At 41.2% G+C, this 144,179-nt stretch overlaps 1 protein-coding gene across 2 annotated transcripts; it reads right to left on the bottom strand.

The window, feature by feature from the left end:
* Positions 1-36,428: 36,428 nt before the first annotated feature.
* Positions 36,429-140,303, bottom strand: syt14.S (synaptotagmin 14 S homeolog). Of its 2 annotated transcripts, XM_041564035.1 has the most exons (9): positions 139,990-140,303; positions 124,843-124,890; positions 115,761-115,913; positions 110,425-110,622; positions 59,903-60,174; positions 55,438-55,890; positions 40,994-41,183; positions 38,067-38,123; positions 36,429-37,237 (listed from the first exon to the last, which is right to left on the bottom strand). In XM_041564035.1, exons 1-9 carry the CDS (start codon positions 140,081-140,083, stop codon positions 36,924-36,926), a joined length of 1,779 nt encoding a protein of 592 aa, XP_041419969.1. In that variant the 5' UTR covers positions 140,084-140,303; the 3' UTR covers positions 36,429-36,923.
* Positions 140,304-144,179: the final 3,876 nt, after the last annotated feature.

The following is a 144,179-nucleotide window of genomic DNA, read 5'->3' as shown; positions in this document are numbered from 1 at the left end:
CACAAGCCTCACCCTGTCCCTCATGAATACAGAGTTGCTGAATACAGACAACACTGTATTCATGGGTCACACCCTCAATTTCAGCCTGCACTTTACACCCCACCCTGCACTGTCTACATGATGGCTACAAGCCTTACCCTGTCCTTAATGAATACAGAGTTGCTGAATACAGACAGCACTGTATTCATGGGTCACACACTCCATTTCAACCTGCACTTTACACCCCACCCTGCATTGTGTACATGACAGCTACAAGCCTCATCCTGTCCCTCATGAATACAGAGTTGCTGAATACAGACAGCACTGTATTCATGGGTCACACACTCCATTTCGGCCTGCACTTTACACCCCACCCTGCATTGTGTACATGATGGCTAAAAGCCTCACCCTATCCCTCATGAATACAGAGTTCTGAATACAGACAGCACTGTATTCATGGGTCACACACTCCATTTCAGCCTGCACTTTACTTCCCACCCTGCACTGTCTACGTGATGGCTACAAGCCTCACCCTGTCCCTCATGAATACAAAGTTGCTGAATACAGACAGCACTGTATTCATGGGTCACACACACTCCATTTCGGCCTGCACTTTACACCCCACCCTGCACTGTCTACATGACCCCTATATGTTTAGAAAGATTAAGACAACTATAAAAAACCTTTACTTTCCTTTGGAGTGTCTCACCCACAGAAGTTTCCATTTTTTTCAATTTGTTCTTGGGATTCTGGTATATAAAATGTGTTCTGTGCATCAGGCATCAGTGTGTATATGAAGACAACTAATATAATATACGTACTGAATCATCCAATGAGGAATGCCTCTTCCTGCACTGTTAATGGTGGGGATTACAAATAGAATTTGCTTGGTGGCAAAGGGTTACTTGCCTCACCAAAGTTCCACGGTAGAACAATGGCTCTCGTGTCCTTGCAGCTAATGCACATGCACAGCAACGGAAAGAGGGAGACTGAGAAAGGAGAAAGCAAAAATTTACAAAGCTTTTCATATTATTGCTCTTTTAACACAATAAGACAATGGATGGATAGAACAAAACAAGTTGGATGAATGCAATTATTTCATACAGAGGCACAATTTACAGTCCTCTGGTTGGTTGGCTTCTCCTCCTTGCCCCTTATTTGTGCCAATATACATGGTGGACTTTCAGTTACTATTTAGCCTAACACAGGACCCCTCACACTAGTCCGGCCCTTATTGAGGTGGTCTCTTTTTAACCCAGGCTCTCTAGAGCTCAATCCATCTCCATCTCTTTTCAGGATGGGGGTGAATAAACACTGAAACTCCCCTACCCCAAACAGCCGCATGGATGTAAAGATCTGGCACACCTCAATGTATTTTCAAGAGGCCAATGGGTGGGATCGAGTGACCGTGTCCTACCACAAATGTTCTGCTAAGCTTTTATATGTCACTCACTTGTCTAACTCTGCTTAGGGCTCGAAATCCTGCAGTGAATGGAACAGCGGGAGTTTTAAATAGGTTTTTAGACCAATGACGTCTGAATGCTCTGACATAAGTCAAACACTAGTCTCAGCCGTAAAGCAAAGCAGCACTGATGTGATAGAGATAACACATAGCCGTGTGATTACTCAGAAGACTGCTTTTAATTAGGGATGAACCGAATCCTTCTCGAAAGATTCAGCCAAATACCGAACCGAATCCGAACCCTAATTTGCATATGCAAATTAGGGGTGGGAAGGGGAAAATATTTTTTACTTCCTTGTTTAGTGACAAAAAGTCACGTGTTTCCCCTCCCCACCCCTAATTTGCATATGCAAATTAGGATTCGGGTTCGGCCCGGCAGAAGGATCGGCCGAATCCGAATCCTGCTGATAAAGGCCGAATCCTGGCCGAATCCCGAACCGAATCCTGGATTCGGTGCATCCCTACTTTTAATAGCAATTATTTTTATAAATGACTTTAAAACCACTGTAAACTATAATGAACATATAATGGAAAGTTGCATAGATTTAGGATTTATTTTGTTACATTGTAGTTTTGGAATTTCACCTACATTTATTTTGTCATGATCGTGTCCATTTACCAGGCTAAACAGAGCTTCATCCAATGCCCTGTTACACCCATTAACCACCCAAACTACTTATTTGCCCATGAAGCCCCGTGGCCAAATATGACTACCCGACAATGGGACCACTGGGAGGTACGTGCTAGTGAGTTTCAGTGATTTTCCATTGCTGTGAGTGGGGAGTCGAAATGTTGCTGTTTTGAAATTCAGGGGGTTACTGAAGTCAGGGGTCCCCTGGTCCTTACTTGTAGTAAGCTGTCGTGAAAGGAGCTGGATTTGCAGGGTGGGCAGGGTTTTTGGTGGATAGGTGGATGGAGTTTTGGCAGAACTGGGGGTGGAGCAAATTAATTTGGGATCACAAGTGCTAGTTTTTACATTGGGGTCCCATTTTACTTGTTGGCAGGACCCACAACTGAAGGAACCCAGGAGATGAGTGAGCTAATAATGGATAACTTATTAGTATAAAGTCTCATAATTACTCATGGCAGCACTGATCCCACCTGCTATGTATGTTTATGTAAACACCTACATTGACCCATTTACAAAACAATCAAAATCCTACCCATGTTTAAAATTAAGAATTTAGTCACATGACATCCCCCTACTGATGCTTGGCCGACTTTAACTGTTGACCTCAAAGCAATTGGGTCCATCATTTTGACCTCAAAGCAATTGGGTCCGTCATTTTCATCTTTGCAGTCAGTGTTGGATATGACCCTGGCACTGCTCCATATCATCAGCATTCCCGTTGCATAACAAGCTGAGATGTGAGCCCAGTTTAAATGATGGCGTACGGTACGGTGCAGCTTTTGGCAAGTGATAATTGCTTGTTATGCCCATATTTCATCCTGAAGTTAAGCCTTGCTTTCTAAATCCCATCCAGAGCTGCAAATGATATGCAACCCCATGAAATCCATTGAACTGTTCCATAGGAAATGCACCCTATTAAGGAATGCGACACGACTGTTTCCCTGGGAAACTATGAAGTCTTGGCTAAGGGGTTTGTAATATTGCGGCTCCATAATTAGCCTCAAGCACACAGCATGACTGCATCCATGTCGCATGTTTCTCACACAAGCTTTTGTATTCAATGGCGCAGCCGGCTCTAAGCTTGTGCAGATGATTGGTTCTTTTGTCTAATGCTCACTAGAAAAACAACATGGCAGCATCTTCACAATCCACTTTTGCAAATGACACAATAGCTGTCTTTTTTATAAAGAATAGTGACATACAACTGATATGCAGGGTGCCCAGATCAAATGCCCCTTTTACCCTACCAGTTAACCAGTGCGTTTCAGACTTACTGTGTTGTAGAACCTCTTGTGGGTCAAACCCATTGTAAGAGGCATTTTTAACCCATCACAAGGTTCCAGATGTATAGAATCATTGGGGTAACAGCCACCTTGCTATAGGTTCAGGGCTACCCAGGGCACAAATAAATGGTCATCCCGAAACTGCACCCTAACTTTCAGACTAGGCCCCCGTAGCTCATAACAAGGTTACAGATATATAGAAACATTGGGGTAACAGTCACCCTGCTATAGTTAAAGGGGTACCCAGGACACAAATAAGCACTCACCCCAAATCTCCCCCTAACTGACCTTCAGACTGGACCCCTTAGCTCATAACAAGGTTACAGATATATAGAAACATTGGGGTAACAGTCACCCTGCTATAGTTCAAGGGGTACCCAGGGCACAGACAGTTTAGAACTATCTCACTGGGGTACCAGGAAAACTCATGGTGTACCCAAGTGTCAGTGGGCCCTACTGATTCTAATAGACATGCACTTACCCCAAATCTCACCCTAACTGGCCTTCAGGCTCAGCCCTCTCAGATATATAAACATGTTGATGGATCAGCCATACAGCAAAGGTTCCTCATCTATAGAACTGCCAATAAATGCCTTATCTACTTGACCTTCATGGAAAGCTGTCAGGAGTCTCTTGAGCCTGAGGCCCAAGCCAAAGATCCAGGGCCCATCAAATTCATTTGTATGTCAGTATCTCTTCACCTTTTTGACCCAAACTGAGTTGTGGAATCAGATCTGTGAACCTAAAATTGCATAAGAATAAGTTATCCCCCCTTCTTTTAATTTTCTACTGTAAAGAGGTTATGGAAACCCACCTTAAACATCATGGAGACCTACATTTGGGTCCCGAACCATAGGGTAATTATAGCTGGTATAAGTAACCAAATTTCCATTTCTGGGCTCACACAAGTCATGGTAAAGATTAAAATATCTTTAATGCCCTATTGAAGCCCCTTTTTAACCCAGCAACCATCTTTTCACATAAGCCAGAGACACGTAGGATGAGTTCTAATGGCAGTGACTGAACAGAGACACTCGGGTGAGCTTGACAAGATAATGGCACATTGAACATAGATTGGATATTATAATGCAAAGAGACTGTACATCCCCAGATGTTCCATTCCGGCACTCCAATACGTCAAGGACATCATCAAATGGATCCTGCAGATTTAAGTGTCTATAATATCCGCATCGTTTTGCCGCTCTTAACATCAGTTATTCTTTTAATGTCACATTTTCAAAGCGCAGGAGAAAATCTGCTTATCGGGACCCCTCAGTTTCATATCATTCTGAGCTTCAATTATGTCTCACCAAAGTGTGGTTCATAATAGATGCATGCATTATGCCTTAATTACCTGGAATATAATAAGAATTTACCTTTGTACCGTCACTTTAATATCAGTCTCATTGTACACTCCATTTTCTATTGTTTCCTCCAGCAGTTTAATCTTTGTGAGTGTGTGTAGTTATGAAATGCCCTTTATGCTGCAGCCTTGTGCCTTTATCAAGGCTTGATTGGGGTCAACTTTTTTCTGGTGCCCCACAAAGGGACTTTTTTATGCAGCGAATGTTGATATTATCAACTCCAAGATGTGCTCTGAATGATACTGGTACAGGTATGGGGCCTGTTCCCCATAATGCACATGGATAACGGATCTTTCCGTAATTTGAATCTTCATACCTAAAAGCAGAATTCAACCCCCTGGTTCCGGACAACTGTGCATTCGCCGAACGTTACAGAAATAGCTTATGGGAAGGAAGAAGACCCAAAACGAAGTAAAGAAAATGGCGCCCGTGAGCTCTGCTGCAACAAGGGGAAATTACAGGATTAGTGGCAATTACTGGAGTTATCACCTGTGCAGGTGGAAGAAGGGAGGGAGCAGTGGGTTTTATTGTATGGTGGGTTGAATTCTCCCGAGAGTAGGATACACAGGTGGCAGCCCATTCTCTCATTAGAGACCACGTTGGGCTTGGAGAGAATATTCTATTGGCTGGTGTGTAATTTATGACCATAATGGGAATATGATCTATCAATGGGCTTTATAAGTGACCATAAGACCTCTAATGTCTCATGTTCCTCTTGGTGGTGCTTATCAAATAACAAGGGTCCTGTATTTTGTACCAGTCAGTATTTTATATATATATATATATATATATATATATATATATATATATATATATATATATATATATATATATTATTTGCATTCCAGTATATGTTGCCACTTGCTAAAAAATATAATCCACTATTACTTTGTATTACTTAGTGTACTTCTATTACTTATTTTGTACATTGTTTTGTACAAAAATCCCTTGTATGATTGCTTGCTTGAGCTGTAAACACAGCAGCAAGGTCCCTTGTGGTTTGGTTCAGGCCTTATAATACATGAGTGACTTCTAATATCCTTATCATTTACAGTAGGAGGAACAGTATACCTTATAATAAATGATTGATACTCAGAGTTCCCTGTATAACCCCTGTAGAACCCCTCAGTGACTTTGAATTTCCTTATCATTTACAGTAGGTGGTACCAGGGTTGGACTGGGGGGCCAGGGGCCCACCAGGGCTGCTGTCCAGGGGCCACCCTGCGGCCCCCTCACCCCCCTACTGTGACGCGTTGTAAAAACTGAATGTCGGGAGAGGGGGTCTGGCCCATGAGGGTCTGGCCCACCGGGTTTTTTCCCGGTTTCCTGCCGGGCCAGTCCGACCCTGGGTACATTATCCCTTATAATACATGAGTGATACTCAGAGTTCCCTGAATAACTCAGCCTGCAGCCTTGTGCCTTTATATGGTCACAGAACCCCTCAGTGACTTCTAATATCCTTATCATTTACAGTAGGGGGTACATTATCCCTTATAATACATGAGTGATACTCAGAGTTCCCTGTATAACTCAGCCTGCAGCCTTGTTCCTTTATATGGTCACAGAACCCCTCAGTGACTTCTAATATCCTTATCATTTACAGTAGGGGGTACATTATCCCTTATAATACATAAGTGATACTCAGAGTTCCCTGTATAACTCAGCCTGCAGCCTTGTGCCTTTATATGGTCACAGAACCCCTCAGTGACTTCTAATATCCTTATCATTTACAGTAGGGGGTACATTATCCCTTATAATACATGAGTGAAACTCAGAGTTCCCTGAATAACTCAGCCTGCAGCCTTGTGCCTTTATATGGTCACAGAACCCCTCAGTGACTTCTAATATCCTTATCATTTACAGTAGGGGTACATTATCCCTTATAATACATGAGTGATACTCAGAGTTCCCTGTATAACTCAGCCTGCAGCCTTGTGCCTTTATATGGTCACAGAACCCCTCAGTGACTTCTAATATCCTTATCATTTACAGTAGGGGTACATTATCCCTTATAATACATGAGTGATACTCAGAGTTCCCTGTATAACTCAGCCTGCAGCCGTGTGCCTTTATATGGTCACAGAACCCCTCAGTGACTTCTAATAGCCTTATCATTTACAGTAGGGGGTACATTATCCCTTATAATACATGAGTGAAACTCAGAGTTCCCTGTATAACTCAGCCTGCAGCCTTGTGCCTTTATATGGTCACAGAACCCCTCAGTGACTTCTAATATCCTTATCATTTACAGTAGGGGGTAAATTATCCCTTATAATACATGAGTGAAACTCAGAGTTCCCTGAATAACTCAGCCTTGTGCCTTTATATACAGTAGTCACAGAACCCCTCAGTGACTTCTAATATCCTTATCATTTACAGTAGGGGTACATTATCCCTTATAATACATGAGTGATACTCAGAGTTCCCTGTATAACTCAGCCTGCAGCCTTGTGTCTTTATATGGTCACAGAACCCCTCAGTGACTTCTAATAGCCTTATCATTTACAGTAGGGGGTACATTATCCCTTATAATACATGAGTGAAACTCAGAGTTCCCTGAATAACTCAGCCTGCAGCCTTGTGCCTTTATATGGTCACAGAACCCCTCAGTGACTTCTAATATCCTTATCATTTACAGTAGGGGTACATTATCCCTTATAATACATGAGTGATACTCAGAGTTCCCTGTATAACTCAGCCTGCAGCCGTGTGCCTTTATATGGTGACAGAAACCCTCAGTGACTTCTAATATCCTTATCATTTACAGTAGGAGTACATTATCCCTTATAATACATGAGTGATACTCAGAGTTCCCTGAATAACTCAGCCTGCAGCCTTGTGCCTTTATATGGTCACAGAACCCCTCAGTGACTTCTAATATCCTTATCATTTACAGTAGGGGGTACATTATCCCTTATAATACATGAGTGATACTCAGAGTTCCCTGTATAACTCAGCCTGCAGCCTTGTGCCTTTATATGGTCACAGAACCCCTCAGTGACTTCTAATATCCTTATCATTTACAGTAGGGGGTAAATTATCCCTTATAATACATGAGTGAAACTCAGAGTTCCCTGAATAACTCAGCCTTGTGCCTTTATATACAGTAGTCACAGAACCCCTCAGTGACTTCTAATATCCTTATCATTTACAGTAGGGGTACATTATCCCTTATAATACATGAGTGATACTCAGAGTTCCCTGTATAACTCAGCCTGCAGCCTTGTGTCTTCATATGGTCACAGAACCCCTCAGTGACTTCTAATAGCCTTATCATTTACAGTAGGGGGTACATTATCCCTTATAATACATGAGTGAAACTCAGAGTTCCCTGAATAACTCAGCCTGCAGCCTTGTGCCTTTATATGGTCACAGAACCCCTTAGTGACTTCTAATATCCTTATCATTTACAGTAGGGGGTACATTATCCCTTATAATACATGAGTGATACTCAGAGTTCCCTGTATAACTCAGCCTGCAGCCTTGTGCCTTTATATGGTCACAGAACCCCTCAGTGACTTCTAATATCCTTATCATTTACAGTAGGGGGTAAATTATCCCTTATAATACATGAGTGAAACTCAGAGTTCCCTGAATAACTCAGCCTTGTGCCTTTATATACAGTAGTCACAGAACCCCTCAGAGACTTCTAATATCCTTATCATTTACAGTAGGGGGTACATTATCCCTTATAATACACGAGTGATACTCAGAGTTCCCTGTATAACTCAGCCTGCAGCCTTGTTCCTTTATATGGTCACAGAACCCCTCAGTGACTTCTAATATCCTTATCATTTACAGTAGGGGGTACATTATCCCTTATAATACATGAGTGATACTCAGAGTTCCCTGTATAACTCAGCCTGCAGCCTTGTGCCTTTATATGGTCACAGAACCCCTCAGTGACTTCTAATATCCTTATCATTTACAGTAGGGGGTACATTATCCCTTATAATACATGAGTGATACTCAGAGTTCCCTGTATAACTCAGCCTGCAGCCTTGTTCCTTTATATGGTCACAGAACCCCTCAGTGACTTCTAATATCCTTATCATTTACAGTAGGGGGTACATTATCCCTTATAATACATGAGTGATACTCAGAGTTCCCTGTATAACTCAGCCTGCAGCCTTGTTCCTTTATATGGTCACAGAACCCCTCAGTGACTTCTAATATCCTTATCATTTACAGTAGGGGGTACATTATCCCTTATAATACATGAGTGATACTCAGAGTTCCCTGTATAACTCAGCCTGCAGCCTTGTTCCTTTATATGGTCACAGAACCCCTCAGTGACTTCTAATAGCCTTATCATTTACAGTAGGGGGTACATAATCCCTTATAATACATGAGTGATACTCAGAGTTCCCTGTATAACTCAGCCTGCAGCCTTGTGCCTTTATATGGTCACAGAACTCCTCAGTGACTTCTAATATCCTTATCATTTACAGTAGGGGGTACATTATCCCTTATAATACATGAGTGATACTCAGAGTTCCCTGTATAACTCAGCCTGCAGCCTTGTGCCTTTATATGGTCACAGAACCCCTCAGTGACTTCTAATATCCTTATCATTTACAGTAGGGGGTACATTATCCCTTATAATACATGAGTGATACTCAGAGTTCCCTGTATAACTCAGCCTGCAGCCGTGTGCCTTTATATGGTCACAGAACCCCTCAGTGACTTCTAATAGCCTTATCATTTACAGTAGGGGGTACATTATCCCTTATAATACATGAGTGATACTCAGAGTTCCCTGTATAACTCAGCCTGCAGCCTTGTGCCTTTATATGGTCACAGAACCCCTCAGTGACTTCTAATATCCTTATCATTTACAGTAGGGCGTACATTATCCCTTATAATACATGAGTGAAACTCAGAGTTCCCTGAATAACTCAGCCTGCAGCCTTGTGCCTTTATATGGTCACAGAACCCCTCAGTGACTTCTAATATCCTTATCATTTACAGTAGGGGGTACATTATCCCTTATAATACATGAGTGATACTCAGAGTTCCCTGTATAACTCAGCCTGCAGCCTTGTGCCTTTATATGGTCACAGAACCCCTCAGTGACTTCTAATATCCTTATCATTTACAGTAGGGGGTAAATTATCCCTTATAATACACGATTGATATTCAGAATTCCCTGTATAACTACATTATTCCATGTCCATGGAGATGTGTGTTTGATTCTTGCTAACATTCGCATTGTTAAGAGTCAGTGGGATGGGGCATGGGGGGCTTGTCCTTCTCACAACCTCACAGCGAGCCACAGAGCCAGAGCATGTCGTTGGTTGCCAATTTGGCACAGTCGAGTGAATGCCAGTCCTCCAGGCTTCCCTCCACTCCATGGGAGATAAAAGCCTGCATTTATTCCCTCTATTATTCCTTGGCTGTACCGCATGACGGTGGCACTGAAGAGATTTTCAGACAAAAAAAAAGTGAGTGGGATGTTAATTGCAATATGTCTAGAAAAGAGGAGGAAAATGAGAAATGCATGACAGCTGTTGAAGAAAAGCTTGGCTGCACCTTCATTCACAAGAGACTGTTAAAAGATTTCACCCTTTATGTGGTTTTTTTTTCCCCCTTTTTTTATTCTGCGAAAGGCGACATTGTTGCTGGAGTGTGTATGTGTTACAGGCTCTGCTGTGTCCTATGGAATGAGCAAGTGTGCTGTTGTTTCCTACACACATTCCCATACAAAGAATAATAACTATTTTATAACGTGAGTCATTGAAGTTAGTGATTATCCTTTATCCAGGGATAATTTTAGGGTAATGGTGGCCATAGACGCAAAGATCCGCTTGAGCGGATCTTTCCCCGATATGCCATTAATGAGCATGGCTATATCGGGGGTAATCTGAACGTTCGGCCGAACGATCCGATTACAATGCGCAGTGGGCTCCGGGGGGATCGTACGACCGATCTCCGCCGGACGAAAGATGTTGGCACTCTCCACACACGATCCGAAAATCCTCGATTCGTACGATGGGATCTGTGCGTCTATGGCCAGCTTAAGCATCCCTGGACCTCAAACACAAGTGGGGCAAATTCACTAAAGGGAGAATGTCCGCCACACTTTGTGCCACTTTGCCAGGTGCAAATTCATTACCACTACGCTAATTTACTAAAATGCAACGTTGCGTCTCTATAGCAGAATGCCGGTGAAGTTTTGCTATCGTTAATTCGTCAGCGTGAGCATTATATAGTGATCTTTTTCTAACGTTCATTTCTGCCTAGCGAAACTTTATTAACACTCTTACGCTTAGGTCAATTTGAATAGGGTGGGTACATATAGGTCATATATATATGTCTTTATTAGAGATGTTGGGGCAAATGCTTAAAGTGGCCACTTATGGTTATAAATGTCCAAGGAAGCAAAATAAAGACAAAAGAGATCCTCTAATGCCCTAGACATGAGCCCACCCTAAAACAAATGTGGCATGCCCCTCGAATGGTAAAAAAAATGTTAAAAACAATATTTTTAATAGTTAGGACTTTGAAGACAACCCCATTTTTTAGAAATTTTCTGACTTTTTGGCGTGCAGGATATGATGTCGCCAGGTCTAAAGTGGTGAAGGAAACTCTGGTGAAATGTTCTGTAAAATTCGCACTTTATTTTTTGCAGAGTAACAATCATTCGTCTAAACGAGATTTCCCTTGGCGTTAGGACACAAAACAACGCTAGTGACGGTCTCTTTTGTTAGAGAATTGTCTTTGGCCTATAAAGAATTTAAAGAAATCAAAGAGGTTAACAGGGAGAAATAAAGGGAGGGAATTATGGCAGAAGCAGAGAAAACAGATGACGACTAAAGGAAATAAACTGAAAGGATAAAATAGGAGAAAGAAGGGAAAGATTAAACTGATCAAAGACAGCACCGAATGATGAGTTGGGGAAGGAAATAAAATTGGAAATGAGAACAAATACATTGGCAGGTAGGCTTCCGTTTGACACTTTAGATCAGAGGTCCCCAACCTATTTTACTTATGAGCCACATTAAAATGCAAAAAGTTTTGGGGCGCAGCACAAGCATGAAAAAAAGTTCCTGGGCATTAAATTAGGGCTTTGATTGGCTATTTGCTAGCCCCTATGAGGACTTGCAGCCTAAAGGAGGCTCTAGTTGGCAGAACATCTGTTTTTTATGCAATTAAAACTTCCTTCCAAGCCAAGAATTGAAAAATAAGCACCTGCTTGGAGGCTACTGTGAACAATATCCAAGGGGTTGGTGAGCAACATGTTGCTCACGAGTCACTGGTTGGGGATCACTGCTTTAGATGATAACATTTGGGAAATTAAAATTAGGAGGAAATCACCATTTGTCAACTTGGCCTTGGGTGTCAGAACACAGAACAGCTCCTCAATGGAAAATCAGCCATGGCCTTAAAGGCGTCTGCTTTTATTCCTTCTGTCTCTGTCTCTGTCTCTGTCTCTCTCTCTCTCTCTCTCTCTCTCTCTCTCTCTCCCTCTCTCTATCTCTTGTTACCACCCATCCTCTTGAGTTTCTCCAGTCTGGCTCAGTCCAAATTTTGAAATAAATACATAATTAACTAGAATTGCTTGTGAACATTGGAGAACCCGTCATCATCACATCTTAACAATTTGGAAAAAACATAACTCGAGCTTTGGTCTTTATAGTTCATTATAAATGCCTTCTGAGCAGGGGTAAGATATGGTGACAATGGGTAAGTGTGCTTAGTGCACCTTTACAATTCTGTTTAATGATGATGTTGCTGCATCGAAAGCGATTAAGCAGAACATTTCTGGCAGAGGAAATATCAGCCTTTCTAATTATGGGGGAAAGCAGCAGAGCCTGAAGGCATTCACTCCTATCTTCCTGGCTACTGTCACTCCAAGTTTGGATAAGGCACAAAAGATAACAGTAAAATGAATGGCTGCTTCAGGGTTTACTCACATTGATGAGGCCCTCACAACTGCTTGTCCACCAGATTCATAACAATCCATGAGGAGTATTAAATTACCATTTGTGGGGGCAAACTCAATCTCAAGAAACATTCTTTTCCAGGACCTATCCAACGAAGGGTCTTGTCCAATTTATTTTTTACATTTACAGGGATTCATTACTTCTGGACAAGTTCCAAGTTCCCACACCTGGACTACCTCAGAGACACTCTGATATCTGTACTAGCTGGAGCCACGTCATCTTGTCTCACTGTGTATTCGTATACTGCTGAGATGACAATAAAGTTTACTTTGACTTTGATATCAGTCGCTGCCAAGTCTTAGGTCCCAACTCATATCAGTCGCTGCCAAGTCTAAGGTCCCAACTCATATCAGTCACTTGCAAGTCTAAGGACCCTATGCAGGCCCAGATTTGTGGTGAGGCCACAAAGCCCGGGCTTAGGGCGGCAAAATTTTTGCCGCTGCATAGTAGACTACATTGGGAATTCCGAGTTCACTTGCACTAAGGCGGGTGCGCTTTTCCGGCGGGGGACGGATGTATGTGCGGCCGGCAGTTGCAAGGACCTGGAGGCCTCGGGTGGCGAGCAGGGATATCTGGCCCTGTCCCTATGACATGTACACAATGTGCCAAGGTCAATTTTATCAGTATCTGAGTGTGAGGGGAAACCAGGGTACCAAAAGAAAACTCTTTGGTTACTTAAAGTGTTTTTAATGTTATCCTTAGACTACAGCCAAATGAAAGATAAAAGGGTTCTATCTATTATTCACATCCATTGTGGGATGCATGAAACTGACTTTTACTCTGGTACATTACAATGAACTCAGTGTTTTAATAATCTACAAACTGAAAGAATAGAAACTGGCAGTTTTGCGGTAAATCTGTGCCCAATTTATTTTGCCAAGTTTAGGGTGACAGTGTTTGTTGTATTTGTAGAATGAACATCTTTAAACATTAAGGCAATTAAATAATCAGAGTTTTTGTTTTCCGTTTCATCTGTTTGGACAAATACAATTGAGATAATAGAATATAGAAATAAACCAAGTCAGCTCCGAATTATGCACCTAATTAATTAGATTTATATATTTTTTGCAATACATTGGGGAGATTTCTTCTGTAAACTTTTCAGGGGGCTTGTTTATTATTTAAAGCATGCAAAAAAGTCGAGTTACAATACCTCACGTATCTTTTTACTCCAGATTTTAAATTTTTTTACATAAAGTTGCCATATTGACGGTAATTTGAGGTTGAATAAAATGATGGAGTAAAGTTACAGGGTAAACTGACCATAAAAGGTGAGATCTGCTTGTTTGGTGAAATCAAGGAAGCCAATCTCTTCCCAGGTGTTGAGTATCCCAAACCCAGTACAAACCCCAAGGTACCCGGTCACGGCTCAGCCACCTTACACTTCTCCCTCTACTATTTGGGTGCCGCCACGGAGAGAGGACCAGGGAGAGAGTTCTGCAGGGCCGGATTTACGTAGTGGGCACCCCTAGGCCCACTGCCCTTCGTCGCCCCTGTCCCATTCCCTTTATTCGTGCAAATTTTCATCATCTGGACTGGAGCAATGGGGATTGGCGCATGGGAATTTAAAAAATGATTGTATCTCCAGCGCATCCCCAGTGTTTTTGAACCAATGTGGGTGTGATTGGGCAGCATGCCGCTCCCTAAAATCCTGCCGCCCTAGGCCTGGGCCTAGGTGGCCTTTCCACAAATCCAGGCCTGGAGTTCTGGGCAGGCAAGGGAACTGCACATTATACAGAAATGGAGAACAAGGAGCGTAGTTGGAATCACAGGCCGGGTCAATACCAAACAGGCAGTGGCAATACGGAATCCGGAAGAATGGTCCAATACAGGCAGAGGTCAGGACAGGCAGCAAAACAGGGCTTGGTCAGGATCAGGCAGGGTCATAATAACTATAAACACACAGAAATTAAACCCAGGAACTATGAATAGAACTTTACGTTGGGCAACTTGCAATTGGCGCTTTTAAATATTTGATTCTCTCGCTAAACGGATGACGTTATCTGCGCCGCTTTAAACCCGGAAGTGAGAGGCATGGCTGTCCTTTCAGTATGCGCATCGGCACTGAAGAGGAAGGACTTGGCAGGCGTCCCCATCACACCCCCGATAGACCCCCAGGGTGAGTTCTTACACAACATGTTTCGGGCTGTGATTGCCCTTTCACTTGAGAAAGGGCAATCACAGCCCGAAACATGTCGTGTACAGCAGTTGAAATAAATATTAATCACAAGCAGTTAATCTGCGTTAGAGTGCTCTCCTCTTCCTCATAGAAAATCTAACAGTTTTGGATGTTCGGTACATCTATTTAAGAGGATTGATGCATTCATCTTTAAAGAGTTAATTGGCTGAGCGCGGATTCCCTCTCCTTCTACTGAGTTCTTACACAAGCAGATCTCATCTAATATGGTTAGGCCCAGATTTTTGGAGAGGCCGCTGCCCAACCACAACCACATTGGTTCAGAAACACTGGGGATGCGCAGGAGATACGATAGTTTTTTAAATCTCTCATGAGCCAATCCCCATTGCTCCGGCCCCAATGAGGAAAATTTGAGCGAATAAAAGGGAGGGGACAGGTGGGCGATGAACGACAGCGGGCCTAGGTGCGCCCAGTATGTAAATCCGGCCCTGTATATGGCCAGTTTACTCTGGTATTGTTACTCCACTTTTTTGCATGCCTTAAATAATAAACCCTGAAAAGCCTACAGAAGTAAGCTCCCCAAAATATTGCAGAAAACAAAGATCTAATCATTATTGGACAATCAGTGCACCAATGCAGCTCTTGCATGATGGGATTTTCAAACATGCCCAATAGATATGAAGCAGATAGGCCTCCCCAATGGCCCCCATACATGTCCCAATAAGCTGTTCATCGACTTTTATTGACTTGGCTTAAATTGAAATTGGATTGGATGCCATTTTTTACAAGTTAGAAAATAGAAGTACCAGGAATACATTCAAGAAGCGCATGTTCCATTGATTACAGGAACTGTTCACATTTTTAATGGGTTTCTACAGGACTGTTTTCATTAGTAGCAGGGCCTCTAAAGACAGCACTAGAAAATAATAATGACCTGCTTAAATATTCCATAGATCGCCATGGAATTATCTAACCTGCTTGAGTTTTGCGGAACTTAGTATCTATTTGTTTAAGAATATCATGGGACTTCAAAACAAAACCATAACCCAACTGCCCTTGTGTTTTCTCGTCATAAGAAAGAGTTCCAGGAGCTGAACATGCCCGGAGCAGATATCTCCATTTCCGCATTAATATACACGGCTCACATTTACCTTGTCTGAAAACAACACCTGTACCAGCAGGTGGTCATGTCATGTTTATGTATGGCACCATATGACTAAAAGGATAAAAAGCCACAAAAAAAAGAAAATAAATCTCATCTCTTGGAGAGAAAATCCCTAGGACGTGGGGTGCTGAGCCGCAACGACACAACAATAAGGAGTGTGAAGTCATCTGGAGAGATGTCTCTCTGTTGTTCTCTGTGTAGTGGGAAGTTATTATCACTCCTTACTCCTACTGTGCTCTGCAAATGTGTTACCATCAAGAATGTATGTTTAGAATAAAAAGGTATTTGCTGTTTTGACACAATTGGATGAGAAGGAGCTCCAAAAAGACACATACTTTCATTACAACTTTTTGATCTAAATAATGAAGGGGATTGTTAAGTATTCACTACCTATATATTTTTGTAGGAGGAAAAAATATTAAGAGTAGGATATTGTTGTCTGTAACTCGGGCACACCGCCTTAGATTTAGAGGAAACCCCTTCATCTGCATAGAGTATGGTTGGAAAGATATACAGGTACCCAGCAGGTAAAATAGTGTTCTAATTTGCCCTTTATCCACTACCAAGGTTGCCCCTCACAGGTTAGGATCAGTAGTATTATCTACGACATTTACTGTGGAATGCCCAATGTACAGTATATTATGCATTACCTCTATGTTTTTATATGGGGCACTTTTTAAACGTTTCTACATATGGGTCTTATTTCTCTTTTAAAAGACAAACATGACATGTCTTCGTGGCCACCATATAGAGTAACCTAAGGTAAATAAAGAAGGATGTTTAGAACCGGCTGCTGAAACTTCAGCTACAAGCTTTCAGTAGGAAGTGTAGAGTTTCTGCATTGTGGCATAAAAAAAAAAAGGAATGATGTGTCACTGTTGGCCCATTGATATTATGGAATTCCCTAGTCTATAAAAGAGAGGGGATCCCATAGCACTTTGTCTGTGATGGGGTTGAATACTTTTGGAGAGCTTGAGGCAGGAGACATTGAGAAGTTAAGACCATTAGGTGTGGAGAACACCTTAGTGGAAGTGGCGTTTGCTCAAGATTTCTTCTGATAGTGTATGCAATAGCTCAGCTTGAAGACCCTTTACCTCCATTATCCAAGCCTATGTGACAGAGGGAAGTGTGCTGGAGAGCAGCACAATTTAACGTCATCCCATACACTCAAAACAACTTTACTTCTAGAAAAGTTCAGAAGCCTGCAGAGAAAAACCCCAAAATTTAAAAAACACAAAGGGAGGCAGGGGAGTTTTGGAGGAATCCCTAACTAAATCCGATCCTGACTTTTCATCTTGCATGTACTCCAGATAGTTCAGTCCTTTTATGTAAATAGTAATTGGTCAGATATGAACAAGAAGGATGTATGCAAGAGATGAGGGGAAAATACCATCTGTCCTTATGAATATGTTGCTTGTCTGATTGATGGGACTATAAAAGTTCCACAAGTGGTGGCGTGAACCCCCCCCCCCGGAATGTTGATGCTGCAGAAGATTGAGTGAGTGTTGATCCGTATACAAAATTCGATGTTGCTAAGTGACCTTGCCAGGTCAACGGAGAACCAGCACCACCATTGCAGCTGAAGTGAATTACAGGAGTGCAGTAAATACAACACACTAACATGATATACAGAAGCCACCAGAATAACAGAACTGTAAAGAAGAAGAGCGGAGTCTTGGCTGGAATGAGCCAGCTTCTGTTATATTGTTTCAATGTACAGAATGAGAAAAATATTGCTTTTATTGCAAAAAAATGTACAAACAACACAACAAAAAACACTGTAAATGTTTAATTACTCTGTGGTATATTGAGAAGTTGCTTGGAATTAATATTTTATTTCATTATATATAATAATATTTTGATGAGGTTCCTCCTCTAACAGAGAAGTGTTACAGGGGACATCTAAATGGCACATTAACCCCCCAATTTTCTATAGGCTTATTCTTCCCTATGGACTAGAAATCCCCTTCTTAATATTTCCCTCTATTTAGGGTACCTGGATGGGCTAGTATTCTCCATTGGCTCAGGGAGTATATCAACATTTCCTATTACACTTTAAAATAGCGATTGTTACATCCTGGTTCTTCTTCTTTGGAATCCATCTTCTGACGGCTGGGGAGCCTGGGTTCAACAAGGCCCCGGTAAAGAGTACTGGCCATAAAGCAAACAACACCTTGGAGAAGTTGTGGAACAGGGACCCCATGAACCTAGGTTTACACAGCAATGGGAAAGTAACTCTCATAGGACATTCTAGGAACATGAGTTAGGTAGCTTAGCTAGAAAGAGCAACTTTAAATCCAACTATGGACTGGAGATAGTTCTCCCTGGACATAACTGGCTTAAAGTGATAGGACGACAGTAAGACTAGGGGATTCAGTAAAGTATTTACTTCCTTAACACTCCTGCTGAACAGTGTTTTTCACAACTTGCCAGATTGTCCCCACAGCAGTGCCTGGCTCTTGAAAATGACTACACTTTATCTACCTCATTTGATTGCCTTGTGGCATTGCTCAATAAACTGTATTTGCCTTTTTATAATTGCAGCAGCTGAGGTGTAGTTTAGATGGCCATACTATCATACTACCAGAAAACAGTTGGACCTTCCAGAGTACAAAGCTCATGAACAGATGTGGAGAAGTTTAGAGACGCTCGGCCTGACTTCACAGTATAACTCTTATCTGACCAACTGTAAGGTCAGACTATTTATAGTCATCATGAGATTTATATACCTGTATCTGGTGTAAGCACTTGGGTTAAAGTTATATCTTAAATCTTAAATAAGAGACCTTCAATATGTGTTTCTTTTGTTGATATAGAACTTCCATCAGTCCTTCTGTTGTCATGGGATTCAGGGAGATCTAAACTGGCAAAGGCTGGAGAGAAAGATGCTGAACATCCTCATTGTAGATCCAAAATCTGCTGACAGTTGCGCTGTAAGTAAGTATCAAATAAATATCATCAATATTTATTGCCTGAGATATCCACAAAAATATATACAGTATGTTCATTTCATCGGCAGCAACCTTTACATTAAAAAAGGAGACCAAAGCCTATACAATGACTAAAAATTTACTTTATAAACCCAACAAATTCAAATATTTGTTTATCAAATATTACAGACTGGAATGAATCGACTTCCCAAATGCAAAAATCAATTTTCAACATTTAGGGGCCAATTCACTAAGCTCGAGTGAAGGATTCGAATGAAAAATACTTCGAATTTTGAAGTATTTTTTGGGTACTTCGACCATCGAATGGGCTACTTCGACTTTCGACTACGACCTTCGACTTCGATTCGAACGATTCGAACGAAAAATCGTTCGACTATTCGACCATTCGATAGTCGAAGTACTTTCCCTTTAAAAAAAACTTCGACCCCCTACTTCGGCAGATAAAACCTACCGAAGTCAATGTTAGCCTATGGGGAAGGTCCCCATAGGCTTGCTAAACTTTTTTTGATCGAAGGATTTTCCTTCGATCGTTGGATTAAAATCCTTCGAATCGTTCGATTCGAAGGATTTAATCGTTCGATCGAACGAAAAATCCTTTGATCGATCGAACGAACGTTTAGCGCTAAATCCTTCGACTTCGCTATTCGAAGTCGAAGGATTTCAATTCGAGGGTCGAATTTCAAAGTATTTTTTACTTCGAAATTCGACCCTTAGTGAATCTGCCCCTTATTGTACAATAAAAGGAAAATGAATCGAGAAGCCATACTAGCAGACGGCTTTGGTGACATTACAAATTACTGGTCAGTAGAAAAAAATAATATCAAATTTCAATGTGCACCAAAAAAAGGTTTTTACTTTCAGAATAGAAAGGTAATATAATCGCAATCACATCCATGTGGATACTAGATATCATCTGTAAGCTCCTCTTAACCATAATGGACATTAAATATATAAGGGCTCATTATTAACCATGGTGCTACATTGCACAAGTGCAATTGCCAAAAAAGACTAAGCAGTTGCTATTGTTGTCTTGATTATTGTAAAAAGTGAATCCCTGTGAGGTTCATCATAACTGGGTTGGTTAAACCCATCTAAAGGCTCTTAGGCTTGAAACACAATCCTGGATTAAATGCAATTGCTCACATGCGTGGAATGCTAAAATGAGTGGAGGTTGTTCATCCCACTGGCAAAATAATCTTATCACAGATGATGTGAGGGACAAACAGACTCTAGATTGAACCAGTGACTTGAAAAGGATGTCTCTGGCCAACAGGTTTTCAAACTTTTGTCATCCAGTCTTTGTTTTTTAGGGATTCTAGAAACAACAGTGACAACGGCTCATTGGCTTGACTCTTCTCTCTCTAGCATCTGCTGCATAGCAATATGTAAGGATCAGCCCGGGACTCGAACCTTTATTTCCCAGATTCTGGACATTGTGTGTTCTTTTGAGCCACTGGGGGCTCTTTGAGGCTGATCCTTACCCTTGTGTGTCTTGTGTTTCATGTACCTGTCAGTTTCTAGTGTGTTCCTCCCCATTCTCCACCCACCTCGTTTACCCTCATGTGTTTCCCATTCCCAATTTCCGTCCCTTTATTAACCCCGCCCTGAGCTTTGCTCAGGGCTGAGTCATTAATTGTAATCGTATCCTGTATCTGGTCGCTGTATCTTGTTCCAGTGATTCCTTACCTGTATCCCAAGCTCCTGGATTCCAAGCTCCTGTGTTGCCTTGTTCCAGCATTGTTTCCTTATCCTCACCTTCCTGGTAATTACCTTATTTTGAACTGTTCCTGTGTTATTTGCAGCTCCAAGTAAACCTGCTTTATTTTCACCATGTCTGCCTCCCTTACCATCTATGGGTACACCCCTGGGCAGGGCTGGTCCTATCAAATGTGGGGCCCAATTGGGACCATGTTGGCGGGGCCCCTAGACAAAGTGTTGCTGGCTACTGACACACCAAGTATTTAGGAAAATAAGGGCATACAGGCACAAAATAGAAAGGAAAGGGGCAGACAAGGTAACATAATAGGGGCACACAGGGTAAGAGAGAGAGGGAGGAAATAGGAGAGTGGACTGGGCCAATTAGTTTGGGGCTGGGCTGATTCAGCTTGGGAGCAGGCTTGGTTGGATTGGGGGCAGGCAGGGCCTATCAAGGTTGGAGGAAAGCTGGGCCTATGAGAGTTGGGGGTGGCTAGACCTATGGATTTGGGGATGGGCTGGACTCTCAAAGTTGGGGGCAGGCCAGGCAGCATCATGTGCTGAGGGAAATATTATCTGTGCTGCCCTGTGGTGCGGGGCCCCCCAGAGGTGCGGGGCCCAATTGGGCCCAATTGGTCCAATTGGCCTAAGGCCGGCCCTGCCCCTGGGCTTCCGCCATATCCTCTCCCAATGGAATGGCTATCCACTATCACAGCGGTTCCACGCTGTAACCCTTACAGAATGACTCAGCCAAACAAGAAGCCCTTGGGAAAGCCCTCCATGCTTTCTTGTCCCGATGTGGAACTACAACTCCCTTGGGGTGGGGAGAATGAGGCAAAAGTCAGCTCCCATTTCTGTGATGATGTCTACCAGGATTTTCTCTCTGACGATGACTGGGAGGATTCAGTCTTCGATGTGGGCTGGGAGGATTCAGATTCGAGCGAAGATGAGCTACAAACTGCTATCTGGCCTGTGTCTGGTCGTCCACCTCCAGTTTCTTGGCCTTTGAAATCCCCACCGCTGTCTGCTCCTGTTCCAGGGCCAGCTATGCTTCTGCAGTCTGCTCCTGTTCCAGGGCCAGCTATGCCTTTGCAGTCTGCTCCTGTTACAGGGCCAGCTATGCCTTTGCAGTCTGCTCCTGTTCCAGGGCCAGCTATGCCTTTGCCGTCTGCTCCTGTTCCAGGGCCAGCTATGCCTTTGCAGTCTGCTCCTGTTCCAGGGCCAGCTATGCCTCTGCAGTCTGCTCCTGTTCCAGCACCAGCCATCCCTCCGCAGTCTATTCCTGGGCCCTCTACCCCACAGCGGTCTGCTTCTGTTCCCGGTCCTGCTACCCCTCTGCAACAGCTACCTCCAGTGCTGGCCCAGCTTCTGCCTGATCCTGTGCCCCCAGAAGTGGGGCTTCTGCCTGATCCTGTGCCCCCAGAAGTGGGGCTTCTGCCTGATCCTGTGCCCCCAGAAGTGGGGCTTCTGCCTGATCCTGTGCCCCCAGAAGTGGGGCTTCTGCCTGATCCTGTGCCCCCAGAAGGGGGGCTTCTGCCTGATCCTGTGCCCCCAGAAGGGGGGCTTCTGCCTGATCCTGTGCCCCCAGAAGGGGGGCTTCTGCCTGATCCTGTGCCCCCAGAAGGGGGGCTTCTGCCTGATCCTGTGCCCCAGAAGGGGGGCTTCTGCCTGATCCTGTGCCCCCAGAAGGGGGGCTTCTGCCTGATCCTGTGCCCCCAGAAGGAGGGCTTCTGCCGTGCCTGGTACCCCCAAGAGAGGAGGCTTCGCAGCAGCATCGGCAACCCAAGTGTCCAGCTGGACCTTCCCGACGACTGGCTCCCAACTGGCTGTCTGCTGTGCCGGCTTCCCAGCCTGTCCTGTCTGCTGTGCCGGCTTCCCAGCCTGTCCTGTCTGCTGTGCCGGCTTCCCAGCCTGTCCTGTCTGCTGTGCCGGCTTCCCAGCCTGTCCTGTCTGCTGTGCCGGCTTCCCAGCCTGTCCTGTCTGCTGTGCCGGCTTCCCAGCCTGTCCTGTCTGCTGTGCCGGCTTCCCAGCCTGTCCTGTCTGCTGTGCCGGCTTCCCAGCCTGTCCTGTCTGCTGTGCCGGCTTCCCAGCCTGTCCTGTCTGCTGTGCCGGCTTCCCAGCCTGTCCTGTCTGCTGTGCCGGCTTCCCAGCCTGTCCTGTCTGCTGTGCCGGCTTCCCAGCCTGTCCTGTCTGCTGTGCCGGCTTCCCAGCCTGTCCTGTCTGCTGTGCCGGCTTCCCAGCCTGTCCTGTCTGCTGTGCCGGCTTCCCAGCCTGTCCTGTCTGCTGTGCCGGCTTCCCAGCCTGTCCTGTCTGCTGTGCCGGCTTCCCAGCCTGTCCTGTCTGCTGTGCCGGCTTCCCAGCCTGTCCTGTCTGCTGTGCCGGCTTCCCAGCCTGTCCTGTCTGCTGTGCCGGCTTCCCAGCCTGTCCTGTCTGCTGTGCCGGCTTCCCAGCCTGTCCTGTCTGCTGTGCCGGCTTCCCAGCCTGTCCTGTCTGCTGTGCCGGCTTCCCAGCCTGTCTGCTGTGCCGGCTTCCCAGCCTGTCTGCTGTGCCGGCTTCCCAGCCTGTCTGCTGTGCCGGCTTCCCAGCCTGTCTGCTGTGCCGGCTTCCCAGCCTGTCTTGTCTCCTGTGCCGACTTCTCAGCAGCTGCCTCTTGTTCCAGTGCTGGCTCCCCGAAAGCTGCCTCCTGCTCCAGTGCCGGCTCCCCGAAAGCAGCCTCTTGCTCCAGTGCCGGTCCCCCAGCAGCTGCCTCTTGTGCCGGCTCCCCGAAAGCTGCCTGTTCCTGTGCCGGCTCCCGAAAGCTGTCTCTGTCAATTTCCATGTCTCCCATTACGTTTTCAGCTCCAGTTCCTACAGTCCAGTCTGCAGCTCCTGTGCCAGTGGTCCCGCCTGCAGCTCCTGTGCCAGTGGTCCCGCCTGCATTTCCTGTGCCAGTGGTCCCGTCTGCAGCTCCTGTGCCAGCAGCCTTGCCGCTTCCAGCCTCTGTGCCAGCAGCCTTGCCGCTTCCAGCCTCTGTGTCAACAGCCTTGCTGGGTTCAGCCTGTGAGGACCTGTGTACCATGGCCTCTGGGCCCACGGACAAATCTACTTCTAGACCTGCCATTCCTGCTGCAGGATCTGATAGTTCTGGTGCTCCAGAGTCTACCAGTCTTGTTGCTATTCGTGGTGGTCTTCCTGTTGTCCTGGGCAATCCGCCACCTGTAATGGGTGCCTCTGCTGGTCCGCCACCTGTAATGGTTGCCTCTGCTGGTCCGTCACCTGTAATGGGTGCCTCTGCTGGTCCGCCACCTGTAATGGGTGCCTCTGCTGGTCCGCCACCTGTAATGGGTGCCTCTGCTGGTCCGCCGCCTGTAATGGGTGCCTTGGCTGGTTCTTCTGCTATGCAGGCTGACTCTGGCCATCCATCTGATCTGGCTCCTGACCCTGGCGACTTCTCTGTTCTGGCTCCTGACTCTGGCGACTTCTCTGATCTGGCTTCCGATCCTGGCGGCTCTCCAGCCTTTGACACTGGCGGCTCTCCAGCCTTTGACCCTGGTGGCTCTCCAGCCTTTGACCCTGGCAAACTTTTGTCCCCATCTCCAGTCATTGGACTAAAAAGGATGGGGGTCTTTCGTTGGGTCACCCGGAGGTCGACCCTTAAGGAGGGGGTACTGTAAGGATCAGCCCGGGACTCGAACCTTTATTTCCCAGATTCTGGACATTGTGTGTTCTTTTGAGCCACTGGGGGCTCTTTGAGGCTGATCCTTACCCTTGTGTTTCATGTACCTGTCAGTTTCTAGTGTGTTCCTCCCCATTCTCCACCCACCTCGTTTACCCTCATGTGTTTCCCATTCCCAATTTCCGTCCCTTTATTAACCCCGCCCTGAGCTTTGCTCAGGGCTGAGTCATTAATTGTAATCGTATCCTGTATCTGGTCGCTGTATCTTGTTCCAGTGATTCCTTACCTGTATCCCAAGCTCCTGGATTCCAAGCTCCTGTGTTGCCTTGTTCCAGCATTGTTTCCTTATCCTCACCTTCCTGGTAATTACCTTATTTTGAACTGTTCCTGTGTTATTTGCAGCTCCAAGTAAACCTGCTTTATTTTCACCATGTCTGCCTCCCTTACCATCTATGGGTACACCCCTGGGCTTCCGCCATATCCTCTCCCAATGGAATGGCTATCCACTATCACAGCGGTTCCACGCTGTAACCCTTACACAATACAAATTTTGACTCCCAAGTTCTTTTTGAATTACAGCTGGTAAGAGTTTTGAAAAGTTTAGTTCTGCAAAAGCTAGGAAGCTACAGAGACCCTGTGGCCTACTTTGGAATGAAGGTAGCCATAGACACACAGATAATATCGTACGAAGCTAATTTTCGTACGATATTGGGTGCATGTATGGTGGGAAAAGAGCTGACCAATATCGGCAGAAGACTTCGATATTGGTCTGCTCATCGATCGGGCTGGACGGAAAATTTTGCTTGGGTGCCTTTGAAGGCACCTGAACATCAGCCAATGTTAGTGCTGCAACGTCAGATGCAGGTAGAATTTTATTGTTTCTACCTGTATATCGGATGATTCAGCTTTACACGTGTGTATTGAAACAAACAATCTTTCTTGGAAAGATCTTTTTCAAGAAAGATCGTAATTGATACTTCTATGGCCACCGTAACTGACCAGAGCAGAAGAAACAGTAAGCGGTGCAGTAGACATGACCTATTTCACGATGTGGGAGAAAAGGTCTTTGCTAAAAGATTCCTAACTTGACTGGTCCATGGCAAGGACCAAGACCAACTGCTACATCGCTTTCATTGTAGACTTCTTGTTGCCCCAGGTTTTTTGTTTATTCAGATGTAAATACAAATCTGGCCCTGGATTGACCCCCTGTTTTAAAGCTTTGGAAGCATTGTATTCAAAATCATGGATCACATCCAGCTTTCGGTAATGTTATTGTTCTGTTCATACAATCCAACAAAGGTTTACAAGGCCAGTGGGTCATATCTTATGAATACTTGAAAGCAAACAACAGAGTATCAATACAGGTAGCTTGTACTGTACCATCATTGTATAACCAAAAAGATGTTTCGGGGATCTACCCTGCTGGTACTAGAACAAACTTACCTTGATGGTGAACCTGTAATTATTGGAGCTGAGCAGTGAAAGGTAATCATAAACTCAATTTGTTTATTTGAAGAAAAATAAGTACATCAGTTGAGGTTTAAACAAGTGGGATGAGGACATGAAGGTCAAGGAGGTGCATTTGGAGGTGTACGATTTAGACTGATCCAAAATCTCCATGGGAGATTAACCCCCTATAGCAGTTACTCCTTTTGCTCAGAAATTGAATCCATACAAATGTTTTGGCTTCTTCTAGCACTTCTAGGTTGGTCCCATGACAACAATGATACACTGTGAATGGGAATTTAAGTTAAATGGAAGTAGCTAAATTGGCCATTAGAAAGCTTGAGGCCCACAAGTCAAGTGATATATGGAACGTCTAACACTACATTTGACGTCTAAAATGGGAATTAGCAGGGTAGCACACCGTAAACTATAATCCTAGAGGAGACGACCCATAATATATAAATACAAATCTAGCCTTCCTTACACAACTTTACCCTCAAATCAAGCTCTTCACTTACCCCGCGGTGAAGATTCTGTCTAGTTGAGTTCACAGGCGCAAACTTCTTCTCTTCGGTAATCCTCAGGATGTAAGTGCCGTATCGGCGCATGCACAGCTCGAGGAATTTTCTGTTTCGCAAGGCAACTGCGCATGCGCCGAAAGTCACGGAAATTGCACGGAAAGTGCAGGAAGAAGACACAAAGATTACCGAAGCGGCTGAAGATGTCTGCCTTGAATTCCGCTGGACATAATCTGCACCAAGGGGTAAGTAAAGGAATTAAGCAAAGGTACCACCTAAAGGGGGGTGTATGTAGGGTAGGGAGGTAGGGGATTTTAGTAGCAAGGGTTTGTTTCTCCTTTAAAACCTTGGACCAACACCTCGAGACTCCTGGTTTATCTATTCCAAATGCTGTAATGCAAGTATAGGTATGGGACCTGTTATCCAGAATGCTTGGGACCTGGGGTTTTCCGGATAATGGATCTCTCCGTAATTTGGATTTTGATACCTGAAGTCTATTAGAAAATCATATAAACATTAGATAAACCCAATAGGCTGGTTCTGGACAGAATCTGCACCGAGGGGTAAGTAAAGGCATTTAGCAAAGGTACGACCTACAGGGAGGGGGGTCTATGTAGGGTAGGGGGGTAGGGGATTTTATTAGCAAGGGTTTGTTTCTCCTTTAAAACCTAGGACTAACACCTCAAGACTCCAGGTGTCCAAGAATTAATTATATCTTATTTTGGATCAGTACAAGGGACAGGTATGGGAGCTGTTATCCAGAATGCTTGGGACCTGGGGTTTTCCGGATAACGGAACTTTCCGTAATTTGGATTTTCATACCTGAAGTCTACCAGAAAATCATGTAAACATTAAATAAACCCAATAGGCTGGTTCTGCTTCCAATAATTATTAATTATATCTTAGTTGGGATCAAGTACAAACTACTGTTTTATTATTACAGAGAAAAAGGAAATCATTTTTAAAAATTTGGATTATTTGGATAAAATAGAGTCTATGGAAGATGGCCTTTCTGTAATCCAGAGCTTTCTGGATAATGGATCCCACACCTGTATGGCGGTGCTAAACTATGATCCAAGACTCTACGGTAACTCTCCTGTCTTCCACTGAAATGGATACGAGAAGATCAAGCCTGGCGGGTGCACAAATGACTAGCCCGTAATGTGGTTGGGAAGTGGAGAAAGCCACCAGCAACAGCAAATGTGCTTTTAATTAACTTCAGCTGGAAAGCTCTGTCATGAAAGATTGGTGTTTGACTAATTCTTTGTAAGTAGCAGTACATTAATCAACAACTGGAATAATTGAATTTATTTTGTCCTGTATCTAAACAGCAGCATATACACAACCTGTCTTCCACTTTACTCCCAGTGCTACTTCTATATCTTTGTCTTGTGTAAATCTGCACCAAACGTATCTTCATGGTTAAGAAATGATGATTACTAATGTAATCCAATATACAAAGCACAAATGCATCTGCATCTTATGAGTTAAATATAAAGCAAAATATTGGCTCTATACCAACACGTTACCAACAAAGTCAAACCCTCGTGTTCATCAATGTTTTGAAAGAGATTCGCTTGGTTCAACTACTACTTCAAATAGCAGTGGAAGTCTTATCCCAATCAAGGTGGATCAAGACTTTTGAGATTCAAAAAATTTAGCAATGCCAAAGTCATTGGCGCTCTGTTTTTTTAAGGAGGTCCAGAACTTTGGATTCTCTGCATCACTAGTTGAAGATCCCTTGGTGTCTCCTTACTAGTATGGTAAGGGCTCTTACAGACGAGCGTTTTTACTTGTGCTCCCCTGCGTTCCGTTTAACTTGGCTTGGGAGGCTTAGGGCTCTTACAGACGAGCGTTTTTACCTGCGCTCCCCTGCGTTCCGTTTTTCTGCGTTCAGCCGCAGGGGAGCGCAGGAATGGACGCATTACATTTTTTTCCAATGGGGCTGTACTCACACAGGCGTGTGTAGGCGCCGAACGCAGGTTGAGACGCAACATGCTGCATTTTTCCTGCATTCGGTGCCTACACGCGCCTGTGTGAGTACAGCCCCATTGGAAAAAATGTAATGCGTCTATTCCTGCGCTCCCCTGCGGCTGAACGCAGAAAAACGGAACGCAGGGGAGCGCAGGTAAAAACACTCGTCTGTAAGAGCCCTAAGCCTCCCAAGCCAAGTTAAACCATCGACTACACAATAAAGTGTTGCAATACAAGAAGAATGCACCAGATTTGGAATGGTAAGCAACTTCCTTGCATACTAGATAGTTTTCTAAGTGTGCATAATCTGTTAGGAATCATGGTATGCGATTAAAGGGGTGATTTATCAACATTCCAATTTGAATTTTTGCCACGATTTGACATTTTTTGCATGACAGCTCAAAAACTCGAATGATATTCTCTTTTCGGTATTTATTAAGCACAAGAAAACTTGAATGTAAAACTTACGAGTTCATGTAGGAGTCAGTGGGAAATTCAGGCTATTTTTTTTCATTCGAGATCTGTGAGTTTTTTTGAGATTGTAAACTCATGATTTTTTTTAGTTCTTTCGAGCTTGCAAACTCACAAATTTGAATTTTTCAAGTTTTTTGAGCTTGTAGACTCACATATTAGAATTTTTCGAGTTGTTATATTCAATTGAGGCTTTTATATTCGGATTTTTTTAATAAATAAACAAACATTCAAGTTTTTTTTTAAATTGGGAGTTTATTTGAAGTAGAAAAAAAACCCTCTAAAACTGAACAAATCAAATTTTTGATAAATAAGCCCATAAGTGCGTTACAATCTAAAATACCCAATAATGGGGGTGGGGGGGCAGGCGCACATAAACTTCAGGAGCCAGAGCCAGCCCAGCTATTTTTTGAAGATGGGTGTACTGTACTGTTGCCTTTGTATCCTGCATATTTTATAATTTTAGAAGGGTAAATTTGGCATTTGTGTTTTTTCCTAAAACTCCTATTAGTTTCGCTGTGCACTTAATAATCAAGAAAAGCCATTTTGTTCTACCAAGTAGTACCATTGTGTAGAAGATTGGGACAAACTAAAATAAAATTCACCAGCTCACAGAGCGATATAGTAATCGGCTTGACGTCTTAAATCAAGCAAGAAAATGTAGCCTGAGGTTTTATGAGAAATCTTTAACTTTTGGTCTCAGCTGTTTATAAACCACAACTCCACTATCTCTTGGTCTCATTAAGGAGGACCTACACTGCATATTTACTGATGTGGGACGGCAGATTGATTTATTTTATTAAAGATTTTTCTAAAAGTGATAACAATTTTTTTTCTTGATCGCTAGCATATTTATGAAAAAAAAAACAATCGGAAAAACTGGAAATTTTACAGATTAAACCTTGATCACAACAAATGTTCCACTCATTTTTAGAAATTTCAAAGTTTCAAATAATAAAATGGCTAAAATGTTTGAAATACACCTCTTATTTATATATATATATATGCGCAGCAGGTTTTAGCTTTCGTTCGAATTTTTCAAGACTTTTTCAATTGCTAAAACTCACAACTTGAATTTTCATGGGCCCCTTTGTTCTACATGGGGTTTTATGTGTTTATGCTCAGCAAAAAGTCTTGATCACGTTCATTTGCAGAAAAAAACCTTGGTTGCAACAATGAAAATACAGTTTGTTCCTTTCATTTTTTTAAATTTGGACGTTAAAAAAAATGTTGGACATAAACCTCCCATTGATTTTTGAGATTGACATATCTTGAAATGTCTCAAACTTTAATAGGCCCCTTTGTTTCTTGATAAATAAAATACAGGTACTTAGGGGGTCATTTATCAAAGTCCGAATTTATCTCAACATTTCCAGCCACAAACTCCAATCTAATCTTTTTCGGCGTATAGATTTTCCTAAAAATTTGCTTTGTGGGAAAAAAACAGATTTTCACGATTTTTCCGGATTTTTCACCCGAAAACTCAGATTTCATATGATTTTTGCCCGAAAACTTCGGGGTATTGCTCGAAACCACCGCACATCGAAAAATCATTGGGACTTCTCCCATTGGGGCCCATTCACCAAGCTTGAGTGAAGGATTCGAAGTAAAAAAACTTCGAATTTCGAAGTGTTTTTTGGGCTACTTCGACCAACGAATGGGCTACTTCGACCTTCGACTTCAAATCGAAGGATTCAAACTAAAATCGTTTGACTATTCGATAGTCGAAGTACTGTCTCTTTAAGAAAAAACTTCGACACCCTAGTTCGCCACCTTAAAGCTACCCAAACCAATGTTAGCCTATGGGGAAGGTCCCCATAGGCTTGGCTAAGTTTATTTGGTCGAAGGATAATCCTTCGATCGTTGGATTAAAATCCTTCGAATCGTTCGTTTCGAAGGATTTAATCGTTCGATTGAACGATTATTCCTTCGATCATTCAATCTAACTATTTGCGTAAAAATCCTTCGACTTCAATATTCGAAATAGAAGGATTTTAATTCCCAGTCGAATATCGAGGGCTAATTAACCCTCGATATTCGACCCTTGATGAATTTGCCCCATTGACTTATATGCAACCTCGACAGGTATGAGATGCCGGATTTTCTGATTCTGACTTTTCCATCCTCTGGGTTTAATGAATTCCGAAAAAATTCATGATTTTTAAAAAGTCAGATTTTATACTAAAAAAATCACAAATTTTTCAGGATTTTTGCATTCAGTTAAGTAAATAACCCCCTTAGTTTCTTGCTGAATAAAACAAGGGTTCTTCTATGTATGTTATTGGGGTATAAAGAAGACATATTTTAAAGAATTTATAATGCTGAAAAAGCAAAATGGCTGCCACCTACATAGAAAAACAAATATGTTTCTGTACAAAACAACCTATGCCCAGAAACCTTATTGAATATTTATAGGAATATAAAAAAAGAATAAACTCATTTTATATAAAAGAGGTATCTTTTCTTTTAATTTGGGTTGTAAGCAATAGAACTACATTATAAAGTGAACCCTCTTGATGTTGATGCATGGAAATTATTTCCGCAGTTATCGCGCACTACATTTCATTTTAGAAATATAGGACAACCAACAGGGGCTGAGATAAATTGATTCCAAAATGGGATGATCCACCCTGTCTAGCTGGTAAAAAATAAATAAAGCTCAGAAAACCATTTGTTCGGCTTTAAAGGATAAGTAAACCTTTAAAATAAATAAATGTAAAATTGATGAGCTATTCTAAGCACTTATGCAAAGTACATTCATTATTTATTCTTTTTTCATTCCAAGATATTAAAGGATAAATGTACCTTTAATATCAATGAATTATTTTACAACAGCGCCACCTGCTGGTCATTTTCTGACTATTCTGACCACCAAGTAGTCAAGGAAGTTGTCAGGAGAAAGATAGAAGCTGCTCTGATGTTCTTAGAAACATCTCTCAAATCTTTCATAAGCAGAAGAACATCAGAGCAGCCTCTTTCTCCTGACAACCTTCTTGACTACTTGGTGGTCAGAATGGTCAGAAACTGACCAGCAGGTGGCACTGTTGTAACAAAATGCATTTATATTAACAGAACATGTATCCTTTAATATCTTGGAATTAAAACAAAATAAATAATGAATGCAAATTACAAAAGTGCTTAGAAAAGCCCCCTCATCAATTTTACATTCACCTTTTCTAAAGGTTTACTTATCCTTTAAGGTGCCAAAATCTTGGTTGTCATCACTGATGTAACAGAAAAGAACCTGAGGTGATTGTATTTTGTAAACCTTTAATTACTCTACCAGCCCAAGCAGCAGTTCACCTAAGGATACTTTGTTTCATGAGGAAATATTTTCCTGCCTCAAAAAAATGTGTAAAAAGTACAAACATTCCCTCGGATGATTATTAGGGAATATGAAGACTATAGACAATTTATTCCATGTTTTCCCTCCATACCACTAAGAAACCAGATATGGTTATGAAACGTTAAATGGGCAAAACCAACAAACAATTGGAAACCTATATATATATATATATATATATACACACACACATTGCCAACATTAGTTATTCCTATGTAGTAGTTGTGAACAGTTTTTTCTTACTGTGGTTAATCAAAAACAACATTTATATTAAGAAATTATATTATCTAGTGGGGCATTTTCGGAAACACTACGGGGGTTATTTATCAAGGTCCGAATATCCGAACCTCTAATAATTTGTAGTTTTCGGATCATTTTTCAAGATTTATTAAAGTTTGTTGGTCTAAAAACACTGAATCTGAAACCCCGGCATCTAAAAGCTCTCTAGGTCCTGTATGTCAATGGGGAAGGTCCCAGTGTCTGTGCTGATGTCCGTACCGATATCCGATGATTTCCGGGTTTTCCGGGCAAAAAACTCCGAAAAAATATTTGGTTTTTCCCGAACAATTCAGGGTTTTTGGGGAAAATTCTGAAGTTTGCCTGACCCTATTTTTTCGGGCTTTTTTCTTCATAAAAAATATCCATTCAGGAACTTGGAGTTGCTCGAAGTTTGATATGAGAAATAATGAGATTAACTCGGACCTTGATAATTTACCCCCTACATTTATATATGTTGTCTATGGGCGCATGAGGAACATGTCTTATATACCTCTGATGTTGATACTATATCTACGTAATAATAAGCACCAGCATGTGTGGGGGATCACCCTGCCTTCAACCATGTATTTAAAGTTATTGCAAGGCTACATTTCCCAAGCAATCTTCTAGTCAGTGAAAAGCTCTTCCATATCTACACCGTTCAACAGATTATAATTATTTGTGGAGAGGGATGTACTAATTATCGGGTTTAATATTCTAAATTAGGAATTGGGAAGCTGCTTTGCACTGGGTATTTCTTTTTCCCCAGATGTCTTGTGAAATTTAGGCCTATTGATAGTACAGGCTTTATATAAGATGTTCTGGCCACTCTAAATGTATGCTGCAGAGAAATGATTCATGCAAATAATGGCATTTATTTCCCTTTTCAGCCACATCCCAAGCTCAATCTGACCCAAGTTTTAAGGTGGCCACAGATGTAACAATATTGATCTTTCGTACAACCATTCCAAGGGCACCCAATCAAAATTTTCCATCTTGCCCTATCATGGAGCCGACCGATAGCCAAGTCTTTTGCCACCAAGGTATCTGATTGATCATCTTGGAGGCCAAATGCATGTATTCCATCCAAGTGACCAACCATGACCATCCAAATGACCATGAGGTGAAGAGGAGCTATAGAATCAGTGCCCAAACATCTTTATGGCCAGCAGCCCAAACGATAGGACCTGTAGGAAGTCAAGTGGAGCTGTGATCTCTTTGCTTTGGAACATTTTCCCACTGACCTGGCATACATGTTTAGATGGTTGGGTAGTATGGTGGAAATCAGCCAGTTGTCCAAACACATTTGGGCTTCTGTGTCGAGCTTAATATTTAAAGATAGGAGAGTACTGCGGTAACTGCACTATACATGTCTTAAACATCCCATACCCCTTTCTGTTCTGCAACATTCATGAGATGTGGCTACCACAAACTCATAGTGCTGACTAGAAATCCAAAAAAAAAAGGTTTTCCTTTTCAGAGCACAAGGAAAGGAAGAAAAATAGCACTGTTAGTATAGCAACGGTCCCATGGTGCAAGAGAGTGCAAATATGGAGTTTCAATAATTATCTTTATAGTGCATTTTTTTACATTCTTAATCGAGAACTGAATATGTTGTTTATGTGCCCTGAAGATCTCCTTGAAGGTCTCTCTCCAGCAGTAGTTAACCTTGGCAGTTGGCATAATCTGTTAGGTTGAGCCATATATTAGGACTTCTCTCATATGTTTGTACTCAAGGGATCATGACACCCATCCACTTATACTGTATCTTATCATTGTTCCCAAGTAAAACAGCAGACTTTCAATAAATGTCACTTTTCCCTCGATAAATCTATACGCAACACTTAATTGGTAAGATTCCTAATTAATTTCAGTATCTGGAACTGTCCCTGTTGATTAATTATCATCTCTGTGCTCTTTAACTTATAAACAGTCACAAGTGAACCACAGGAATTAAATGGGTGCAGTAAAGAAGGCTGATTCTCTACTGAGGATCTTTCTTTGTATCCCTGTTCTTTGTTTACATGATCGTACATGATATTTGGATGTTTATTTACAGTGCAAGCCGATACAGTACGCTCAGTAATCTTCCTAGATTGGATAACTGTTAGGGTGGTGACACGGTGAAATTAGTCACCCAGCGACAAATCTCCTCTTTTTGGGATGACTAATCTCCCCAAAAAGCCTTCCCGGCGGCTAGAATGTAAATAGCCGGCAGGATGGCACTCGGAGCGATTTGTTTTCCCGAAGTCGCCCCAAGTTTCCTCATGAGGCAACTTCGGCTCCGAGTGCCATCCCGCTGGCGATTTACATTCTAGCTGTCAGCAAGGCTTTTTGGGGAGATTAGTCACCCAATGAAGAGTCGATTTGTCACTTGTCGACTAATTTCCCCTGAATCTTAGTGTGTCACCACCCTTATAAGGCGGACAAGGTTTTAGAAGGCAGGATTCTTACCTGAGTATCTCTCGTTATGTTTGCGCTGCTGAGTGTTGAGGAACTTTATGAATTATGAGGGGCAAATTTACTAAAGTGCGAAGTGACTAACATTAAAACATGAAAATTCGCCAGTGTGACGTCATTTCGGTACTTCGATGATTTACTAAGGTGTAACTTCGCTACCGAAAGAGACTAACGCTGGCGCTCATTCCCAGTCAATCGGCAGGCGAAGTTGCGCTCTGGTGAAGGGACGTAACTGCGCAAATTCACTAAGATTTGGATTTTACTGAACATTACCTCTTGGGCCAGACTTGCCTTCGCCACCTCAGACCAGAGGAAGTGCAATAGAGTAGATAAGACTTCCTAAAAATTTAGTTGAAAATTTTTCAACTAAAAACGCTGGCGTCTTTAACTATTTTCAGGGTGATATGCTGCAAAAGAGAGTAACAATTTTTTGGGGTAACCGGCTTCCCCTCTACATTTCCTAACATATGGCCCTGGACGCAACTTTGCATGTTAGCGAATTAGCGTTGTCTGAGCAAATTTACGCCTGGTGAAGTGTTGCGCTGCCTGCAAAGCCGTTGCTGACAAATTTTCGCCGCTTAGTAAATTTGCCCTATGTGCGCTAAGTTTTACTTTCTTGTAGAAAACTATTCAAAACTAGACTTGGGTATTATGGGAATCATATGACAGGGGTGATTAAAAACAAAAGCCTATATGGTCTGAATATTTTTGCAGCTGCCTAAAATAAAGGGGGTCATTGTGCCTTCTCCAAGTGCGGGAGCACTAAGAGGGGCAAAATTTGCTGTAAGACCAGGACCTGCATCCACTGGCGCTCCTGAACTTGCATGTCATGTGCAAGATATGGGTCAGACAGGGGATGCTCCCCCTTATGAATACATTGCTGTTGATCACAGGTAGTGCCTGATTCATAGGCAAGACGCAGGTCTTTTCACATTTTGGAGTGCCCTGTATGCAGTACATAACCCTTAAATCAAAAAATAAATTGCCTTTGTAGGGTGGGTTATCATTTTCATCCTAATATGTACTGATTATGGTGCTAAAAACTGTACTTACTAATGCGCAAAAAAGAAGTTTTCTCCTGAAATTATTATGGGGCCGATTCACTAAGCTCGAGTGAAAGATTCGAATGAAAAAAATTCGAATTTCGAAGTATTTTGTTGGTACTTCGACCATCGAATTGGTTAAATTCGTTTGAATACGAACGAAATCGAACGAATCGAACGAAAAATCGTTCGACTATTCGACCATTCGATAGTCGAAGTACTTTCCCTTTAAAAAAAACTTCGACCCCCTACTTCGGCAGGTAAAACCTACCGAAGTCAATGTTAGCCTATGGGGAAGGTCCCCATAGGTTTGCTAACCTTTTTTTGATCGAAGGATTTTCCTTCGATCGTTGGATTAAAATCCTTCGAATCGTTCGATTCGAAGGATTTAATCGTTCGATCGATCGAACGAACGTTTAGCGCTAAATCCTTCGACTTCGATATTCGAAGTCGAAGGATTTCAATTCGAGGCTCGAATTTCGAAGTATTTTTTACTTCGAAATTCGACCCTTAGTGAATCTGCCCCTAAGTGTTTGGTGGAAAGAAACCAATTCGGAATTTGCCACCGATTTCTGAGGACAGATTAGTAAACTCTCCCGTTAGAGCGGCAGAAGGTTGCTGCTGTCAGACTACACCGGTGTCACAAGGCATATCCATTTTATTTTTATTTTAGATATTGTGTGCTTCTGAAGTGTCTGCAACGCACTGCACAAGAAAATTAACAATAAAAATAGGATGGAAAAAACATAGAAATATCGAAAATTTCTCTCTCATATCCCTAATAATATCCAAAATGTTATTTTTTTTTTTTTGAAAGAAGTGCTTCTAACACTGAAGCATAGAAAGACTTTAGCTGTAAAGCTGGTGTTCAGAACTGTTTAAAAAATCAAATTAAAATAAGCACCTAAGGAAGTCCTGGGTATAGTTTGGGTCTGGTGTGAACTTTCACATTCCATCTTTGCTCCGACACAGAAATAAACACACGGTAGCATAGAATTTTTCCCCTTGGTGTTTGCTGCCCGGCTCAGCATGCCAAACCTATTAGCAGCCACTGGAGATCTTCTGCAGGTGGCTAAATAAGATTGAATCCTTTCAAAGAGCAGATGATTCCTCTTGAGTCACAAGAGAGGTTCTGATCATAATTACGATTCCAGCAGCGTGTGCCATCTACATACTTGCTGTCCTTTCGACTCCTTCATTTCAGTCCAATGATTAAGCTGTTCATCGCCTGAGCTATTCAGACCTAAGGATATCCAGCCTATCAATTCCTTGCGCTTCATGCTGCGTTTATTATAGACAGACAAAATGAGAGTCACTTCGGAGAGCTGAAAGAGAGCAACCTGGAATATGAAGGTCTCCTTGTACAGCGGGTTGGACTGGCCGCGTCGGATAGAGGTCTTACATTTCGACATTTCCTGCCCCATGGAATTCAGCAACGATAACTTTACATAGGTATCTAGAAAATGAAATAAGTAGTTAAGGGTGAAAGTGACAACATTCTTGCCAATGGACTTGGTGGACAAGGATATGGTGTATACCAATGTGTCACCTGAATTTAAACGAATATATTCAGGGCCATATACAATTATCTTTTCAAAATCAGCGGGAAGATTTGCAGAAGCATGATATATGAAATCTTTGCTTTGCTCGACAGGTTTAAATTTATGGAAAAGGTATACCTCATAATCCTCAGGCGAGATACATTGTTTGCACTAAGCCAAAATAAAATAGATAGCATTACTAACACTGAGCAAGCTCTGTCTAGCCACAACACTGAAAGCATACCACTGACTTTCTGGAGACTAAAAACAAGACACGGGAACAAAGAGAAGTGAGAACAATCGGATGGAGGAAAGGAACGGGGATGAAATGAAGACATCAAAACAGCTGAGGATGGAATACCAAATACCTGAACAGAAAAGCATGGCTTTGCATGGATGTTGTTAATAAAACAGGCCTTGGTTGAGACAAGGTCCTTAATTTGAGCCCCACCAGTTGTTGTGGACCCTCAGGCAGTTTCGACTTTAGCCCAATTGTGGTCCAACAGCAGCTTGAGTAAGGATAAGATTTTAAACCCCAACAAGTGGAGGGGCACAGAGTTAATATTCCTGGTAACCAACATCCATTCACAGCCATCAGTTCTGCTCATCGTCCTATTTGGTGGGCTAAATGAAAAGAGCAATCCGTATCTGAAGAAATTAAAATATGGTGGACAGCTTTACCGCTGGCAAGTTTTCTTTGGCATGAGAAAAGACAACATTCATGTTAGCCTCTACAGAACTCACCTCGAATTATATAAACCTGTCCACCTATCAAGTGTTTAAGACAACAGAACAGTCCGTCTGACAACACAGGGTGGGAAGCAGAAAAAGAAATAATGACAATAGTTGGGTGAGAGAGGGTCACAGGTTAGTGTTAAACCTCTCAGCATGGCTGGTGGCCTTTCACACAATTCAGTTTAGGCCCCAGCGCTTTCTGAAAGGATTACACGGAAACATTTTTACCGGGAACGGTTTTTTTCGTCAGAGGGTTCAAGGTAAGAGTTTTGGTAAAAAGACCACAGAAAACATATGGTACAAACAACATAAATGTATTGGCCGATGAGAGGCTTCAAATTGTTTTTTTTTTTGTGCCTTCCTCTGGATCAACTGGCAGTAAGGCAGGTTAAAATAGAGTTAAAAGGTTGAACTTGATGGACATGTGTCTTTTATCAACCTAACTTACTATGGTACTATGATGTGTGCTCATTTTTCTCAGGCCATCATGTGCAATATCTATGGACTTAGCTATCTATACTTACATCCATTAACATCATTCAGTATTTACCTGCTAACATTTACTTATTATTATAACAAGAATGCATACTCCTTGGCTGTCCTTATTTCTATGCAAGAAAAGGTTGGACTTGGGTGAGTTACTGGATGGGTGATAGTGTAGCTAAGTAAGTCCTGGCTGTAGTTCAAGGAAGGGTGTAGCACAAGGAAGAGGTGCATTGCTGATAACAAGTAGGTAGATGTAAGTCCTAATATGTTTATTATGCCCCAGAGTGTTTCTGTCCTGCACTAAAAGCAGCACCAAAAATGGGGGTCTGACAAGCAATAGGTTTCTCATAATGATTTGGCCATTGTAGACAGCCATATGGCGGAAATGATAATTACATCTTGTAGCTTAAAGACTGATACAGTGTATGATGTTCCCATTCTGTAATGTCCCTGGGGTAATCTAAGACTAGAGGAAGTAGATAATGTTTCCATTGAGATTATTTGCTTTTGTTAGTCTTACTGCTAGCAGAGGAAAGTCTTACAGCTCATTGGCATTCATGAGGTTTCTGGTCCAGAAAAAAATTGCCCACATAACTTCATTATCCCCTACATTTATTTCCAATGGGACAATGTGATTAGAATATGTGACAGCGTAGCCTGAATATATATATATAGACAAGTGTCATTTTCTTCTGTATGGCGAGGGCTGTAGGTACTTGCCCGGTAAAATTTGGATTGGGTTTCTCTTAGTCAAATAATAACACTGCAGCTGACTGCACATAAATGGGTTCTTGGCACACACCTGAGAACTCTTCTCTTGACTTCTAGGGTCAGATTTATCAACATGTGAAAACCCCTTGTGATATTTCTCAGAGTATCTTGTGCATGATGAATTTTGCGGATCATTTCTTGTGGTTTTTTTTTTCCTTGGGTATTTATCATTTGTAGCTCCAATTTTCTGGAGAGTCAAAATGCTCAAGAATATTTTTCTTGCATTATAAAATGTTGTCAAAGACTTTAATGTTAAATCAGCTTGTGAATTCTCCATGGCTGTCAAGAATTCCCAAGTCTGTGGGGTGCTAGAAAGATTTTCATTGAAAATATGCTGCCTTGGTCTGAAGGCATCTCAGTGGGGTTGAGATCCTGACTTTTTAATCACAAAGATATAGTTGAAAAGACGTGAGTTAAACTAGATTAATGCCTGAAAAATTGTGAAATGTGGAAAAAAAAAGTGTGAATTTCTTGTCTAAATCGAACTATAATTCTTCTATCTACAATATGATAAATTGGCTCCCTGGTGTTCGAGAAAGAAGGAGCTGCTGCTCACAAGCAAGCAGCATGATTGCAAAGTGGGTAGTATTGCTGCTCAAGTGATTTCTGGCTGGAAACAGTGATGGTTGCTCTGTATGAAGAATAAAATGCAGGTGCATACCTGGTGTGTCCCTATCTATGTGCAAAGTTCAAGATCACCGTAGCTATTGTCCCCAAAACATGGCAGTTAGATCCACACCACACCATAATGCATTCCCTGAGTATGGATTCCCAACAAATTAAAATGTAAAGATAGTTTCACTGGTACCATAAAAACTTCATATAGCAAAATTGCCATCCTACATCTTACAAGGCAATCAACGGCTAATCCAAGCACCGAGATGAAAACACTGCTGCAATGAAAATTCTGCTGGACTGAAGATCCGACTGCACTAAAACGAGTTATGTAACATTTCCTTTGTGCTGCAGATAAAATTGCTAATAGACACCGGGACTTGATGTCCATCCCCATGCACTGGGTACACAATTAAATGGTAAAGAGAACGGGGGAATATGGTGAGTGCAGTGACATCTAGTAAGTGCTGAATGGAAAGTGAAAGTAATTGTCTGCCCTGCCTCTATGCCTCTAAGGCATAGAGGAGGGGCAGGCAAAAATTGATTGACAGCTGAGATTTTAAAAGAGTTTACAATTGTTATGGATGCTTTAATAAAAAATAGAATTTGGATTTCATGTTTCATTTGGAAAGGACTTTTATTATACAGCTTTTAATGTCTGGGTGACAGGTCGCCTTTAATATGACACTTGTATAGGGCAACAGTAGAAAGCAGTTGGTTCTAATGGCAGGCCCGGTCACAGCTCTGAGCAATTATTCACCATCTGTAACCTAATATTTCATAGCTTAAGTGCCATAAATGCAATTCATGCCCATCTATATAAATAATTTATGAATCTATCAGAAAGATTAGCCCTAGATCTTTAATAATTCTCTTCATCATCCAGGTTTCCCAGAATTCTTAGGGAAAAGCCACGCTTTCTTTATAATTGTAACATCTGGCTGGCATGTCCCCCTGCCCATTTCCCAATGTTTATGGATGTGCCTAACTAGGACGACAAAAGCAGAAATCCTCCGAGTGCGGATTCTCATTAAGAAGAAGGAAACAGAGAGGTTTGCACTCACTGGGAGGCCTGTTGGCTGACAGGTTTTTGAAGTGACTGCCTTTTATCACTTCAGCGGAGAGTCTTCCAGTGGTGGCATTATAAAGCAGGCCGATAAGTATCTCGGGAACCAAGCCGTGGACCAGTGACTGGCAGGAGGAGGTGCTCTCTGTGCAAGACATTTCTGACATGCTCATTTGGGAATCACAGCCCTGGAAGCAAAATAAACAGAGTTTACTGTCATCTACCATTTTATAATGCATTTCTACACTGTAGCAGCTCGCTGTATGCACAAAGGTCATAGAAATATAACTTGAAAGGGGTTAAAGGGAATGGGAGGGGGAGAGTAAAAGTGAGGGGATGCATCAAACCTATAATTTGTCCAAAATCCACCACCAAAGAATTGGCAAGAAATAGATTCAAATATAGGAACATATACATAGTTCCATAGTTACATAGTTAAATGGGGTTGAAAAAAGACAAAGTCCATCAAGTTTAACCCCTCCAAATAAAACCCAGCATCCATACACACACACACCCTCCCTACTTTCACATAAATTCTATATACCCAAATCTATACTAACTATAGAGTTTAGTATTACAATAGCCTTTGATATTATGTCTGTCCAGGAAATCATCCAAGTCATTCTTATAGTCATTAACTGAATCAGCCATCACAACATCACCCGGCAGTGCATTCCACAACCTCACTGTCCTGACTGTGAAGAACCCCCTACGTTGCTTCAAATGAAAGTTCTTTTCTTCTAGTCTAAAGGGGAGGCCTCTGGTACGGTGATCCACTTTATGGGTAAAAAGGTCCCCTGCTATTTGTCTGTAATGTTCTCTAATGTACTTGTAAAGTGTAATCATGTCCCCTCATAGCGCATTTTTTCCTGAGAAAACAACCCCAACCTTGACAGTCTCCCCTCATTAAAGTCTTCCATCCCTCTAACCAGTTTAGTTGCACTTAGTCTCTCCAGCTCATTTATATCCCTCTTAAGGGCCATTCTCCAGATGAGGTCTCACCAGGGACCTATAAAGAGGCAAAATTATGTTTTCATCCCTTGAGTTAATGCCCTTTTTTATGCAAGACAGAACTTTATTTGCTTTAGTGGCCACATAATGACACTGACCAGAATTAGACAACTTGTTATCTACAAAAAACTAGATCCTTCTCAGTTAAGGAAACTCCCAACACACTGCTATTTAGTGTATAACTTGCATTTATATTATTTTGCCAAAGTGCATAACCTGCATTTATCAACATTGAACCTCATTTTCCAGTTTGCTGCCCAGTTTTCCAACTTAGTCAAATCACTGCAGCATCCCGCATGGAACCTATTGTTCTGCACCACTGAAAGTGGCCGGGGCCTGACCACAGCCATTGGTGGTGCATGTTTGGTCTGCTAGATCTGATGACCAGTTGCCCACTCTTTTCCATATAAAAATCAGCAGCCAAACTTGGATAGAGGTATAAAACAGCAGTAACAATCATTCTGTAATTATCATACAATTGTATGTTCTCCATTAAAATACAGTTTTTCAATTTAGTGAATTAATATTTTTTTTCAATGCTTCTCTTTTGGAAGCTTCTATGAGCTAGCAACCAAACAAGACAATATGTACAAACTTTGATATCCTGGATAAAACACTATTTTATTGCAGACTTCTACTTCTACAAATCTCTGAATTACAGCCAAATTTTGGAACATTAGCAATTCAGTGTCTCCGGATAACAGCTGGATTTAGAGGTTTCCCTGTTATGAGTCGCTGTAAAAGTATTGTATTATTAGATTAATAATGTGAGTGCACTGAAGTCTTCTTCCTAAGCAATATTATATTCTAGGCACAAGCTGGGACAGACAGGAACATCTCGAAGCACAGTGGGTAATTCATGTAAGTATGGTTAGAATTCTTACAGTATCAGCATCCAAACATCTATAAGCAATGAACAGAACACGATTATAGTAAGTCAGAATCATTATATTAAGCATATTCAATAAAAATAAGATAAAAATGTGGCTTTTTTTAATCAAAAAGGTGCCATAAAAATAAGATAAAAATGTGGCTTTTTTTAATCAAAAAGGTGCCATTAATAGTCTAGAGACTGATGTTAGACATTTCCCATGAACATCATTAGGCAAGCCTGTAGAGTTTCCTTTGCAACCATCAAGCTCTGGTGGGTACCTCATAGTAAACTCAAAGCTTCAGTGTGTAAAGATTAAATGACTAAACTAAGCTGAGTATAGGCATAAAATTATAGGAATTACAAAGTTCCATGTTTTAAGAGTAACGGTGCAGAAGCCCAGCGTGGATCTAAACGGACTTTCCTACCGTCTTAATCAGTGGAGTAACTACATGTCACTGGGCCCCACAGCAAATTAAATTTAGCACCCCAAAATATTGATAAGTTGACCTTTTCTACCAAAAAAAGTTAAAATTCATTATATAGGACCACACTGGCCCCCCTACACTCAGAGGGCCCCCTGCAGGGTCTGCTTCCTCTGTAGTTATACCCCTGATCTTAATGCCCTATCAGCAGTAACATATCAGACAGCCACATCCAATTGTTTTTGTAGCCATGGTGGTCCGTCTGTGTTTCAAAAGTTCTTAATGCTTTGTTAATAACTGCTCTCTTCTTTGTATGTCCTCTGCTGAGTTTGAATTTTGAATCTGGAGAAGGCACCGGAATTCTTGGGATTGAAGTCTACCTACTCAGTCTATGCCCCAGGTTCTGCCAATTGTTCTCAGACACTCTGTATAATTAAAGGTACAACTCATTACAAGAGACTTCCCAGCAAATGTTGCCTATATACTGTACCTATACCCTAATTCTACACTTGAACCATTACCTGTCTAAAGGTCAACTTTACCTTTATTGTGTTCCTGATATTCTTCTGTTCCTGTATCCTAGTTTATAGTTCTTGTTCCTGTATCCGATTCCTGAGGTTCTAGTCCTTGTTCCTGTATCCAGTTGCAAAGTTGTGATCCTTGTCCCTGATGTGTGTTTTCTCTAGTCCTGCCTTCCTTCCTAATTTGCCTTATCTTTATCATGGCTCCCTGCTCCAGGTCAGTGTCTATTTGCCTTTTTAGTAGAACATCACGTGACGTGGCACCGTGACTATGAAGATTTTCATTCATCCACGTCATGGTAACTTTCGACTTTTGATTGGGGAAGCCCGTCGGGGGCCCCCAACCCCATACACTGGCCAATAAGCTGCCGACTCGGTCTGTCGGCAGCTTTTATCGGCCCGTGTATGGCCACCTTAACACTTGGTCACAGGCTCCCTCTGCTCCTTGCAGTGACAGGCAGCACCAAAGTCCCTCTGGGAGTTCCATACATGTGCCTTCCTAACAATCTCACAAGAATTAAATACTTTTCCACAAGGCAGCCTTCCTATGGAAAGTGAGCTCCAACATGTGAGCTGGAATGGAGTATCTGACCTGCTTGTTCCTTCCAGAATACTCCAGCTTCCATGACCTGGCACCTAAACAACGAAAGCCTTCTGTGTTTATGAACATCTTTCCTGGAGCTTACATCTCCTACTGAGGAGAAATTAAAGGGAAAACAGCCCAAATTTTTGGTCACTCTACCACAAACGGCATAAATCGGCAAGAAAGCAGCATTATGTTCCGAAATGCCACTCTGCACATTATTCTTCCACTACTAATACATGCCCCACGGTGATTCAAATTAAACTCACATATCTCACAACAGGAGCTCTGTCTGCACTAAATTCAAGGCCTTTGTTGTTTCTGGAATACAGAATGGAGGCACCAGTGGTCCTGATCAGATCCGCTATAATATCAGAGCGGAGAGATTAAGCATCAGGGCACTAAAAACTGTACAAATTTATTAGAAGACTTCATAAAAAGTCAACTAATGAGACAAATCTCCCACGGGCAGGGAACAGCTGTCGCAGCATGGCCAATCAATTCCTTGCTCTCCGAGGAGAACAGAAGCGGCACATTGCACTGAGCTTTGAGACTGTGTTGGACTTTATTTGTCCATATATGGAAGAGTTTATAATTATTTTTACTGTCATTTTTTTTTCTTCGTCTTCTAAGCTCTGATAGACACCTACTGATTTCATTCTTTCATATTTCCATGGCTTTCATCAACGGATTTCATTCTTTGATATTTCTAGTCACGCAAGTCTAATTATTTCTGTATATAAACCATAGATCTCTATAGTATTGATGTCTTCTGCTTTAGCCAAACTACAGTTCCTTGCAATGGGTGTAATAGTGCTCTTGGAATTCTAGATCAGAAGCAGCTTCATACAAAGCGAGCCACCCATACTGCATAGAGATCACAGTCTGGCTAAAGGCTGTCCACAACAGGAAAGTCTACGGCAATATAGACAAGAGACCTCATCTAGTAGAGTGGGTGGCCTTTGAATAATGCAAAGGGAGAGGAATACAATCGAAAAGACGCTCATAGGAGTGAAAGTCCAATAATAGGCAGTGTAAGCCCTGTATACTATGAACTTTTTGAACATTTTTGGATTTCAGTAGAGTAGCCATCAATCATAGCAGCTGTTGCAGAATTTACTGAGCTGCAGAAAGCCATAGTGTTTTGACACATTCTACAAAGAAAGTAGGTAGATGAAATTTGCCAGCAAACAAGGTAACCTTCAACAATAACCTTCCCTAAGTAATTAGGGCCATAATTGCTTCCTTAACCTATTTTCCAGTCATTTCCTCTACCAGGAAAGCCCCCAAGACTAAGTTCTACCCTACCTAGCCACCACCCCTTGCCCTCCCCAGCTTTATAGTGGTATATTGCAGGACTGATTGAATACTCCAGTGTGTATTGTACAAATACTTTCCCAAATCTGCTGCATGGACACCTAAGAGAAATATAAGTCTTACTGTACTTGTAAGGCTGGTGGGAGTTGCTCTGCAAAGATAACATCTGTGCCAGAATTATGGAGAATAGATCTCAATGCAATGCAGAACTCAACCTAATACTATAATAATGTCATAAACTGTCAAGTTTCATCTGATTTTGGAAGCCAAGTTCCCATTCCACGCAACTTTTTTTTTTTTAAGGGATTTTGTCATGATTTTTATGGTCGTTTTTATTTGTAAATTACACTATTTACACTGCAAATAATTCACTCTACAATATAAAATTTCCTTCCTAACCCAACAAGTGTATTTTTTTAGTTGTAATATTGGTGTGTAGACGCCATCTCAGGTCATTTTGCCTGGTCATGTGCTTTCAGAAAGAGCCAGCACTTTAGGATGGAACTGGTTTCTGACAAGCTGTTGTTTCTCCTACTCAATGTAACTGAATGTGTCTCAATTGGACCTGGATTTTTACTATTGAGTGCTGTTTTTATATCTACCAGGCAGCTGTTATCTGGTTACCTTCCCATTGTTCTGTTGTTAGGCTGCTGGGGGGGGTGATATCACTCCAACTTGCAGTACAGCAGTAAAGAGTGACTGAAGTTTATCAGAGCACAAGTCACATGACTGGGAGCAGCTGGGAAACTAAAAATATGTCTAGCCTCATGTCAGATTTCAAAATTAAATATAAAAACATCCCGGATCCTGGAAGCAAAATCATAATTGTCTGTGAGGCTACAATGTTATTGCTATTGTACATTTTTATTACATATCTTCCTATTTAGACCCTTTTCTATTCAAACCACTGCCCAGTTGCTACAGAACATAAGGCCCTAGCAACCAGATAGCTGCTGAAATATCAAACTGGAGAGCTGCTAAAGAAAAACCAATAACTAAAACAAAACCCATAAAATTAAAAGCAAGATCAAATGCAAGTTGCCTCAGAATATCAAGGTCTGCATCACAGTAAAAGTTCATTTAAAAGTGATCTGCTCCTTTAATTAAAAAAAAAAACTAAGGTCTGCTGATGGCAGGGGCAGCAGAATGAGCATGTTGGAAGCAGAAATTTATTTTTTTATGGTCCGACAATGTCCTACACTACAGGGAGACCTTATTATCAATACATGGTTCTGATGAGACGTAAAGGCACACTACAAAGCTTTTTGGGGATTTTTCAGCATGTCACACCGAGTGCAGGCTTTAATTATCCTTGTACCTTCTCTGCAGAAGCTTCGGAGTGACAAAGAGACAAGGGGTTGCTCTGCACAGGATGCTCATCTGTCACTTGACATTACATACGACGGGAATAATGGAAGAGATGCCAGTCACAAGATTATTAACGGGTTTAGGAATGCATTAACCCTTTCCTTGCTGTGGATATTGTTTTTTGGGGGTTTTTTTTTTTTGCATGCACGGGAGGAACACTGTTGCCATGCCAAATCCAGCTCTTTAATTGATCACAGTGTGATGGCATTGTATATGTAAAAGAAAGACACTTTTATGATGTACTCTGAAGCCTTCAGTGATTATTTATATAATTTAAGCAGGAGCCAAGCAGTTTTTTTTTTCTCTGTAGTCTCAGTATCTTACTAATAACCAGCTAACTGGGCTGTACACTGATCTGACCAGATTTGAAGGTATTTTTACTTTTTGTTTTGCTTTAATACATCTGGATGCATTTCTTTGCCTGGAAACAAAGCAGTGTATTGTGAGCTTGGTGACATGTGGTGCTGAGAAGAAAAACCTGTCCACAGGGTGCTTGGCTAATCTTGCATCCATATTTCCCATAAATTATTCAGGCCGTGGCTTCCATTTGATGTGGGTACCACTGCTGCACAAGTGATTAGAGAGAAGCCCCACGTCACAAACCCTTTCATTGTGCTGTCAACACACACACTCGCCTTCTCCCTCTCAAGCAAAGGGGAAATTATTTACTTTGGTGACACAAATATTTTTCAGCTATCTTCTACACTGTCATACTCTAATGGGCTGTTCAGTGTTGGAATGAGCCTCCTAGGGCCCAACAAAGAACCTGACATTGAGGTCACTCTCTTACAATTAGCTGTAGACAACGTTAAATGATGTCATATAAACCCTTGAAGGAACTAAGAAAGGGGTTGATGGTGTCTTTGGCGAGGACCCAACCGGGCTTATAGTCTGGCCACCCAATAGCCTGTGCCTCCAAGAACAACACAATTAGGGTTGCCACCTGGCAGGTATTTTACCGGTAAAAATGATGCTTGATGCTAATGTTATTAATAGGAAAGAAACGGCAAGAATACAGGAAGGCCAGTATATTTTTCCAGAAAAGGTGGCAACCCTGAATAGTCTTGTGGTCTGTGTTCCAGCTTAGCATACACATGGAGCTTCATGTATCTAGATGTTTGGCTCAGACTCCATACATGAAATCTAGTAACATTAAAGTAAATGGTATCATTTTAATTTTACATATATGATATTAAAACAAAGTTTGTGCCATCTCTAGCAGGAGTTCACCAGAAACCGGTTGGTAGGTGGCTCCTTTTCCCATTCAGTATAGCCTGTGTATATTTAAAATAAGTGCCTCAACCTATTATGCAATTTGGCCTTTCACAAGAGATGACCAAATGGCATTGGTTAACTTGTTCAGGACAATTTAGCAGAAAAGACGAGGAGCTGCAGTTCCCTCGCTTCCTTATCTGCTGATGCCTCATCAAGCCCCAAAGGTCTCTTTAAACATCCCTCCCCCAAAGTTCTCTACACGCCCATGAGTAGTAAGGAATACATTTGATAAAATGCTTAGATCTAAGCATGCAAGCCCACCTAGAGTTTTAAGGTGGCCATAGACGCACATATAATATCGTACAAAACTAATTTTCTTATGATATTCGGTGTGTGTGGTGGTAAAAGAGCCAACCGTCGATCGGAATGGACGAAAAACTTTGATTGAGTACCTTTAAAGGCACCCAAACATCAGCCAATGTTAGTGCTGAATCGTCAGATACAGGTAGAATTCTATTGTTTCTATCTGTATATCGGACGATTCAGCTCTACACGTGTGTATTGAAATGAACGATCTTTCTTGAAAAGATCTTTTCCAAGAAATATCGTAATTGTTACATCTATGGCCACCTTTAGGCTGTACTATAAACTTTATTCAGCACATAGGCCATTTGAACTTGCCAAGAAAATGCTGAACACAACACAAGGCACTACTTTGGCAACATTGGCAACTTCATGGATACTTGGCACAAATGAGTGACTCTTTAATGAAGACTTCCAATCCAGCATGGTATCTGGTAATATCTGGTGTCCTCAGTGTTGGACTGGCCCCCCAGGATACCAGGAAAACTCCCGGTTGGCCCAGGTGTCAGTGGGCCCTCTTGCTTCTAACCATTTAGCCTATTTCATGATCCTTACCTATTCCTTTATGGGGGAAAATGCTTAATAATGGAAAAATATAGTAAGTAGATATAGAAGACTAGAAGAGTAAGAGGTTGAGAGAGGAGAGCAGGAATAATAGTTTGGAAAGTGGACCCACAGTCTAAGGTTTTCTGGTGGGCCCATGGTCTAAGGTTATCTGTTGTTCCTCTGGCATCCCAGTCCAACACTGGGTGTCCTGCATGGTGTCCTCTTGTTATACATGGTGTTCTCTTGTTCAGTGTCTTTTATAGAGAAGCAAATTCCAAGAAGCACATGAGGAGAGAAACCAGGATATCTTGGTGAGCTTCGGTTTCACAATGCTCCATGCCATGTGGTACTTCGAAACTGCCCAGAACTCTTTCAGGTTATAGTGTGCACCCTTATCCATAAAAGTTCCCACCACCACTAATTTCTTGTGGTTCCTTCGGGATTTTAATTGCTTGTTTCCTCTTATTTGGTCATCTTCCATTGTGTATATGTCAGTGAGCTTTAGTTTCACAATGCTCCACATGAAGCAATGCAGTACTAAGAAACTCCAGTAGGTTATATTGTGTTCCCCTATCCATAAAAATTCCACTAATTTCTTGGGGTTTCTTCAGGATTTTGCTTGTTTCTTATTCAGTCATCTTCCACCACTGTCTATTGTGTATTTCTTGGTAAGCTTTGGTTTCACAGTGCTCCACATCATCTGACATGGAACAATGCAGCACTAAGAAACTGGCCAGAACTCCAGCAGGTTATAATGTGCTCCCCTATCCATAAAAATTCCCACCACCACTAATTTCCTGAGGTTTCATCAGGATTTTAATTGCTTGTTTCTTCTTATTTGGTCATCTTCCACCACTGTCTATCTTTTGGGGTTCTTTTTTGGATTAAATGACTGTTAAGACCGTAGTCGTTTCTGTAGCAGCTGTTCCATACTAGGGGGCCTTAAAATATTTGTAGATTTAAGGGATCTAATTTTTTTAACTTGGAGAAAAAACTAATCCCATCCAGAGCACAAACATAAGTCTCAATAAGGCCACGGACAGTTTTTGTTGCGTGGGTGTGGTGAGTTCTTGGTAACTGCTAACAATGAGAGTGCACTGTCAACTGCAAGTCATTTATTGCAATCATCGGTGATTGGCATTAGTGATGGGCGAATTTGCGCCGTTTCGCTTCGCCGGAAAATTCGCGAATTTCGCGAAACGGCGAAAAATTCGCGAAACGGCGCCGGCGTCTAGTTTTTGACGCCGGCGCCCGTTTTTGACGCCGGCGCCCATTTTTCCGACGCCGGCGCCCTTGGCATCTGTATAAAGAGCCTGTCTGAACTTTGTAGCCTTCGCTGTGTATCAACCTTAATGCTATAAATCAATAATTGCAGCGGCAGAACAAGGATATTTGATGGCATCAGTATAAAAAGATGGCATTAAACAGAAATGTGAACACTCTGACTTCAAGATTGAAATACGTGTAATAAATGCTATAGTGCAGCGTTCGTAAAAAGGCTCATGAAGAGACCATAAGAGCTGTAGAAAAGTATAAGAAATAAACACTCAGAGGTTTATTGCTGAACAAAATATTTCAGGGTAAGTGAAACCTGGAACAGCGCTATGATACTGAAAAGCTTGAGGATAAAAGCCTACGTGATCTTAATAAGAACATTAGTAAGAACATTCACTACCAGTTCCAGAAGGAAAGGTTGTTGGAAGCCGGAGTGTATGGGGAATGATGTACCCCCTACTGTACAAGATAAGGATATCAGAAAGCTGAAGGTAGAGGGCCTCATGGGTCATATGGCCTTTGATATATTTGGGATGCCCTTTCCCTAGATATAACTTGTTTTTTACTGCACGTTTCAACTGATATGGTGCAGCTCCTAGTGTCAGCCAAAAATTCTTAATTTCTTGAATCCTGAGTGGTCATGACAAGTTGCTCCTACTATAGGTATTCCTATACAGCTACACTCCCAAACCCCAGGGGGCTTTCTGTAGGAATAAAGAGAGTTAGAGGAGTGGATACAGAATCAATGTTCTCTCCAGAACATTTGGGATGAAAAAGTAGCCAACTGGGGGCAAATATAAAGCCTGGCCCAACCTTGCCTCCATAATAGAAAACTTTTTAGAGCAGTTAGTAGGACTGTGTGCTTCCACAGTGAACAGAACAATGCAACTATGAGCTGTATTTGCAGAATAGAACTGTTCTTCTGCAAAAAAGGTATCTATTATGGCAGGTGATGTAGGGGCACCAGGTGACTTACACAAAAAATGGCAGATGAAGCAGAACACTATTTAAAGGAGAAGCAAAGCTACCAAAGCAGTTTATTGCCAATAGATTAACTGCAATTGTGCAAGTTATAACACTATTTATTCTGCAGAATGCTTTACCATACCTGAGTAAACAGTTCTAGAAGTTCTCTCTCTGATTGCTTAGGATAGCAGCTGCAGTATTAGCTTGGTGTGATATCACTTCCTGTCTGAGTCTCTCCCTGCTCACTCATAGCTCTGGGCTCAGATTACAGTAGGAAGGAGAGGAGGCGGGAGGGGGGGGAAAGGGAGGGGGAGTCAGAGAGAGGAGCAAACTGAGCATGCTCAAGTCCTAGCCCTGGCGGTTTAAGCTAAAAAACAGGAAGTCTTATACAGAAGCCCATGAGTACACAATAGAAGGAAAGAAATGTGGTGTTTCTTTTGACAGAGGACTCAGAGCAGCATTACTTTGAGGGTTTACTGGTGTATTTATGTAGACCTTTCTGATAAAGCTTAGTTAATTTTAGCCTTTCCTTCTCCTTTAAGGTGTGGTCAGGTAAACAACGGAGCCTTTTACAAGGCTGAAACTCCATATACTGTAGAACCAGTAATGCCATCACAGAAACCAGGAAAAGCAATTATACAGCCCCCTCTTAATTCTGCCAATTTTAGTCAAAGGCACACTGAATATCCCCATCGAGCCTGCGCCATAAGAATATGCTAATGTTGTGGTTTCAGAAGTGATGCTACAATTCACTGCACTGTTTATTGGAGCGTTCTGACGAAATAACAATGAAATACCTTTTTATTGTGTGTGTTTAAGCGACGTGCTGACGCGGAAAATATCCTTATCGTTTTTTTTTTACTGTTGCAGGTCCTGTTTTAATTGCATTTGTATTGTTCTGCAGCGGAGTGCACACAATATATGCCCGGGAAGCATCAATGCAGCAGCTTTACAGGGGCTGAGCACTGATATTATTTGCTTTTGCCTAATCAGTCACACACCAGTTTCACTCCAGTAATAATATTGAAATGCTAATGCGCTTTCAATTATTGACAGAAGATGAGCTTTCCGACTTCGGCAGTACAGAAATTATTTACAGAAGGAATATAATAAGGTCTTTTCTATGTGGCTTTAGCTTGATCCCTTTATGGGGTCTGTTTAACAACCAAATACCTACATTATTAGCTGCTTTTAAATTTCACTGATCATAAATTTTATCCGCACCCTTATTATGGTTTAGTACTATCATATATGCACCGTGCATACTAAACTATATGTTGTATTACATTACTCTCTGGAGTCTCAATGGCAGCTGGGGAAAGTGCTTTATCTTACTGTCCCTGCTAGAACATATTTAAAAATATTTGCCTCATCGGGCAGCCCCAGTGATGTCACAGGCTGACAGAAAGTGAGCCTAAACAGTTAGGTAGATAGACTTTATAGTATTATCTGTCAAAGATCTGTCAAAGTAGGACACTGTCAAAGATCATATTTAAACATTGCTTATCATTTATAATCAGATCGCTATCCCCTAAACTGTTGGACCTTAAGATTGGGAGGAGCGAGCCCTCTGATCCCAATTTATTCTGTGACCCATGTGTTATAAGTGAAAATTTTACCTGCTGCGGGGCCCCAAACATTACACCACTATCTATAAGTTACACACTAAGCCAGTGATCCCCAACCAGTAGCTCGAGAGCAACATGTTGCTCTCCAACCCCTTGGATGTTGCTCTCAGTGGCCTCAAAGCAGGTGCTTATTTTTGAATTCCAGGCTTGGAAGCAAGTTTTAATTGCATAAAAACTAAGTATAGTGCCAAGTAGAGCCTCCTATAGGCTGCCAGTCCACATTGGGGCTACCAAACAGCCAATCACAGTCCTTATTTGGCACCCCAAGGGATTTTTTTATGCTTGTGTTGCTCCCCAACTCTTTTTACATTTGAATGTGGCTTACGGGTAAAAAAGGTTGGGGACCCCTGCACTAAGCTATCCAAGGGGTAAAGACGGAAAAGTGTCTAATTTTTATTTCTAGGCAAAAGCAGATATTTTTATATGGATAAAATAATATTAAAGGAGGGCTAAAGACTATTTTGAAGTTTGAGACTGAATAGTGTACGTGTGAGGCTCATCTCACTGGAAATAATGTGCCTGAACTGACAGCTATGAGATTTAGATCCACAATGCAGCCCCCAGCTAATCCCTATTACTGCCCCTATGGGACAATTCTAGTTCATATTCTTCACATATAAAGAGCCAGAATGTTTCACAGAGCTGTGCAAGAGGCAGCCAATGAAATACTAATTGGTAACAATACGTTTCAGAAGACTGAGCCAGAAAGGTAAGTCCCTGGGTGCTGGAGCTTGGAGACAATAAATAAAGAGGACAATTGCATAGGGCACAGGGGCATAGAATGGCAAGCCATTTATTTATTAACACAACTCATACAAAGCAGATGTGGGAGGATGACAGGGCAAAAAAGTTTTATGGGATGTTAAAACTTCTCAACTCAAAACCGATCCTGCCGTGAGACAAGGTGAGAACTTTGCCAATTACATGAGGGAGGCAAAAAAACATAACTTTGAAAGCGAATTTCCAGGTTAAAACTCATTGCACTAGTGATGCGGCCCAAAATATGTAAAATATGCTGAATTTGGGAAGAAAACCCCAAATCACAAAAAACTGAAATGACACTTCACCTCTGCAGAATTTGTGAGGGGGTGTGTTAGGGCATAGTAATGTGTACTCGAATGTCAATGGGTTGGATGAGAAAAAAGACCAAAAATCTGATTTTTTCAGTTTATAAAGTAGGTGGTTTAAAACTGTATTCCATCTTAAATTTGAGGGCGGTGTGCATCTACAAAGATTTTTATTTGATTATTAAAGATTATTTAAAATAATGGCTGGAGAGCTTTAGATTGGGCATGATGTCTGTACTAAAAACTGATAATTATTATCAGTTATTATCTTTTCTGCTGATTCACTGCACATGCTCTGTGCTGCTGTCACTTACTGAGCTTAGGGACCCACTCACAATATACAGTACACATAGAATAGAAATGTCACAATATAAGGCTGATTAGTAATTAATACACATAATTACTACATGGCAGCACAGAAACCAGTGCAATTAGCATCAGAATTTAATAATCAGCCCTGTAGCATCAGCTTATATTACAGGCCAACCTCATTTTCTGCTGGATAATTAGTGACGACCCCTAAGCTTAGCTTCTCAACAGCTGCTCAGAGCCCACTGAGCATGTGAGTGTCACAGACACTTTCCAAGATGGTGACCCCCTGTGACAAGTTTGAAGTCCTGGATCATTGCTGCTATTGACGTTTTTAGGGTTCAGTTCTCCTTTAAGCTATATCCCTGCTTTTGCACCCGTATTATAAAACACTTATGGGGTTATGCAATAAAAGGTGACGGGTCTCATTTATAAACAAAATTAGATGGTTTCATTTATAAGCACTGAGCAAATTTGCATCTGGGCAGTAACCCATGGCAACCAATCAAATGTTTGCTTTCAGTGTTCAACCTGCAGGTGGCTGGAAAAAGCTGATGGTTGCTATGGGTTAATATCCAGATGCAAATCTGCCAGGTGCTTATAAATTATTGATGCACAAATCCACTATTTTGGATTCAGCCAAACCCCCGAATTCTTCGCAAAAGATTAGGCCGAATACCGAACTGAATCTGAATCCTAATTTGCATATGCTAATTAGGGGTGGGGAGGGGAAAAATGTTTTATTACTTCTTTGTTTTTTGACAAAAAGTCACCGAATCCAAATCCTGCTGAAAAAGGCAGAATCCTGAACCGAATCCTGGATTCGGTGCATCCCTATTATAAGTGAAACCATCTAATTATGCATAGGTGCAGCAACCCATAGCAACCAACCAGCAGTTAGCATTTACTGGTCACCTGGATACTGTATCACACAGGCATATACTGTAGTTGAATTGCTCTTATTTTTGGGTACTCACTGACAGACTGTAAGCAGGATCCAGTACCACGGGCACCGACAGCTTTCCTTGCAGATTCAGTTTTGTCAGGTAAAAGACCTTCTCCCCCACCATTCGCTCCTTTTTCAGTCGCCGTACAAGGTACAGCCTAAAGCGCACTGCGTAATTCGCAATCATTTCTGACTCAATGTGATTAAATTTGAAGGATTCCGTGAAGGCCGGGCAGGGCCCCCTTTGGACGGCGGTTTTTGCCCTCTGCTTCTTGGCGGGGAGCAGCACGAGGTGGACCTGCCACGAGTTGCAATTCCCTGTCCTGTTGTGCGTGGGCAGGTCTGTGGCAGCTGTCACGGTAACTAGAAGTTTCTGTTCTGGTGAATCATAGTCAAAAGTTACATCCAAAGTGCCGTATTTAGCTACTGCCTCCGGATCAAAAGATTTAGGAAGCTGTGAAGATGATCCTCTGGCTGACATATCCTAGAAAAGAAATAAAATAAAACAAAATGTATGAATTTATGTATTCCGTTTGCTTTCAGATGCGCTAACAAATGGAATGTTATTTTGCATGAAACAGTGCCTTTTAATTATAGCTTCTGTGCCAACCTTACAATTTACTTTATGCTAGAATATCCCTTTAAAGGGTAAGTAACACCGGACAATTGAAATGATTCTTTCAGGCAGACTATTTCTATACTGAGCATCTTAAATATTTTGGTTGAAAATAAAGTCCTGGTTTTTATGATTCTCTGTACATTATCAGATCTACTGTGTTCAGCCATCTTTTATCTGTTGTCTAAACAAAGCCCCACCCATTTGTATGACCACCAAAAGCTCCAGAAAACAGAACTGCAGAATGTTTTGTAGAAAGAGAGTTGCACTCAAATCTAATAACTGAATCCCCTACAAAACATTCTATTGAGTATAGAACTTAAAACATCATTTGTATACAGCAGAACCCTGGCTTTATATTTCCTAGGAGACAGCATCAAAAATTTTGAAAAATTTAAAATCAGTGGGGAAAAAAGATGATTGCTTGCCTTTATGGTACCACCATAAGAAGGGTTTCAATTCTGGGAAACTGTAAAATCCGAGTTCTACTGTATTCAAATTTGTGAAAATGTTTAAAAAAATCACACTGATGGGGGTCATATGACTTTAAGGGCTCAGAATTTGTTTGGCTTTACTAAATGTACACACACCAAATTAGAATACTGCAAAAAATGCTAGGATTCGGCCAAATCCTGGATTTGGTATATCCCTAAAGGGCTGCCATCAAGGGGGTACAGGGATTACCCCAGTCATAGACGCTGTGGCAGAGGGAAGTCCATAGACTTGAAGAGATGGATTTGCAGGTTGTGGAGTAGGTGGAGGCTGTAGGAAGTGGGAGAATCAAGGGCTGGGTTATGATGTAATGAGGCATGGCTGGGGTGGATCAGTGGCATGTTCAAGCATGGGACATTTTTTCCATTGGGACAGTACTTGTTGGGGGGCCAATGAGACCTGATGAAATAATAACTGGGGCCATGCTAACTATGCTAATATGGAGCTCCATGATTACTGATGGCACCCCCGGAATCCTTATTTAGCACAGAATTAGCAATTACTATTATCAATTAGTAAATGCTCTTAGTAGTCCTTCAAAAGAACGGTAACAACAAAAAAGAAGGCATGTTAAACTAACGAAAATGTTATGTTCTGTTGCCCTGCACTGGTAAAACTGGTGTGTTTGCTTCATCAACACTATTATAGCTTATATAAACAAGTTGCTGTGTAGCCATGGGGGCAGCCATTCAAGCACAGGATACACAGTAGATAACAGATAAGTACTACTATAATTTATATAAACAAGCTGCTGTGTAGCCATGGGGGCAGCCATTCAAGCACAGGATACACAGTAGATAACAGATAAGTACTACTATAGTTTATATAAACAAGCTGCTGTCTAGCTATTGGGGCAGCCATTCAAGCACAGGATACACAACAGACAACAGATAAGTACTACTATAGTTTATATAAACAAGCTGCTGTGTAGCCATGGTAGCAGCCATTCACAGCTGAAAAAGGAGAAAAGGCAAATGATACACAGCAGATAACAATAAGTTCTGTATTATACAATGGGATTCTTTAGAACTTATTTATCTACTGTATATCCTGTGCTTGATTGGCTGTCCCCATGACTACACAATAGCAGTATTTCTGAAGCAAACTCACCATTTTTACCAGTGCAGGGCAACAGGACAATATATTGTCATTCCTTTGAAGCACTTTCATTTGTTGGTGCTACTGTTCCTTTAAACCCACTCTGATCAGCATAATGGTGTAAGAAATTGTCATCTTGGTTTTGATATAAGACCAAATCTGGCCCAGTATTAACAGGGCCAAACGAAATTAGAGGTAACCGCACACCTTATCTTATCCTCTTCTTCTCTTCTTATCCAGTATTAACAAGAACCAGTATCCTGGACTGTATCCTGGACTGTAAGTTGGACGCCCCTTGTCTGTTACAGAATATACTATATCCGCAATTTATTTAGTTTCCCTTCCCCCAACTGGCCTTCCCAATGATGAGTGCTCAGTTTAAATGCCCTATCTAACCTACCTGATAACTTTCTCTGGGACTAGACTTCAAGATCTGGAAATAGCCCTGCAAGTTATTCATAGAATATATTACAGTGGTTTTCCCCTCAGCTAAGAACTTGTCAAAACTGACTATTAAGCAGGAACTGAATTAGTGTTTGAGCCCCGGGTCATTTCACGTCACTTAGGATTGTGCAGTACAGAAAGGAACCGGCAATGCAAGGTAACACTGTGAGCTTAAATCAATTAAAAATGATTGACTAAACGTACAAATGCAAAAGTCTAAATTTAGGGTATTCTAAAGTTTGTAAATTTGGATGGCAGAGTTTGTGCCTCCGATTGGCTGGTTTGCTCCTTGTTAAAATATAAAGGCAATGATGGGGAATAAGAGAAATGCTGCTATCGTTACAGGTTTGTTATGAAGTGGACTGCAAGTCTGTCCATGGTAGAGTCCTGAGCAGGTCCATTTTTTTAAACCCGTACCCGACCCAAAACCGCAATTTGACCCACTTGTTCCCACTACCCGACCCGCAAAAGGCCAACTAACCTTCTGACCCGGGGGACACACAAAACTGGAAGTCACTACGAATCTTTGCAAAAACAAATAAAAAACTGGAAGAAACACAAGCGAGGGTGGGAGGGATCAAGCCCGCACCTTTGTTGGGTACCCAGCCAAGTTACCCTCGGACTGCCCACACGGCCAAGGAATCGGGGACTTTTTGTCCGAAACCGGACCACTTCGTGGGTATTCTGCAGGTAACGACCCGATTGTAGGATGCTAGTCCATGGCTGGATAAAATGGATAAAAGGGGTGTCTATTCAATTGCTGGCTTCTGATACATTGTTTTAAAAGTCAGAAGCACCAGGGCAGAGAATAGAAAGAGAAGCAAGTAAATTCACATACACAACTTTGAAATCAGTGGCATTATTATAGAGGAAGCAGACCTCACAGTTGCAGGGGGCACGGGGTAAAGGAGGCCCCGAACTATGGGGTCTGCTTCCTCTACAGCCAACAAGAAGCACCCCTTCCTCAGCCGCTCTTTTACCTGCAGGGAAACAGAGCGTGTCGACACAAGGCAGATAGTGGGAGGAGTCTGTGTGTGCGGAAGTGGGCAGGGTCCAGGTGGGAAGTGGGCGGAGGCAGGAAGTGGACGGGAGGATGGGGATCAGAGTGCGCAGGGTCCCTCTGAAGTCGCAGGGTCTTCTGTAGAGGTTCCAATATTTGGTGGAGGATTCTGACTACAGCCCATCTTGTAAATTATGAATTTGGTTGATCCCAAATGTTTGGAGATGTCCCTCCAAGAACAAAGCACTTTATAGATGTGCAGCCTCCAATCAAAGATATCTGCAGTGTTTCCAATTCTGCCTCTAGCATGAAGGGCAGCTTAAGCCGTTACATCATTAATATTCCTGCCAAAACCACAAACACAATTACTTGGAATGCTAAGCCTTCCCCCAGATCTGAGTGTTAGAGCTGCTAAGGATCAATCAAATAATGCTCTAGTACCTGCCTTTAGGGAGAGCTGTTCCGCTGTTTCAGCTGGAAGGGGCATCTCCTTTTTTTTCCCAACACGATTGACAAATTATGTTGATTATACAACCTGCCTATTCTTTTAATTTAAAATAAAAGCCATATTTGCTCTTTTTTTTTGATTATAAAGTAGTGAGTGGGAACAGTTTTGCTTTTACATTAAGACTTCTCCTGCAATTAGAGGAGTTAGATTAAATTAGAGTTCTATAATAAACAACCCCCTCCACTTCATTGCTGCGTTTTGGTTTACAGATAAACATATACATTATACAGGGGGGTTATCTGTGCACAGGCACATCACATCTGGTAACAAGTTGGTAAAATGAAGAGGCATATGGGGCCCGTTGATCTGCAGCACAGAGGAGCTAATTTTGTACTTACTTCTGGACTTAGAACAGCAGTGCTATCACTCGGAACATCTTCTTCGTAGCCCTTGTTCTGGAAGCTTTCCACTTCATGGCCGGTGCTTCCTTCACTGGGGCATTTGGTATAAGAGTACCTGGGGCTGTTGCTACAGCGAGACAGTTCACATTTGCTGTCTCCAATTTCAGAAGGGGTGCATGAAAGGCGAGGAGAGCCGCTGTCATCTTGGTATGGAGGTGGCTGCAGTTCATCCAGGGGTGGTGTCCTCCTCATTCTCTGGATACAGTTTGCTGGAAAGGCATAGAAGGTAACTACAACACTTATGATACGGGCTTTACTTGCAGAACTTGAAAAATAGTGTAACAAAATACAACCAAAAATTAAATTATGTACCTCAAGTATCACTTCCTAATTTATATAAAGTATTGGATGTTTTTAGTAGATTGTCGGGATATAAGATCAACTATTCAAAATGTGAAGCGTTAAATTTGAATATACCGCATGTAACAGCAGATCTTTTATCACAAAATTTTCATTTTAAATGGCAAGAGGAATCGGTTTAATACCTAGGAATATTGCTACCTAAGACATACCAAGAAATTAGTAAATTAAATTATTCACCTCTGATAAACAAGTTAAAAAAAGATCTGATATTATGGCAGGGATACAGTATTTCCTGGTTAGGTCGTATATATAGTGTAAAAATGAATATATTATCTAAGATTTTATATCTGTTTAGAACTCTACCCGTCAAATATCCTAAGACAGACGGGAACATTTTACAGAGAGCTATAGAGAATTTTATATGGGAAGGTAAAAAAGCCAGACTAAGTAAAAAAAACGCTGCAGAGAAGTAAATATAAGGGTGGATTAGGAACCCCAGACCTGTTTTTGTATTACAAAGCAGCTCAATTTACACAGATCCAAGCTTGGCATAGGAAGTTAGAGAAGCCTAGGTGGGCCTTATTAGAACAGGAGCTACATCCTAACTTTAATCTGGCTGATTCTATGTGGAATGTGTCCCTATTGCAGGAAAAGAAACAAGCTACATCCTGTGTGGGACATTCATTAGGAATTTGGTTAACTCATAGAATCAGAGATAGATTATCTGGGCAAAGGTCCCTGTTGACACCCCTATTTCAAAATGCCACATTTAAGCCTGGTATGATAAGAAAGGATTTTCAATGGTGGATACAAAAGGGGATCACAAGAGTAGGAGACCTTCTAGTTGGAAAAAGGATCATATCATTTGTTAGTTTAATAGAAAGCCATAACATACCCATAGGTGAACGTTTTAGATATCTGCAGCTATCACACTGGATAAAGGCTTTAATAAAAGAGGGATGTGATGGAAATTATACCAGGTATGAACTGGAGTGTAAACAGGGTCTAAAGATCAAGGGATCTATCTCTAGATTATATGATCACTTTATCCATACAGGAGTTAATAGGCTTCCGGGATTTCAAACTAAATGGGAAGAAGATTTAGGTATTTTAATAGAGGAGAAATCATGGAGTCAGATATACCAAAATATCTTTAAAATCTCAACAAATACTCTATTAAAAGAGAACGGATATAAAACAGTTGCAAGATGGTATATGACACCGCAAAAACTCCATAAAATGCAAAATACGATCTCTCCCCAAGGCTTTAGGGGATGTGGGGAGGTAGGGACATATATGCATATGTGGTGGGATTGTCCTCAAGTAAAAAAGGTATGGAAATGGGTATTTCAGGAAATATGCAGGATATGCAGGTTAAATATTTTACCTTGCCCAAAAATTGCCTTATTAAATCTAATACCAAAAAATAAAACATATAACAAGCCTACTGCATTACTGATACTTAAAATATGCCTGGCTACTAGAATGTGCATAGCTAAACATTGGAAAGGCTCTATTCCTCATATGTGGGATTTTATTCAGGCTAAAATTAGGGAGGTATTGGTAATGGAGAAAATAACGGCACTGGTAAATAATGAGGTTAATAAGTTCCGTCAAATTTGGGAGCCTTATATCTCCAAATATCCAATCTACACGGGAATAGACCGACGTTGATTATAAGCTATGGTACATATTTTATATGGTCTGTCATATTTAATATTGTTAGTCCTTAATAACTCCATAGTATAACAACCTTATGTGTACTTATGTTTATTTGGGGGGTTTTTTTTTCTTTTTTTTTTGGGTTATAAATTTAATTGTATGCATAAGAAGGTATATGGTAAGCGGTGTAAATATTGCTGTATAATGAAGATAAATGTTAGCAGTATATTGTTATATTAAAAAATAAATAAAACATTTTCAAATGGAAAAAAAATTTAATTATGTAAATACTAGGGATGCACCAAATCCAGGATTTGGTTCCAGATTCGACCAGGATTCTGTCTTTTTCAGCAGGATTCGGATTCGGCCGAGTCCTTCTGCCTGGCCGAACCAAAGCATATGCAAATTAGGGATGGGGAGGGATATTGCGTTACTTTTTGTCACAAAACAAGGACATTTAAAATGTTTCCCCTTCCCACACTTAATATACATATATGCATATTAGGATTCACATTCGGTTCGGTATTCAGCTGAATCTTTTGCTAAGGATTCGGGGGTTCGGCAGAATCCAAAATAGTGGATTCGGTGCATCCCTAGTAAATACATTTCCTAGATATCAATCAAATCCCAGTTCTATACAAATCTCAGCCTCTCTACTCTCCTCTCCTTCCCTCTCCACACATGAAGTTTATAAAGTACTCTGTTTAGCTATTCCACAAAACTCCTCCTTTTCATACAAACCAAGGACTTATAAATCCCACTCTCACTTAGTCTATCTTTCCTTTCTATTGCTGGCAGCTGGGGACATTTCCCCAAACCCTGGCCCTTACCCCATCCCAGTTATATCACGACCACGAGCTCCTTCTCTCCGGAGCAAATTCAATCAGTACAGAACACTTACTCCTATACCCAAAAACCCAGTTAATCTTTCATGTGCTCTCTGGAATGCCAGATCTGTTTGCAACAAACTCACCGCTATACACGATCATTTCATTGCAAATTCCTTTAACCTACTTGCGCTTACTGAAACCTGGCTCTCTCCTACTGACACTGCCTCACCTGCTGCCCTGTCCTATGGGGGCCTACACCTTACTCATACTCCCAGACCTGGTAACAGACCTGGAGGTGGGGTAGGTTTGCTTCTCTCTCCCCGCTGTACTTTTAAAGTTCTTCCACCTGTTCCCTCTTTATCATTCTCCTCATTTGAGGCTCACTGTATTAGGCTCTTTTCTCCTGTTTCACTCTGCATTGCTGTTATATATCCACCACCAGGACCAACTGCACAATTTCTGGACAACTTTGCAGCCTGGCTTCCTTACTTTCTTTCATCTAACATCCCATCCATCATATTAGGTGACTTTAATATACCCGTTAACAACATTAACAACTCTTCTGTCTCTAAACTTCTTTCACTAACCTCCTCCCTAGGCTTATCTTTGTGCTCAGACTCCCCCTCTCACTCCAATGGTAATGCTCTGGATCTCATATTTACCAGACTCTGTTCAACCTCCAATTTTACTAACTCCCCATTTCCCCTCTCTGATCACAATATGCTCACATTTCAACTCTCACTAACTCCCTCCTCACCCCCTGCTATTCCCCAAACACGTACTTACCGTGACTTGCAAGCTGTAGACGTGTCGCATCTCTCTTCTTCCTTTGACTCTCTTCACTCTAATATCTCAGCCATCTCATGTCCTAATGAGGCTACCTCTGTCTACTATAGTACTCTCACCACTGCCCTAAATGAGCTTGCTCCTATAAAAACTAAACGTTCTCGACCCAAACCACTTCAACCTTGGCACACTGCTCATACAAAAGCGCTCCAAAGACACTCACGTGCACTTGAGCGTCGCTGGCGCAAATCCCGTTCAGAATCAGACTTTTGGAGCTACAAATCCGCCCTGCGCTCCTTTAACACCAGCCTCTTCCAAGCCAAACAAACATACTTTACTTCACTCATTAACTCCCTTTCTAAAAAACCAGCACAACTTTTCTCCACCTTTAACACTCTCCTTTCCCCTTCTCCACCCCCTCCATGCACATCTGTCTCTGCTCAAGATATTGCTGAGCACTTCAAAAACAAAATTGACACTATCAGAAGGGACATTACACTACTCAACCCCCCTAGACTTCCACCACCCTCCCTGCACACTGCCCAGTCTCTCCTGTGCTCCTTCACCCCTGTCACTGATGAGGAAGTCTCAAAGCTTCTGGCCTCTTCTCACCTTACCACCTGCCCGCTTGATCCAATTCCCTCGAAACTTCTCCGCAATACCAATCCTTGTCTAATCAAAGCCTTAACTCACCTATTTAATCTTTCGCTCTCAACTGGACTGTTTCCTTCTCAACTAAAACATGCTCTTGTCACCCCCATTCTGAAAAAACCCTCTCTTGATTCCTCCAATCTTGACAACCTCCGACCTATCTCTCTGCTACCTTTCATCTCTAAACTACTTGAGCGCCTAGTCTACAACCGACTTACCTCATTCCTCTCTGACAATAACCTGCTGGACCCCCTACAATCTGGTTTTAAGCCACAACACTCCACGGAAACTGCCCTGACTCGACTAACTAATGACCTTTTAACCGCTAAAGCCAACAATCATTTCTCACTACTAATACTGCTTGACCTCTCAGCCGCATTTGACACTGTAGATCACCCTCTCCTCCTCCAGTCCCTCCAGTCGCTTGGCCTTCGTGACACAGCCCTGTCCTGGTTCTCTTCTTACATCACCAATCGTTCCTTCAGTGTCTCCTACAATGGAGTATCATCTTCTCCCCTACCTCTTTCTGTTGGAGTTCCTCAAGGCTCTGTCCTGGGACCATTACTATTCTCCCTCTATACTTCCTCCCTTGGCAAATTAATAAATTCGTATGGTTTCCACTACCACCTCTATGCTGATGATACTCAAATCTATCTCTCATCTCCTGATCTCAACCCAGAACTCCTAACTCGCGTCTCCTCCTGCCTGTCCGCTATCTCTACCTGGATGTCGCAACGCTACCTTAAATTAAACCTCTCTAAAACTGAAATGGTTCTCTTTCCTCCAAGAAACAACAGTAGCATCCCCGAAGTATCCATCATAGTTAACAATTCCACTATCACCCCCTCTCCCCAGGCCCGGTGCCTTGGGGTTATCCTAGATTCTGCCCTGTCATTCACTCCTCATATCCAGTCACTTATTAAATCATGTCACTTCCACCTAAGGAACATATCCAAAATACGATCATTTATCACCCAAGACGCTGCCAAAATTCTTATTCACTCTCTCATCATATCGCGTCTAGACTACTGTAACTCTCTTTTAATTGGCCTCCCCCTCCAGAGACTGTCACCTCTCCAGTCCATAATGAACACTGCTGCGATGCTCATACACCTCAGCAACCGCTCATCCTCTGCCTCGCCATTCTGTCAATCCCTGCACTGGCTTCCGTTACCTTTCAGAATCAAATTCAAATTAATGACACTGACTTTCAAAGCACTTCACAACTCTGCTCCACCCTACATCTCTGAACTCATCTCTATATACTCACCCACTCGCTTACTTCGCTCCTCTACTGACCTGCTACTCAACTCTTCTCTCATTACCTCCTCACATGCTCGCATTCAAGACATTGGAAGGGCTGCACCCCTCCTCTGGAACGCTCTCCCACGATCTGTCCGACTTTCTCCCAACCTTTCTGCTTTCAAAAAATCTCTGAAAACGCACTTCTTTCGAGAAGCCTACCCTCACTCTGCTTAACTACCAAACGCAACACCACATACAACACCACATTTCTCACCCACTTACTTCGATCTTGCCCACTCCCACACCTTGTGTATTACTCCCTTCCCTTTAGACTGTATGCCTATGCATAGGGCCTTCCTCACCTCTTTGTACCTGTATTGATTGTGATGTTTGTTACTCCATATATTCTATGTATGTAATTCATGTGATGTAGTTGTATAATCACAGTTACTTTACAGTGCTACGCAATATGTTGGCGCTATATAAATACATGTTAATAATAATAATAGATATAATTTAGATATCAGAAATAATTCTGGTAATAGATAAACATCTTCTTTCTTATTCTATTTAAACTCTATAAAAAATTAGCTAGAAAAGCAACCCAAGCCTGGTGATCTATGGAGTATACAGTACATCCAATCGGACTGTGGGCCTAAGAGATGGGTTCCATACAAGGGAATCTTTTAGGGATACACTCCCTAAAAGCCATTATTTTTGTTTTTGGCCAAATTCTAAATTCTCCATTTAGGTTTTAACCCTAATTCCCTTTTAAAATAAAATAAAGGCACCAGACTAAACCATAACGGCCTGATGCGTTTCGGGTAGGATACACATACCAAAAATAGTTTTCATTGGTACATGCATGGCCTCCTTAAAGGAGAAGGAAAGCTACCAAGGCAATTTATTGCCAATAGATTAGCCACAACAGTGCAAGCTAAAAAGACATTTTTATTCCTTCAAATGCTTTTCCATTCCTGAATAAACAGCCTTAGACACTGTCTCTGTTTGTTTAGGATAGCAGCTGCCATATTAGCTTGCTGTGACATTATTTCCTGCCTGAGTCTCTTCCTGCTCACTCATAGCTCTGAGCTCAGATTACAACAAGGAGGGGAGGAGAGAGGGGGAGAGGAGCAAACTGAGCATGCTCAAGCCCAAGCCCTGGAGGTTAAAGATGAAAGAATGAACTCTGATACAGAAGCCCATGTGTACACATTAAAAGGAAAGAAATGTGGTGTTTCTTTTGACAGATGACTCAGCATTCCTTTGAGGGATTACTATTGTATTCCCTCAGCATTCCTTTGAGGGATTACTATTGTATTCATATAGACCTTTCTGATAAAGCTTACTTAGCTTTAACCTTTCCTTCTCCTTTAAGGAACTTCCTAGTGAACTGAATTTGCAGCTGATCTCAACATGTAATATTTAAGCATTTTAGAGACCTCTGCAATTTCAGAGACCTAATAATCTGGCCTCAGATGTAGTAATGGCACATGAAGAACTCAGGTGGGGTCCTGGTAAATCAGGTGCATAAATAGGGGTCAATAATAAAGGCTGTATATGAGTATTCTGTGCACTATGATAGAATGTAAAGAATATGGAAACATTCTCATTGCTTCCTCTACTTACTAATGGCATGCTTTTATACATCATATAAAACGTTTGCCTCTTTTTGTTCCTTTAAATCTTTTATCTTTTCCCCTGTCCAATATATTACATTAAAGTAATATTAGAGTGGAATAATAACACTGGGGACAGCAGCGATGTCTGCATAACCATAGAAACCGATGAGTCTGAAGCAGGCCTCCCCGAGTATAGGAAAATTTGTAAGAACCTCAATAGACAAGATGACAGAGATAGCAATTAAGGTGAACACGGTCCTTATTGGATTCTTCAATCAGCCAGACGTGGACTGACATGTCTCTGGGGCTGCTATAGCTGGAAGCAATGAATTCTTTCATAAGAAGTGACAGCACCCACAGCAATAAGCATTACTATCCTCACACTGCTAATATTATAACATGGTGCTTGCACCCATACATACACTTTACACAACAATACAATGCATAGGGACACCCCTCTCTGATGAACTGCATCAGGGGCGTAAACAAGCCAACCTTCAAACATTTTGGGGGCCTGAAAAATAATTTGCTGAGGGCCCAGTAATATCTAGTTACGCCACTGAACTGCATGCAGGGTCCCCAGGCACAATTGGAAGTGTTGTTTTCAACATCCCCCTATTGCCCAGTATTTTACAACGCAGAATTATCTAATCTCCACACTATACACAAGATAGAATTCAACAGTGCCCTGGCTGGAATCAAACCTGGGACACCAGCACTGCAACACCACTAGGGTTGCCACCTGTCCGGTTTTGACCCCGTCAGCCCGGTATTTTGAAGTTTCCAAATAAGGAAGATTGACACAGCGATTGGCCGATAGCCGCATCATAGCCCCACCCCCAATGGTGGTCCGCCCATCTATATCATGGCCCCGTCCCCTCATATCACGGCCCCGCCCCCTGCCCGGTCTCCACCGGTTGGAAAGGTGGCAACCCTAAACACCACTGGTGCGCTTTCTTCATCAGTAAAATGTCAATAGAGGAAGTAAATAAAAATTTAGAATATTTTTTCAAACTCTTCATTCCGCACTGAGAGTGGGAAGCTATGGGTTTTATTTATTAAGGTTCGAATGCTAAAAATTCGAATTTCTGTGGTCTGCGATGGAATTAGCCCTGAAAAATGTGACTATTTCAGTTTTTTTAGGCAAAAATCGGAAACATTTGGGCTTTTCAGGAAAAAAAAAAAAATAGTGTGATTCGGGCAAAAAAACCCGAAAAAATGGTATGACTCAAGTTTTTACGCAATTTTATCGAGTTTTTCCCCAATCTGATTAAATAGAGCCTTTTTAATAATCGATAAGGTCAAATTGTGGATTTTAGTTTGGTCAGTCTTTTTTAAATTATATAATCAGAAAATTTTGGAACATTAACCCCCTTAATATTCTGTATATAATATTGTTCCACACCTCGTCTTTTAAGGTACAACCTCATGGCTCGCATCCACCAGGATAATATGTAAATCCCTTCATGTGAGTGTGCAATTTGCATAAAGCACAGATCTGCACAGTGGGGAACAAATCCCAATTTAAAAAGCAGTTATCTATCTGGTTTGTCCTTGCCAAAAAATATAAGGTTTGGTTTGCTGTGCATGGAGAGGTGGGTTTCAGCTAATTTGCACTGTTTATTGAACAGGAAGAGGAAACTGCTCTTCCAACATCTGAACTGATCAGATTAATTCATGCTTCGTTAACACAATTTAAATATAAAATTGTATTTTTAGAGCTGCGCCCCTTGAATTAAATCCTGAAATACAACAGTGACGTTCTCTTCCCAAAAGCTGAAAGATTGGGCTGTTATTTGAAAAATGGGAACCATATCTTTTTAACATCAATACTCAGATCAGGGTGCGGGTTCAATTAGATTTGGGAAAGAACTTGGATAGTACATCTGACTTTTCTCACAAAAAAACTCTACTCCCCAACATGTAGATAACAGTTATGAATTGTATGACCTTCTCCAGGAGGCACCCAGTAACGCTGCTGTAATGATAAGGGCAATATTTTCAGGTCTAAACGGTTATGTCAATTGTGGCAAAAAATGCCAGCTACACTATGTGCTCCTGTATCCTATGCTCCCTGCCATCCTATACACTGCCAGCCAAGCTATCCCCTTTCTAAACTATCCCTGCCATCATACATATTGCCAGAAGAACTACAGCCTCTATCAGTTATCCTTGCCATCCTACACTCCCCTTCCCAATTATCCCTGTCATATTACTAAATGCCAGCAGAGCTGTCTTCCTTCTCAACTATTTCTGCCAGCAGAACTGCTTCCATCTACCAACCATGCCATCCAACACATTGCCAGCAGACCTGTTCTCTTCACAACTATCTCTCCCACCCCACATTCTGCCAGCAGACCTGTGCTCTTCCCAACTATCTCTCCCACCCCACATTCTGCCAGCAGACCTGTCCTCTTCCGAACTATTCCTCCCACCCTACATTCTGTCATCAACAGACATGTCCTTTTCCCAAGCATCCCTCCCACCCTACATTCTGCCAGCAGACCTGTTCTCTTGCCAACTATCCTTCCCACCCTACATTCTGCCAGCAGACTTGTCCTCTTCCCAACTATCCTTTCCACCCTACATTCTGTCAGCAGACCTGCCCTCTTCCCTACTATTCCTCCCACCCTACATTCTGTCATCAGCAGACCTGTCCTCTTCCCAAGTATCCCTGCCACCTTACATTCTGGCAGCAAACCTGTCTTCTTCCAAATATCCCTGCAGCCCTACATGTACAATTGGATAAAGTCTGGCACCAACTTGAACTTTTTTACATGGGATGTATACATATGCAATTAGACTTTAGTGAAATAAGTTCCACATATTATCTTGCCTGCTGGCTATATTTCCAATATCTCATCCATTATAAATAAGTGGATCAAGTGGGTATTGGATCAAGACTGACATGTGCTGGAACTCAGAGCAACATGTTCCAGTGGGGGTTTTGCTGTGGCTTTCTCCCTTTAAAATGAAATTCTAGGGCTGATGCAATTTGCAAGGGAAAGGCAATGTTCACATTTCTGATGCAGTTTGCTATTGACACAATGGTGCCCTCTGGGCAAAATTACAGATGAAACATTAGATGGGACTCGGCATTTGAAAATGCCTACAAACCATGTCTTTGCCTTAAAACAATGCAACACAAATCGCAGTTTTGTACAGAGAGAATAAACGGTGCTGCGTATATCAGCGCATGGCACGGGCTGGGGTTTATGAAGAATTAAAATGATTTACGTTAAAACTAACTTTTCTTATGTAGACAATGGTTTTCTAAAAAAAATGGCCAATTTGTGTTGATTTTTAATTTTCTGTGGATTTTGGATTATTTCAATATTAATTCTGCAGGTTCTACATTTTAATAGCTAGGTGTTTGCAAAGGTTCTATACCTGACCTTAACAACACTGTCAGATCTATGCCATGGCAAACATTCAAAGTTCTTTTTTTCAAAAAAATTTGTGTTTTTTCTATATTTCTTTAGAATTCTAAAAATTGGAGATTTATAAATTGTAATAACCACAAAAAACTCGAATACAAAAATTTACCAAGCAAAAGTTGTCATAGTCCTATAGAAGTCAATGGGCTTTTTTCAAACTTGAATTTTTAGGTTTTAGAGGTATTCAGGGGTTTTTTGGATTGTTCAGTGCATTTTTTCATTTGTGCTTTTTATATTCGGATCTTTTAATAAATTCCATGGCATTGATGGTTTTAGAGAAAGTGAGTTTATTCGTGGTTCCAAAAACCTCTAAAATGAGACCTATAGGCCTCCGGAGGGGAGGGTGGCAGGAGGGAGGGGAGAGCAATGGAGGGGAGGGTGACAGGAGGAAGGAGAGAACGACGGGGGGTGGGTGACAGTGGGAAGGAATGGGAGTAAAACTAAGGGGTGCAACATGGACTAGGGGTAGGCAGAAGACAATTTTAGAGGTAGCTGCCCAGTGCCCCCCTATCATTGCGCCCTAGTCAGCTGCCTCTTCTGCCTACCCCTAGTTCTGGCCCTAGTGAATGCGAGGTGAACCTGCATTTCATATACATTAGGGATGCCCGAATCCAGGATTCAGTTTGGGAAGTGGCCAACTTTTAGCCTTTTTCAGTAGGATTTGGCCGAATCCAAGTGCCTGGCTGAACCGAATCCAAATCCAAAAAATCATGTGAATTTTCATTACACAAACATTTTTTAACCGTGCATATGCAAATTCTAACCGTGCATATGCAAATTAGGGTTTGAATTTGGGCAAATCTTTCACAAAGGATTCAGGGAATCTTTCACAAAGAATATGGGCTCTTTAAGCTGCTTCCACAGCCAGAACTAGGGGTAGGTAGAAGAGAGCAACGCTGGGGGGGGGGAGGACTCTGGTAGCATACCTCTTGCCTGCATTACTCTAGTCCTGGCTCTCAAGTCCCCCAGTCCTACCCACTCTTCTCCACTCCCCAATCTCTCTGCCCTCCACCACTGTTGTCACAACATGCTTGCATTGGGGTGGATCAAGGTTGCCAGCTATGTTTCCTAGGGCACTCAGCTAGCCTGGCCTGGCCCTGGCTGTCCCTTCAGTGGGAGAAATTATTATGTTATAGGTGTTCTTTCAATATCTACTTCTATGATCTGGGAGATATGATCTGGTGATAAAATGTTTTTTTCACTCGCACTGAATATTGTGCCACAAATAAACAAGCCCTATTAAATTTGTTAAAGCGCATAATTTCCCTTTAAAGCAACGAGAAGACAGGTGGAATTTGTTATTTGGAAGCCGTAAAATTCTATGATTTGTAATGTGTGTCCTCTAAACCTTACCTATTAGAAGATCCCCCCGCCCGCAGACAATTACACATGACAGAAGGCTCAGTGTGGGTCTGCATATGGTATTTTTAGAATTAGCGTTGAACAGACATTAAGTAAGAGAAAGTATCACAAGAACAAGCGCATAAGCCACAATCTGCAAGAGAGGTGGGGGGGGGACATTTACATAACTACATTATAAAGACGAGATTAACACTCTTTATACATTAATAAACTTCAATATGTAACATATCTCCCGAACCATTTAGCACCAGGAAAAAAAAACCACACAGAAACTCTCCTTTCTGTACCTGGCACTTCTATAGAATACTTAACATTCAGAGCATGTTTACCTTACTATCTCGCAGGCTAATGGAACTGTGCACCAGACACTCATGCATAATTCAAATTACTATCCTCGGGCTTCCAAAGCTGAGTTAAATCTGCCTTCAAATTAGCTGAGGTGTGACTTCTTGTTGAATAATCTGTAGCAGTCACAAGTGTACACTATTTGTATGAAAAAAAGTATTTTAGAATACGAGTCGATATATTTAACCATTGTTACCGTCTTAAACGCTGGTAAGGGGGGGTGTAGGAATCCACATGACGCATGGTTATGGAATGCACAGGGAACATGTCATATGCGGGGTAATTAATTAATGATCATCTATTTGCATGTACCGTAACGGAACATTTGGCATTAAAGTTACCAACGGCTCCTTGAAAGCTGCAGGACTAGATAATTGTCCCACGGAGACATGGCATAACTAAAGATAGTCATACATGCACGGATAATATATGTTAATATCTACGTAGGATGAAGATGCTTCTGGGATTGGGCTGATGCACCACGCTGACCAGTCAATGGTTGGTTGGAAGATGAGGAACTGAAGAAGAGCCCCAGATTCTTTTCACTTCCTGTTGTTTAGGCTTGAAATGTGGCCAAATCTAGTGTTGTCTTGCATAAAAAAAGGGCATAAAGCCCAAGGGATGAAAACATAATTTTACCTTTTTATAGGTCCCTGGTAAGGCCTCAATGTGAGTATGAAGTGTAGTTTTGGGCTCCAGTCCTTAAAAAGAATATTAATAAGCTGGAGAGAGTGCAGAGACTAAGTGCAACTAAACTGGTGAAGAGGATGGAAGATTTAAATTATGAGGGTCGACTGTCAAGGTTGGAGTTGTTTTCTCTAGAAAAAAAGATGCTTGCGAGGGGACATGATTACACTTTATAAGTACATTAGAGGGTATTATAGACAGATAATGGGGAGATCTTTTTTTCCCCATAAAAATGATCACTGTACCAGAGGCCAATCCTTTAGACTAGAACAGTGGTCCCCAACCAGTGGTTCAGGAGCAACGTGTTGCTGATCAACCCCTTGGACGTTGCTTCAGTAGCCTCAAAGCAGGTGCTTATTTTTGAATTCTTGGCTTGGAGGCAAATTGTGTTTATATAAAAAACAGGTGTCCTGCCAAACAGAGTTCCTGTCGGCTGCCAGTCCACATAGCGGCTACCAAATGGCCAATCACATCTCTATTTGATACCCCCAGGAACCTGTTTCATTCTTGTGTGGTTCCCAAACTTTGTTTACATTTGAATTTTGCTCACAGGTATAAAAGGTTGGGAACCCCTGGACTAGTGGAAAATAACTTTTATTTGAAGTAGAGTAGGTGGTTCTTAGTTGAGCTCAGTGAGGTTGTGGAATGCACCGTGAGATGTTGTGATGCTGAGTATGTTAAAGCATTGATGCACTGTATTTTTATTCTGGACAGACCTAGTGTGACCAGGGTCTGACTGGGGGCCCAGGGCCAACGGGGCTGCTGTCTCAGCCCCCTCCTGACCCCTACCACAGAAACACCTCCACTTGCGTCCCATGCTCGTACCTTTTGCCGGGGGAAAAGGAGAGGGAGGTCAGGGCAGGGAGTGGATTTTGCTCAGTTAGACCCTGAATGTGACCCAAAGGGACCACCCAAGGGCCTATACACAAAGTAATGGCCAGCAAGTTTTATAGTTAAACTCATTCCTACAGTTTTAAGACAGGACGACACAATTTAATGCATGATCCAAACTGATGTAACTTGCCTTGCTAAGGTACCACCACCAAAGGCTTTCTCTCTTAGGAAGGAGAATTTCCATACATGGTGCTTTCTGTCGAAAGAAAAGCCAATGACCATGGACAATAGTATCTCAATCTACACAGCATCTAAACCAAGAAAGTCACTTAGACAGAACTAAGTTATGGGGCTGCACCCACGCAAGACCCTACTTGTACCAATACTGACATACTCCTTTGAATGTATCATAACTTGGATAACTGATCTTGGGAAAATAGTAAGAGACATCTATGGAACATTCCCTAATGTTGAATCTGAAGTTTAATAATATAACAGACAATTCACTCATGTACTCCCGGGCCCTCATGCCTCAGGGCCACAACAATGCAATCAAATACCATGGTCTGCTTCAAACCTACCTAAAGGGGGTGTTCACCTTTAAATTAAATTTTAGTATGATGTAGACTTTGAGACAATTTGCAATTGGTTTTCATTTTCTATTATTTGTGACTTTTGAGTTATTTAGCTTTTTATGCAGTTTTCAATTTCAGCAATCCAGATGCTACAGTCCAAATTCCCCTAGCAACCATGCATTGATTTGAATAAGAGACTGGGATATGAATAGGAGAGGCCTGAATAGAAAGATGAATAGAAAGTAGCAATAGCAATAAATTTGTAGCCTTACAGAGCATTTATTTTTAGATGGGCCCCATTTGAAAGATGAGAAGAAGAAGAAAGCAAATAATTCAAAAACAATAAGAAATACAAACTCGAAGGGCAGTTGAATAGTTGCTTAGAACTAGCCATTCTATAAAGTACCAAAAGTTAACTCAATACTGAACCACTCCTTTAAGAAGAACCCAAAGAGACTACAGAGGTACACATGGCTCCTGTGTCTAGGAGAGTTTTGAGATACGAATATTAATTTAAAGTTTTTATACGTTTGTAAAACTTAACATATGTACAGTCTATGCATAGTTTACCATTTCAAGCAGTTTATAATGGAAACATTTTGCAATGACAACTTAATAATGGAAATAGTAACCTGGAGCACTTTATAGTAGCCTGACAATAGGGGATTAGACTGTAGGTGCCAACAACTATAAAAGGGACTGCAGGAATGCTTTGTCTCCGTCGCTTTGCTCCATACAAGCGTGCCACTCAGTGCCAGAAATTATGGTTAGATTGTACTTAATGACCCCTTTTCATTGACTTTACATTAAAGAGAAAAAATTACACCTTTAACTTAAAAGTCAAAGAGGGGGCTAGGAGTGAACATGACCGCCACTATGTGAGTTCCCAAGACTATAAATGCAGCGAGAAATTAAAGGGATACTGTCATGGGAAAAAAAAATTTTTTCAAAATGAATCAGTTAATAGTGCTGCTCCAGCAGAATTCTGCACTGAAATCCATTTCTCAAAAGAGCAAACAGATTTTTTTATATTCAATTTTGAAATCTGACATGGGGCTAGACATATTGTCAATTTCCCAGCTGCCCCAAGTCATGTGACTTGTGCTCTGATAAACTTCAATCACTCTTTACTGCTGTACTGCAAGTTGGAGTGATATCACCCCCTCCCTTTTTCCCCCCAGCAGCCAAACAAAAGAACAATGGGAAGGTAACCAGATAACAGCTCCCTAACACAAGATAACAGCTGCCTGGTAGATCTAAGAACAGCACTCAATAGTAAAAACCCATGTCCCACTGAGACACATTCAGTTACATTGAGAAGGAAAAACAGCAGCCTGCCAGAAAGCATTTCCCTCCTAAAGTGCAGGCACAAGTCACATGACTGGGGGCTGCTGGGAAATTGACAAAATGTCTAGCCCCATGTCAGATTTCAAAATTGAATATAAAAAAATCTGTTTGCTCTTTTGAGAAATGGATTTCAGTGCAGAATGCTGCAAGAGTAGCACTATTAACTGATGCATTTTCCGATGACAGGATCCCTTTAAGGATTAAAACGTAACTTTTAGGGCAGAGACACACGCTCAGATTCAGGGAGATTAGTCGCCGAGCGACAAATCTCCTCTTCTTCGGGGGCGACTAATCTCCACGCACTGACTCCCACCGGCTAGAATGTAAATTGCCGGCGGGGTGGTAATCGGTGTGCTGCGTTTTCCAAAGTCCCCTGAAGTTGCCTCACGAGGATACTTTGGGCGACTTCGGAAAACAAAGAGCTCCTAGTGCCATCCTGCCGGCGATTTAGATTCTAGCTGGTGGGAGGCAGTTCTGGGAGATTAGTTGCCCCGAAGAAGATCCGATTTATCGCCGGGCGTGTGTCTCTGCCCTTAAAAGACACCTGTTGGGCAAAAAAATTTGCCCAGCGAATTAATTCCACCTTTTACTTAGTGTAACGCCCCCAGCTGGGTCTTAACCTGCAGACTGATCAGCACCAATCAACAACATGCCCTCAGCGTTCAAAAAAGCCCAACATAAAGGGGGTTATTTAATAAAGTATGAATGGTAAAAATTCTAAAAATTTTAGTTTCTTTTACTATAAAATTTTAATTGTTAGTGGAAATAAACACAAGATTTTTAAACATTTATTATACCCCAAGGCTGCAAAGAGTTTGAATCCAAAAATAAACAATTTTCAACCTGTGAAGATCCTGTAAAAGTCAGTTTGAAGATGTTACGGTCTGCTCTGGGTTTCATACCATAACCCAGGCTTTTCCACCAATTTCACGAAAAATTAGGACTTTCTAGTCATCAAATCTGAAAAAATTTGGATTTTTCACAAGACAAACCTGAAAAAAATTGGTCTTTCATGCGACAATCTGTAAAAGTCAATGTTTTTTTAATGGTAAATAAGGGTGAATAGTGGATTCTAGTTTGGTCAAACCTTTCTTTTTTTATTAATTAATCAATAAAAAATGTTTGGGCCACAGTGCACATTTCAACATCAGTTTGGGCTTTGTCGTTAACAATGTGACAAGTGACTATGTACAATGCCAGGGACACAGAGTCAAACCAAGGTTCTGTGCCTATAAATAAGGCCTGTGTCCTACTCAAAAGAAACCTAGAGGAGCTGAAAGCACTTTTTTTGTAATTCTAATATTTATATTAGTCTTTTTTCCTGGTATTACCCTATGGGCTATTTACAAGCTTTATATCGTGCTTGTAAAATGCATTCTAAGTGCTCTGCAATTAAACCAACCCTCGACTGTATAAAACCGACCCTCGACCCTATAGCTATTTCCACCGACCCTAGACCCTATAGCTATTTCCACGAATGGAGGTCAGATACATTGTAAATGCAGGAAAAATCCTACATATTAAACACATTTGCAACATTAAAAAGCTTTTGATGCAAGTGTGGAATTTTCTCAATGAACCCTAACTGTGTGTGCCCAAATACAGGCACAGGAAATAGCTGACTTTTTGATTATTTAAAGGGTTGTTCACATTTCAATTATCTTTAAGTATTATGTAGAGAGCGATATTTTGAGATGATTTGCAATTGGTTTTAATTTTTAATTTTTTCAGTTTTTTTTTAGTTATTTAGCTTTTTATTCAGCAGTTCTCCAGTTTGCAATTTCAGCCATCTGTTTGGTAGGGTCCAAATTACCCTAGCAACCACGCATTGATATGTATGAGAACCTGGAATATGAATAGGAGAGGCCTGAATAGAAAGATGAGTAATAAAAAGTAGCAGAAACTTTACATTTGTAGCCTTACAGAGCATTTGCTTTCAGATGGGGTCAGCGACCCCCATTTAAAAGCTGAAAACAGTCAGAAGAAGGCAAATAACTCAAAAAATAAAAAAAATAAAATAATGAAGGCCAATTACTACAGTAATTTAGCAGGTATGGGATCCATTATCCAGAAACCCCTTATCCAGAAAGCTCTGAATTACGGAAAGGCCCGTAGACTCCCATAGATTCCATTTTATTTAAATAATCAAAATTTTTAAAAAATATATTTTTCTGTAGTAATAAAACAGTAGCTTGTACTTGATCAAAACTTAGAGACAATTAATCCTTATTAGAAGCAAAACCAGCCTATTGGGTTTATTTAATGTTTGCATGATTGTCTACTAGACTTAGGGGCAGATTTGTCAAGGCTCGAATTGAAAATTAGAATTCTAAATTCTAGTTTTTGAGTTTTTTTATGGAAAAAACAGTCAAATTCGACTAAGAAGTTATTCAAATTTGATTCGAGTTGTTTAAAACATTCAAATTCGATTTTCGAGATTTATCATATTTTGGCCATTTAAGAACTCGAATTTGACTATTCGCCACCTAAAACCTGCAGAATTGCTGTTTAAGTCAATGGGAGAGGTCCAGGGATCAATTTTGAGTTGTTTGCAGCCTTCATGATATTCAAGTCGAGTTTTTAAAATTCAAAATGAATTAGATTTGAGTTTTTGGGTCAATTACCATTCATCCGAGTTGAAAAAATTTGATTTTTTTCAATAAATTTCGATTGGTTGAATTTCAAATTTACGGGCGTTTGGGGGAGTTTTTAAAAACTCGTATGATTTCAAAATTCGACTTTGATAAATGCGCCTCCCCCCAAGTATGAGGATCCAGATTTAAAAAAGATCCATTATCTGGAAAACCAGAGCATTCTGGATAACAGGCCCCCTGTATCTTTTTCATTGTTCATTGTTTTCTTAAGTGGAATGCAGGTAAAAAGCCAAAATGGGCTTCTGCTTTACAAAGATTTTGGCTTTCAAAAGTTTGGAACAGTGATGGGCGAATTAGCGAAACAAATTTAAGTCAATGGGCGTCAAAATAATTTTGATGTGCGCGACAATTTTTATACACACGACTATTTTATTTTCAAAATCATTCACTGGCGGCAAAATGCGGAATTTCACTACGAATTCGTGCCTGCCGAATTTATTCGCCCATCACTAGTTTGGAACCTAAGGATAAGGTAACACAACTTCTCTAAGAACCAGTGAGCGGCCAGATACATGTGGCTTGTTGATTAGACAGTTCCCCAAAATACATTTGTTGTCACATGCAACTCTTAGGCCGCCATGCTGGGGTACAGAGATGTGTGTCTCTACATGTTAGGAGCTAAAAAGGAGAGAAAAAGAAATTTAAAAATTTTGGATTATTTGGATAAAATGGAGTCTATGGGAGACGGCTTCTCCATAATTTGGATCTTTCTAGATAATGGATCCCATACCTGTATCTCGATAATGAATAAACATATACTGTATTGTGAAAGGCAGTATTGCAAACGATCCAAAATGCCAGGGAACAACAAGCTTATGTACATTGGTAAACAGATGTTTTTTATGCCGGCACTTTAGTAATTAAAAAAGAAATCATTTAATGCTCCCGCATTTTCAGCAATAAAAATGGCTAATTTCATTGCGACGCTCCCTCTGGAGTGCTGTGCCAAGGAGACAAAGGAAAATGCTGTAAGTGGAGGAAGGACTTCAGCAAAGGAAAGTAAGACATTAGTTCACACTGGCTCAAACTAACTCTAATAATGAGTATATTATGAATAATACAAAAGCTGCATAATTCATGTTACTTATTGTACAGAATTAAAGTGCCTTTTAATACAGATATAAGAGCAAAACTTATCTTCCATCGATTGTGAGTACAGGTATGGGACCTGTTATCTAGAATGCTCGGGACGTGGGGTTTTATGGATAACGGATCTTTTCGTAATCTGGATCTTCATACTTTAGTCTACTAGAAAATCATATAAACATGAAATAACCCCAACAGGCTGGTTTTGTTTCCAATAAGGATTAATTATATCTTAGTTGGGATCAAGTACAAGCTACTGTTTTATTATTACAGAGAAAAGGAAAATCATTTTTAAAAATTTAGATTTTTTTTGAATAAAATGGAGTCTATGGGAGACTATGGGAGCCAATCCGTAATTTGGAGCTTTCTGGATAACGGGTTTGTGGATAACAGATCCCATACCTGTAGTGGGATAAGACACATGGCAAGAGCTGAGATTCCCTAACTGGCTTTTCTGCATGCTACCTTCACAAACAAACACACATATCACACAGGCACTGCCCTCTGGCTCAAATAATCTAAGACTAAATTGATGGAGCTTAGCAAATATGTTTGTTTTTTTTTGTTATTGTCAAAGAAGACCTTGTATTTTATAGGGGCTGCAGTGTCCTAGATTTCTGGAAAATACAGACAACAGTATTTAAGTCAGTGCAGGTAAGTATAATTCTAATGCACAATACTGTATATTTTTTATTTTATGCCAAATGTATCGCTTAAACACACTTTCATATCGGTACAGTATGGGATTCGTTATCTATAACCCGCGTCATCTAGAAAGTTCAGAATTACATACCTCCCAACATTTTGTAAACAGAAAGAGGGACAAAAAGATTTGCCGCGTAGTACAGCAATTTTTTTTGACCATGCCCATTTTTGTGGCCACACCCCCTAATAACCATGTTCAATTTACAAAATTTGGCAGGTTATTAAAGTTTGAACACTTTACTGTGGTTTTTATGTGTTATTGCAGTTTTGCTAATGAAGGTGAATTTATACTGCAAGTCACAGTTTCCACAAGAGACCCGGTTATCTTAAATTGTTAATAAAGTGCACCTGGTGGCTGTTCTGGGCTCTTTGCAAAAATCCAGTTAAGTTAGAAATGTTGTATCTTTTTCTGGCGGTTCAGTGCAGGAGATTAAAGAGAAAGTCAAGACATTTCAGTAACAATCCGGGACTGCGGGTTGAGCTCTCAAAATCGGGACTGCCCCACAAAAAACAGGATAGTTAGGAGGTATGGAATTACTGGGAGACCGTCTCCCATAAACTCCATTTTAAGCAAATAATTCTAATTTTTAAAAATGATTTTATTTTTTCTCTGTAATAATAAAACAGTACCTTAAACTTGATCCCAACTATATTTAATCCTTTTGGGTTTGTTTAATGTTAAAATTACTTTTTAGTAGACGTATCCAGACAACCCCAAGTCCTAAATGTTCTGGATAAAAGGTTCACAGGCTTGCTTTAGCCATACACAGTATAAGCTGTATAATCTATCTAACAAGCTGGCTAGGCTTCATTACTGTCAGTCACTAAAAGCTGGCAAAATGTGGGTAGTGATGTCAAACCCAGCAAGAATCATGGGTCCACAGTGTCAGGGGCCTATCAGCTCCTAGCGGAGAAGTCCGGACTAAGGAGGAAGCTTAGGGGTTAAAGTCCAAGTTTGCAGTAACCAAAGGGGTCAGGTATAAGTGTAGTCAAGTTCAGGCAAGAGTTCAATAAGGCAGGCAGCAAGAATCAGAATCAGGTTCTAGCAGAGGGTCAGGAATCAGCAATTTAGGAATTTAGGAAACCCAGGAACACAATTCAGCAATTCCTATTGAACCCAAGACCTGGAAGTCCTTTTATTTTTAAATGTTCGCGCCAGTGCCATCAGCCCACGTGGTTCATGGGCGCCGCCATCTTGGATGGGCCGCTGCTGGTGACGGGACTGCCATCGGGCGCTCCTGACACGCAGTTGGGTTTATTCCTACTTCCACCCACATATTTGGTGGGTCGCTGGCAGGTTTGGGTTGAGATCTTCCTCTGATCTCTTCCTCTATTGGCTTTTGACTCAAAATTTTAGGCACTCCCTCCCCCCATTTGTGATGTCAGAGGTGTGCGGGTGTATAAATTGTGGTGCCGACTAGGTTAGGGTGCAGGTCATCACTAGTGGGCTGATATAAGCTATAAGTTTGGCCATCCTAAAACCAAGTTGGCAGCTTATAAGCCCTTATGAGTCCCTCTGAACCACCTGGCCACCAGATAAAGGATAGGTTTGGAAATTCCAAGAGGACCACATGGTGGAGATATTGCCCTAAGCCAACAGGCCTGCCTAAGATCGCATTATGATCCAATTATTGGCAATAGGACTAAACACTTGGATAAGCCCAATCAGCCCTGCTCGTTGATGCCAACTCAAGAAAAAATATGCTTGTTTGGTTTGTTAGAACTTAACACAGTAAGACCATGAACCCCGAATGCAAACAAGACTCCAGCAAGGAAAGACAGCAGAGACAGGATTGGCAAGTTTACAGCATTGATGTGCCTAGGGCAAGCTTCTCAGGTGCTCTTCTTCAAACTGGAGAGCTGCTGGATAAAAAAGCAAAATAACTCAAAAACCACAAATAATAAAAAATGAAAACCAATTGCAAATGGTCTCAGAATATCACTCTCTATACCTTACTAAGAGTGCATTTAAAGGTGAACAACTCCTTTAAAACAATATTAGCCAGGCATACTAAAAGTAACTCAAAGGGGAACAACCACTTACGATAAGGACAGAATTTTCCATTAGAACATTAGACAATGCTCAATAGCACCTTTAATTGTAACCTTCGAACTGTAACAGACCAATCAAAGTCGGTTTCTGACTGGGTGCGGTGGGTTACTGGACCAGAGCAAGCAGAATGCATTCTATATTACATTAATGTTTATAGAGATTACAGAATTAACAACTGGAAGAAAGAAAGAAAGAAAGATAAACGTAGAGAGAGGTTCAGTGGCGTGTAATAAGCAGATACTTAGTTGTGATAACATAAACATATGCATATTACTGAAAAGCAATATCCAATTTATTGTGAAGGGGGGGAAAGACAAAACCGCAAGCTATAATGAGTTATGCAGACGCTGCAATAAAATCCACATTTAACCATATTTGTTATGTATATTGTACATTAAATCGATTTGAGGTATCCTTGTAATGGACCACATTTACTCCCGGTCGCATAACCGCAGAGATTTCGCAGTTGCCTGAAAACATTTACAAATTTTTCCCTAGAATGGATTTTTATTTACATGCTAAATGAGAAGGCAATAATGTAATGTCAGGACTGGGGAATGGAGACATGCTTTCCAGAGAGGGTATATTATAAACAAACATCACTGCATGATGGGGGCCATGGTTTCACTCTGTTTTTGACGGGGAAATTGACAAATTGATGTAGATGCACTTAGCACTTTCACATCCATCTTTCTGTTGGATTCTGCATAAATGGGCCTATAGATGCCGGGGAACTATGGAGGTACCCCCACCCCAAACATGGAGGTAATTCCTACCAGGGTCAGAAATAGGAGTAGGCAGGTGCCTAGGGCGCAAATGGAAGCGGGTGCTAAATGACAAGTTCAAACAACTTAATCAGTGTTCTCTCTGCAAAGAGCACTAGGGATGGGGGGATGGGAGCTGCGACAAACAGCGGTTGTCGGAAATTAGAATTGGATCTAGCATAAGGTGAAGGGGGATCGGGTCTGGCGGCTGGTTGTGGGGTGAAGGGGTCTGGTGGGTTGTCACAGGGGTTGAAAGGAGATCGGGTCTGGTGGGTAGTTGTGGAGAGTGATGAGGGACTGGGTCTTGTGGCTGGTAACAGGGGATGAAAGGGGATCGGGTCTGGTGGGTGGTCGCGGGGAGAGTTGAGGGATAAAGTCTGGCAGTTGGTCACAAGTGAAACGTGATCAGGTATGGTGGCTGGTCACAGGGGTGAAAGAGGATTGGGTCTGGTGGCTGGTTGCAAGGCAAAAGGGGATCTGGTCTGGTACCCAGCAGGTGACTTTGAACAGGTGGATGGGGCAGCAGGGGGCTGGAGCTGGATATGGGTGCCGGTAGCTGTCGGCCAGGCTCTGATTCCTAGGTTCCCCTAAGGCACCGTGTCAACAGCCACTGCAGGTTTCCACCCATACAATCACACAAAAAACATTATTGCCCCAAAACACTGGCTTGGCCCACATTAATTATTAGTCCTTTTAATTTTCTTTCTTTGAGAACTGATAACAGTAGAACTGACAATAGTCCTTTCTGCCCTTGTTGCATTTTTACAATGCAAGAAATTCTATTGAATTAGGGATGGAGTTCATTTGATCTCCAGGCACAGGATCGTCTACTTCTAGCTTAGCTTGCAGCAAACATTTCCAGATGGTAATGCGGCTTTAACAGAATTTGCAATCAGATGTTAGAGATTATTCCTGCTTAATTTCTACTTTTAACATTTCTATCCAATAAAATGTAATGATCCATTTTAGGACGTAGGTTCATTTACACGGCATACTGTGGGGAACGAGTAGCCACCTTGCGCCTCTGTTTGAAGATCATTATACATTTGGCATCTGTATGGCCCCTGCTATTAGTATACTAATGAGTGTATGTTTATGCTACTGACTGTGTGTACACCACAGGGAGACATGGCCTGCCTTGCACCAAGCCAATAAGCAGGGACCCGAGAATGGGTGATTGTGATGTTTAAGGTCAGTCTTCATGATCCCCTTTAAAAAAAAAAAAATTCTACCTAGAACTTAAGGATAATAATTAAAATAAGGTACATAAACAATTCTAGATTAGTAATTCTAAAAGTGTTGGGCTTAACTCCCTAGGAGGGCTGTGAGCATTGGTAGAAGGTGCTCAACTCAAGATTTGGGGAGAAGTAGCTCTTCAATATACATTTAAAAGCCGAGCTTGAAAGTCAGTTGGGTAAAATTTGGAGTGAATGTGTATTAGTTGTCCTAGATATTCTTGGCTATGACTATGGCTGAATGACTGATACAAAAAAAAAAAAAAAAGGTTGAACTCGATGGACGTGTCTTTTTTCAACCTTACTTACTATGTTACTATGTTACTATGTAGATATGGGACCTGTTACCCAGAATGCTTGGGCCTTGGTTTTTCTAGATAAGGGTTCTTACCGTAATTAGGATCACCTTAAGTCTAATAAAAAACAATTTAAACATGCATTAAACCCAACAAAATTGTTTTGCCTCCAATAAGGATTAATTATATCTTATAATTAGGGTCAAGTACAAGGCACAGTTTTATTGCTACAGAGGAAAAAAAGGAAAACATTTTTAACAGTTTTAATTATTTGATTAAAATCGAGTCTTCGGGAGATGGTTTTCCCATAATTCAAAGCATTCTGGATAACAGGTTTCCGGATAATGATCCCATACGTGTACACTGATACTGTCCTTTGTTTGTAACTTTGTTATTAATTATGGGGGTCCTGACCAAAATATTAACCTCCAAAGAGGGTTTCATAGCAAAAAAAAAAAAAAACAGACAACCACTGTTTTAGTAAAAACATTTTGCAAAGTTGATTCCCCAACCTAATTTAGGTTTTCCTCAGAAACAGGTTATGATATAGACACCTAAACAACAACAGTACAGGTATAGGACCTGTAATCCAGAATGCTTGGTACCTGGGGTTTTCCGAATAGCGAATCTTTCCATTTATTTTATTTATCTTTCCGGTTATTTATCAAAGGTCGAATTTTAGAGTAATGTGAATTTTTTAAACGCTAATAAATTAGATTTTATTTACAATTTCAAATGCTAGGTTACTTGTGAAAACATGCGAATGTCAAATTGAGTTTTCTTCGACTTTTGTCTGTCAAATTTTTTGTGACCTTTTTTTCTCACATTGGGGGTATAATTTTCTAAGCGAAACTTGGCAAAGATTTGTCTCATCACCACTATTAACATCTTCTAATAGTCCAAGGGACCTCTGCCATTGACTTCTACATGAACTCGGCAGGTTTTAGTTGGAGAATAGTCTCTAGGGTCAACAGTGATAAATCTCACATTCAAATTTGAGTTGGTGGTATTAAATTTGTGAATTTACCATTCGAACCCTAGTAAATCTGCCACTAAGATACTTCTAAAGCTAATCAGAAAATTCAGATTTTTTGTGATATGAATGCCAGTTATATGTGATACAAAAGTACAAAACTTCACTTTTGATTTTCTTTATTTTTTTTAATCCAAAGCCCAAATTGGTGAAACAAGCAGACTTTCAGCCTGACTTTGAGAAAACGAGCTAAAGCCAAGACGACAACACGCTTCAATAGTGTCGGATAAGTGTCAATAAATGCATCGATACTAAATGTGTCAACAACTCCAGCTGTTACGGAACGGAACCGGATGCCGTGATTGGCACAGACGTCCACCTGAAACATTCAGCAAGCAGATAGCAAGCTGATCACAATAAAGTAATATCTCCCACAAGGGACCCGCCACCCGCATCTTATACAGAGACGTGGATGTACGAGTAAATGTCACTTTGCCTTTAACCTTTGCTATTTGGCAAGATAGCTTTTTGGCTTGCACTTCAGAAAGTTCAGCGAGGAAGAGCTGTGCTATTTTGGAATCTTTTCTCAGTCTATCACTTCTCTTCAGAGAGAAAAATATGAAGTGAAATTTGTAGCTATTTGGCTAAATGCCTAGTGGTGCACACACCGCCAATATGGAGTCAAACAAGAAGTCATACACATCTCATGACAAGCTGTATTTAATTTTTTCACGTACCTTCCAAAACTGAAAGAAAGCAAATTAGATAAACAATGCAGTAGAATTTGACCTAAAAAATCACCATGTTTGTTGAAAGTAGACAACAATACCAACAATCAGCATACCTAGAAATGTTTGTACAAGTGACTTGACCAATAGGACATCATAATTCTAGCACTGTGTATGGTCATAATGTACCACATCAACCACAAGGTTACTAGAGGGGCCTGTTATCCAGAATGCTCCAGAAATAAAGTATTCTGGATAAGGAGACTGGATATTCATATTTAAATTTGATATACATTCATTAAAACATTTATTTAACCTAATAGGATTGTCTCCAATAGGGATTTATTTTATCGTGGGATAAGGTACAAGTTGGATATGATGCCAACTTGCAGTGCAGCAGTAAAAAGTGACTGAAGGTAAGCAGAGCAAATCACATGACTGGGAGCACCTGGGAAACTGACAATGTCTAGCCCCATGTCAGATTTCAAAATGAAATATAAAAAATCCATTTGCTCTTTTAAAAAAGGGATTTCAGTGTAAAAGTCTGATGTAACAGCACTATTAACTGCATTTTGGGGGGAAAAACATATTTTCCCATAACAGTATCGCTTTAAGTCTACTAGAAAATAATTTAAAGGGATTCTGTCATAATTTTTATGATGTAATTTTTATTTCTAAATTACATTGTTTACACTGCAAATAATTCACTCTACAATATAAAATTTAATTCCTGAACCAGCAAGTGTATTTTTTAGTTGTAATATTGGTGTGTAGGTGCATCGCAGATCATTTTGCCTGGTCATGTACTTTCAGAAAGAGCCAGTACTTTAGGATGGAACTGCTTTCTGGCAGGCTGTTGTATCTCCTACTCAATGTAACTGAATGTGTTGCAGTGGGACCTGGATTTTACTATTGAGTGCTGTTCGTAGATCTACCAGGCAGCTGTTATCTTGCTTTAGGGAACTGTTATATGGTTACCTTCCCATTGTTCTGTTGTTAGGCTGTTGGGGGGAGGGGTGATATCACTCCAACTTGCAGTGCAGCAGTAAAGAGTTTATCAGAGCACAAGTCACATGACTGGAGGCAGCTGGGAAACTGACAATATATCAAGCCTCATGTCAGAATTCATAATTAAATATAAAAAAATCTGTTTGCTCTTCTAAGAAACGGATTTCAGTGCAGAATTCTGCTGGAGCAAAACTATTAACTGATGCATTTAGGGGGAAAAAACCCATTTTCTCCCATGACAGTATTCCTTTAAACATGAAATAAACCCAATAGGCTGGTTTTGCGTCCAATAAGGATTAATTATATCTTAGTTTGGATCAAATACAAGGTTCTGTTTTATTATTACAGAAAACAGGAAATCCTTTTTAAGAATTTGGATTATTTGTATAAAATGGGAGAAGGCCTTTATGTGATTCGGAGCTATCTGGATAACAGGTTTCTGGATAATGGATTCCATATTTCTACTTGTTTTATTACCACAGAGAAAAAGTATGTTTTGCAATTTTGAATTATATTAATACAATGGAATCTCTGGGAGATGACTTTTCTCGCATTTTGGATAATAGGTTTCCGAATAACGGATCCTATACCTGTACTATAGTTATAACTGCTGTAAACCAATAAATGGTACCTCATAAAATCTGTGGGAAGGAGTGCTAGTAAGGGAACTGTGCATCCTTTTTGACTCACCCCCAATCCACATGCAAAGGAGCTACATTAATGTTATTATTATTAATATTATTATTATTTAGCTCAATTATACCTCTTGAAAATTACAGCAAGTTCAAAGTATTATCTCAACCATAATTGGTTAACATTTAGACCTTGATCTACAGGGTCATTGCATTTATATGCTTTTGTGAAGCAATACTGCGTGCCCTCTTAAGGTATATATTGAAGGGAAAAAAAAGTCTAAAAATGAAAGTATTTTTCTCAAAGCATTACCATTCTTCCAGGCATTAACTGTCACCCTGACACTGCATGATATGTGTCAGGTCGACAGTTAATGACATCCGGTTAATGGCTGGAAGAATGGCAGTGCTTTGCGAGAGGCACCTTATAAACCACATAGGCATGCGAAGAATATTCACAGAACACATAAATGGCATTTAAAGAGCTGTGTCAGTATCATTTTAAATTATGGAAAAAATGAATTGTTCAAGGAGCTCAGAAAAACAAAAATTTAGTTTTAAATAACAATCTAATCCATCATTGCCCAAGGCCTTTATGCTCCTTAAGAGATGGGAGACATTGGGGCTGTTAAGTAGAGTCCTGCAGCGGGTCGGTACCCTGCAGGTTGCAGGTAGAAGTTCCGGGTGCAGGTATAGATGCGGGACGGCGGTTCTGTGGGTAGCGGGTCGAGCCGCTGGTCTTCTCAATAGGGTTACCTACTCCTTTTTTCTGATCACGCCTACTTCCAATAATGTCATTTCCGGTTTACAATGACAGCACTTCCTGTTTTACTCCTTTTTTTCTGATCACGCCTACTTCCAATGATGTCACTTCCAGTTTACAATGACAGCACTTCCTGATTCTTGATGGTCAGCGGGTCGCTGGTTGCGAATAAGGTACTTGCGGGTCGGGTAGCGGCAGCTACTATAGGGGCCCACCAAAAAAACTTAGGCCAGGGGCCCACTCTCAGCGCTATTATTTTTCCTCTCCTCACTCAACATCTATTTGCCTATTCTGTTTTCTTTACATACTATAATCTATTATTCCATCTATTTAGCCTCTTTGTTCTCATAGAAATAGGGAATGGCCATTAAATAGGCCAAATATTTAGCAGCATGAGGGACCACTGACACCTGGGCCCACCGGGAGTTTTCCTGGTATCCTGGTGGGTCAGTCCGACACTGGGTAGCGGGTCCAAGCTGGTAAGAATGCGGGTTGCGGGTCGGGTACGTGTTCCAAAAAGTGTATATCATTCTCTTACACTTCTCTTCCGCTCCCTGTCATTTCTGTTCAATTAAAGGATGCTTCCAGATGGGCAAGGATTTTGGAAAGAAGATTGTTTTCTGCCTTTTGCCGTTTCTGGATTGGTGTCTATTGTATTTTGACCATGCCATACCAACTGTGGACTGAGCTTTCAAAATCGGGACTGTCCTCAGGGCCGGATTTTCATTTGCGGCACCCCGAGGCCTCGATCGGCGATCTCGCGCACCCCCCGCAGCACACGCATGCATTAGCCATAGTGCTGGGGAACTCTGCGATCCCAATACGGCTGGGCGGCATGCCGCCCCTAGAATTTTGCCGCCCTAGGCCCGGGCCTTTGTGGCCTCGCCACAAATCTGGGCCTGACTGTCCTGTGAAAAACAGGACAGTTGGAAAGTATGCAATGCATTTCTTAACAGGAAGGCCAGTTTAAGAAACAGCAACACCAAAAATTGTTGGAATTGGAGGAATGACAATATAATGTAGTGTTGCGCTGCACTGGTAAAAACGGTGTGTTTGTTTCAGAAACTCTACTATAGTTTATATATAAACAAGCTACTGTTTAGCCATGGGGGCAGCCATTCAAGCACAGGATACACAGTATATAACAGATAAGTACTACTATAGTTTACATAAACAAGCTGCTGTGTAGCCATGGGGGCAGCCATTCAAGCACAGGATACACAGTAGATAACAGATAAGTACTACTATAGTTTATATAAACAAGCTGCTGTGTAGCAATGGGGGCAGCCATTCAAGCACAGGATACACAGTAGATAACAGATAAGTACTACTATAGTTTATATAAACAAGCTGCTGTGTAGCCATGGGGGCAGCCATTCAAGCACAGGATACACAGTATATTTTGAACAAAGCAATAGAATTCTTAATGAATCAGATGAAAGTTGAGTGTAGGACTGGCCAGATATGGGATGACTGTGACGTAGTTGGCCAGTTGCAATATATGGACAAACAATCCCTGTTTTGTTTACATTTTTGAGAGGAGACCCAAGAGTCTTTAAAGCAAACTCGAATTTTTAGTGATTTATTAAAACCCGAGTCTGCAAAAAGTTCAAATAAAAAATTACTCCATCTCAAAACTGCCAAGGTCATGTAGAAGTCAATGGCAGATGTTCCGTTTACAATTGGAAGATATCATGATCTGAGCTGGGTTTCATAAAATAGTCTGAAGAATTTGTGGTTTTTGGGTGTCAAATCTAAAAAAATAGTACAATTCTGAATTTTTTTTTTATTTTATCAAGTCTTTTCCCTCACCAGATTTTTTTCGAGTTAATTTATCGATGAATACGGTAGAAATGTGGATGGGAGTTTGGTCACAGTGGTTTTAAGAAAATAGTGAGAAATTTTCCGATTTTAGTAAATAACCCCATGAATGTAAGTCAAAAGCTGCTATACACATACATTCTATTACACAGGGTATATTCAATAGACTTCATGTTTATGGAGTCCAACAAAGCCAGACCGGTAACGACTTAAAGAATCTGGTTCTTAATTCCATTCCAAACCCCAGAAGAACAAACACACAGAGGGAATACTATAAACCATTTTCTGGGAAGAAATATTTCTTTTGACAGAATGTTAAAAATGGGGGACTACCTACAGTATATACTGTACATTTAGCAAGTAATGTCTTTTTTGGAATCTGCTAAAAATATCCTGTAAAATTGTGTATTAAATTCACAGGCATGCATTGTGGCATATGGAAGAAATTGGAATAGAAATGCTTTAAATGTGTTTGACGGTTAGTAGATTGACAGTGGTTCATAAAGATTATTTTTAAAAGTATATAAGAAGTTCTTATTAAGATCCTGAAATGCCGTATTAGGATTAGCATTGTCAATTAGGGCTGAACGTGTGATTCAGAATAGATTTCACACCTCTTAAAATAGCAGCTCATCTTAAAGATCCAATAATTGGGGGGCTATTAATCTGTAAGAGCTGCTGGACCCAAATCTGTTCTGCTAGGATGATGTAGTAATGAAAGAATAGTCATTAAATACTATAGCAAACATACTGTATGCTAAAACACATACAGTATAAGCATTTTGAGAACTGAGCAATTTATTTGGAAACAGAGGGACCTACATTATGTTTAACTATAGAACATATTTGCAAACAGTAGATAGATGCCTTCTACATATCACCAGTAGTATAAAGCAGGCTTGAAGCCATGGCTGGGGGGACCTGGCCATAAAGGGTATCTTGGGTAAAATTGGAATAAATCCCCTATTTGCCTTACTAGATACACATGGACATTCAGTGTGAAGGTCGGTGAGGGTGATATTTGTCTGAAGCATGTTCAATGGCTACAGTGTTGAAATGTTACCGCTGATTCTTTTTGGGATATTACCCCTTAAAATGCCCATTAAATAAAGGGTAATTGATCCTATTTTGTTTTATGTGACACTGGCTCCAATACTGCCCTTGTTTTATAGAGAGAAAATAGAAACCCAGGAGCTGAATGATTGGATTTGTGCCAGTGTTGTCCAATTTGTCCTGCAATGAGCCTAGATGATCTGCTAAAGGTCCAAAAAAAAATGTAACTTTATTGCTGAACATATTCCTCAAAAAGGTACGTCACACATTTTTATTCTAAAATGAAAATTGAAAACAGAATCTTATTGGGGGCATTGTCCTGATTGCCTTTCGAGCAGGGTACATGTCCATGTGGTTTTATGTCTATGCTAGGGATTATAGATCTGCTATCTGTATTTTGCTACTTTCCATTAATATCAGTACTCACTTGTAAACAGAATTATGATTCCACAGTGTCTAACATTTTGCCATAAGTGTTTTCCTGCTTAACTATATTGATATCTTAATATTGCAGACAGGCGAAGGTCGGATTGGAGAGGTCAGAGTAGTCAAGCAGGCAGGCCGGCAAGGGTCAATACACAGAAGATCAATAGGATTTCACTAAGAATAACACACCCAGGAACAAGCTAATTGAACCTAACAATGGGCAATGTGTTAAACTACAAGGCCCCTTTAAATAGTTTGAATTTCACGCTGCCGGCACATAACCATGGGAGCGCGCGGCCGCGCACGCCATAGAGGAACCGGCGCTGAAAGGAAAAGGAGGCATGCAGCCACCATGGTAAAATTTATTCCTTACAATAAACTTGATTATTTCAGAAACAATGCAGAATATTTAATTGATTTTATATACAAAGTTTCTTATTTCAGTATGATAAAGCTTAAATTCAATTTTCATTTTCGTGATGGTCCCCCTTTAAACCCAACTCCAACTGCAGACAGATGATGGAAAGAAACCATTTATTTATCCATGGCTTCTTAATTTCTTTTAACGTGCTTAGGGTCTTAAACTCGATGGGGTCCTGGGTTAAATAAACCAGAACACTATGACCTTCAGTACATAAGCTAACAGAACTATAGGATCATCTTAGTATATATTTAATCTGCAAGTGTAATCCTCAAGATATAGTGTGCTGGGAATAAAATACCAGGAATTATTAAAGTGTCTCCTTCAAATTAACAGGATTTGTGTAAGTTACTCTATACCAACAAATCAGCTATGTTAACTATAAGTATATATTAAATAGAGTGTTGTATATTTTGGTCAGTCAACAAAATAATTATTTTTGTATTCTGCGCTTATAGATCATGACAATGGTGAAAGGTGTGTTGCCAGTGTGGTTTGCAAATCATACTCATTACCAATGAATAAGAAGGGGTAAATCTATACAGATATATACAGTATGTAAAGATATGTCTGACCAAGCGGTGATAAGCTGGCCCAGGGGAGATTGTTTAGACTGGAGAATAGACCCTTCTGTATAAATATTAAAGGGGAGCACCAGTTATGTTTCCAGAAGGCACAATGGCATCCCTTGAGGTTAGAAGAAGGGATGCTCATTCCAAGAAAGGGTTCTTGTTACAGTGTGAACGGTGTGTTTGTCTCCTACTGACAAATTTAATAGCTTCAACAATGGGTTGGTGGTCCACAAAAATTGAGAAAATATAAGGTTATTAGATATTAGGGATGCACTAAATCCATAAGTTTTGGTTTCAGCAAAATATGACACCAAACATTAATTTGCATAGTCACATTTGATCGGCAGCTAATTGGCCCGTGAATGGGGCCCTCCAACGGGCTTCCCCAATTGATATATTCCACTTGTAAGCAAGGAACGACGTTGCAAAGCAAAACCTTTTTGGTTCAATAGAAGCGTTGGTGTTGAGGTGGGTAAGAAAAGACGTGCTTTTAAGGCTTTCAAGTTAGCTGGGACAGCCAAATCATTTATAAAGTACAAAGAGGCTAATAAATCATGAAAAGAAACTATAAGACGAGCTAAAATTGATATGGAAAAGGATATTGCAGCAAGCAGTAAAAAAAATCCAAAATTATTTTTTAAATATGTTAATAGTAAAAAAATGAAGCAGGAAGGGGTGGGACCTTTAGTATCAGAGGGGGGTCAGCTGGTTGATGACAACTAAATAAAAGTGCAGATTCTGAATTCATATTTTTCGTCTGTCTACACAAATGAGGAACCAGTTAATGAAGGTTTCCTTCTTAATAGTCTCAATTCTAGTAATACAACTAATGATGCATGGTTCACACATGAGGAAATTCAAAAGAGACTAGAACATGTTAAGATAAACAAAGGCCCGGGGCCAGATGGTATTCATCCCAGCGAGCTTAGCCCTGTGATTGCCAAACCTCTTACTTAATTTTTCAGGATTCATTGAGGTCTGGCACAGTGCAGAGAGACTGGCGAATTGCTAATGTGGTGCCTCTATTCAAAAAAGGATCCCGTTCTCAGACTCAAACTATAGGCCAGTTAGTCTGACGTCAGTGGTAGGAAAGCTTTTAAAAGGGTTAATAAAGGATAAGATACTGGACTTTATAGCAAATCATTATACTATGAGTGTGTGCCAGCATGGTTTTATGCGTAATAGATCTTGCCAGACTAACTTAGAAGTTAAGCAGGGACCTCGATTCTGGGATGGCAGAGGATGAGATTTACTTAGACTTTGCTAAAGCATTTGATACAGTGCCACACCAAAGGTTACTGGTTAAATTAAGGAATATTGGCCTGGAACATAGTATTTGTACCTGGATAGAGAACTGGCTAAAAGATAGACTACAAAGAGTGGTGGTAAACTGATTTTCTAATTGGACCAGTGTTGTTAGTGGAGTACCGTAGGGCTCTGTTCTTGGTACTTTGCTTTTCAACTTATTAATGACCTGGAAGTACTGTTTCTATTTTTGCAGAGGATACTAAATTGTGCAGAACTATAGGTTCCATGCAGGATGCTGCCACTTTGCAGAGCGATTTGTCTAAACTGGAAAACTGGGCAGCAAACTGGGAAATGAGGTTTAATGGTGATAAATGCAGGTTATGCACTTTGGCAAAAATAATATAAATGCAAGTTATACACTAAATGGCAGTGTGTTGGGAGTTTCCTTAACTGAGAATGATCTAGGGGTTTTTGTAGATAACAAGTTGTCTAATTCCGGGCAGTGTCATTCTGTGGCTACTAAAGCAAATAAAGTTCTGTCTTGCATAAAAAAGGGCATTAACTCAAGGGATGAAAACATAATTCTGCCTCTGGAGAGAGTGCAGAGACTAAGTGCAACTAAACTGGTTAGAGGTGTGGAAGACTTACATTATGAGGGTAGACTGTCAAGGTTGGGGTTGTTTTCTCTGGAAAAAAGGCGCTTGCGAGGGGACATGATTACACTTTACAAGTACATTAGAGGACATTATAGACAAATAGCAGGGGACCTTTTTACCCATAAAGTGGATCACCGTACCAGAGGCCTCCCCTTTAGACTAGAAGAAAAGAACTTTCATTTGAAGCAACGTAGGGGGTTCTTCACAGTCAGGACAGTGAGGTTGTGGAATGCACTGCCGGGTGATGTTGTGATGCTGATTCAGTTAATGACTATAAGAATGGCTTGGATGCTTTTTTGGACAGACATAATATCAAAGGCTATTGTGATACTAAGCTCTATAGTTAATATAGATATGGGTATATATAATTTATGTGAAAGTATGGAGGGGTGTGTGTATGGATGCTGGGTTTTCATTTGGAGGGGTTGAACTTGATGGACTTTTTTCAACTTGATTTAACTATGTAACTATGTAACTATGTAACTGTGAGAGCAAGTCAAAATATGTAGCGTAACCCGAAATCTCTTTAGCAAAAACAGGCAGCTACATTGGTTACAAGAGGGTCCAGGGTTGCCCTGCACTGCAGGAATAGAGAGAATTGGTAACAGTACTGTGTTGGATAGTGAGAAAGCCATTATTATTTACCTATACTCCGCACAGCATATAATGTGCACAGCGAAGCGAGAAACAGTGAGCATTGCAGATTAAAGGACTAACAATGAAGTAGACAGTGAAATCCCTTTGGTCATCAATCTTGTTATAATATGAATAGCATTGTTATTTGCTAGAGCCCTGCTATAGCCTATTAAACTGGCAGCACTGCAGGGAAGGACGGTCACAGGAAACCTCATACATATGCATAGGAATTACAGTAATATAACAGCATATGCTGACACTTTTCTATTCTTATGCGTTTCATCATTACAGTCTCCTGGAAATGCAGCAGAAAAGCCTTTGGATATTTAAATGTAAGGTTCTGCACCTTAAAGAGCCACCATACCTGAATTTTTAATGGGATCTCTCTGTGCAAACCATAGAAGAACTTAGGGAGTTTCTCCTAATAAGGAGTGTTCCGGTTACGACTGTAAAATCATGTAAAATCATACTACATTCATTGGACTGCAAGATCAATCCCTTTAAGCTCCCCAGCTCCATGGCTTCCAAACTCCGCTCTCCTATTTATGATTATACACAGTGGCATTACTACTGGGGGAGCAGGGGGTGCAATTGGACCAGGGCCCACGGCAGATCGCGCACCACTGAATCCGCCACTGAGGGGGGTTCCATACCTAGTTCCATACTAGTTATACATCGGGTTATCCAGTATACAGGCTCCCTTATTCCTATCTGTCCTCAGTGGCAGAACGTGACAACTAGAAGTGGCCAATGGAAAGCCATAAGGAAGCTGTGCTCAGAATGAGAAACAAGGGCACCTGAGACAAGACTAAAAGTGGAGGCAGTAAACTGAAGTATGGGGAAAGGGGCAGGGAACACACTCTTTTTATGATTATTATTTTTGATATTTCCATTAGACACACACAAAGGATAATAAAGGTATAAAGGCAATTTAAAAAGACAAGTCAATCAAACCACAACACCTCGACCTTACCCCTGATACCATCTGGCACCTACCCTGTGGAAACACTCAGGTTTGAAGGTAGGGTTGCCACCTTTTCTGGAGATAAATACCAGCCTTCCTATATATCAAAAATTTAGTTTTACCTGAAATTTTCCTTTTCTTTAGTCCGAAAGGCAGCACATCACAATTGGGGTAATAGATTCCATTCCCCCTGATAGGACAGAATAACAAACAAGCTTTATTAACCCCTATAAAAGTTACCTCCTCCCTCCAGGCATCAGTGTTCAAGTAAATTTTTGATTTTCTTTACGTCCTACAGGCAGCACATCACAATTGAGATTTAGCAAGCTAAACACATCATCATCATTATTTCTCTGCCAAATCCGATACCCAAACTGTACTGCCAAAGGCTCGCGAACCCCATAGACTTCAATGGGAAGGCGAACTTTAACATCTAAAAAAGACATTTCTGGCCAGAAAAATGATTTTAAAGTTGTTTAAAGGGTGCAACGACCTGGACAGTGGCATGCCAGAGGGGGATCAAGGGCAAAAATGTATCTGAAAAATCTGCCTGTGTGTGCTTGGAAGAGATAGTGTAGGGGGAGAGCTGTTAGTGATTTCAGGGACAGATGATAGTAAGTTTGCTGGCTAGTAATCTGCTTGATACTGCTCTGTATTGGAGGGACAGAAGTCTGCAGGGATTTGAGGGACATTTTAGCTTAGGTAGCTTTGCTGGCTAGTAATCTACTGTTCTCTTTAAACAACTGCCATACGTTGACCTTGTAGGCATTGTTTGCCCAGTTTTTTTGGACGCAGCCACTGAAGCACAGTTGCCAGAAAAAATATGCCATATAAATGCTGAAAATAGTAATTTTTCGCCATACGTTGACCTTGTAGACATTGTTTGCCCAGTTTTTTTGGTTGCAGCCACTGAAGCACAGTTGCCAGAAAAAATATGCCATATAAATGCTGAAAATAGTCATTTTTTGCCATACGTTGACCTTGTAGGCATTGTTTGCCCAGTTTTTTTGGTTGCAGCCACTGAAGCACAGTTGCCAGAAAAAATATGCCATATAAATGCTGAAAATAGTAATTTTTTGCCATATACGTTGAGTCAACGTATGGCAAAAAATGACTATTTTCAGCATTTATATGGCATATTTTTTCTGGCCTCTGTGCTTCAGTGGCTGCGGCCAAAAAAACTGGGCAAACAATGCCTACAAGGTCAACGTCGTTGACCTTGTAGGCATTGTTTGCCCAGTTTTTTTGGCCGCAGCCACTGAAGCACAGAGGCCAGAAAAAATATGCCATATAAATGCTGAAAATAGTCATTTTTTTGGTCGCAGCCACTGAAGCACAGTTGCCAGAAAAATTATGCCATATAAATGCTGAAAATATAAATTTTTTTGGTTGCAGCCACTGAAGCACAGAGGCCAGAAAAATTATGCCATATAAATGCTGAAAATATGCATTTTTTTGGTTGCAGCCACTGAAGCACAGAGGCCAGAAAAATTATGCCATATAAATGCAGAAAATATGCATTTTTTTGGACGCAGCCACTGAAGCACAGTTGCCAGAAAAAATATGCCATATAAATGCTGAAAATAGTAATTTTTTGCCATACGTTGACCTTGTAGACATTGTTTGCCCAGTTTTTTTGGTTGCAGCCACTGAAGCACAGAGGCCAGAAAAAATTAAACCAGTAGGGTTTGCACCCTAGTTTGTAACGGTGGCGGAGGGAGGAGGACGCTAAAGGACAGCTGTGTGTGGAGTCATGAGGCTTGAAGAGAAGGACAGCTGCATAGAAGTCAGAACAAGTCTTCCGGCATGCAGTAACCCTCCGAGATCCACCCCTCATTCATTTTAATAAAGGTCAGGTAATCGACACTTTTGTGACCTAGGCGAGTTCTCTTCTCAGTTACAATCCCTCCTGCTGCACTGAAGGTCCTTTCTGAGAGCACACTTGAGGCTGGGCAAGACAAGAGGTTCATGGCAAATTGTGACAGCTCTGGCCACAGATCAAGCCTGCGCACCCAGTAGTCCAGGGGTTCATCGCTCCTCAGAGTGTCGATATCTGCAGTTAATGCCAGGTAGTCCGCTACCTGCCGGTCGAGGCGTTCTTTGAGGGTGGATCCAGAAGGGTTGTGGCGCTGCCTTGGACAGAAAAACATTTGCATGTCTGACGTTACAGACTGGCCAAAGGGCTTTGTCCTTGCAGGTGTGCTCGTGGCAGGATTACTGGCACCTCTGCCCCTGGAATGTTGATGAGTTCCTGAAGTGACATCACCCTTAAAAGCATTGTACAACATGTTTTGCAGGCTGGTTTGTAAATGCCGCATCTTTTCGGACTTGTGGTATGTTGGTAACATTTCTGACACTTTATGCTTGTACCGAGGGTCTAGTAGCGTTGCGACCCAGTACAGGTCCTTCTCCTTAAGCCTCTTGATACGGGGGTCCTTCAACAGGCATGACAGCATGAAAGACCCCATTCTCACAAGGTTGGATGCAGAGCTATCCATCTCCGCTTCCTCATTATCAAGGACTGCATCATCCACGGTCTCCTCCCCCCAGCCACGTACAAGACCAGGGGTCCCCAAAAGGTCACCACTAGCCCCCTGGGAAGCCTGCTCCTGTTGGTCCTCCTCCTCCTCCTCCACAAAGCCACCTTCCTCCTCTGACTCCACTTCTGGCACCTCTCCCTGCGTTGCAGCAGGTGCCTGGGTTCGTTCTGGTGATTCCGACCAGAAATCGCGCGCTTCCAGCTCCTCGTCACGCTGGTCTACAGCCTCATCTGTCACTCGTCGCACGGCACGCTCCAGGAAGAAAGCGAAGGGTATTAGGTCGCTGATGGTGCCTTCGGTGCGACTGACCATATTTGTCACCTCTTCAAAAGGTCGCATGAGCCTGCAGGCATCGCGCATAAGCACCCAGTAACGGGGGAAAAAATCCCCAGCTCTGCAGATCCAGTCCTACCACCCAGTTCAAAAAGGTACTCGTTGACGGCCCTTTGTTGTTGCAGCAGACGTTCCAACATAAGGAGCGTTGAATTCCAGCGAGTCTGGCTGTCAGAAATCAAACGCCTGACTGGCATGTTGTAGCGCTGCTGAATGTCAGCAAGGCGTGCCATGGCTGTGTAGGAACGTCTGAAATGGGCCGACACCTTTCTGGACTGGGTGAGAACGTCCTGGAATCCTGGGTACTTGGAGACAAAACGTTGGACTATTAAATTTAACACATGTGCCATGCAGGGCACATGTGTTAAATTGCCCAGTCTCAACGCTGCCAACAGATTGCTTCCATTGTCACACACCACTTTTCCGATCTGCAGTTGGTGTGGGGTCAGCCACCGATCGGCCTGTGACTGCAGAGATGACAGGAGTACAGATCCGGTATGGTTTTTGCTTTCCAGGCACGTCATCCCCAAGACAGCGTGACAACGGCGTACCTGGCACGTCGAATAGCCTAGGGGGAGCTGGGGGTGCACAGGTGTGGAGGAGGAGAAGGAGGACCCAGCAGCAGAGTAAGAAGAAGAAGAGGAAGAAGACGAGGTAGAGAGCGATGGAGGAGTAGAGGTGGTGGCAGAACCGCGTGCAATCCGTGGCGGTGACACCAACTCCACTGTTGTTGTTGAGCTACCCATTCCCTGCTTCCCAGCCATTACCAAGTTCACCCAGTGGGCAGTGTAGGTGACATACCTGCCCTGACCATGCTTGGAGGACCATGCGTCAGTAGTCATATGGACCTTTGGCCCAACACTAAGTGACAGAGATGCGGTAACTTGGCTCTGCACATGTTGGTACAGGTGTGGTATTCCCTTTTTAGAAAAAAAATTGCGGCTGGGTACCTTCCACTGCGGTGTCCCAATTGCTACAAATTTGCGGAAGGCCTCAGAGTCCACCAGCTGGTATGGTAAAAGCTGGCGGGCTAAGAGTGCAGACAAGCCAGCTGTCAGACGCCGGGCAAGGGGGTGACAGTCAGACATTGGCTTCTTACGCTCAAACATGGCCTTCACAGAAACTTGGCTGGTGGCAGATGACTGGGAATGGGAACAGGTGGTCAAGGTGGAAGGCGGAGTGGGGGGTGGTTCAGACGGGTCAAGGAGAGCAGAGGTAGAGCAGTAAGATGCTGGACCAGAAGGAGTGTGGCTTTTAGTTTGCCTGTTGCCTTTGAGGTGTTGCTCCCAAAGTGCTTTGTGCTTGCCGCTCATGTGCCTTCGCATAGAAGTTGTACCTATGTGGCTGTTGGGCTTACCAAGGCTCAGTTTCTGACTGCACTCATTGCAAATTACAATGCTTTTGTCAGAGGCACACACATTAAAAAAATCCCACACTGCTGACTTTTTGGAAGTGTGCGATCTGGCGGTAACAGTAGAAGTTGGCGGCATTGGCGGCAATGGCGGGTGCGTTGGCCGGCTGAACACAGGTGCCGATACATGTTGTTGCCCTACTGATCCCTGCGGGCTGTCCTCCCTGCTTCTTCTAAGTCTTATTCTCCTACTGCCTCTCTGACTCTCCGTCTCTCCATCTGAACTACCCTCCTCTTGCTCTCTTCTACTAGGCACCCACAAAACATCAATCTCCTCATCATCATTCTCCTCAGATGCATCAATTTCTTCTGACACATCACAGAAGGAAGCAGCAGCGGGGACCTCCTCCTCATCACTCATTATGTCCATCTCTATCGTGTTCTCTGCCAGAATTAAATCTGGTGTAACGTCCTCATCTCCTTCATCTTCTTCTGGCAATAATGGTTGCGCATTACGCAGTTCAAGAAACTCATGGGAAAATAACTCCTCTGACTCCAGTGAAGAAGGGGCACCGGTGGTGGAGGAAGTGTTACGTGGGGTGGCCATAGCAGTGGAGGATGAGGAGGATGTTGTGGTAAAGTTAGAAACGGTAGAGGATGGGGTGTGCTGTGTAAGCCAGTCAACTACCTCTTCAGCATTTTGGGAGTTCAGGGTCATTGGCTTTTTAAAACTGGGCAATTTGCTAGGGCCACAGGATTGCATAGCAGCACGGCCCCTAGCACGGCCTCTGTGTGGCGGCCTGCCTTTGCCTGGCATTATTTTTAAAAAAACAACAACAACAAAAACTCAGTTGGTTTTTCTGGAAACGATAATACACACAGCTAGATGGCAGTTTGAAGAAAACACTGTGCAAATAATGCCTACAAGATCAACGTATACACTACTACAGCGGTGGATACGGATTACGTAAAATATATGAACGCTGCTTGAAAAAAAGTAACTCAAGTGGTTTTTCTAGAGACGATAATATTATCAATATTTAGACAAAATGTGAACAAGCTCACACAGCTAGATGGCGGTTTGAAGAAAACACTGTGCAAATAATGCCTACAAGGTCAACGTATACACTACTACAGCGGTGGATACGGATTACGTAAAATATATGAATGCTGCTTGAAAAAAAGTAACTCAAGTGGTTTTTCTAGAGACGATAATATTATCAATATTTAGACAAAATGTGAACAAGCTCACACAGCTAGATGGCGGTTTGAAGAAAACACTGTGCAAATAATGCCTACAAGGTCAACGTATACACTACTACAGCGGTGGATACGGATTACGTAAAATATATGAATGCTGCTTGAAAAAAAGTAACTCAAGTGGTTTTTCTAGAGACGATAATATTATCAATATTTAGACAAAATGTGAACAAGCTCACACAGCTAGATGGCGGTTTGAAGAAAACACTGTGCAAATACTGCCCACAAGATCAACGTATACACTACTACAGCGGTGGATACGGATTACGTAAAATATATGAATGCTGCTTGAAAAAAGTCACTCCGGTGTTTTTTCTGGAGACGGTAATATTATGGATATTTAGACAGAATGTGAACAAGGTCACACAGCTAGATGGCAGTTGGTTGAATAACACACTGGGCAAAAAATGCCTACAGGGCAAATAATGCCTAAAAGGTCAATTTATACACTAATACAGCGATGGATACGGATTACGTAAAATATATTATGGCTGCTTGAAAAAAGTCACTCCGGTGTTTTTTCTGGAGACGGTAATATTATGGATATTTAGACAGAATGTGAACAAGGTCACACAGCTAGATGGCAGTTGGTTGAATAACACACTGGGCAAAAAATGCCTACAGGGCAAATAATGCCTAAAAGGTCAATTTATACACTAATACAGCGATGGATACGGATTACGTAAAATATATTATGGCTGCTTGAAAAAAGTCACTCCGGTGTTTTTTCTGGAGACGGTAATACTATGGATATTTAGACAGAATGTGAACAAGGTCACACAGCTAGATGGCAGTTGGTTGAATAACACACTGGGCAAAAAATGCCTACAGGGCAAATAATGCCTAAAAGGTCAACTTATACACTACTACAGCGATGGATACGGATTACGTAAAATATATTATGGCTGCTTGAAAAAAGTCACTCCGGTGTTTTTTCTGGAGACGGTAATATTATGGATATTTAGACAGAATGTGAACAAGGTCACACAGCTAGATGGCAGTTGGTTGAATAACACACTGGGCAAAAAATGCCTACAGGGCAAATAATGCCTAAAAGGTCAACTTATACACTACTACAGCGGTAGTAAAATAAAAAAAGTAAAATAAAAAAAAATGAATATTAAAAAAAAAAATTAAAGTTGGTGCTGCTGAACTACTAGGAGCAGCAGATTAGCACACCAGTCCCACTCCCCAACACTGCTAGACTAATAGCACTGGGCTCTTATAGTAGTAGTAGTAGTAGTAGTAAAACAACAAAAAAATAAATAAAAGCAGTCCTTACAAGGACTACTGTTATTGCAGCAGTCAGCAGATGAGATCAGAAGCAGGACAGCTGCCCACTGCAGCTACATACAGAGCACTGCAGTAGAAGGTAGATTACTAGCCAGCAAAGCTACCTAAGCTTAAATGTCCCTCAAACCCCTGCAGACTTCTGTCCCTCCAATAACAGAGCAGTATCAAAACGATTACTAGACAGCAAACTTTCAACTGTCCCTGAAATCACTAACAGGCAGCAGCTCTCTCCCTACACTATCTCTTCAGCACACACAGGCAGAGTGAAAAAACGCTGCAGGGCTTCGGTTTTTATAGGGAAGGGGAGTGGTCCAGGGGAGAGCTTCCTGATTGGCTGCCATGTACCTGCTGGTCTGGGGTGAGAGGGCAAAAAAAAGCGCCAACAATGGCGAACCCAAAATGGCGAACGTCACGCAACGTTCGCGAACTTCCGGCGAGCGCGAACACCCGATGTTCGCGCGAACAAGTTCGCCGGCGAACAGTTCGCGCCATCTCTACTTGTAGAACTTTGCAAAAGTATGTACATTACTCCAAGAGGCTGCTCTGCAGATATCTCAAATATGCACTTGTGATCTTTCTGGCCAAGAAGTGGAGACTACCCTTGAATGTGCTTTTAACTCTGCTGGAGGTTTCCTCCCTGCCATATAAGCTTTCCTATCCAAAGGATCTTTAAATGCTGACTCTTCCACAGGAATTGTTGTTCTTTTTAGAAAGTCTTGCGATCGAAACATCCACCTTAGGTGGCTCCTCCCAGGGTGCCTCCTTAGCATCTATAGGAAACATCATTAGAATTGCAGGTAAGAACCACCGCCTGAGGATTGAATCCTGCAATACTCACTGCTTCATGGTGAAATTGAAGTTTCATGTTGTAATTTACCAACCATTTCCTACTAACCATAGAAAGTAACCGGTTTAGTAGCCATATTGTTGGGAAACACTGTGTTGAGAAAGCAACAATACTGTGTATATCCCAGGGATGCGCACCTACACAGAACGGTAGTGCGTGACGTCATCAGCATACGCCCGGTAATACAGGTCAGTCTGTCCTAGTGCACACCCTCGATCCAGCAGAGGGCAATTATGAATTAGAGAACTACTGAAGCCTGTTCCCCCAACCCCTTTGGTGGATTATTAGCTAAAACCGCTGACTCCAAGCCTCGTGATTCCTGTCTTGTTCCTGAAACCTGTTATCCAGAATTCTTGTTTTGTTCCCGAGTCCTGATATCCAGTTTTCCTGCTCCTGAAAATATCCCGGTAATCCTTGTTTCATTCCTGTTCCCTTGTACCCCTTCTTGATCTGTTTTTGACTTCCCGGAATTGACCTTGGCCTGATATTGGACATTGCATGAACTCTGCCTGTCTTGATCTTTTAGCCTGAATCTGATTCTGTTTGTCTGCCGCCTGCCCTTGAATTTCAGCTTGTTTTTGGACTTGTTTTTTTCTGCCTACATCTGGATTTGTATTTTTCTTTGCTGTATATATTTTTCTGCATAAGGCTGCATATATTTTTGATCAATAAATATGCTAAATTACTCAGCACCATCCCTAACACCTGGCTAGAAATGATGACCTCCTTTGCCTTCTACAACTAAACCATTATAGTAACCCAGAGCAACTAAACTCAGCACTGCATAATATGTTGGCACTCTAAAAATACTTTATAATAATAAAATTAAAATTAAAAATATGTCTCGGCACAAAAACCTTTAAAATAAAAATAATTCCATGATTTATTGATTGTTTGATGGCCTCTTAAGTCCAGCCACACTTGGAACTCTTTGTTATAAATCATTGTTAAAAACTCTGGTCAAAACCTAAGATTTTCCCAATAATTGATTGGTGGATACTGTTCTATTTAGCAATCCATATTGGCAAATAACACTGATCCACTTTTTTCTTGTTGATGGAGCAGGTGAGTAGAGAGTCGCATGGAAGTGGGCAGTTTCCTTCTGGATCTGCCAATGTTTGGTGTGTGCAGCCAAGTGTATTCTGTTTTCAGTTCAGTCAAACCAATTCTAATCCCTTTAAATTGTAATTATAAATATATAAAGGACTGTGCATTCTGTAAATTGATGATGATGATGATAATGAATTTGATGGATCACAGCACAGAATGTCAACTGTCCAAAGTGTCAGCCAAGATGTATCAAAGATTAGGAAGGGCAAATTTACCCAAGCTGCCAACCATATCTGCTCCACTTACCTTTGATAGCTCATCTATTCTGCCACATAAACAACATAGGGAGGAATATTTATCAGAATTCGAATTTGTGTGGTTTAGAGTTTTGTACTTCGAATAAACTCACAATTTTTAAAAAACTCAAATGCTTGCTTATTTATGAAAAAATGCGAATGTAAAGAATTTGATAGCATACATTAGTGAAAATCCTTGAATACCTCAAATTTTACAGCCTTAAAAACACGAATTTGTTTACAAACTTGAAAATTTAAATTAAAACTCGAATTTAAAAAATGGCTTGAATTTTGCCTAGGAAAACTCCCATTGACTTCTACATGAACTCGCCAGCTTTTAGATGCCGATTGTTTTTTACATTTGATTTTGAGGTTTTTGGGGGTTTTTTGCTTCATAAATACCATTAGAGCTTTTGAAAATATAATTTGACTTTGTGAGTTTTTGTGGAAAAAAATTCAAATTGTGGCAAAAACTCTAATTGGAATCTTGATAAATCTCCCCATGTGTATCTGTATATTACTAATAAGTAAAACAATCAGTAAAACAAATTCCAGATTCCAGCAGTAGCGTTCGTTGAGGGGGGCGGGCCCTGGTGGAGGGGGGGCGGGCCCTGGTGCGTGATGCACAGCCGGGCCCCGCCCCCTCCGTACGGCCGCATTTGGCTGAGTTTTCATTGGCGAATGGACTGCCGGGGGGCCCTGAGGGGGTGCGGGCCCTGGCCCGCTCGCATCCCCCTGCTCCCCCGGTAGTTCCGCCACTGGATTCCAGCAAATTTAAGTTTCTGTCATTTGGTGAAATTTTCAGGCACCACTAAGGGCACACATATGAAAAAATACGTCTGAGAAAAAAACTGCAGACAAAACTTTTTTTTCTCGAATGCCAGCTTATTTATGGGGGGGAAAAACGACCAATTATTCCCATGCATGTTTTTTCGCGAAAAAAAAGTTGCATGCCAGCGAGAATCTCATAAATCTTGAATGTTTTAATAAACTGGTAAAGGTATGGGATCCGTTATCTGGAAACCCTTTATCCAGAAAGCTCAGAATTAGGGAAAGGCCGTCTCCCATTGACTCTATTTTATCCAAATAATCCACATCTTTGCATGTTCAAACCAGACATCGGCAGTCAGTACAGCCATCATTAGACAAAGATACACTCGGGAGGAAGAAGATTAGTTCAATACCACCTTCAATAATCCATTTTGGCCAATTTCCAGCCCTGCCACTGCCTGTCTTACAAATATTCAGAAAATATTACACTATGCTAAGTGAACACAGATTAAAACCTTGAGCAGCGCCGGTGAATCCTATTCCAAACATGATGTTTGCCAGAAATGTATTGGGATTAAAATAAGCTTGTCAAAGAAATATACAGCTGTCGGGTTTACCATCGGTACAATCGTCAGCCATGATTATGCAAACCTCTGTGTTCACATTTCTAAAATGTTTTTAGTAAAAATAAAAACAAACACAGTAATTATTGAAGTGCCTGTTGTTAAATTGACTGTGATCATTAATTGCATTTACATTTTATGCCGCTAGATTAACCGTAGTAAAATCCTTGCAATTCCCCGTGCATTCTGAAGTCATATGCAAGGGTGAAAAAATTCCCAGCAAATATATATATATATATATATATATATATATATATATATATATATATATACAGGGCCGCCTGTTATGTTTTGGGTAGCCGAGGATGAGTAGAGTATAACAGTGCTTTATTAGTAGAGTCATGCAGGCATTACACAACAGTAAGCTTTCACTTTCACTTTTAAGCTACCAGGAAGTATGCACAGTATAAGTATGAGCACAGTGACATCTATAGGCCATTTGTATAAACACCACACCGCCATCAGGGTGGGACAGGGGGGACAAGTGCTGCAGTTTTGAAAGAGCCGGGCCCCCCTTGCGAGCGCCGAAGATTTGCGGCCAGCCGAATAGCCAAAAATGCGGAAGTGGCGAAAAGCCGAACTCCCGAAGCGGCGAAAAGACCCAATTTTTTTTTCTTGTTTACTTGTAAGGGAAGCTCTGGCACCAATGCTTTCTAAAAAAAAAAAAAAAACTTTTATGGGGGTGCTGGCACCAATGTTTTTTTTTTAAAACTTATAAGGGGGCCCTGAACATAAATAGCTTTTTATAACTTGTGTGTGGGGGGGTTACTTTTTTAGTGCTGACGTGGTCTTTTAACTGTGATGTGGAGTGGGCGGGGTCTGGGACGGGGCTTGGGTGCCAGGGGGCCCCGAAAATGTTGTTGTACGGGGCCCCGTGATTTCTAATGGCGGCCCTCTATCGTTCGGTCTCTAAGCTCAGGTAACTGAAGGGAGCACAGAGCATGTGCAGTGAATCAGCAGAAAAGAAGATGGGGAGCTACTGGGGCATCTTTGGAGATACAGATCTTCCCTGCTAAAGGGTTGTGGTTGCCTTGGGCTGGTAAAGAGGCCCAATGCCTAATTCTTTGTTAAACTTTAGTTCTAAATGAATAACACATTTCATGTAATTTATGTAAAATGTTTTTCAATGTATTCCTTGTATTGTGTTCTTTGAAAACCGCATTACAAAAATTACTCTGCAAATAATTGAATACAATCCATGTGGAAAGCAACATGTTTGTGTACTATAAGTCCTAAATCCTATGACAGGTAAGGGACCTGTTACCCAGAATGCTCGGGACCTGGAGTTTTCCGGATAACGGATCTTTCTGTAATTTGGATCTTCGTGCCTTGCGTATCGGGTAAATATTAAATAAACCCAATAGGCTGGTTTTGCTTCTGATAAGGATTAATTATATCTTAGTTTGGATCAAGTACAAATAACTGTTTTATTATTACAGTGAAAAAGAAAATCATTTTTAAAAATATGCAATAATTGGATAAAACTGGATAACTGGTTTCTGGATAATGGATCCCATATCTGTAGCGATGAGTGAATTTTTGCCAGGCATGGATTCGCTGCAACAAAAAAGTAGCCAAGACAAAATTGTCACTGAGACAAAAATTTGCCATGAGAGAAAAACTCCCATTGACTTTAATGCATTTGGACAAAAAAAATTGCCAAGACAAAAAAGTCGCCCAAGAAAAATGCCCATTGACTTTAATGCATTTGGAGCGAAAAAAAACATTGTTGTGCAAGTAAAAAAGTGTTGCGTGTAATAAAATATTGATACCTAGGGGGAAAAAACGAGGAATAGAGGGAAAAAACTTTGAATTTCGAATGTTTTTTTGGCTACTTCGACCATCAAATGGGCTACTTCGACCTTCGACTTTGATTCGAACGATTTGAACTAAAAATCGTTCGACTATTCGACCATTTGATAGTCGAAGTACTGTCTCTTTAAAAAATACTTCGACCCCCTAGTTCGCAACCTAAAACATACAGAGGCCAATGTTAGCCTATGGGGAAGCTCCCCATAGGCTTCCTAACAATTTTCTGATCGAAGGAAAATCCTTCGATCGATGGATTAAAATCCTTCGAATCGTTCGTTTCGAGGATTTAATCGTTCGATAAAAAGATTATTCCTTCGATCGTTCGATCGTAGGAATATCGCTAAATCCTTCGACTTCAAATATTTCAATTCGGCAGTCGAATATCGAGGGTTACTTAACCCTCGATATTCGACCATAAGTAAATTTGCCCCTATTGACTTCAATACGTTTTATAAATTTTTTGCCATTTTGTTAATTTTTCACAGTTAGCAAATTTTTCGGAACAGATTCGCTCATCACTAGACACAACCACTTATGTCAAAACTGTCAATACTTTAGACTGCTTTACAACAACATGGTTACAGGCCCACTGGTTGGAAGGCACATGAGAAGAACAGGACACTCACCTGACAAAAGTGGTGCAAACAAAGTTTGTTTTTTTTGGATTATGCAAACTGAACAGTTAGAAGGGTGGTTCTACAGTAAGTGGTACATTTGTAGAATGCTTATCTGCTCTTATAGATACCTCTTAAAGTCCATGTAGAAGGTCAATAAGATTTGAAGTTGAACACTTACTGCCCCCTAGACAATCTTGGAACTATAATGAACGACTGGCAGCTCGTTATGAACTAAGTATGGCCCTGAACAAAGATTGGTCTTTAAAGGAGAACTAAACCCCCCATGGTGATAAGTCCCACTGCCCCCCCTCCCTACCTCCCCCCTGCGCAGTCTTACCCCTGAATTCTGTCCCCTCTAGAAATAGCGACCACACATGCGCAGCGGAGCTCACGAGCGCCATCTTCTTCTCTTCGGTAATCTTCAAGTCTTATTTCTCCCCTTCGGCAATTTCCGTTTCTTTCGGTGCATGTGCAGTTGTCGCAAACTGGAAGATCGCTCCAACTGCGCATGCGTCAATATGCCGCTCTATTCATGAAGATTATCGAAGAGAAGAAGATGGCGCCTGTGAGCTCCGCTGCGCTCACTCTGCATGTGCTGTCACTATTTCTAGAGGGGACAGAATTAAGGGGTAAGACTGTGCGGGAGGAGGCAGGGAGGGGGGGCCAGCAGAGGGGGGCCAGCGGGGACTTATCACCATGGGGTTTAGTTCTTCTTTAAAGGAGAACTAACCCCCCTCCTAAAGAGAGTCTCCATCTAATAGCTCCATTCATCCCCCTCTCCGCTTTCTCCCTGCATAGTCCAGAAAATCACACAGACCTCCCCATGCAGAGTAGTGTAGCAGAGCTCAAGGGCGCCATCTTCGGTAATGTCCGCTAAAGGACCGCTGTTTTCACTTGTGCATGTGCCAGAACTCTCCGTAAACAGCCAAAGGGAAGGAGAGGATCCGAGGATTTGGAAAATGTCGCCTGTGAGTTCTGCATGAGTTTTTAAAATAGAGGACTATGTAGGAAGGAAGCGGGGAGGGGGTTGAATGGGGGATACTAGATGGGGACTCTCTTTAGGAGAGGGGCTTAGTTCTCATTTAATTCTAACACCATGGCCAATCTTGAGCATCAAGAACTGTTTGGGAGAATATGTTGTATTTTTAGTATTTACAAGATGAAAGTTTACAAACCACCCTTGAAACCTGTATATGGTTGTTTGATTTGGGTTTTCCGTTGAAATAAATCCAAAGACCTGAAAACTAGAGTTAAAATAAATATATATGTATGTATATAAGACTTGCCTTCATCCGCAGACACCTCACTGCTATAACCATCATACTCAGCAGACAATGGACTGTATTTCTGCCTGGTTTCCCAAGTGTAATTTTGTTGCTTATCTGTGGTACTCCGGTTGGTGTACAGTCGCGTCATTGCTTCTTGGTATTTACCCAGGACTTCGTCTTCACTTTCTGATGAAGACCCATGGAAGTCTCGACCTACTGAGAAATTAAGAAGCTACAAATAAGGATTTTATAGATATGATAAAGGTTATGAATAAAGTTCAACGATTCATTTTGATTTGACCTGATATAGTGTCTCTCTGTTGACATCTTATAAAAAAAATAGCAATGTCATCAACACAAGCCTCTTTGTTCAAAACTAAGGTCCATGGCACATCTAACATGGAAGACATGTCCTTTACCCTCCATGCAAACTGCACAGTTAAGTATTTTCAGACCAGAAACTAACAGGTATGAGTAGTGAAATGCAAGGACTGTTCTTCTATTTCAACAGGGAGCAGCTCAAGTCAACGGAATTTTAAGCAGAAGGCATGTTTCTGTATAATGTGACAGTGTTCTTATGAAATATTTCCCTAAGTACAGAAAAGCACATTCTGAGGTTAGAGTTTGAGTGTTAAAGGGTCAGTGAACACCTATAAACAACTGAGAATGAGCACAAAAAATAAGACTTGTGAGGGAATTGAATTCCGCCTATTTTTTTAATTTCAAAAAATCTATTTTCCTACTTTTTGTCATTATAAAGCACTAAAGAAAACTGGCTTGCTTTTCACTGATGGTTATTTGTTACCTGGGAGATAAGGAGGATAAACAAACACTCCAATCCTTCTCTTAACTGCACTCTCCTATTTAACTCTTAAGGCAGAGACACGCTGCTATTTCAGGAGATTAGTCGCCCAGCGAAAAATTCGCTTCTTCTTCGGGTGACTAATCTCCCTGAAATTCCTTCCCACCGGCTAGAATGTAAATTGCCGGCTGGATGGCTTCGACTTTCTGAAGTCGCCCGAAGTTTCCTTGTGGGTGACTTCAAAAAATGAAGCGTTCCGAGTGCCATCCCGCCAGCGATTTAAATTCTAGCCGGCGAGGAAGGCAGTTCAGAGAGATTAATCGGCCAAAGAAGAAGAGATTTTTTGCTGGGCGATTAATCTCCCAAAATAGCAGCATGTGTCTCTACCCTTAGGCGGTCCATACATGAACTGGAGGTGGGCGATATTGGGTTGACCTGATATCAATGCTGGCAAACGATTGGATCACAACTCAGTACAAGCAGGCTGTCTGGGCAAAAACCGCATCAATAAGCCAATGCAGTCCTCATCCAATGGGATTTTAAAAACTGCCCAATCAACTTCTGTCTGATTTTCATCCATCTATCAGTCAGGAAAGCCCATCAGAGGGTCACATACATAGCCGATAAGCTGCCAACTTGCCAGTTCATGGCCACCTTTAGTCTCATATTCAAAGCACTAGTTAGTTCCTAGAGAATTTGAACCCTAACAACCAGATAACAGTTTTAATTTACAACCCAATTCAAGTCAGTATCTAAACAATAGTTGGCAGTATTGGAAAATGAAACGTCTGGTACAGGAGTGTTCTGAGACTTATCTATTTGAAATCAAGAATGTTAAGAGAGAAGGTTCATGGCAGAACACATGTAATCTCATGAGAACAACCAGCAGTCTTCCTGATGTACTTGAACAACTCACAACATCCAACCAACAATGGCACCAGTTAACAATCACTCTACCCATCAAAGAACTGGAAAGAATCCTTTGACTTCTACTGGTTAACATTACAGTATATCTAGACAGATACATGTATTAACTAACTCCATTCAATTAGGGGGATAATGATCCAATTCTGGATTCTTTAAAACCTAATTCCATTTCACTCTAAGGGGCAGATTTATCAGGGGTCGAAATGAATAATAAATCATGACAGTATCCCTTTAAAGATTTGGACAAATGATAATGGAAAATTTTATTTACCAGATTACGCTATTTTAATTTCTGTATCCTGCTCAAATGTGAATATTCACATAAGAATCAAATATGGTAGTGAATTCAAATTTGGTTCCATATTTGGCCAAACCTTTTATGGATGATTCGCTAATGATTCTTAATGAAAGAAAAGGTAATTCAAACGAAGACAATAAAAGGATAGAAGAGTCTTCAAGCTCTGCACATCAAAACATGCTGAGGAGTGGACATCTTTACTGTGCTTTGGTTTGCTCTTTTCTCTTTCTTCCTCTATTTCTTGGCCTTTCCCCCTATGGAGAGATCTGTCTTTACCATTGCGTGGAGATCTCTCCTTATCATTGGCATCTCTCCTTTGTTTAATATCACTTTGAGTAATTTCTTTGTGTGTGAGTTTGTGGTCATTCATATCTTGAGATAAAGCATTGTGCTTATTAGAATGTGTATTATTTGTATAGCCATGTTTCACCTCTTTTGCTCCAACACCTTCATTCGAATTCTCTTCAGACTCATAGTCTGCTTTGTTATTTCCATGTGTCCTTTGTTTCACTTTGTGTGTTCCTTCATTGTCATTGTATTTTTGTGTTTTTTCAACTCTGGCATGTTTATCATCAGATATGCCTTCAAACATTTTATGAGGAAACGTCTTGGATTTGCTTCCAACTTGGTTTTTGTCATCTCGCTGATGAGAATTTTCACTTTCATCATCTTCGTCTATATTTTCTTTTGACCTTTTGAGCCTTCCTTTCTTATCCTTATACGTATCTGATGGAAATTGACAGTTTAAATGAGACAGGTCTTCAGCTTCTTGATGTTGAACTGCTGAAGCATGGTGTCTTTGATGGTCAACATTACTGGAATATTCCGATGAACCATGCTGGTTTTGTTTATGCTCTCGCCAATGATGTGAGGTCCTATCTGATCTGTCATAATCTTTTTGCATTTTTGGTACATTTGACTTAAAGGGATCCTGTCATCGGAAAGCATGTTTTTTTCAAAACGCATCAGTTAATAGTGCTACTCCAGCAGAATTCTGCACTGAAATCCAATTCTCAAAAGAGCAAACAGATTTTTTTTATATTCAATTTTGAAATCTGACATGGGGCTAGACATTTTGTCAATTTCCCAGCTGCCCCAGGTCATGTGACTTGTGCCTGCACTTTAGGAGAGAAATGCTTTCTGGCAGGCTGCTGTTTTTCCTTCTCAATGTAACTGAATGTGTCTCAGTGGGACATGGGTTTTTACTATTGAGTGTTGTTCTTAGATCTACCAGGCAGCTGTTATCTTGTGTTAGGGAGCTGTTATCTGGTTACCTTCCCATTGTTCTTTTGTTTGGCTGCTGGGGGGGGGAAGGGAGGGGGGTGATATCACTCCAACTTGCAGTACAGCAGTAAAGAGTGATTGAAGTTTATCAGAGCACAAGTCACATGACTTGGGGCAGGTGGGAAATTGACAATATGTCTAACCCCATGTCAGATTTCAAAATTGAATATAAAAAAATCTGTTTGCTCTTTTGAAAAATGGATTTCAGTGCAGTATTCTGCTGGAGCAGCACTATTAACTGATGTGTTTTGAAAAAAACATGTTTTCCCATGACAGTATCCCTTTAACTCCATAGTCATACGTAGAAGGTCCTTGCAATACATTTTCCCCATTTGGCCTAGAAGAATTCTGTTCTGTAGCCATATGGTTTTCTCCCTCCTCTGTATGCAAACCATGTATCATGTTTGTCACCTGCTCAGTGACCGAGTCCTCCACACTGCTGCTGACCTCTTCGACAACATTTGTGATATCATCCACCGCACTGCTTAGAGTGTCAACAATAGAGGACACAGATGGAAGATTAATGCTTTGCTGGAAGCTCTTGAAGAATGCCATTGTTCACAGCTAGTGAAGTTAGATACCCTCTAAATAATTCTTATGTTCCACAACTTTGTCTGCTTGCACACATATAGCAGCAGTAACAACCTGAGCAGTTCTTCCCTTTATTCTGCATTATATTGACAGTTTAGCTTGGAAAGTGTATATTCAACTGTGGAGTCAATTGTTAAATTGGTCACTTGTATAAGTCAAAATATACTTGGTCTCAGCAAATTTTTTCATGCACATCAGAATATCATAGAGGACACTGTCAAATTATGATTGGAAGGAAGCTCATTGTGTTGAAAATGACAAATTACCATCATTTAAATGGTTTACCTGTAAAAGAAGCATTTAAAATTGCATCATGTTATGCCTTTTTTTAATAATCCCAGTCCAAAATTTCAATATCCAAAAACTCATGATGATACTAAATAGCGAAAACCACGCAATAAAATACATCATTCTCAATTCATAGGATCTGTCCTTTCTCTGTCCTTCAGATCTTATTATCTCAGCTTAATGCTACGGTTTTCAGGGTCCATCCACTCTGCTACCTGTGAAATCTTCTAACTTGCCTAGGTTTATGTCATGTTTTGTGTTTATGTCAAGTTTATGTACGCTTCTTTGAGACCCAATAGACCTTTTGAATTGTCTTTCAGGAAAGACACTGGCTCTAAAATAAAAGACAGCATTGTGTGGATCCAGTCCCTGATAAAATATGATTCCTCAAGATTCATTGGAATATAATGGCCAACATTTTGTCTTTGTGACTTGTTTTTTGAAAATCACGGAGGCCTTTCATCATGTAAATCAGAAACTTAATCCAAATTTGTGGATGGTGGTGTGGCACAAACTATAATATTACCCTGGGGTTTAAGGTGAAAAATTATAATCACTGGGGTGTCCCTACATAAAAGTGATTAATCCTTTCCTTTAACACATGCATTGTCATGCAGTAGAACACATGAAAAATGTACTGCGCAGAAAGCTTATGTTTAATGGTTTATAAGAGTTCCCATACTGGTCCAGGGCAGATTCGGGAACATGCCAAACACCTGACACACTACACAAATATTCTGGAGGTAGAAGCATTTGACATCCATAGGGGTCCTATTAACAGACAAGCTCCCCATATAAACCACAAAAATAAAATAATAAAGTACCAATACACCACCTTTTCTGGTGACATAACAACTGGAGAACCTGCCTCTCTCTGATGTCATCAGAAGGTGCAGAATAGGTACATGCGTTTAAAATCTTTTAAAATATTGAGATGGTCTGGGCATTCGAGTAACAGCTCCCATAGTTGTTCACCAATAGCCTCACATTTAACAAAATAGACTACATTACTTATTATAACACCTAGCAAGTCATTATAAATTATAATAATGCACATTTCAATGAGATCATAAAGCACCATTTGTAACTGATGACATCACTAAACAGTGTTATTTTTGTATATCATTTTCCCATACATATACCATTAGACACATTTACTCTTACCTTGGCAATGTTTTGCTCCAAATTCAGAACCAGCTCTGTAGAATCCTCCATTTTTCCCGAAACCCATTTTCTTGTTGATGTAAAGGAAAAGTAACAAGAGGAGAAAAACCGACACCCCGACAGCTGAGAGGAATCCTATAGCCTCCGGAGACACTGGAGGAAAAATAAAGCACCGCTGAATTTTATAAAAAAGAAGAAGTCTTTGTAAAATAACCACTAGATTCAAACATTAATGAAAGCAGAGTGAAACAAAAGCAAGGCGGCTGTATACTATGCAGAATGCTGCAGTATGGCATACATATATGTCACCTGACCAGTAGTGATGGGCGAATTCGCCTATCACTCCTGTCCTGACCAGTTATAAAGACCATCCCTGTAAATAATCATTTTTTGAAAAGTTGAGAATTGAAAACTTGAACACTATGCCAATGCCAGGAGCAGGGATATATTTTGTTTTTCCTGCACGACTCTATAAACAATGTAGCAGAAGCTGTGAAGAAGCAGACTAGGCTGACTTCTGCTACATTGATTGGAGAGACAGAACCGGCAGTGGAGGGACAGATAATGACTGATTTCAAATATAATTACAAATAACTCTGACACCGTTTAAAATGTTTAATGAAACTGTGCTTAGAATGAAATTGTTTTTCATGGGGAAACATTTAACCAAGGAAAGACCCGGTGCAAAATTTGGCAGCTGCAAATTATATATTCAAGGACGGGTTGTTTTAGATGTTCATAAATAAAACGCATTGACATTTCAGAAATGATCCACGTCTGCATTATATTGACTAGCAGATATCCTGCTAAATGGCACTCGCTCCATATCCTGACAGTGATGCTACCGGGGGTTACTATGGTGCTGCCATTCATTCTAAGGATTATTTGCAGAGGCTTGAATTTCAGCCCACGTCTCCCAGCCACTTAGCCACAGAACCGTTTTTATTTGTCGTGTGAAAGAGCACTTCATTCTACAAACTAATTAGCTTTAAGCTATAATATGCTGCAAGATACACTTTTGTGTTCCGGAGAGAAATGGACCAGTCGTGACTTTTGAACACAATAATGTTTTATCTGGATTTTCCACTTCACAAAAAAAGGAAACGCTAAACATATTTTCTTATTTCTTTGCATACCGGAAAAAAAGTGCTTTTTAATATACATATTAATATAAATGCAATAGAAAGCAGCATTTGTTTGCTCTTTTCTGAACTGGCAGTTTTGTGATAATGTAGCAGAAGTCAGTTTTCCTCCAGTTACGGCTCCAGTTCCCTCAGTGTCCTGCATGCATCATCACACAGCTGGCTTCTGATTCATGGATTCAATAGTCAGAACTAGCAGTGCAGAGGGAAAAAAAGGGACAAAAACTGCTTTCACTATCAATTGCATTGGCAAATAACTAAAAACGACAGAATGTTTATATTGGAATGTTGCTTTTTTAAATGTTACTATTACTTTATACAGGCACGTTTCAGGGGCTGCTGAATACCGAACCGAATCCGAACCCCTAATTTGCATATGCAAATCAGCGAGGGGGAGGGAAAAATAGTGCTGCGCACAAAGTGCATCCCTACTTTATATAATACCTATATATTCCATAGCACTTTACAAGCATTATACAGGTACGGCATACATTATCCGGAAACCTGTTATCCAAAAAGCTCTGCATTACCGGAAGGCTGTCTCCCAAAGACTCCATTGTATCCAAATAATTCACATCATTTTTTAAAATGATTTCCTTTTTCTCTGTAATAATAAAACAGTAGCTTGTACTTGATCCCAACTAAGATATAATTAATCCTTATTGGAGGCAGAACCAGCCTATTGGGTTTATTTCATGTAACGTGAAATGATTTTTCAGTAGACTTAGTGGCCGATTCACTAACTTCGAGTGAAGGATTCGAAGGTAAAAAACTTCGAATTTGGAAGTTTTTTTTGGGCTACTTCGACCATCGAATGGGCTACTTTGACCTTCGACTACGACTACGACTTTGAATCGAAGCATTCAAACTAAAAATCGTTCGACTATTCGACCATTCGATAGTCGAAGTACTGTCTCTTTAAAAAAAACTTCGACCCCCTAGTTCCATATCTAAAAGCTACCAAAGTCAATGTTAGCCTATGGGGAAGGTCCCCATAGGCTTGGCTAACTTTTTTTGGTCGAAGGATATTCCTTCGATCGTTGGATTAAAATCCTTCGAATCGTTCGGTTCAAAGGATTTTATCGTTCAATCGAAGTAATTATCCTTCGATCGTTCGATCGAACTATCTGCGCTAAATCCTTCGACTTCGATATTTAGCGCAGATAGTTCGATGGAACGATCGAAGGATAATTACTTCGATCGAACGATAAAATCCTTTGAATCGAACGATTCGAAGGATTTTAATCCAACGATCGAAGGAATATCCTTCGACCAAAAAAAGTCGAAGGATTTTAATTCCTAGTCGAATATCGAGGGTTAATTAACCCTCGATATTCGACCCTTAGTGAATCGGCCCCTTAAAGGGGTGGGGACTTTATGACCCATGCCTGACTTGAATATGCCCCACCCCCTTAGCTGACATCAGAGATGATGTCAAAAAGGGTGAGGGCTCCATGATTGAACACTAGAACATATAAATAACATGTGCAATGTAAATTCAACATATTTCTTTTTTATGCACATTTTAATGAGTAGTCATCAATGTATGGATTATCATTCATCAAATGTATAAAATAAACCTAAAAAAACATTATCAAGGCCAAGGTAAACTCTGTGAACCTCACACACACACACCAACCTGTGCTCCATCAGTCATATTGAACAGTATCCCTTTAAAAGAAGGATGCAACAAATTGGTTGTAGATTCTCTTGAATGCCAGCGCTTTGTGTGGGATTTAGATTCAACCAAACTTCAGAAATTACCCCCCACAGGGGGCAATGTCGCCAGACGAGCAGATCTCTTTGTGTATGGCCAGCTGTCAACTCAGTAGGCAGGGGGCGAGATGACAGTTTATATAGGCCCATGTATGTCCATCTCAAGAGAAATATCACATCCAAACTAGAAAATGTTCTACAGTGTTAGAAATGTTATCAAAAAAAATATTTTATGCCAAAGAGAAAGACAGACACAATCTATGGAGATATTATCCCTTTGTAACACCTCGGGTGTGTATAGCCAGTAAAACTACATAATAGATAATAAAGGTATTCCCCAAGCTCGACAAGGCACCGATGTAACCAACCCAAATCACATTTTAAACAATTTAATGTTGTTCTGTAAATTGCGAATGCATATCCTCCAGCATTTCTCACCCATTAATAATCCTACTGCGTATGTCTGCACATATCAAATTATATCAGGGTAGTCATGAAAGATGATAAAAGTGTTGATGTTATGCTTCAGAATAAAGCTGATGAATACCATAGTCTGGAAATAGAAACAACTGTAGGCAAGAGGTGTGCTGACATTCCTACAAGAACTCACTGGAGAAAGAATTCTATGGAAAATGGACAAATGTTGCATCTGGGCCCAAGACTTTCAAAAGTAAGACTTTACCAGGACTTGGTGGTGATTATTAAGGTTCTGGTTATATTAAATCTAGAAGTCAGAATTATACAATCCAGTTCCGTGCTGTTAAGGAGCAGTCACCACGATCCACTTAAAGGAGACCTGTCACCCAGACATAAAAAATCTGTATTATAAAGTACTTTTCAAAGTAAACCTGAAACCCCAAATTTTTTTTTTTACCAATGTATCCACGCCTGTTATAAAGGTATTTAAAAATCTCATTTGTCAATCATATATTGCATGCCCCGCCTCTATGCCTCAGGCAGGAAATTACCTTCCCTTTCCATTCTGCTCTTCCTTTTTATCACTGCCCTCACATTCCCCCTTCCTCCTTCCTTCCTCCCTCCCTCCCTTCTCCGCACCAGTTGCCCATTCTGACACAGTTTATTTTGCTTGACTAACACAACAGAAAAAAATTTCTTAGGGTGATAGTTTCCCTTTAAAAATGTCTCCTCTCTTCCCCGAAAGATAGGATATTCTAATTAACCATGAGTGAGAGTAACCTCAGAGAAAAAACATTGTGACTAATTTATTTCTTATGTGACACAAAGGAGGTTATTTATTAAAATCCGAATTTTTCTGATTAATTAATCAAAAAAAATCCGACCAAACTAGAATCCTCGATTTAAAAAAACACAAAAAAATCGGATAGACAAAAAACAGAGACTATTCCGGATTGTCGCACGAGAAACGCAACGTTGTCATGTGAAAAATCCGAATATTTCAGATTTGACGCTTGAAAAGTCCAAAATCATAGGAAAAGCCAGAAATGTTTGGATTATCGTACAAAACCCAGCGCAGACAATAATATCCTAAAAATGGCAAATAGGACCTCTGCCATTGACTTCTACAGGACCTTGACAGGTTAAAGATGGAGTATTTTCCGATTCAGACTTTTTGCAGCCTCGGGGTATAATAATTCTCGAAAAATTCCGGTTTTGTTTCCCACAAAAAATGTGGATTTTATAGTAAAAAACTATAGTTTGAGTTTTTACCATTCGGACTCAAATAACCCCCAAACTGTTCATTATTGTTTTATGTGCTACAGGGCAAAACCTAACGGTAAGGCTAATTTAATGGGGGGTGCCAAATGTTAGGCATCCCCATAGTTAACCAGACCTGTGATATACTGCCATGTTACTTCTAAATCTTATGGTTCCCTTGACCTTGTGCAAGTGCAGTATAATAAAATAGAAAAATGGACTATACTGCGCAGGCGGAAGTCCAAGCCTATGTAAGAGAACCCTGTAAGTAGAGGTAAGATGGCACCACATTGCTCCTTAGAAAGATCATTTTAAGGTGAACTATATGTGACAGTTGATTAAACAAAGTGCCCTGTGCAAGTTTGCTTTCCGTGTGTCTAGTTGGACTGCCCATTAAGTTATCATGAGCCCCGTAGGTTGAACTGTATAACACAGTGTATTTGATCTATGTGCGGTCATCTTAATGGTAACAAGTTTGAGAAGCCATTTTTTCTGTATATTGCGTTATCTTGGGGTCCTGTCTTTTGCATTTTACTACAACAATCAAATTTACACTTAACACAGATCATTTGATGCCTATGGCATGTTGGTAAAATTTAGGCTCAGTAGCAACACACGTGCCCCCACTTCCAATCCCATGCACCATCTAAATAACACCGTCCTTCAGTTGCAAAACAGTTCAACGTCCAGGTGAGCCTTCTGTACCAGAGAGGGGGAAGTCACAGCCCATTATGTTTACATACAACACAGATGAGGTGGAATTCAACAATATATATGGCAGGCTACAGGTTAGACAACCCTCATGCAGAAATTAAAGAGAGCATTGATTCTACTTTTGATGGCAAACAACAGGCAAAGTTCCATAATTTCTCCTTAGCTGCAACGTTCCTCTTTATAGAGCTCAACCAGGGTCAAAAATGTTTATGTCCCTACACTGACATCCTCTGGATAACAATGAAAATGCAATTTATTTATTACAATATAATGCTTTACAGTATCATTGTGAACTGTATCATGGCACTGCATTCTCTCTTACATTCAGGGGGTGTGAACTGGTAACTGGGGAACAGTTTGAAGAGAGACATACAGTATTTTCCCTTCAATATTCAATATTATATTTTTAAATCTTACTCCCATATGTACAGCATTCCTGGGTGGGTTAATTCCCCTAGAAAGTCTCACCTGGGTAATAATTAGAAGGCTAGATCTGGGACCTGCATGAAAAACAGTTTGGAGCTACTGTTTGATTTCCAAAAAGGTAAAACTGTCTGTTCATCTGAACCTGCTCACAGGGGTTATTTATCAAATTCTGGTTTTTTTTTCAGATTTTTTTTTTTTAAAAAAAAAAAGTCAGACCAAACTAGAATCCACGATGTGACATTATTTATTAATAAAAAAAACACAATTTTATTAGATCGGGGACAAATTCGATAAAATTGAGTGAAAATCCGAATAGTACGAGTTTTTTCCCAAATCGTACAATTTGTTTGGTCTTTTTCCTGAAAAGTCCGAAATAGTCAGGATTTCCAGTGCAGACCACAGAAACTTCCAAATAGGATAGGGACCTCTCCCATTGACTTACATACAACCTCGGCAGGTCTGAGATGCCTAATTTTCAGATTCTGCCTTTTTGGACTTATAAATAACCCCCTTGTTGTTGCAGGTGCTCTGTTTGGAGCACAGAGACCTGAGGCACCCCCCCCCACCAAAAAAAACACAGGACTGACTGTGGTGAGCTTCAGACTAGTGGAGGCACATGGGTGTACCTAATTCTTGCCCTCTACCATTCAGATGTGCAATTTAGAGAGTATCAGAAGGAGCAGGCTGCAATGGGCCCTGTTCTTATCATCTGCCCTATGTCATTCGGTAAGGACAGGGTTCACCTGCACCTCCTGATGCTGTAGCTCCTCATGGAAAATGTAGAGAATATATGAAGCTTATCTTGAATATATTTATTATGTCATTCCAGAACCACTGGACTTGCTGAGTAATCATCCGAGCAGCTTCTTCAGTTCAGCTGAGTGGTATGGGAAGTGCTCTGCATACTTCTAGTTGCTCTAGAATTACTTATACTAGATATACCATGGCCTGGATGAATGAAAATCTTCATAGTCGAACCTGAATACCAAATTCTGAAACAGTTCAGGCCAAGTCCACAATCTCCCCCCACCCACTTTCTGATAAGACGTGCCTTTGAGTCTAAGGACTGGGTAAATAGAGACAATTGGAAATGAGCCTAATAAGGTATTTATGGAACTTGAGCAAGAATCTAAAAAAAATACATTTTCATTCTCATTAATCCTTACGTTAAGTTCATTTATCTGCATCTAAAATTAGATTGCATGCTCTACAAATAGAGACAGCTATTAAAATGTGCAGCGTGCTGCCCTGGTTAAAACTAGCAATGTTGCAGAACAATAAGCATGTTCTGCTTTTTCTTTAATATTTGTATTTTATTGCCAATTCCCATCAGAAAGGCTCCTGCTTTGTCAGCCAAAAATGAGCAATCAAAGCCATGGCTCCTGCTTAGTGGCATTATGGTGCACATCGCCTGTTTCATTGATAATCCTACGGTTCATTACACAGCAGAACATAAAGCTCAGCGTTTATCATGCACTTGGAATTGCTTGGGAGAAGACAGTGAGCATGGGACAGTCCAGTTTTTGAATGGGGGTTGTCTATGAACCCTATCACTAAACTACAGGTTGTAAGCTTTCTACTGGAAGAAAATACATAAAGGTTCATTTACTAGAATAGTGATGCATGCAAAGCAGAAAAACCTATGTGATTCCATTATCATATCCATTATATTGCCTACGATTGTTTCTATTTCCTCAACAGGAACCCTGGAATGACTGCTGAAGTGCATGGCATAAATATAGAAGAGAACGCGTATGATCAAGTTCTTTATCTGGATGTTTGGGCTGACATAGTTCTACATCTAGAACTCCGCCGTGCAATTGCTACCTTCTGCCGAGTGACTGACTGGAAGGGGGGTGGGCCTGATGACATCAGAGGGGCAGTCTCTGTGACATCGGGAAAGGGGAGATGACATCATAGAGCGTGCTGGCATCTGTCCAGGTGTGTGCTTGTGACTTTGGGGGCAGGGCTATGACATGGCGATCGTCAATTGGCTGCGCCATTCATTTTAAAGCCCTGCCCTGATTTCCTTATTTGGGACACGCTCCCGGATACCAGGCTGTTCCAAACCAGACAGGTGGCAACCCTAAATGAGCCTTGTTTTGTTTTACTTTAAGGGGACCTGTTACCCTGACATAAAAAGCAGTATAATAAAAGTCCTTTTCAAATTAAACATGAAACCGAAATTCTTTTATTTTTAATTAAAACATCCATACCTGTTATAAACTTGCTTAAAAGTCTCAGCTGTATCGACGATACCCTCCCTAGGCAAAGACATATGTTCCCTGTGGATGCCCAGAAATTTGGGAAACTGTGGGACAAATGGCTTGCGGACCCACAAACATGTAGTGTAACTTGACCACACTTGAATAGATACGGGATATGGTTTACCTAACAGGGATACAAATGATGTGTAATCAGGAATGCTCATCTTGCTCCTCTCTTTCCTATTATTTCTTGCTCTTAACTCTTGTTAACACAATAAAAAACTGTTGAAAAAAAAAGTCTTAGCTGTCAATCGTATTATACTTGCCCCTTCTCTATGCTGTAGACATAGAGGCGGGGCAGGCAATTGCTTTCACTTTCAATTCTGCAATTACTTGTCAGTGCCCTCCTCGCATATCTCCTTCATCCGATTCCTCACCATCTAATTGTGTTGCCGGTGCTTGTGCATTGGAATCAGGTGCCCCATTCTGGTGCATGAACAAGATTTAACAATGATGCAAAGTTTGCCTTTACAGTGTCCACAAAATGGCGTCTGCCTGTGTGATGTGAATGTGAGTTCCAAGACTAAAATAATCAAGATTGAAATACTTTATATAGTGTAAGTGAAGTTTATTTTGGTTGACTAACATCATTTCATAGGATCTGGAAATCTTTCTTAAGGTGACAGGTCCCCTTTAATTAACCAGTGGCAGTTTTAGTCTGACCAAGAGGTACCCAGATAGGGTTGTCACCTTTTCTGGGGAAAAATACCGGCCTTCCTATATATTTATCTTTTTTCCCTATTAATACCATTGGGATCAACCATCATTTTTACCGGCCAGGCCAGTAAAATACCGGCCAGGTGGCAACCCTATAACCAGATGGGTGATCTAATCTACATGGTCCACTGACTATAGTGAAATATTATGCGCACAAAGGATTTTTGCCTGCAAATCGTTAGAAATCTTCAGAGATTGTCAGGAATCTGGGTAATGCATCAAAGTGACGGTAGTACAGGATATAGATCCAAAAATCAGATAATTCCCGATAAAATCAGGTGAGTTGACAGCTCTATAATAAGGACCGGGTTAGGTTACAAATCATCAACAAGTCCTTCTGCAGCATCAGTTATTGGGGTGGTTAATAGCAGCCCATGGGTCTCTGTGTACAGAACTGATTGTATTGAAACAGTAAAGTCCTACCTTTTCTAATGCAGATAAGTTCATGAACTCCACAGGTTCGCTCTCCACCTGCAAAAAATCATTTGAAAAAAAAACATGTTATACTGTGTAACCCAGATGAAATAGGTTCTAGAGCTGGCTCACTATTATTATACTTCATACCTGGATCTATTATAAAGAAACCTGTCATCTACAAAACTAAGATAAACATGATTTAAAAAAAAAAACAAAACAAAATACAGTCTTCTCGAGTTCCGTTTTAAACAATCAGACCTCGTATCTGGATATGCCAGGTCGGAAACATTCTGGATAGTAGATCTGTATTACTGTTCATTTATACAGCACCAACATACTGAATAACTCAGGCAGCTATTGCCTTCAATAGAAATTATATTTACAAATACATTTAATTCCACCAGACATTTGTAATGAATGAAATTGCAATAAAATCGAATTACATTGTCTTACATTTGGGTTTACACGTCTGGCTCTGCGAAACCTATACGATTTCTGTATTATTATTCTTTAAATTGAATTAAAGGGGTTGTTTTAGATGCATCTAAAGGTGGCCATACACTGTAAGATTCGCTGGTTTTAGTGAAGTTGCCAAATGAGAGATATTGTGGTTTCGTGCCAACAGATATGGTGGTAATGCCTAGGGCCAAACAATCGCATTATAAAATCTGAGTAGGGTTGCCAACCGCTGGTGGCTCTGGGCGGGTGGTGGGCCAAAGACGTTACAGGGGTGATGACGTTGTTTGTCGGGACAGTGACCGCACAAGTTAACGCACGCGTTAGGAAAACCGGGAAGGCAGTGTAGGGTTGCCAACTGCTGGTTCTGGACGGGTGATGTCACAGGGACGGGCGGGACAGTGACATCGCATGGGTGGATTGGTGGGCAGAGCTATGATGATACGTTAGGAAAACCGGGCCGGCAGTTTTGACTACGGATGCACCAAATCCAGGATTCCGGTCAGGATTTGGCCAGGATTCGGCCTTTCTCAGTAGGATTCAGATTCAGCCGAATACTTCTGCCCAGATTCGACCGAATCCTAATTTGCATATGCAAATTTGGGGCGGGGAGGGAAATCGCGTGACTTTTTGTCACAAAACAAGGAAGTAAAAAAATTTTCCCCTTTCCACCCCTAATTTGCATATGTAAATTAGGGGGGGTAAGGGAAAAACATTTTTGACTTCCTTGTTTTGTTTTGTTTGTCACTGTTCTGGCCATAAAGTCATCGTCCCTGTGACATCATTGCCCCACATATGCAAATTAGGTTTCGGATTCGGTTCGGTATTCAGCCGAATCTTTCGTGAAGGATTCGGGGATTCAGACGAATCCAAAATAGTGGATTCGGTGCATTCCTAGTTTTGACCCAGACAGCCCTTCCTTAAAACAGACTGTGAGGGTCAAATCCGGAAAGGTGGCAACCCTAAGTCAGAGCAAGGACCACATCAACGAGCAAACACAGATCTCAATTGGGGGGAGGCCTGTCGGAGGGCCCCATACACAGGGTAGATAAGCTGCCAAATCTGTCCAAAGGACCCAAATCAGCAGCTTAAATCTGCCTGTGTATGGCCACCTTTAAAGGTCCAAAGTATAGTTAAGCATATAGTAGTGGCCTTAATTCACCACGTGGCTGGCTGCTGAACAACATCTCCCAACCTCTTAATGCATTTTGTGTGACCTCATAAGAATCCAATGAAATGCACCCCCAGCCCCACGGTAGTTCCACCAATGAGGGAGTTGCTTCGTCAAAGGGGTGGTTCACCTTTAAGATACTTTTAGTATGTTATAGAATGACTAAATCTAATCAACTGTTTAAATGGTCTTCTTTATTTGTTATTGTTTTTGAATTATTTGATTTCTTCTTCTGACGCTTTCCAGCTTTCAAATGGGGGTCACTGACCCCTTCAAAAAAAACAAATGTTTTGTAAGGCTACACATTTATACTTATTGCTACTTTTTATTACTCATCTTTCTATTCAAGCCTCTCCTATTCATATTCCAGTCTCTTATTCAAATCAATGCATGGTTGCTAAGGTAATTTTGACACTAGCAATCAGATGGCTGAAATTGCAAACTGAAGAGCTGCTGAATAAAAAGTGAAATAACTCACAAATAATAAAAAATGAAAACCAATTGCAAATTGTCTCAGAATATCACTGTCTACAGCATACTAAGGGGGGCTATATATTAAAACTCAAATTTTTCAAAATAATAAATTCGACCCAACTCCCAACCATGATTAGGCTTAATTTACTAAAAAAAATCCTAACGGAAATTGTACGTGCAGGAAAAGTCTCCACTAATTTGCGCGACTTGTGCGACTTTTTCAAACTGTTGCCCGAAAACCTAGAATTTTTTGAGTTTTCCAAAACAAGCATCAAACAGCCCAAAACCTTTGGAAATCATGAAGAAACAAACATGTTCCAGTTGTAAAAGGGACCATCTGTCGCTGACTTTTACATGACTTCGACAGGTTTTAGGTGGAATATTGATGAACTTGATGGACGTGTGTCTTTTTTTCAACCTAACTTACTATGTTACTATGTAGGAAAAATTTGGATTTTTCCCCTTAAAAACTTGACCAGAAAAATTCCAGGCTTAATAACTAGGCCCCTAAAAGTTAACTCATAAGTGAACAGCCCCTTTAAGTGTGAGGTCAATATTTGGTCATATCTTGGCTGCTTGAACGATTTCATTGCCCCGCCGAGGGAAGAGAAGCCGGTATAACATAGTTACAATAGAATATCATTCTTCCCACACTACATAATCGTTAAGGTGATTTCACTAAATCACTATACTGTTCAGTACGGAGCGAGCGTGTTTAAAGCGATGCATCAAAGTCGCAGTGTAGACTAGAGAGGAATAAATTGCTTGTACTTACATGACTTATGGCTGCCGTGTTCCCCAAACCTGCTTAGTAATTGTATTAACAGAATTTATTCTCCATTGTGCAGCCAAAGAGCGAGAAGCAGGAACAGGCTGGATCAGTAATTACCAAGGCGTAAAAATAGGCCAGTAAGTGTCTATTGATTTTTGTTACCTCAATAGCACGTGATGCCCTCATAAACCTTATCGGCCATTAGTCTCTGTGAATGTCAAAGTGAATCTATAAACACGCGTTAACCTATCCATTACTCACACATACACTCGCCCACCGCAAACCTTTGGTTAATGTGGCTCGTCGGCCCTAAAGGGTTATCCGATCCCAAAATTCCATTGTTATAAGTGTGAACCCTTTGCCGTTTAACTGTCTGACAAGACAGATTTCTATCTGTTGCATCATTGATCTTAAAGGAGAACTAAACCCTAAAAATTAATATGGCTAGAAATGCAATATTTTATATACAGAACTTATTGCACCAGCCTAAAGGTTCAGCATATCTATAGTAGTAATGATTCAGGCCTTCAAAGTTGTCACAGGCGTTTGCCATCTTGGATTTTGTTAGGAGTGTCGGTGGCATTGCACATGCTCACTGTGCATTGAGTAGCTGTTGAAAAGCTAAACTTTCTTTGCAAATCATCAAGCACAGAAACGTGTTCAAACTTTCATAAACTGCCAAATGTTGTCAAATGGACATGGTAATTAGGGCATGTGCCCATAAATGGGTGTGGTCCAAAAATTAGACGTGCTACATGCGGTAGTCATGTGTGGGTCGGGTTTTTCCCGATCCGCATCTGCCCGATATCTGCCTTCCTTCCACCCACGCCCGACTTCCAGATTCCTTTTATAGACCCGCGCCAACCACCTACCGATGACGTCACAAAAGGGGTGGGGCGATCAGGCGCACGGCTATAAATGTTGAACCTGGAAGTCGGAAGCCAGCATTGTAAGGACGCGGGCGGGGAGAGCAGGCAGAAGAGCTCAACCCGGACCCACCCACGACCCAGAAAGGGGGGTGCAAGGTAGGCGCGCACATCACTAACATGCGGCTGATGTTTTTGTCCCTTTTTACATTTTTCAAATTTTGGGAGGTATGCTTTGCAACTGGTCTTCATTATTATAGTTAATTATTTGTTAATTATTTGCCTTCCATCACCGACCCCAGCAGACTAAAAATGATTGCCAACCGAGGCTACAATTTTATTGTTATGGCTACTTTTTATTACTTAATCTTTCTATTACGTCCTTCGCCTATTCGTATTCCAGTCTTTCAGTCAAATCACAGCCTGGTTACTAGGGTAAATAAGCAATTAGATATCAGATAATTACTGGAGACCGTCCAAACGAAAAAAAACACAATCAATAAAAAAAATGAAGACCATTTGCAAATCTGTCTACATCATACCGAAAGTTCATTTCAAGGTGAACCGCTCCTTTAACATTCCCTAAAAGAGATTATTTAATTCATTTAGTTTCTGAATAAAAAAATAAACTCTATGGGGCAAATTCACTAAGCGCTGAAGCGCCGAATGCTAGCGTTAATTCGCTAGCGTTTGCCATTTTCGTTACTGCGCAAATTCACTAACGAGCGCTGGCGTAGTTTCGCTAGTGTTACTTCGCACCCTTACGCCAGGCGAATTTTCGCTAGCTACGTAACTACGCAAATTCACTAACTTGCGCAGTGTCCTGAACGCTACCTTTTACGCTAGACTTCCTTCGCCACCTCAGACCTGGCGAAGCGTAATAGAGTAGATAGGGATTGTTTCAAAAAAAGTCAATTTTTTTTCTAAGTCCCAAAAAACGCTGGCGTGTTTTCTACATTATGGGTGATAGGCTGAAAAAGATCGAAATTTTTTTTGGGGCTCCCCTCCTTCCCCCTACATTTCCTGACTCATGGCAACTTACCTAGACAGTGGGCACATGTGTAGGGCAAAATAAAATTTTTATTTGATGATTTGAAGGTTTTCTAGGCATTTGTAGTGCTGATACGTATTCCTCCATTGAAATTTGAATTTCGCACCGTATGCAAATTAGCCTTCGGTGGAAAACTGGAGTAAAATACTTTCTCCATATTCACAAACAGAAATCTGCCTTAATTCCGTCTCAAACATCACTTTCATATTTTAGTGAAAGAAAGACAGTTTACAGACACTCTTATGAATTTGTCTTTCAAACGGCATAAAAATGGTGCAAAAACGACATTTTTAAACAACATTTTCTCCAGACATTTTAAAAATGGAGTAAAGCTCAGTATAACTCTTCTCCATGTGTCAGATCAATTCTAACATAATCTGCTTTGGTTCAGCCAATCTCCATTTCACCCCCTCTTCTAGGTCCCCCCAGGGCCGGATTTACATAGCGGGTAATTTAAAAAATGATTACGCATCCCCAATGTTTTTTAACCAATGTGGGTTTGGTTGGGCAGCATGCCCCCCCCCTAAAATCCTGCCACCCCAGGCCGGGGCCTTGGTGGCCTTTCCACAAATCCGGGCCTGGGTGCCCCAATGTGGAATTATTATCATATTAATAGGGATTAGCATTTTATAGTCAGGGCACAAGTTTCTGTCTAACGCTATAGGTGTAAAAGCCTCATTAACACAACAAGTAAAACGCTGATTTTTACATAAACATTATTTTACTAGTTTTAGCCTAATGAATGAGGCAATATCAGTAATTTGAGTGAATATATACTTTTAAGGAAAAGTAAAGCCTCCCAGTAATTTTTTTAGTTTTAGCTGCACTTCGACACTTGACCGGAGATAATAAAACATATTTTCTGATACAAATCCCTATATTATGCAAAATAGCATTTCTTGTAGTTAGACCCTTATATCTTGTTACAGAAGTGGACTTACGCAAACATGTAGTCAGATTTCTATTTTTATGTAACTACTGTCAGTCTGATCTATGTAAGGCCTACCCAGTGTCGGACTGGCCCGGCGTGACACCGGGAAGAAACCCGATGGGCCCCCGCCGGGCCAGACCCCCTCGCCCCATATTTTTAATCCCCCCCAAAAATATAGATTTCAGTGCAGTTAGCGCATGCGCCGTTCTCGCCTTGATGCGTGTGTGCGCGACGAGCAGCGCCTCAGTAGGGGGTGGGCGGGGAGGCCAGAGGGGGGCCCTGGACAGCAGTCCCGGTGGGCCCCGGGCCCCCCAGTCCGACCCTGGGTCTACCAGAGTGCCTTGCCCCAACATTTGTTTGTTTGCAGGCAGATTTAGAAAGCCCAGGTTATCCTGAAAAAAATTATGTATAATTTTCCCAGGTAAAATAAACCCCTGCCTCGGAAATGCAGATTTAATGTCTGACTGACAGATTTAATAAGAGTTAAAGACAAATTCAGAAAAAATGTCGTGCAAAAGACAAATTCTGAAAAGTGTCTGTTTAAAAGACAAATTTTTATCTCCACTTTTATTTTGTCTCAGTATCACCACTTTTGTGAAGGGGGACGCATATCGGGGTGGGAGTGGGCGGAGTCATGGGGAGTGGGTGGGGCAGAGGCTGGTTGTGGGCGGGCTGGGAAATGGGTGGGAGGAGGGGTTATCAGAGTGCTCTGGGCCCCTCTAAAGATTTTTTTGCAGAGCCACTGTTTTCAGACTAAGATGACCTCAAAGAGGTGCCTATTGTCCATGCCTGATTGATTTCCGAAAAAGGCAAGAGGGCCTCCCTTGATTGTGGAACTTCCCTTGTGTCAAATAACTTGGCAATCCAGCAAACACTTTGTACTATTTAGATACCTACAGCGGTGTTTACATGGCATAGAAGGTCAAGCATACTATGAAGGAACCACAGGCAGGTCAATAAGGGCTGCTAGCCATGGAGACAGTCTGAATGTATGGACGTGTCCATAAACAAAACCTTGTTGCCTTTTTGTACCAGCATGTGTTCCATTATAATTACTTATACCCCTTCATTCCGCAGTACGACTGAGCCCTATAAATAAATAAACACTTTATACATAAGTAATGATTCTGCACACCAAAAACGGCAGCTTCTGAAGCACCTACATGCCGCGGTTTATCTTTAAACAAATGATCTTGCGATGCTCATGGAAAAAATAACATTCAGTCAACAGATATGGAATGATCCTGGGAACACTTAGATGGCTATGTATGCACTTACATAGAAAATGTACATTTAGGAAGTACGGTTAATCTTTAATTTAGATGCCTAAAGGTGCCCATACACGGGCCGATATAAACTGCCGACAGACTAAGACTGTAGTTTATTGGGTAGTGCATGGGGGGCTTCCAACAAGCTTCCCCAATCGATGTCGGCCAGATGTTGATCAGATAGGTTTAAAAATCCCTTTGGATTGGACTGTGTTGGGTGGTTAAAGGAGAACTTAAGGCCCCAATAATAAAAGCCCCTACCCTGGATAGTCCCCCCTCACAGCTTCCCCCCCCCCTGCATAGGTGATTACCCCTGAAAGTGCCCCAAAAAAATTACTCACATATAGGTGCAGCTTCTTTATATAAACTATAGTAGTACTTATCTGTTATCTACTGTGTATCCTGTGCTTGAATGGCTGCCCCCACAGCTACACAGCAGCTTGTTTATATAAACTATAGTAGTACTTATCTGTTATCTACTGTGTATCCTGTGCTTGAATGACTGCCCCCATGGCTACACAGTAGCTTGTTTATATAAACTATAGTAGTACTTATCTGTTATCTACTGTGTATCCTGTGCTTGAATGGCTGCCCCCATGGCTACACAGCAGCTTGTTTATATAAACTATAGTAGTACTTATCTGTTATCTACTGTGTATCCTGTGCTTGAATGGCTTGATGGTCAGTCTCCATATTTTTGTAATAAAAGTTTTTACTATATTTAAGACCTGTGAGTGCAGATCCTTCCTGTCGGATGCGGATAAAGGTCCTGGGGGTTTAACTTGAAGGACTACTATTAATTATAAAACTCTACTAATAGAGAGGGGGTTGTCTTGACCCGCCGTCATTTAGTTCACAATTTTTATATTAGTACAAAATAGCGCAACATGGATACACAATAACCTTTGAGGGGGAATTTCTGTCCTCCCCCACTTCAGTCCTATACAAAATCAATACCTTTTGTTATGGATTACAGACAGCAGCATGACCTACAGAGTGTAGCATTAAAGGGATTGTAAACCCATAGAATTGTAAGCACATTTCCAATACACAAGACACTTCTACACTGAGTGAACGTTATTTCTAAAATGTCATCGCCTGTTAAAGGCTGTTTCTGTCTGCCCTTTTCTGCACTGCTGGTTCTGTCTTTTGAAACAATGTAGCAGAAGTCCACCAGGGCAGAAAATAGAAAGAAACAGACTATGGGAATATATATTATTAACAAACAACGAATAAAGTACATTGTCCATGGCACTAAACAAGAGATAATCCGGTACGGAGAGATACGAATGCTAATAGGGTTCTGTACAAGAGCAGTTCTATATCTCAGGCATTCCTTCAAATTCTACAGTTCAGTTCAGAGCCAGACGCTCTTATCTCTTATGTTTACAATATATCACCTTCCCCTTCTTCAAAAGATATTACTGGAAAGGTGAGAATGCTCTTGTGCCGGTGGCTGATAAATCTGTCATCGTTTAGAGCCCAGTGTCTGACTCCCACTATGGATACAGAATCAAAACTAAAAGTAGCACCACAACAAAAAAAAAATAACATTCCCTGGATTTAAGCTCCCCATAGACACGACGATTCTTCTTGCCGAACGACGATTTAAGGAAAGTCCGACCAATCCTTCGAAATTATCGTGCGGTTAGTGGGATTCGAACGATCGTACATCTTAGGATTTTTCGGCCGACATCTGTCAGGAAATTGATCGGCCAGGTTAAAAAATCTTTGGTCGGTCCCAGTGCAATCTATCTATGTTTGCAGGGCCAAGCAGGCAGCTCCCCTTTGTTTTCCTGGCAAATTGGTATTTTAGTTGATGGTCAATTCGTACGATCGTACGATCGTTCAGAGAAAATCGTGGTCTCACGATGAGGATTGGATCTTTTAAAAATCTCAACATCTATGGCCAGCTTAAATTTGACCAGACGCTACAATAACGATCTTACCTGGATCTTTCTCTTCAATACACACGTGCCCTAGGGCCCAACTATCAGATTATAATGAAAGCAATACGGGCGGTCAGATCACAGGACTGCATCAACAAACAGATGTGGTCCCCGATCCAACAGGATTTTTACCCCTGCACGATCTATATCTGCCCGACTCCTGGCCAGATATCGATTGAAGAAACTCGTTGAAGGGCCCCACACACAGGCCTATAAGCTGCCAACTCGGACTGTCGGAAGCTTTTATGACCCCATATATGGCCACCTTTACTGTCTTAAAGGGGTAGTTCAGCTTTATGATGTAGACATTGATATTCTGAGACAATTTGCAACTGGTCTTTATTTTTTATGGTTCTTCTCTTATTTAGCTTTAAGTTCAGCAACTCTCCAGTTTAACATTACAACTAATGATTTAAAAACGATGAAAAAAAATGAAAACCGATTGCAAAGTTGCTGAAACATTCTAAAGGTTCTAAAGTGGCCATACATGGACAAGAGCTGCCAAATCCAGACTCAGCAATTTATTGGCCCCATTATAGGGGCCCACGGACCAGCTTGCTGAGCTGGTCTGCTGCTGATCTGGTCCAAAATCGGCCAGATAAGAAAATCCAGTTGGACAAGGAGATCATGAACGTGCTTTTACAGATCATTCCAACCTGGCCCAGCACAATGGTGGCTAAATCAGGCTGCTTGTTTGGCAACATCACCATAAGAGTGGATCTGGTTGTTTATGTCCACCTTCAGATGCCAATAGAACTATAGGAGCGTGAATGATTTCAGATATCTTTTCATGAATTAAGAGTAGCGAAATTATTCATTGGGTAAACAATCTATTAGAGATTACTGTCTTTCACATTAACCACTTCCGGCACAAAGCTGCATGTAGAGAGACACATTGACACTGAAAAAGTGATAGTGAAGAGTAAAGGTCCCCATAGACGCAAAGATTTTTTTTTGCCGAACGAGCAATTTTAGCAAAGTACAACCAATCTGTCAAATTATGGTGAAGTTAGTGGGATCCGAACGATCGTATATCTTACGATTTTTCGGCCGATATCTGTCAGAAAGTTGATTGGCCAAGTTAAAAACCTTTTCGGTCCCAGTGCAATCTATCTATGTCTGCAGGGCCAAGCAGGCAGCTCCCCTTCAGTCTTGTTGGCAATATCGCCTGAAATGGTCTTTTTTCGTTGATGGACACGTTGTACATTTAAACGATCGTTTTGAGATAATCATGGTCTCACGATAAAGAAAAGATCTTTTAAATATCTTTACATCTATGGCCATCTTAAAGCTGGCCATACAGGGAAAGATCCACGATCAGATCAGCCCCATATTGGGGTAAGATTGATCTTGCCAAATGAACAAATCTTACCCCAATATGGGGCTGATCTGATCAGTTGGATCTGACCCTGGCTCCTGCCTGTAGTCGGTTCATATGGACGGGGATATAGGCAGTCGGAAATTATTAACCTTCCCAATCGAAATCTGCCTAATTTTCTCCCAGATATTGCTGAAGCAGGCTGACTCCTTTTGAAAAGGCTGAATCAGTAGCCTTAACGTGTGGTCACCTTTAATTGACTATAGGAATTCCGCTTTTACGTACCCATGTAGTACGTTTTCCTGGATATGACGGCAAACCTTTACTTGACTATGGTGGAATTCCGCTAAGTACCAGGGTAGTACATTTTCCCAGATATGACGGCACTTGTAAACCGCATTCATTCCTTCCAGAATCTTACGGTTTCCCGGATATTATGTAGATATGGCGGTGCCAGGAAAACCGTAAAAGCAGAGGTCCACTGTATTTAAAGGGGAACGCCACAAAAACATAACTTTTTGAAAAGTAAACATAATTTCAAGCAACTTTGCAATATACATCAATTAAAAAATATGCAGACTTTTCATGATTGTTAATGGTTTCTGGCAGTTCCCTAAGCCTAGCCCCCTGCTCTCCTGCTGATCTGTCTGACTACTTTGCTGAGCTGGCTGACTACTGTTACTTTGTATCAACAGCCAACTGTCCTTAGCCTGCATCCTCCAAACCCCACAATTCCCTGCACACGTGATTTCACTAAGGAAGATCACAGTGCAATGCATTGTGGGTTATGTAGTTCCTGCATGCTGTCTGTAAGCTGTGGAGTAGTTGTTACAATTTGTAACATCAGTGTTTAGTCCCTCCTTCCCTGCCAGGATTTCAAATGATGCAGAAAGAGAAGAACTGTTAAACAGCTGGATTTCAGCATAGAAAATGGCATTTATTCATACTTTTTGAAGAAACAGGTAACTGTGATGGGTATATCAGGGGTCTCTGTGTTATGTGGGCCTCTTTATCACATTTTGGTTTGGAAGCCAGAGTTCCCCTTTTAGATATTGTACAACAGGAGTGCCCATACTTTACTAATGTGAGTCTACTTACTAATGTGTGTCTACTTTCAGTGATCTTGTCCCATTATGATCTACACCCACAAAAGCATTGTTGCCATTCTGTTCCATGGAAAATATTACTTAAATATTATATTGATTTATGGGAAAATGTATATTGTTATATTTAACAAACAACTATTTCTTATGAATGAAAAGCACAGGAGGAGGATTTAGACAAGCTGTTGACAGTGACTTGAGATCTACTGATCCCCAACTAAAGGTCTGCTGGTAGATCCCCATCTACATTTTGGGCACCAGAAAGCTTTGAATTATGTAATAGACTCCATTCTCTCCAAATAATGCAAATTTTTAAAAAATTATTTCCTTTTTCTCAGTAATAATAAAACAGTAGCTTGTACTTGTTCCCAACCAACATATACTTAATCCTTATTGGAAGCAGAATTAGCCTATTTAATGTTTACAAGATTTTCAAGTAGCCTTAAAGGGGTGGTTCACCTTTAAGGTAACTTTTATTATGTCATAGAACGGTCAATTCTAAGCAACATTTCAAGTGGTTTTCATTATTTATTTTTTATAGTTTTATAGTTATTTTCCTATTACTTCTGACTCTTTGCAGCTTTCAAAAGGGCGCTGCTGATTCCCTTCTAAAAAAACGAATGCTCTGTAAGGCTACACATTTATTATTATTGCTACTTTTTATTACTGATCCTCCTATTTTCGGCCTCTCCTATTCATATTCCAGTTTCTTATTCAAATCAATGCATGGTTGCTAGGGTAATTTATACCCTAGTTACCAGATTGATTAAGATGCAAATTGAAGAGCTGCTGAATAAAAAGCTAAATAAAGTTTCATTAATAAAAAATTAAAACCAATTGCAAATTGACTCAGAATATCACTCTTTGCATCAAACTAAAAGTTAATTTAAAGATGAACAACCCCTTTAAGGTAAACCCCCAGGTACTAAGCATTCTGGATAACAGGTCCCGTACCTGTATTAAATTTTAAATTCTCAATGACAATTGAATATAAGCTTTGTAAATATAATACAAGTATGGCATCCAGAACGCTCGGAATTATGGGAAAGCCGTCTCCCATCGACTCCATGTCCCCAGGTCCCGAGCATTCTGTATAACAGGTCCCCATTCCTGTTTAAGAATAAAACAAGACTACAAGTCTGCATAATGTACCAATCACTTATTTCCCCACGACTATTCAAATGAAAATTATTTAGAGGGTTTAGGGCTTATTTGTACGACATTGCAATTGAGGGCAGTGTCTGTCTGCTACAGACCCAGCAGTGTAGAAAGGTAAAAATTAAATTTTCAATAAGCTTTACAGTTGCAAATAAAGGTGGCTATACCTGGGCAGATTTAAGCTGCTGATTCGGGTTCTTTAGACGGATTTGGCCTATGTCTGGGGCCTATGACAGGCCTTCCTGATCAATAGCTGGCCAAAAAATAGGCCAGACCTCAGTCAGACAACCTTGATTTTTCTGCAGGATAGAGGACTGCATCGATGCTCGTTGATGTGGTCCTCGCTCCCACTTTTCATATCCCCTTCATTGTAATGTGATTGTTTGTCCCTAGGGCCAGACGACTGCATTATTGCCGGTCCAAGGTGAGTCTGTAGGGGAAAGATTCGCTCCTTTGGCGACTTCGCCAAACAAGCGCTGGGTCGGACTGGGGGGCCCGGGGCCCACCGGGACTGCAGTCCAGGGCCCCCCTACTGTGTGCGCCGTGCGGAGCTGTGTGCCAGCCCCTTGGCACGGATGCGCACAAGACACCCCATCGGCGCTCATGCGCACACTGCACGTCGCAAAGATCCTTTTTTAAAAAAGAGCAACAGGAGAGTGGGTCTGGCCCGGCCGGGGGCCCATGTGGGTCGGGGCCCATCGGGTTTTTTCCCGGTGTCCTGCCGGGCCAGTCCGACACTGAACGAGCAAATCTTACAGTGTATGGCCACCTTAACTTGAAAACCACTGGCTCTGTCTTTAAAGGGCCTTACAGTTAACTTTTAGGGGCCGATTCACTAAGCTCGAGTGAAGGATTCGAATGAAAAATACTTCGAATTTCGAAGTATTTTTTGGGTACTTCGACCATCGAATGGGCTACTTCGACCTTCGACTACGACCTTCGACTTCGATTCGAACGTTTCGAACGAAAAATCGTTCGACTATTCGACCATTCGATAGTCGAAGTACTTTCCCTTTAAAAAAAACTTCGACCCCCTACTTCGGCAGATAAAACCTACCGAAGCCATAGGTTTGCTAACCTTTTTTTGATTGAAGGATTTTCCTTCGATCGTTGGATTAAAATCCTTCGAATCGTTCGATTCGAAGGATTTAATCGTTCGATCGAACGAAAAATCCTTCAATCGATCGAATGAACGTTTAGCGCTAAATCCTTCGACTTCGATATTCGAAGTCGAAGGATTTCAATTCGAGGGTCGAATTTCGAAGTATTTTTAACTTCGAAATTCGACCCTTAATGAATCTGCCCCTTAGTATGTCATAGAATGGTTAATTCTACGCAACTTTTCAATGGCCTTCATTTTTAAGTTTTCAAATTATTTGCCGCCTTCTTTAGACTCTTTCCAGCTTTCATATGGGGGTCACTGACGACATCTAAAAAAACAAATGCTACAAAGTTATTGTTATTGCTACTTTTTATTCAAGCCTCTCCTATTCATATTCCAGTCTCTTATTCAATGGTTGCTAGGGTAATTTGGGCCCTAGCAACCAGACAACTGAATAAAAAGCTAAATAACTCAAAGACCACAAATGATAAAAAAAATGAAAATCGATTGCAAATTGTCTCAGACTATCCCTCTCTACATCATACTAAGAGTGAATTTAAAGGTGAACAACTCCTTTAAAACAGTGTAGTAGAATCAGACATGCGAGCTTATTTGCGGGCTGTTAATAAGCCGGCTTCTGCTACAAACGTCGAGTCGGAACCAGCAGTACAGAGATCAGAATTAGCAATTAATCACACAATTAAATCACTACTCCCAGCATCCATCATAAAAATGAAAGCTGCCTTGTGGTGCAGGGAGTTGTAAGTTATCGGCACCTAAAGATCCATTACTTACTTACTGTACTAGCACCAAAACCTTTCTAATGATACTATAAACACACCAAACCCCTTCATGGGTCACATGACTTGTACAGCATTTACCCAGTTCCTGCCGTGTCGGACTGGGACACCAGGGGCCCACCAAAAACCCTTAGACCAGGGGCCCACTCTAAATATTATTTTCCTCACTCAACCTCTATTCTCCTATTCTCTTTTCTTTACATACTATAATCTATTATTCCATCTATTTAGCCTCTTTATTCTCATAGAAATAGGCAATGACCATGAAATAGGCCAAAAGTTTAGTAGCATGAGGGCCACTGACACCTGGGCCCACGGGAGTTTTCCTGGTATCCCCGTGGGCCAGTCCGACACTGGTTCCTGCCCACCCTGTGCAGAGACACAACACCCAGCCATGCACTTAGCAACAATGTAATCCAATCAGCGGCCTCTCTATGGCTCTGGGGATGAAGCCATGCCAGTCACAAACAGGAAACGTTAAGCATTCTAGCTATAGCAGAACTACATGTTCCAGCATCCTCAGCGGTGCCTTCATAGCACAAGGGATAGAGGGGAGCTGCATTTCTCTAACAGCTGGATCACCAGTCTCTGCCGCTGTACTCATGGCACATCTATACACACACAGCTATTTGCCTGCCAGTCACACAAGCCCGGCAGCTGTCTCCCGCACTCACACCCCGCTGAGAAGTTGCCAGTGATCTGCTCAGCAGCCGGTTATTGGCCTACTTACTTACCATCAATCGCCATGATGCTTTCAGGATGGAGCGTACCAAAGTACCGGTGAGAAGGGGTGGAGCGAGCCTGCGATTGACAAGGAATAAACCACATGCACTCAGCGCAACAGCGAGCGACTCCGTGTCTCCCCCAGATTGTGACAGCTGCTACTGGGGATGCTGTGCAGTACGGAAAGCATTTTAGGACATCCTCAGGAGAAATCACTCTCCTGTATGCGCTCTCCTAAGGAAGCAGAATGCAGACTCGCCTATTATTACACTCACACATCAGAAAAAGCTGCAGTCACACCTCCGATCATGTTCCCATCTCCCCCCTCCTGTCTCACTTCTTGGTCCTCCTCCCTCAGTCCTCACTCCTCCTCCCTCCTCAGCTCTCCCTCCTCAGCATCTCTCCGTGCTCAGCCCTCACTCTCCGGTATGCGCTCTCCTAAGGCAGCCGTGCTTGTTATTTTACTAACACATCTGAAAAAGCTGTATTCACACCTCCATCTTGGCTACATATCATGTTCAGATCTCACCCCTAGTGTCTCCTTTCTCTGTCCTCCTTCCTTCCCCTCCGTACTCAGTTCACATCACTCCTTCAGCTTTTTCGGATGTGTTAGTAAATAACAGGCACGGCTGCAATCCGCTACCTCAGGAGAGCGCATACCGGAGAGGGATTTCGCATGAGGATGTCCTAAAATGCTTTCCGTAGAAGCCAGCTATAGTCGGGAGAGAATTTTATTAAACTATATTAAACAATTACAACAGAAATACAATTACATTGCAATAAATCAATAGAAAATGTACATTCCTCCAAAGCATCATATTTCCCAAAGATTTCTCAGTTTCCATTGTCGTAATGAAAAGCAGTTCATTCACAATAACTTTTGCAACATGTTCCATGGGATCCTTTGTCTGTCCCAGAGTCCATTTGCATCTCATGTGCCAGACAGGGGCGCTCCACCAATGAGGCGAGTAGAGGCACTCGACTCAGGCGGCAGCGCCCCCTGGTTGCCAGGGGCGGCAAAAATGTCGCTCCTGGTAACTAAGAGCCGAATTTCCGGTTTTCAACTGGCAATTGCGCTCTCTGCACTAGCGACGTGGACCCGTCCGGTGCTGAAGCTGAAGAAAATGCTCCAGTGATTCATCCTTCCCACAACCCCAGGGACAGTCCCTACTAACAACGCTCCTGTACTTGAGGTTCCCCCTCACAAATAACTTTCCATGAAAGGACAGCCAAGCATTATCCCAAAAATTTTTCGGAATTCTCCTACTATTAGGGATGGGAACCCTTAGCTCTCTTCCATGAGCCTACTAATGCCATCCTGAAATATTGGGCGGGTACAAAAGAAAAATCCAAAACCCGTAAATAAATACTCTTCCTAGAAAAAGAAAACAGTTCTTGCTTCCCAATATTCAATTTCCTCAAAAAACCAAACTGCATGGGATGCTGCCTCCTCTCACTCAAATCTCTTTCACCCTGTCACCCCACAGGAATTTATTTTCTTGTGTCAAATTCTTAAAGTTATATTTCAGGAAAATGACACAACAAAATCCCACTGGGCATAACATGCTCAAGCCACCACTTTCCCCCTATAGGAAAGTAACACCTCTTTTTATTGGATTGATCCTGCTCCCCCATAACATCTGTAAGAACAGGCTCTGGATAAGACATAGAGAACTTCTGGCAATAAGAAGATATAGGAAACAAAGAGAAACAGAGGAAGCAAATAAGCCTTAATAATGTCGATCCTTTCCCTATAGGTCAGCTTCCATGCCTTCCATCTCTGAACCTTTGCAATGCCAATATCCAACTTTTCTTCCTAATTAACCTGAGTATTATCGCCCCTCCCAAATTTGATACCCAGAATTCTAACCTGCTCTGGGGTTACGGGAAAATTCTCAAGATTGAAATTTGGGGGCAAATTGACTAAAGGGCAAAGTGACTAACGCTAGTGAAAATTCGCCAGCGTAACTCATTTTGGTACATCGCGGATTTACAAACAGTTACTGGCGTAACTTTGCTAGCAAAGGAGATAGACTCTAGTGGTACTTCGCTCCCTAACGCCTGGCGAATTTGCGCTCTGGCGAATGGACGTAACTACGCAAATAATTGGAAAAGTTTCTAAGTCCCAAAAAACGCTGGCGTCTTTTCCTTTTTTCAGGGTGATTGGCTGCAAAAAAGCGTAAAATTTTTTTGGGGTAACCCGCTTCCCCTCTACATTTCCTAACATGTAGCACATAAACTATACAGTGGGCTCATGTGTAGGGCAATATAACAACTCTATTTTCTTTTATTAAGGTTCCCTGGCCTTGTGTAGTGTAATGTATTTGCTGCAACATATACGTCCATTCAACTTTAACTTCCCGTCCTATGCAAATTAGGCAATGCTAGCGCAACTTCACTTTGCTTGGCGCAGTAACACTAGTGCAACTTCACCAGCGTTCGGCGCCCTCAACGCAACTTCGGATTTTAGTGAATTAGCTTTGTCCTGGCGAATCTACACCTGGCAAAGTGTTGTGCTGTGAGCAAAGCCATCGCTGTTGAATTTTAGGAAGTTAGTAAATTTGCCCCATAGAGAGCTTCTGCCAATAAGAAGATATAGGAAACAAAACAGAGGAAGCAAATAAGCCTTAATAATGTTGTTCCTTTCCCTATAGGCCAGCTTTCATGCCTTCTATCTCTGAACTTTTGCAATACCAACATCCAACTTTTCTTCCCAATTTACCTGATTATTATTGCCCATCCCAAATTTAATACCCAGAATTCATGCCTTCTATCTCTGAACCTTTGCAATACCAACATCCAACTTTTCTTCCCAATTTACCTGATTATTATTGCCCTTCCCAAATTTAATACCCAGAATTCTAACCTGCTCTGGGGCTACGGGAAAATTCTCAAGATTGAAACTTGGTCTCCCTTCTAAAACCCAAAGAGCTTCTGATTTTCCATGGTTGACTAGAGACCCAGAGGCCTCTGATTAACGTTTGATGTGCTCCAGTACCAACGACTCCTCCTCTGGACAAGATAGAACCAAAGTTGCATCATCCGTGCTGGCTATTGACTTAAAAGACTGACCCATGGGAAACGGAACACCTTCCAAATCACAACTCTGCAAACCCCTTAAAAAAGGATCCAGGGCAAAGGTGTATAGGAGTGGGCTAAGAGGGCACATATATTTAACAATTCGTGGGAAAAAATAAAAATTTTGATTGTTGGGAAATAGGCTCCTTCGTGTTGCAACAGCAGTTCTGAATTCATTGAGCATGTGCGGTGCCACTGACACTCTAATACAATCAGAAGCTCCTGTGGATAACTTTAAAAACCTGGATCATTACTGTTATACGGCTGCTAAACTTTTGGGCTGGTACAGAAAGGTCAGTTTATAAAATACAGCATTTCTAGCAAATCTTCATTTTAGGTTTACATTCTCCTTCCTTTAAGAAAAAAATGACAGCCATATGGCTAAATCTTCATTTGTCATTGCACCAACCTGTAACAAGTGTTCATGAATCAGAAATAAATAACACCTATACCCCTCTTTACTGCTTCTAATATAGCGGGTTCTTCCACTCTTATGAAATCAGGTCATGTTCAAGTAATGCTTTGCATAATAAAACCCTAATATTCTGACACCTAAATTACCAGCAATTGTGACTAGGCTCTAAGCAAATAATACATTTTATTTCCTTTGTACAATCAAGCTTTTTGTTTGAAATCGTTTTTTTATTTTTTTTTTGTTCCAAACCCTCTGTGCTCTTTTGAGAGATGATCAAATGCAGCTGGTAAAAGTAGCACAAAGAACGCTCCCATTCAGTATTAATGGTAAACCTTCTTGAATTGTTTATTAATTCTATTTCAGACAGCCCCACAATGCTGCGCACGCCGTATAAAGCATCACAAGACAATGGAGGTTTCACTTTGCCTTGTTTTTATAATGAAGTTGTCAAGTTCAATCGCTCCCTCTCCTTGTTGGCGCGGTGATTAATGAAACAGAATTTGGTGGATAATCACCTGTGTTACAAACTATAGAACTCTACATAAAAAACAGAAATACTAATGATAACACACAAGGCACTAAAGAGAATCCTGGAGGAAACAACTCACCTGCCTCATTCATTCCCTGAAATCAGTACAATCAGCTCATATTGTATTGGATCATCCAACGTCTTGCTGGGAAACAGTCGTTCAAAGGAGCCATCAAATA

The sequence above is a fragment of the Xenopus laevis genome, chromosome 5S, assembly GCF_017654675.1.
Source record: "Xenopus laevis strain J_2021 chromosome 5S, Xenopus_laevis_v10.1, whole genome shotgun sequence".
NCBI lineage: Eukaryota > Metazoa > Chordata > Amphibia > Anura > Pipidae > Xenopus > Xenopus laevis.
The sequence above is the reverse complement of the archived record's forward strand: the minus strand, read 5'-3'. Positions and strand labels throughout refer to the sequence as shown.

Coding starts and splice junctions, on each gene's coding strand:
- syt14.S (XM_041564035.1), bottom strand. CDS start 140,083: ATGTGGTTTATTCCTTGTCAATCGCAGGCTCGCTCCACCCCTTCTCAC. Junction 110,623..115,760: donor TGGAGCAAAACATTGCCAAG/GTAAGAGTAAAT, acceptor TTAATTTCTCAG/TAGGTCGAGACTTCCATGGG. Junction 41,184..55,437: donor ATCCTGCTTACAGTCTGTCA/GTGAGTACCCAA, acceptor TTTTGCTTCCAG/GGCTGTGATTCCCAAATGAG.